We start from the raw sequence: 143,801 nt of genomic DNA, 5'->3' as shown, positions 1-143,801 counted from the left end.
AGTTGATTTTTTCGCTGTGCAGTACGCGCAGTCTTGGCCCCTAGACCACGGAAAAAAGTGGAATCCTTCATAGTGTGCGAAATAATTCAGAAAAGCTGAACATAAACAGTTTATTCCCGTAAAGTGCACAGAAACAGCGAAGTTGGTTCTAAAGCTTACCCAAGCTTGTTACTGTATACTACCGTACCTTGGCAGCAATACGCACAGAAACAGGTAACGACGGTGATGCGATGCAACTGAGAAGCAGATCTCGTCTGCAAAGCGACGACCTCAAGCCGATGAGCGCTGCGCAAATGATAAATTAGCATAACTCGTTGTTACATATCAGATAGCTTGCGCTTTTTCTAGCCAAGTCAATTTCAACGCACACAACGAACATTACCAAAGGAGCAGGTTCTGCGCAGGACCCGCCGGCGAGTGATTTCTCAAGCGTGAAATGCAAGTCGCCATGACGTCAAATGATTAATATTCGTCTCAGAGAAAGACATAAAATCTAACATCTAGAACGTTGCAAATTCTGTTTTTTTTTTCTACAAGAAAAAAAAGAACACTGTACTGCTTAAAAGCAGCACACCACGAATCTGAGATGGTGCGGATTTCAGGTGTAGTATTCGTATACGGGATCGTAGATTACTGAGAGAAGGGTGATTTCGTCTATTTCTTCCTAACTGCCGTAGAAAACTGCCCGGAAGATACGGCTTCGAGCGTTCCGGCGCCCTATTTTCTACATGGAGTTTGATTGGAGCGCGCCAGCCTTCTGCACGCGCCGCATCTTCCGGACCGTTTTTTACGGCAATTAGGAAGAAATGGACTGAATCGCACCCCTCTCCATAATCTACTATCCTGTATACGAATACTCCACCTGAAATCTGAGACCACCTCAGATCCGTGGGGTGATGCCTTTAAGTATCATCAGATAGATTGTTCCGTAATCACTCCACAGAAAAAAGCACAACTAGGAAATTAACACGGAAAGACTTCAGAAAAAGAATTTATAAAATAGCAGCTGAGAGCCAGAAATTCTTTCGGGGCGCCACGTTACATTTTTCTTCCTTGTTGTTTTCTGCTGCATTTCTGGATCTATTGATAGCATCTCTTTTTTTTTGCTGCCAACGAGTTTTTTTCTCCTTTTTTGCTTCTGTCAGCTCCCATTCTTTCGGAAGCATTATCACGTATGTATGTGAAGACACAAATAGTGAAAAGACTAATAAGTTAGTCACTGGGTGAAGTAAGTGCTCTAATAAAAATGGTAAGTGAATCTTAGGAAAGAACGAATTTTCATGCGTTGTTTGACCTACCCCAAAAACAAATTAGTACCTCAAACACATGTTTTACAATTAGAAACTCTCTTAGCCATGTAGAAACTGAAAATTATGAGCTATGATAAAAAAAATTACGAGAAGTTAAACTCCAGTGAAGTAATTTTTTTTTGAAATTTCAAGGAGAGTAAACGAGCACATAAATAGTACATAACTGTACGACAGCAGGATAATAGTGGCGAGTAATTACTGCGAAGTTAAAAAAGTATGTACCTGGACGAAAATAAATTACGGAACGGAGCTATATAACTCGCGTACTTCAAACAACTGACGATGAAACGAACGAAGGAAAAAAATCGGCGATGAACAACAAAGTGCAAGAAAGCGAGAAAACCCACTCACTACTGGAATGTAAAGTCGAGGATTCAACTAGCAGAACAATACGCGGAAATTACGCCATAAAAAAGTAGTGAAAGCCGAATTTTGACAAGAAAATAAGGAAGAAATTCTTAGGAAAATCTAACATCACATAAAAGAAATCGCACAAAAGCGAAATGAATCAAATTTGGATATTTAAAATGAGCAGGGTCAATTAATTAGCCATTTCCTTACCTAAAACCTATTAATCATCAATTAATTTACCTAGTAGTTTTTCTCGATCAGTTTATTTGTAAACATTACCACTGAAGTATAAATACCAAGTCATACATATGTTATGAGTCATGTTATACGCATGCTTTCGACTTTTCGAATGTTCGAATTCTCAACTCTGATTAATCGATTCTTCCACCACGCAACAAAAAAGCAGAACGGCTGAGCAGCGAAGATTCCGAACTGTTCGAATATACACTATAAATTGCGTTTAACTTAGCAAAATAATTCCAAAAAATTTTTGAATTTTAAACTTGCTTTAATCCCGTATTTCCATAAAAATTCTCACAAATTAATGTTTCAGGTGAGGAAAATGCTCATTCAGTCTCTGTTTAGAGCGTTTCCTCAGGAATGCTCCGTGATTTTAGCCTTACTTCTCAGAAAAAATTCTTGGACAAATTTTTGCAGCATAGATCATTTTTTTCCACAAAACAAAATGCATGAATACACCTCTACAACAATTTTTAGAAATATTATTAAATAAAAAATACATATGCATACATAAAATGCCTGGATATTCCTGAAATTTAAAAAGTCCTCATTTCTTGAAGCCTCGCGCACCGTCAACATAAATATGTACAGTTCCCAACCCCGAGGAACAAAGAACTTGGAAGTTCGCGTGAATATTTTTAAGTGCTGAGATCACTTCATCAAATACTGGAGAATTTTCTGATTTTTGCAGACGAGGACTCGTATGTAGAAAGAAGGAAAATTCATGAAGAAACTGTTGTGTGGCACTGTTCTGTTGTTCAGAACCTAAATTCAGGGGAAAAAAGACAAAACCACATTTGGAAAAATTCCCAAGTTAAGAACGTTCGCAGAAAGAAGTAAATAACTGAAGTAAACCCATTTCGACAGATCATGACCAGTTCAATAATGCGTGGCGGCTTTTCATCTTCAAACCACCTAAGAAAATCCAGCAACAAAGTGACAGGAAAATCAGATCGACGAGGTTTTATCGTATCCTTTAAGAAAAAAAAAGAAAGAGATCAGGTTCTAAAGTAGGAATGACAAAAAAACTAAAAGTTGTTGTTGTCGTCTCGTCGTCGTTTTGTGATGTGCATAGTGTCTCATTCACCATGAGATATTTACTTGAAAATGCATAGTGCGCTAGCACGCAATATACTCGATGTTATAAAATCGAGAGCGACGATGCCGAAAAGCAACGTAGGAATTCGAGCAGAGATCGAAGAAGGTGGAAGACGGAGAGTGTGGTGACTTGGAGAGTTCTTATTCCGAACAACAACTGAAAGAGAAAGAAAATTATGCTACACGTGAGCAATAAACACATCAAGCACGTGTCATAAGACTTTTTTCTCTGAAGCTGCTCAAGTGCAAATTTTTAACTGTCAGAGTGGAGCAATAGCAATAATGTTGTGAAAAAGTCCGTTAAAACACCGGTTCTAGCATTGTTCTGACATCGAACACGAATTGAAATGGAGACATTTACTTGGAGCTAACTATCAGTTTACGACGACCAGAGTTTACTGGCAAGTGATTCACGTTGACGTGCTGATGGGAGCCGTGGTGGAAAAAGTGCAATGTCTTAATTAGAAAGTTGCGCATTCAGCGTTCAAAGAAAGGAAGTAAAGTATGTTGCACATGACTTACATTCGGGCACGGAAGTTCTCTTTGAGAAATTCCCGTAAATACACATTTTCAGGAGGACAGTAAGCAATGACTTCATTTTCCTTTCATTTTCATTTTTGGATTCCAGTTCCTAGGCTTTCGAAATCCATACGTACAATGCAATGAGTGGGGAAAATTCTTGGATAATTAAGGCAAACTGGCTGAAAATTTCCATCATTTTGAGTTTTTAGTTCCACATTTTTTTTAAAGATATACTTTAATAAAAAAATATTAAGAGACCAGAAGACATAGAGCAGTTAACTGGTCGGCAATTTAGAACTTCCGCTAGTATTTATTACTACCGCACCACCCAGGTAAACAAAATATATGTATATATAGATAAGCAAGCAGTTGAAAATTGTATTTGTTAAAAAATTGTTTGTTTGTTTATTTGTTCGAAATTTTATTTTTAAACTACCATTCACCGTCGTTGTTGACTAGTGAGTCCTTTTTTTCTCTTATTTTTCTATTTATTTCCGTTTTGCTCTCAACTGATAGAAATCCATCTGTACAACAAAATGAATCCGAAAATTCTTGGATAAGCCTAGAGATCTCGATCTAGAAATTTCTCTCTGAGTCGTTTTTTAACTCTACTCTTTTATCATTTTCAAAGTTTTTTTCCTAATTATTCAAATTTATTTTCAAGTCAAATCGTAGACTTTTCTGAAGACATTTTCCCCATCTTTTTCCAAGGTCCCACCAAGAAATCGTTTATTGGCACGACAATATGTACCATATATGTACTGGAACCTTACACAGTGAATTCGAATCACAGAAAAGGCTATAAAAGTGCAAAAAGACAGGTGTCAGGGTGGTTCGATGCACTCTTTCAAAAACATCACTCTACTCTAATCGATATCCATAGTTCACACTAGTTCACACAGAGATAAAAAGCAGCGCGTAGCAATTTCTTCGTCGCTTCTTTTTATTGCTATTTTGTTCTAACACCTGACGTGTGTGTGAGTGTGTGAGTGTGTAGCAGCGTCATATGACAGCAACAGACAGTTTAGTGCCAAATGTTAAACGTTGTACTCTACGAAACACTACACAAAACAAAGTGAAAAGTACACTTTTTGAGGGGATTTCGCGTTGGGCGGGGCGTATTAGGGCCTATCACTCAACACATTTACGCACACACACACACACACCATTCGGGGAACATTTCTCATATTCTGTACTTCAGACGCACTACAAAAAAAATAAATTGAATTAAAATATAAAGTAAAGTAAAAAATATCTCCCCAGATTAAAAATCTTTAAAAATTAAATTAAATTAAAATAAATAAGCCTCCAACCTCAAAATCTCTAAAATACTGCAATAAACCTACAGTCACAATTCTAAAGGACAAAAAGTGCCAAAAACGCCGGGAACCTCAAAATTCAAACGGAGCCTAACCTAAACGAGTTGACCTATACGGTAAACACGGATATCGTAATTGCTCTGAGTGACAACGATTTAGCAACTAATTAATTTTCATGCACTTTTTCTTATCTCCAGGAAGACGTTTGCTCCAAAACCGATAGCATGTGCTCACCGTGAAAAAATAACTTTTTCGCATTGGAGTCGAACGCAAGAAGTTAGAAACAAACGTGGATCACAACCACGCATGCGATAGTCGGACCGGCTGCTCTGACCCCCTTCACTTTGAACGGTTTTCGATGGGACCCATTCATTTTTGGACGTCTGGCGAGAGGACTCCTTTGTTTTTAGACGGTTGGCAACCGGATCCTCATCACCTGCGCTGCACCGCATGAGTTGGACCCCCTTCAACTGAGAAGGGTTCAGCTCCTCCCTATCCCCGGACCTATAGCCATAAAGTTTAAATAAATCTTTTCGACATACACCACGTTCATACTCGCTGATTACAAATACGGCAACGTTTTGCGAAAAAGAAATCGACTTCAACGATTTATCTTCTTTTTCCGCCTCTCCTTTGTATTTCCAATAAAACCTAATCCGTTGAGGTTTTCCCTTGAAGGCATCACCCCACGAATCTGAGGTGGTACGGATTTCAGGTGGAGTATTCGTATACGGGATAGTAGATTATGGAGAGGCGCGTTATTCCGTCCATTTCTTCCTGATTGCCGTAAAAAAACAGCTCGGAAGATGCGGCGCGTGCACAAGGCTGGCGCGCTCCAATCGAACTCCCTGAAGAAAATAGTGCGCGGGAACGCGCGAAGCCGTATCTTCCGGGCCGTTTTCTGCGGCAATTAGGAAAAAATGAACGGAATCACCCTTCTCTCAATAATCTACGATCCCGAATACGAATACTCCACCGGAAATCCGTACCACTCCAGATTCGTGGGGTGATGCCTTTAAGCTGATTACGCAGACGGACGGAGACGGATTTCAGAGGCGTGCGACTGAGTAGCTTGCCCAAGTCCTCGAAGCGAATGTATCGAGTCAATAATCGGTAGCATTGATTTTATTGATTTCTAACACGTAGTTGTTCTCTCATACACTGGTTACCAATACGATAAGACAGTAGACAGATAACAAATGCGAGTTTGAGATGATGAGTTATTTTTCAATAAAGTAACGATTTTATTAGTTTGGTGATCTATCTTCTATTTTTCCCAAAATCCACCTTTTTGCGTATTTGTTCACTTATATTTCGATCTTTTGGCAGTACTCACTTTTTTCCAAAGTCTATCTCTGCCAATTTTTTTGCACTCGAAAACTCATCGAAGATCGTGCGCATCCAATGAAATATCACGAATTTCACGCGAAGTTTTTCGTAACTGGGGGTTAGTCACACCATATTCTGATGATGGTGAAACCGGATCATCACTGTAGTTATGTCATCCAGGTGTAATTCGGTGTCGTGAAAAAAAAAACTCAAAAGGAGACTAAGAGCCAACAGCATTGTCGTTGTCACCTGATGTCGCGACGAGGCGGCGACAAGCAGCCAACTTCACTCGCTCAAGAAGAACTTGATGTCCATGTTGAAGGATGGGGTGAACAGGTTCGTAGTCTAACTCGAACCCGAACTATCCACACACATACACACCATACACACACACAGCAGCCCATACGTAAATACAGTTCCCTGGAATGTCCTTACGAATGCTCAACGGAACTTGTTTCGAATCTCTACTAATGCGTCCGTTCGTAGCAAAGAAAAAAAATACAATATATATCGTCAGATGACCTGTCCACTTCGAGAAGACCGAAGAGAACCGGTCGAATAAAGTTCCAGTGACCACCGTTGCGCCCTAAGACTTGACTGTAGAATTAGATTCTTAACAATAGATGACATACGCACGTCACGCACATAACTTATTTGGAGCTTCAACTCCTCTTACACGAATGTGGTGAGCTGACCTAAATTCATTCCCAAATTTACCTTAGAGTGTTCTAAATCTAAAGACAATTTCCCCGCAGAATTCTATCGATTGATTTTTTCTTCGTTAGCACTCTGCACTATCTACGACGCATCGTAGTGGATTGAAGATGAGATCCGCTTTCCATTTGGTAGGGTTTTCGGGTGACCAGATATTATCTAAGCCAGAAGAAATTTACTTTAGAAACTTTAGAATTTTATCACTTATTAGTAGTGATGACCCTCGAGTCCCACGTGTCCGTCGACAACGTGTTCATTCATTATAATTTGGGACCTGGAAGGGACCTTATTTATCGCACTCCTCTCTTAAGCGATGACGTGTTTGCCACGCAAACCGAAGACGCGTCGCAGTCGCTCGGTGCAGAACAGTTGGTGCGCTTGCAGAATTATGACTTTTAAGAAATGCAGAAATTCCCATTGTGACCAAAAGCCGAAAGATTAGTGAGAAAAATGGAGCTATCAGGGAAAAAACCGTATGGAATAATACAAATGTAGGGGAGAGAAGAAAAAATGGAATGTTAAAATAGGAAAATACCGTAACAAGCTAAAATAACCAAAGATAACTTATCACACTATAACCGTAACGGGTTTTGAAAAATTAGAGCTGACCTATAACACGAAGAAAAAAGTCAGAATGGCGCAAAGATGAAGAGAGATCCACGTGCGAGTGAATCATGAGAAAAATTCGTAGCCAAGTGGTAAAAACTGGAATGGCGCAGCGAGGGAGCCATGGAAAAGAAAATGCAGAAATTGCTGGAGAACGAAAAAAATACATGAACACAGAATTGGTCATGAAAAGTAAACGAGAAAATATATATGAGTATAAATACTTGAAAGATGAAAAACTAGTGAACAATTACACATAAAAAGAATTCCATCGTTGTAATAACGAAAGAGTGAATAAAAAAAATTAAGGAGAAAAAACGAGAGATTTGGTGGACCGACGAAAAAATTAGAAAAACAGGAAAAGGAAAAAATGAAAGAAAAGAATTTCGGTTAATGAAATAAGCCAGAAAAGCCACTAATCAAGTCCGTTAGCTTATGTACCTTAGTCATAGCAGAAGACAAAGAATTTCTTCTAGAAGAAAATTAAAAGTCAATCAATCAATAAGAGGATCAGGAGACTGTGGAAATTCTTTAGAAGCAAAATTCAGCGACAAATTCCAAATCATAGGAAAAATCTACAAATTAATTACATCCTTAATTTCAGAGGAAATCCATTTTCCACGCAATGATCTCTCATTAACAGCGTAATGACTCGACTAAGAACTGGAACTGTGTCTGGATCTGCATTGAAGTGTGTGCTCGACTCTTAAGCTCGATTAACCAGATAGAGCGTCTCGGAGCTGGAGTTCTTTGTGAGAAAATCAAAAGCTGCGCCTGAGTTTCAGGGGTAACTATCACAAAACTTCAAATAACTTCACTTTTTTCATGTGAAAGAGAGGTCTAATCGATGTGAGGAAGTATGTGGACGGATTTTTCAAAGTTTGAAAATTAATTCCAGTTTCCATACGGTTCCTCGCTAGATATTGATTAGTTGGGTATTGATGGGAACTCTGACCTACTAAACTGTGAGATATATGGCAAAGTCGGTCGCGGATACAACAACGATACAAGGGCGATTTATCGAGAAAGTGCAACAAATTAGGCCGTAACGCTATATTTCGCATCGAAGCGCCCGGCCACTCTCTCTCTCTCTCCCTTGTCCGTCCATCGAAGGAACAAGCCCGATGCGCAGATGTTTCATCGCAAATAAATGCTTATATCGTGGTATCTCCCGATGGCCGCGCTGTCACCGTGACTGACGAAACGAACCGGCTTCGTCGTCGACGTATTGTCGTGACAACGACAAATTCCACTGGCGATTTGCCAGTTCTGAGCTAGCCTTCATCTCAAGAAAACCCCACCACAAAACCAACGTTTCTTCTGGAATCTCCCTTCACCTGACAACTTATCAACGAGAAAGAAATCTCTGTAAAGTATGAGTGTTGTGACTATGTCACAAGACATCGGGAAATGACCTGCGACAGGTCACAAGTGGTTATGTAAACGGCTTGAGAGAAAACTGTAGCAAACAGAGAATGATAGCAACCTCGTAATATGATGGTAGTCGACTGAATGCTACCACTAATTTTAGATGATCGACCCTGAGACAGATAGACATTTAGGATACTGTGCACAATTAATTTGAATTAATTTAGCATCTTAGAAAAAAAAGATGAAATAACAATGCTGGAACGTTTGATTTGCTCGAAAAAGCTACGAAGGCTGCTTGCTACAATTCCACTGCAAAGAAAAAATCAATGGAATAGGTGAAAAAAATCTCTAGGTTACTCAGAAGATTCCAGGGAAGAAGGTTTCCCTTAACTCTAATTTTTTTCTTTTCAGCCTCTACTAGAAGAAATTTGAAATTTAATGTAGATAATGATAAGCAGAGCAGATAAGGAGTGAAAGCCGTTCGAATCTCCTTACTAGCCCTCAAGCTTTTTTTCGAATAACCTATCACGTTTAATTAATTTTAAAGTAGTTTTTTCATCCCAATCCTCTCAACGTGAAGGTTTCTCAGCTCTGACCCTGAAGCCGAGCGTACAGATATGTAGGTAGTTATATGTGATTCTTCAGGATTTCTTTTGTTAATACGGTCAATAACTCTGGCAACCAGCCCATTTTTTCTCCTTGGTTTGCACTTTTTGATGTAGTTGTCGATGGATCAAGGCAAAATTATTACATAAATTATATAGAAATTTAGCATTTATTTGGATAATGCGCCACGAAGTTCTTACACCATAATTTCATCTACTCGAGTAAATTCTACCTACAGAAACATATCCATTACCGCCATTTTCCGTCATTCGAAATGTTTCCCATAAAGAAAACAAAAATGTGCTCCGAGAGCTACGTATATCATATGTACGTCTGTTTGTGAGGGTTACGGTAGATTACGAAAAATTGCAACCACAACTACATATTGTGTGTAAAAATTCCCAGTTCAACTAAAACTAATGGGGCAATGAAGAACTATTGGAGGAGGTCGCATCGTGAAAAGGTGATCATATGGGAATAATAGGGAAGCAGTTGAATAGAACTCGGAAATTATTGAATATATTATTGAATTTTGTTGAATACTCGCACATTATTGAATTTTAATAATTTAATTTAATTATTGGATCTAAACAGAAACAAGAAATAAAGAGGTAAGCGGAGAAAAAAGGAAATAAATGGAGAAAATAAGGTCCTCATGTGAACTATGAGAAATAGGTGCAACTTGAAATGTATAAAACTATGCGACTGTCTAAACACATAACAGAACTAGTCTCGTTGGTTGTCGTCTTACACTTTACGTGCTGAAATAGTGCACAAAACACAGAGACAGACAGAGAAATATGTAGACTACTCCGAAATACGCCGAGTCGAGAGTACACATCGGTCGTAGAATCTTCTAAATGACGAAGGGATAACGTGTACGTTGCTAATGAACAGTGAAATTGACAATAATCGAGAGACAGATGTTGAGAAAAAAACAGCGACAACGAATGCTGCGAGTAAGCGGAGTTTGGCGGAGGTGAAAAAAGTAAAAGGAAGGGGAAAAAAGAGCCGAAGAAGAAAGGTCGACTGGATGGAAAAAGTGCGAGGAATGTTCTAGTAACAGTGGTTGCAAGAATTGCAGGATTGCTGAAGATGCAGCAGAATGTAGCTGCTGGCGTAGAGCCAACACTTGAACAACTGTCCGTTGGCCTCGTGCCAGATGTAAGTGCTCACGCGGTGGTTAGCATCACAAGTTCAAGCGATGATCAAAGAAAAGCGATGTCGAGGGAGAGAGAGAAAGGGAGAAAGAAAATGAGTGAGAGGGAGGGAGTCAACGCGCTCACTTTCTCACGTGTGTGTGTGTGACGATACGCAATAAACATTGGCGTAGGGCCAAGTTCTAGAAACAAAAAACAAACACAAAATTTGTAGCACATCAATTACAAACTCAATCAAAAAACCGTGAAACGAAAAGATCCCGATGAATTTGGAAGTGAAATTTGCAATCATTTCAGCAATCCATAGCGCTGAAAATTTTCAGGCAAAGATTTCAACTGTTTTCTCTTATGTTTAGAAAAAAAAAAAACTCAAACCGGACACTAAGTACATCAAACAACGCGGTATGTACAGTTTCAGTTGTACAGTACACAATCAATGCACTTTTCTAATCGCTGATCGTTTAGTAGATTTAGCTGACAAGATTCATTAAAAGAACTCTTAAAAATTGTACCGCAGAAAAAAAAACAATTACCATTCTATGGGACCCCATGTGTTTTTTTAGGTTTTATTCTTGCCGAAAGCTCTGTGAGTGCTATGTATGTAGATGGTGGGACTTTTTTCTTCTCATATACTCATCGCTCAAAAAACGTTTCGAACTACATAAAGCATTAGAGGAGGATGATCTAAAAATAGCGCGGTTAATAGCACTAAGAGAGGAGTTTTCGTGGAGGACACAAATCCTGGTGCTAAATGTTTACATGATTCCAAACACAAACAATGAAACAGAGATGATGTGGAGGAGGAGGTCGACGAGACAGGCGGAGAGTGACGCGAGGCTATACGAAACACAACACAACTCTACTTCAAAGGATCCCTCCTTATTGATCAGAGATCATCGAAAGATCAACGTGTGGCTGTGCGTCAAACATCGTGCACGGAGACAGCACGAGACAGCAGAAACTTGACGGATCCATGCAACAATAGAAATTTCTTGATTGCAGTTATGTCACACATGGGAATGTTTCTGACCATACGAATTTCTTCATGGGAACCAGCTCAACTGTAAGTTCAAAATGATTTTTCCCCCCTAAAGGCTGAGGATACGCTCATCTTCACTTTTTTATGTGAACGTTAGAGAAGTAATCAGATTCCAGGAAGCTAATGACTGTAAACATAAACAATCCATTGCACACTATAGGTCAACTATAATTTCACGAAATAATATCAGTAAAATATCGCAGCTGAAGAGTTTAACGGGACAGGTCCCAAAGGAATCTTCCGAGTCCCATCATTTGACCGTGAAATTTAATATCAAGCATATTTTTGGGAAGTACTACCTGATGGGACCTTCTCACATAGTCACTGCTTAAGGGATTGAAAAGCAACAATGATATTTGGGGACAGACCGCAGTTCTTATGAAGTCACCACACACAGTAGTGTGCTCAGTATATAGTGTGGCATGAAAATGCAACGAATCCGAGATTAATACCTCCTTCATAAGATAAAAAATCTTATCCAATATATCTTATCGAACTGAATTAAAATTTTACCAGATTATATCAAAGGTTCTATTTTTGAAAAGAACCTTTGATATAATCTGGTAAAATCCCATACCACTTATAGGCAATAACGTTGAGTTTAGAAAAAATGTTTTTGAACAAGAAATTCAGGTGTGTTTTGAAACAGGGTTCAAGAAACTGCTGGAATATTCCTCTCTGTTCCCCTAAAAGCTATCATTTCTCCCTGGATGTTGAACCGTGATTCGTTTTGTTAAAAAAAAAAACTTCATAGATGGTTCAACTCTCGAGATTTGTTCCCCAATGAAGATTCGTTCCCAGGGGTGCAAAGTGAAAGAATTTAGGAAATTCCAAAAATCTCCTTCCTAGAAAGATGAAGAAGTCTCATTTCGATCACCTCAACCTCATTCGTATGTACCTCGTTTTATCCGAATCTTCTTAGATTAAAACATCTATGAGAGGTTTTTTTTTACGTATGTAGGTTTAGGGTAACCAGCAGAAATGGGACAGACCGTTGGTTGTTGTTGGCTAAGCCACGCGGATGCACCACCGGATCGGAGCAGAACACCAATGGGACCCAGAAGTAGGGGTCTTTGCGCAAGGGAAAATAATTGGAGGAAGTTCATTATTAATGGAATAGAGTGTACCCTTGAAAATAGGGTCGCAGGACAAAGTCAGCAATTGCTCTGGGTAGTACGCAAGCAAAGAGGAAAGCAAATAAACTCGTACACACATAAGCACATTAGTGACCAAATTTCGCTTCGGCTACATTGTCGATGGTTTGAACACGTATCCGGGGGCTAAACAAGTCTTTCATCACTCCTGGGTCAATAGATTAGTTCCAGAGATGTATGGGAAGAAAAAATATTGATTTAAAGGCATCACTCCACAAATCTGAGGTGGTACGGATTTCAGGTGGAGCATTCTTATAAAGGATAGGAGACTATGGAGAGGATGGTGATTTCGTCCATTTCTTCCCAATTGCCGTAAAAAACGGCCCGGAAGATACGGCTTCAGGCGTTCTGGCGCACTATTTTCTACAAGGAGTTCGACTGGAGCGCGCCAGCCTTGTGCGGCGCCGCATCTTCCGGGCCGTTTTATATCTCTTTCGAAATTTCTAAAAGTTTCGTCCTTGCTTCACGGAAATATCCACGCATTCGAGTTTTACAGCAATTAAGAAGAAATGGACGGACTCGTGGGGTGATGCCTTTAATCAACCGAGAAGCCATCGCAAGTACGCATTGTGTATAGGCTAGACACGCGTTCGTAAACCTCAAACGATTCTGAATTGAAGTGAATGCGTTGGCGCATCCTAAACGGATTGATTAACGCCAAGAATGTTTTTCTAAGTATACAAATACTTTTTAGCATAAATTATAATAGAATTATAGAAAAAAATTCACATCAGCCAAAAAGGTGATATCTCCTTCAAAATTTCTAGAAGTTTCGTCCTTTCTTCACGGAAATATCTACGCGTTCGAATAAACTACCTGCTGGTGTTGGATATGTGAGGAAATCCGGTGTGTTATGCAGTTAATTTGAGTTCCTTGTAAACATATACTAGTAAAAACGAATCAATCGACTCCGTCATGCGTATGTTTGAAATGTTAGCGAACTGACGAAAATAAATGTAAAAAAACTAATACATTATGCCTAGAAATGTACAAAATCGCATGGGGAATCGGGAAAAAAGAGGAATTGTCGAGAAATTCAATGGTATTCATGTGCTTATTTGCTACCGAACAACTCATAACCCTAGAACGTTCAACTGAGAATATTTTTTGTTCGTCTGATAAAATTCTCAAGTTCCATCAAATCTTTTGTTCTGTGGTGCTTTCATTTGTGCGAGTTTTCAGAATTTACTGCAGTTTCAATGACGCCATCGCATTTTTGGCGTATCTCAGAAGGTTGAGAACGTAAAACGAAATATTCCTTTCTGAAGTGATTCAGAGAGGATAAAGTATAAAGTAAAGGACCAAGTATCTGGCGCTAATCAATCCGCTTGGGACCCGCCAACGTCCTCGACTTCAACTCAGAATCGTTTGAGCTTTACGAACGTGTAACTGGCCTATACAATGACTTGCGGTGGCTAGCCGATGTGTCAAGTCAGAGTTTTTATCCTCCCAGACAATTCTCTGGTACCAATTTATCGACCCCCGGAGGGATGGAAGGCTTGGTGAGCAGTAGGGCGGATTCGAAATATCGATCGACTGTGTGGAGAGAGAGCGGAACCTCTTGCCGACTGCGCTACACCCGCCCTCGGAGACGATATCAGATATAAATGTGAAGCTTAAAAAGCTTAAATTAGAATTAGAGCATAAATTCAATAATTGTATGGAGTGAAGATGAGAAACTCAAGTACTTTCCGTAAAGCTTGGAGAAGAGTAGAATTCTTAGTTCATAACTGGTAAAATCTAGAGAACATGGACATCTGTCAGCAACTTACCAACAGCCAAACAATAAACAAAAACCTATAAACACTCAAAAAGGCTGATCGTGAAAATTTTCATGGTTTCCCTAAAGTTGACTATCTTACGCACAAATAATTACGTTCTTTCATCTAGCTATTTTTCTAATTCACAACAACCCTCGGGTAAAGATAGATGGGAAAGTAAGTACGGTATTTCTACAGAGCGTAAAACTACAGTAAAAAATACAGTAGCCAATGAACTTTTCAAGAAAGCTAAACTTTGCTCCACACCCAACGGCGAAGTAATTAGGAAATCAGTGAACTCGTACACCTAACGTCGTAAATGTTGAACAATTGTGAACAATACCACCGAATAGAATATTCAAGCGAGGGAACGTGGACGAGTTCGCTTACAAATAAGACCTCTAACATAATCACCTCGGATACGCTCATATTTTATTCAGTGGAGCATGAAAGTCTGCACAGAGGGTTTCAAGTTTGTGAAGATCCTTCCTAGTGGATTCAAGCACACGCTTTGCTCAGATTCTCGTACACTAGGGAGTGGTTCCTGAGGCATTATCCAATAACAAACGTGGTCAAAGCTCCTACTGCAGCTGCGCCATCCATTTTACAACCTTTTCCACCTTTCTTATAGCAATCATATAATGAGGATGTTCACAAGGGTACAGTAGAATCGCTAATTTTTCGTATATTTTCATAACTCACCTCAATTTGATCTTTATTACAAGACCTACACATCAATAGATTGGTGAGCGCGAGCTCTACCGATTGAATGTAATTAGAACTTTCAAAGCCGATCAAGGAAAGTTTCCGAAAAAATTACCTGCGGGTACATATCAACAAGGCTGAGTCCGAGATAATTGCGCCTCAAGGATATACGATTTTTGACAAGAACATTTCTTTCGAAAAGTGATGGTTACATATTCGTAATCTACATAATATTGCTAACAATTTGATATCTCTCACAGCTATAACTCCATGAATCTGAAGATTCTGTAAATTTGACTAAAGTGACATGTTTGAACCCCAGGAACGACCGACATTACCAGCTTAAAAATTGTTTTCTTGCAAAATATGCAAGAAAACTATTTGTTGTAGGAGGACCTCATCTCTTGGTTTTACAGCTCAACAGGATTTTCTGTTTTTCGCAGCTAAAGTTACAACTTCGGTATTTTGCATTTTTTACTCTGATTTATGCGCAGAGTTTCGGCAGCACCTTCCGGGTCCCGTCGAATTTTTGTACGCGACTGAAATGTGTGAAATTATTAAATGCCCTCATTTCTGTCGCATATTTAAAGAAAAACACCTCCACTTTACGGATGTGGAGAAGGTGCAAGTACAGTTTTATAACTACATGAATTATAAAGTCCAGGAAGCAGGGAGAAAACGATGCCGCAACTAAACCTCGCACAAATTGCTTGAAGTTTGTCTAGAAATCCATAGTAGATTCATCAATTATATGAACTGAACACAATTCTTTTTCCTCCATTTCGTTTAGTATTTCGAGTAGGAAAAAAAAGCGGGATTATGCTAACTATGTGGTACGTGCGAAAGACTGCAAAACACTCGAACACTCTATTGTTCTTCACTGGTAGATCAAATGTGTTGAGATCGGGGGTGATTCTGTTTTAGGCAAGAGATAATCGTCTGCTAACTCATCTCCAACTCTTTTTGATTCAGTTTGCAGTGTTGAGAGGCGGAAGTAAAGTTTTACTGAGAAAAATTCGTACCACTTTCTGAATTTAGGGTTGAGGACTTGAGTGTATTTCAGTGTTTCTAACAAAAAAAAAAAGCCAGAACGCTCGTAACGTGTCTCTAACGCTAAAATAAGATAGGAGTACGGCTCTACGACGGATTCACGCGATGGGAAAGTATTTGCAAATAAAAAAGTGCAGAGAACGTTCTGAGTAGTCTTGTGAGCCCATCTTCCTACCCTTAAATTGATCCTACTCCAACAAACACTTTCTGATCACATCCTTACCGTTGGAGCGTTAGCAATAGCCATTTTTCAAATACTTATATTTAAGCAGAAGATGCAGGGTAAAGTCATTAGGGTACTTCAAACAGAAGATCTGGGGTAAAGCCAGGTCAAGTGCTGCCCTTGAAGGCATCAATCACCCCACGAATCTAGCGTGGGGTGATTGATGCCTTTAAGGGAATTTTGAGGGAACGAATTTTTGTTCGAGTATACCTATATCGGATCGTAGATTATGAATACAGGGATGGTTCCGCTCATCTCTCCCCGCATCACTGTAAATAGACGGCTTTGGAATGCAGCCCCTTACGACGTTCTCTATTGCAGCGCACCACCCTTGCGCTCCGCCCCCGTCTGCGATTTGTTGAAAATCCGTCCGGACCTACAGTGGGAAATTAATTTTGTTCGACGAATCGCAGCAGGGAGCGGGGCGCGAGGATTGCGCGATGCAATAGAGGACGTCGTAAGGAACCGCATTCTGAAGCCAGTCTATTTACAGTGATGCATGGAGAGATGAGGGAAACCATCCCTGTATTCATAATCTACGAACCGATATAGGTACACTCCACTCCGAAAATCCATACCACGCCAGATTCGTGGGGTGATGCCTTTAAATTCCTTCAACTACATACACGATTAACTATTTTATACGCTGCCACGTTCCTTCCATCAAACGGAGACTACAGTGTTCAGTCGAGTGATCGAAGTTTCTTATTCGCTTGAATTGAAGCTTTTTTCCGTTGTTCATTCCTTCTTGGTGAGGTAGCCTTCTTCACAAAGGTCTCCTGTATTAATCAGAGTAGGACTGTGACTTTAACAAATTGAGAAATTCCGAAAGAATGATTTAAGCTACATTCCAAGGTTCTGCTCACAAAAGGTGCAGCGTTGCTATTCGTCAAAGCATAATATCTCGATGATGGTATTCTATTTTAAAGGCTAACAAATAAATTATTCATTTCTTTTCTGACAAAGCAAGAAAAACACAGAAAGTGCAAAAATTGCACATAAACATGAAGCTGCAGAAATGAGGCTACATATCTTAAATTGTTAAAGGCAGCATACCACGAATCTGAGGTGGTGCAGATTTCAAGTAGAGTATTCGTATACATGCCTGTAAGTGATTATCAATGTATAAGAAGAACTTTATGGTTTCTTTTAGAAGTCATTGAAGATCATAATTCTTGCTAAACGCCGATGCTCATAAAGAGAAAGGAGTGAACCATACAGGGTTAGGATGGCTTGTACTCCATCGCCATAGCAGAGTAAAAATTACTTGCGCTACACACTTCAAAGAATATGGTTGTGCTACGCGATGTGTTGAGTGGATTCGTCATACCGTAGCTTTCCGCGTTTATGGTGAAAAATTTCCGTGCTCATCACCTTGCTAACATCCCTTCCGCCCACTATTTTCAATCTGAATCGAACCGAGATGAATGCATAACAGAAATATTTCTGGTGATTAGGTCACTCTTCAGTACCAAAGTTAACGTCACGACAAGCGCGTAGCAGATATTTCGAATGAATTACAAGCCGCCGGGTCTCAATTAGTACCGACTACTTACTAATGCGTGGGTGGGTGTAGTGTAGCGGTCAGAGGTTCCACTTCCTGCACGATTGATTGGAGGTTCGAATCCGCCCTAGTGCTCAAGAAGCCTTTCACCCTCCTGGGTTGATAAATTAGTACCAGACTTGTCGGGGAGGATAAAAACACTGACTTGACACATCGGCTGACCCCCGCAAGTCATTGTATACGCCAGTTACACGTTCGTGAACCTCAAACGATTCTGAGTTGAAGTGAACGTGGCGGCGTATCCCAAGCGGATTGATCAACGCCAGAAACTTAATCTTTATCCTTTACTTACTAATCTCCAGTTTGACGACGGCAACAAACGAAGCAGCGAATCTTAAATGAGGAAATCAAGAGTCTTATCAATTTCCGACGGGAGTGATGTTCTTGTGTGCGTATGAATTCGTTCACTGTTTGTCGAAGTTTTTCATCACATCTTTTGTTGACTGTTGTTCATCAAGTTCCACTTTGTCCCATATGAAAATGCCTCCAACACTGTGTCATCGTCTCACACCCAAACAGAGCGCAAAGGCCCCTATAAATTAAGCGCAAACGGACCAGCACCGTCACCGGAAAAATGCTCCGTTACTTGCTTCTTGTAAGTATATGCCAGGTAAGCTTAATCTTCTTATGAACAACTCTAAAGTGTAATTGCTCCCTGAGGTGCTGAAGAGGGGAAAATAAACTGGTCCTCCCTTAATTTTAGAAAAAAAAAACATGCTAGACAAAATACCCTTGCTATTAAATAAATATTCCCTATACATTCTCGGCATAGAAATTACAAATAAGTAATTTTCAGGGAATTTATTCCCATTTTACTGATTATTCTCGAGGGTACATGACTGCCATCGTCACGAAGCAGCCTTCACCAAACGTAAGTTCTTTCCTAGCCAGATACTTAACGAAATTTGCTCAAGAGAGTGGACCAAACCTCTTTTTTTTGAACTTATGGTTTCGACATGGTACCTCTACAAGAACGAGAATAATAACATATCGACCTACATTAGTTAAAGGCATCACCCCACGAATCTGATGTGGTGCAAATTTCAGGTGGAGTATTCGTACACGGGATGGGAGACTATGGAGAGGGGGGTGATTCCGTTCCGATTCTTCCTAACTGCCGTAAAAAACGGCCCGGAAGATGCGGCGCCGTACAAGGCTGGTGCGCTCCAATCGAACTCCTTGTAGAAAATAGTGCGCCAGAACGCCTGAAGCACCATCACCACTACACAAATTCAATTTGGTGGAAGTGCCACGAACGCGCCACAGCTGCTCGGAGCAGCAAATCATTACCGCCTTTGCGCACCACAATTGTAGTGCAATAAACGCAACAACAAAAATCCTATCTACCTAAAGCTGCCTGTGAAAAAAAAATATTTTCCCATGTAGGGATTACCGAACTGGCCTACAGCGGCAAGAATTGACGTCACCCTGATGGCCATTTACAAAAAGGACGAGAGGTACATAGAAGAGGATTTCCTGAAGATGGTACGTGCTCTTCTTCCATGCTGTAAGAACTGACGGCCTCCACATCTCCATCCCCGTTACAGTTCTCCGACTTCGGCCAAAAGAACCACATTCATTTCAACGATCGCAATTTCCAACGAATGGATAACAGAAATGATGGGTTGATGGCAACATATGGATTGCGAGGAGTTCCCTGCCTGCAGGTGATGATTTTTGCTTCGTAACTCGTCTTCTTCAATCGATCAATCGATGTTTCCAGTTGCAAAAATTCTTACTGGAGATTAAATCATACGACTACAACATCAAGCACGTGAACGTCACTTGCGATCGCTTGAAGTTCTCCGTTTGTTTGACATTTTCTTGCCCGGATAACTATGATATAAACACCTGGACACCACAAAAAAGGTAATGCAAACAAATAAAGCATTTTCCAGCTGTGTATCACAGTTATGACAGTTATGACGTTCGACGAAGAAAATCCTAGAATTTTCGAGACATCTCTGGGCAAAATCACTCATATCATTGCAACACGACTGACGAGTAGACCTTTGTGAATAATTCTTCTTTAATTCAGTGATTTCTCATTAAAAAGAAAGCAAAGCATCATTCAGAGATTTCTGTATGCCAACTAAACGCCAAATGACAATTTCAAAATTTAAAAAAAGACCATTAAAATTATTAACGTAAAAATACCACTCTAGGCCAATGTTTAACAGCCATTTTTTTAAAATTTTTATGTCTCATAATTAAATTTCATTTCTGCTTTGCTTGTCCTCTTCCTGAAACACAAGCCTATCTTGAACAGGACACCTCGTTTCGACGGAGCAAATGAGTTGTGGTCTTCCTTAAAGGCATCACCCCACGAATCAGGGGTGGTGCAGATTTCAGGTGGAGAGTTCCTATACGTGGTCGTAGATTATGGAGAGGAGGGTGATCCCGTTCATTTCTTCATAATTGCCGTAAAAACGGTCCGGAAGAAGCGGAGCGTGCACAAGGCTGGCGCGCTCCAATCGAACTCATTGTAGAAAATAGCGCGCCGGAACGCTCGAAGCCGTATCTTCGGGGCCGTTTTGTACGGCAATTAAGAAGAAATGAACGGAATCACCCTTCTCTTCATAATCTATGACTCCATATAGACATAGCCCACCTAAAATCCCCACCATCCCACCCTTTAAACCTAAGTGCTACACGGGCGGGGCCCCTAACTACACAAGACTAGATTTGAATTTTATAAACTAAATTCAAATAGATGAACAAAATAAAATAATATATGGTAGTACCTTCTATCACTATAGTCTTTGAGATAATATCTAGGAGGTTTTTTGAACCGCTGATATTTTAGCTTTGCTCAGCATACCACTCTGTTTATAGACTGTATGACGGCAGACTATATCTGCCTATTGCGTCTAAGTTCTATCTCCTTGAAGGCCACAATGTTTAGACATCATGAAGATCTTAAGGATTACCGTAAAAACAAAACGCATCGTCGCAGCTAGATAGTTAAAATACGGTTCGCAGAAAAATCGCCATTGAACGGACGAGAATCGATCGGAGCCCGAATAATAGCCTGACACCCAAAGACGTGCACGTAGAAAGCACCGAAAAGTAGAAATACTTCTTTTTTCTGGAATTCTTAGGACTTCAACAAAGAATTGCCAAACAAAAGAATTACGCTGATTTATTTTGACAAATTTTGGCAGCTTCGAAAGCGCCTTAAACAAGTAAAACCTTTCATCCCTTGTCGATCGATGTATTCATACCAGACTTGTCTGGGAGAATAAAAACATTGGTTCGATGGGCACCGCAAGTCGGTTTCCGGGCCAGAGACATCTTTTTAAATCAAAAACGATTTTGAATTGAAGTGGAACACACTAGTGCAGCAGAAGCTTGAAGCTCTGAAGCTAAAGCTTGAAATCTCTGCAGAAAGACTGATGTGCCAAACACTCTGCCCTTTTTGCTTTTACTTCAAACAAAGTGGAAAGATGGGGGCAAAATCCCAAATGGAATCAAGAGTTGGTATTTCTGCCTACATATTCCAGTTCTCGAAGATCGTTCCACCTCTGCAAATGACAATCACAAGGCTGAGAATCCTTCCTTGCTCCAGTCTTTTGGCAGTTTGCCTTAGAGGATAGCAAATTCCACAGGTGATCAACTTTGTAGTTGATCAGTGCTTTGAAGAACAAAATCCAGAAGTCCGTTCTTGTAGAAGCGCAGCGTAGAACCACAAAGGAGAACACAATATACAATTTCTCAGCAGAAATTTGCCCCATCTTTATCGAGAGCATGGTTCAGAGAACGGGATATCAAACCACTGCCGTAAATAGCACCCAAGTCCCACAGTCTATCAATTTTAATCGACGAGCGTTGCGTAATATAGATAATTTTTGATTTAGTCAATTGCTAGATCATAGGATTTCTCAATCCAGCTTATAAAAAAGTATTTATGTTGCAGCATTGCGTAAACGGTCACGTGAAAAGCGGTCACTTACTGGAACTCGAGAAATTCCTGAGGAATGATTCGAAGCGCATTTCAAAATTCTGCTTAAAGGTATCACCCCACGAATCTGGGGTGGTGCGGGTTTCAGGTGTGTTATGCCTATACGGGGTCGTAGATTATGGAGAGGGGGGTGATTCCGTCCATTTCTTGTTAATTGCCGTAAAGAGCGGCTCGGGAGATGCGGCGCTTGCACACGGCTGGCGCGCTCCAATCGAACTAGTTGTGGAAAGTAGCGCGTCGGAACGCTAGAAGCCGTATCTTCCGGGCCGTTTTTTAATCACCCTCTATCTTTAATCTGCGGATACTTCACCTGAAATCCGCATCACCTCAGATTCGTGGTATGCTGCCTTTAACTCGCCGGACGGATGGTCTCGTCATCTCGTGCTCTGACTGAAGTTGAACTTAGGCCACATAGCGAAGAAGCAAACTTGTCTGCGTCGTCTCGTCGGATGCGAAGCAAAGGCTATATGTTTTAAGCGTCAAAATCGGTGGTGTGGACGAGTTTACCCGCTGTAACGATTGCGCAACACCATTCCTCGATTCGAAACTACGAAAAATGAGCGAAGAAAAATATACCATCATTCGCTACTCAAAACTTGGGACTGATAAGCTCACTGCGAGGTGATCATCGATTGCCACTCCCGTTTACCGTAACTCGACGGGCGGTTGGTGGGGCATGTAGCAGTGAGGATTCACCGCGGCACCTAAGCATCGAGAATAATAACAGAAAATACTGCGCGGATAACGTTAAATTAGTAAAAGAACGCCTTCGACGTCTTTACACTCGCTCGGTTGTGTGCATGAGCGAGTGTGTGCAGCAGGGCGACTGTAATGCACGATTTGAAGAATTGCGTGTGAGCTGCGGTGAACCTGTCGCGGTAGATCAGACAAATATAAGCATTGGTCCCTTCACAAACAATATCGAAATGTTTAGAATTTACTTCCATGCTTCCTGACGATATAAGGAGGGAGAAGTCACCATAAACTTCACGTCTGTAGAAGAATATTCACATTTACAAAGTGGAAAGAGTTATTTAGAAGGGAAGTCCAAAATACTGGTATGTATGGTGCACTTCTCAGCTGTAAAGACTGACAGCTCTACGCCTATATCACGATTGCAGCTTAAAGGCATCACCCCATGAATCTGAGGTGGTGCAGATTTCAGGTGAAGTATTCTTATAAAGGATAGTAGGTTATGGAGAGGAGGGTGATTCCGTCCATTTCTTCCTAAGTGCCGTAAAAAACGGCCCGGAAGATGCGGCACCGCACAAGGCTGGCGCGCTCCAGTCGAACTCCCCGTAGAAAGTAGTGCGCCAGAACGTCTGAAGCCGTATCTTCAGGGCCGTTTTCTTTTCGGCAATTAGGAAGAAATGGACAGAATCATCCTCCTCTCCATAATTTACTATCCTTTATAAGAATAATCCACCTGAAATCCGTACCACCTCAAATTCGTGGAGTGATGCTCTTAACCGATTCAGTAGAGGTATGAAAAAACGCTACAGAAGCTTTCGCCTAAAGTCCTTCGACTCTGATGATCTTGTGACTGTACCCTGGAAGGAGTTGACTGTCCTCAGGTGACATCACTTGATCCGTCCGTTCCCAGCAATCAATCAATGCACATTTTCAGTCCATAAATTCCTTGCTTCGGGATCAGAAAGGGCAACTATCATATTATCGGGACTTACTCTTGTCGTTTGCTATCAGAGCGAAGCAAACAGGAATATTTGTCTGAAGGATACTTGCCCCGAAATAACTCGTGAAAAACCTAGTGAAGACCGTCGTAATGAGGATTTTGGTGGGGATCCTGGAAGGAGTTTCTGTCTGTAGAAGAATATTCACCTTACTCATTGAAGATTAAATACTTTCCTATTGAGATTCTCAGATGAGATTTGTCAGTAATAAAGTTTTTTCTAACCGCTGTATCGTTACTGTGTGTCACAAACGTGCATACGTACATTTCTGTTCAGTTCCGTCGAGAAGCGGTCATTCCTCTTCAAGACTTTTGTGTATGATAAATTTACGAGTAACTCTCCATATAACAGTATTTGTCTGGTAATCCTTGACAAGCGAACTCCGCTTTTGATTTTTCTCCTTTTGTTCTTCAAAACAAAGTCAATCCACAGAGAAATTGCTTTCAGTCAAAAAACAAAAAATTCGTTAACGCTAAACTAAACTAAATTCCAACCGCATCGCTTCGAGCGCAGCCGCGCACACAACTGCACTATGATTTATGTTGCTTTGACCTTACTGAATACTTAATCCACGATGGAAATGAACACTCATTTAAAAAAAAATCTTAGGGATTAATATTAACAAACCATGTATTGATGTAGACAAATTTCCCACTGGTATTCGTTTGTTTGGCCATGAAAAGGATAAAAAGAATAAAGTGCCTGGCGTTATTCAATCCGTTTGGGATTCCCCACCACGGTGACTTCAATTCAGAATCGTTTGAGGTTTACGAACGTGAAAGAGGCCTAAACAATGACTTGCGGTGGCTAGCCGATATCAGTCAAGTCAGTGTTTCTATCCTCCCAGACAGGTCTGGTACCAATTTATCAACCCCGGAGAGATGAAGGGCTTGGTGAGCACCGGGGCGGATTCGAACCTCCGATCGATCGTGCAGACACCGGGACCCCTTACCGACTGCGCTACACCCGTCCCATGGGAAATAAACATTACTACTACAGCCGACTATGAGTAGTCATCGCAATTATTTTTTTTTCTGTAGTCAAGGCGTTCCTTGAAAACCAAGTTCACTTCCAATAATGGAAGTAAGGCGAACATAGTAGACGTTATCAATATTATCACTTTGGAACTCCTTGAAAAATCCACCACTGGAGGGTTGACTCGGACAAAATTAGCACAAGAGGTTTGTGAGGTTGTTAGCATCGTGGATGCCACTTCTTCCCGGACCTTTCTCTAAGATTTTCACGCTAAACGAAGAAAAAAGGATTTTCTTCAGCATAAAGCACAAGTAGTAGCTCACGGCATCATTCATTAAATCCTTGTTCATAATCGACAGGCATTTTCAAAGCTAAAAATAACTAAAATATAAATTTACTAACAGTTTAAAACCCCAAAGTGTTGATGTTAAATTTCCGCATTGTTCACTTTTCTGATTTCAGTGTTTTCATTCCTCTTCTGTACCAAACAAATAAAGCATCGAGCACGAATTTTGCAAGTCGAAAAATTCCTGCCGAATGACTTGGAGCACATTTCAAAGTTCTGCTTAAAACGATGGCACGATGCCGTTCGTCAAACCAAAATATCTCGATGATAATATTCTTTTCGAAAGGCTAACATATAAATTATTCATCTGCTTTCTGACAAAGCAAAGAAAACACAAAGTGCAAGAACTGCACAAAGATGAAAATACAAATGAGTGAGGCTACATATCTTAATTGGAAAAATGATCATCAGCTGACTTATGTCTTCAGCGCACGCAACGCAGAACAGTTCCAAGAGATCGGACAAGATCACACAACACACCACAAAATAGTGTTGTCAGATCAAAACGGCCTGAAGCCTAGTTCTAGCACTTGTGTATGAAGTTTCTGTTTAAAAATTTCTGACTGTAATAAAGTAGCGGAACTACACGACGGTAATACGACACAGCTATCGGTAGTAATGGAGAGGGTTCAAAAAAAAACTTTTTTACGGCAGAGGAACTGTTTTGTGCTCAAAGGAGTATATTACGACTAGACGTATCGGTGGAAGACGTTTCTACAACAGACACTGCACTATCAGACGTACCCGATGAAGTTTACTCGGTTTGTTGCCACGCCGGTGCATCCACACTCGTAGCAACACATCCCACAACGTGGTTCCAACGAACGAACGGCTGCAATTGCAGGGACGCGGTGGAACAAGCAGTTATGATCTTGCTGGGACCCTTACTCTTTTCTACAGTCCAGTTACAGCAAACAGAGCTTTCGCCTCGGTCACAACCGTTATGTCTACCCCACTCCCCTTGGAACGCAGCCGCGTATGTAACTTCAGGCACTTTTGGCCTGGCCATGCGTGCGTTCGCAGCTTTTAGTCGTCAATCTCGGGAATTTTGTCTGAGAACCCCTTCATCTGATCATCACTTCCGATAACCCGTTTGGTCAAAACGACCTTACTCCTCATTGAATATGTAGGAAAATTTCTACGCCTCCTTACGTGCGTACGCAGTACATCAGGCAAGGTGTGACTACATGGGACTAATATTTCTTTCGACAACAACAAACGGAGCACAAATCATAAGGATAAAGGATAAAGCGCACGGCGTTGATCAATCCCTATGGAGGTGGGCCTACGCTATCTAGCCTTCCAGACTTCTTGCCGATATGCGAAGTCAGTGTTTGTATCCTCCTAGACAAGTCTGGTAGCAATTTATCGACCCCGAAGGGATAAAAGGCTTGCTTTGCGCTAGGGTGGATTCGACAAATCATGAACGGAAAAAATCTGCTATAAATCCTAAAAATCTCATAAATTTTTCACTCAGGGAAACTTTGTTCTTGTGAGTACGTGAATTTGCTCGCTTCTTGCAAAGCTTTTCATCACAGCTTTTTTTGTTTACTTTACATGAAATTCCATTTCGTCCCATATGAAAACGCCTCCAACACTGTGTCATCATCTCGCACCCAAACAGAGCCCAAAGGCCCCTATAAATAAACTGCAAACGAAGCAGAGCCATCAACTGGAGAATGTTCCGTTACTTGGTCCTTGTAATTCTATGCCAGGTAAATACAAACTTGCTAAGCACTATTCTAAAGTGTTCTTAAGGTGTACTCAGGTGCCGAGTATGAAATGAACGGGTCCCTTTCCCCCCAAAATTTTATACAAAATCCTGAACAAAATATCACTTAGCAAAGTGTTTAATTAAGTGAAATCTGCAGGGAAGTCATTCTGAAACTGGAACATCTTCTACTCCCGATTGGTATAAAGTCAAAATGATGACCACAACAGGAGAAACAACAGAGGTTAGTTCTTTACTGACCATTTAACGAAATGAAATCTCCTCACGGGAAGGGACCCATTTTTTTTTCGAAATTATAACCTGACCTCGGCACCTGAGCATAGATGACCTTAATAACACAATGATTTGTGTGAATAGCGTTGTGTTAGTCAAGGGATGCTTTATAGTGACACTTGTCTTCTGTCGTAAACTTTGCATTAGTTGATACGACTAAACGAGGATACCTATACTTGCCCAAGGTGAGCGCTCTATCTCTATAGTCGGGTCAAAACGACATGAATCACGACGGTAGTTGCGGTGCATTTGCGAACGCGCTCGAAACTTTGCGCTGGAGGCAATTGGGGCCGGGTTGGGACCGTCGCAAACTACAGTGATGAGTGGTGTCGGCAAGGACTTCGGCACGCTCCCAGCCTCCACGCTCCACCGATGCGCCTCAAGAGAAGCCGCGTACGCAATTGCGTACTTGCTTCATTTGCTGTCGTTTTGACCCTACTATACAAGGCTGCCAACACCCCCCACAGCGGCGCGATCACCCCTGGACACCACTGTGCAAGAACAGTATGCATCGATATCTGTTCGATGTACCGACTAGTGCAAAGTATACGACATCAAAATTTCCCCATGCTGCCTTTAAAGGATATTTCACTGTGCAGGCATTCGCCTTTCCGGACTGGCCTACTGCGCCAAGAATTGACGTCACCTTGGAGCCGATTCATGGAAACGAGTTGGAGACAGACGAAGACTTCCGAAAAATGGTAGGTCTATTTCTATCCCGTGAGGACTGACAGCCTCCACACCTCCATCCCCGTTGCAGTTCTCCGACTTCGGCAAAGAGAACAATATTCATTTCAACGATCGCAACTTCCAACGAATGGGAAAAGTTTACACAAAAGATGGGTGGATGCTAATATATGGGCTGCGAGGTGTTGATTGCCTAATGGTGATGACTTTTGCTTCGTACTGGACTTTATCAGTCAATAAATCGATGTTTCCAGTTCCAACAGTTCTTACTTGGGATTAAATCGTACGAGTACAACATCAAGCACGCCTACGCCACCTGTGACCGCCTGAAATTCTCCATTTGTTTGACATTTTCTTGCATGGGTCGCAATCACACTGAAGTCTTCTACTCGTAGTATGGATGAATAAAGCATCTTATAGCTGGTCTTGATTGCCAATGTTCGAGAGAAAAAAAAATTCTAGAACTTTCGAGTTATCTTTACGCCAAATCGGTAATAACGTTGTAGTACATCTGCCGAGCGAAATATTCTAATTCCGGTTGAAAGCACCTATCCCGGCTAAAATGAAGTTGGAGGGGGATGGGCACCCAGTGGCACCCTTATTTCTCGAAATAAATAACTAAATCAAACGGGGCCCTAAGGCTCAAGCACTAGTCTTAGAGGATCTATGATATTTAAGTTAAAGGTACTAAGGGAGAAAAGTAAGTTAGAGCGTCCAGAAATAAGGGTGCGAATGAGTGCCCCTAACTACTATTTCCCCCTATCCCTCCTTTAAAGTAGAACAAAAAATCGTCCACATTCTCAGAGATTTTTGGAAGCTAATTAAATGCTAAATTTAGTCAATAAAAATAGCAAATAGTTGAAAATGTATCTATAGTCCAATAAAATGTAGAGGTATTTTTAAATGGTTATCCATGGTAACTTAATCCCACCTTAATTTCTTAATTTTTGAATAATTTGATTTTTTGATTTCCTTGAGGGTCAAGCGCATTCTGGACAGGACACGTACATTTCGAAAGACTATTGTCGTTGTCAAAACGTAAGAAACGTAACAAAGAAATTTTAAACACAGAATATCTGCCCAGTACAAACAAATACACATAAACAAACTAAGAAATTACAGCATCTCTTAACACTTGAGGAGTAAACTGTTTGGTTCCGTTCCGAAAAAGCTAAAAAAGTTGATGATTTGAAGAAAGAGTTTCAGTTTCAGAACAACCCAAAACTACCTATAAATAAATAATATTAAGTAATAAGCAAAATATAACTAACAGAATAATACTGACTATGAATTCAACGTTGCCCTTCGGCTTAGTTCGATTCAACTTTGTCGAAAATATACTTCCAAGAAAGACTTATCAAAATTAAGTGATAAATTCTTTACATTGTTTATTCCCGCTCAGGACTTATGTTGTAATCAAGCGTGGAAAATGATTTGTGTAATTTCGCGTGAACGCTACACGTACGCCGCTCAGAACCGCTCGTAAACGGTCGCCAGTGCGTAAATATGGCGCTGCAAATGAGCATGAGATTCAAGAGTATGGACGGAACTCAAGTTTTCCGAGTTGTGCAAACGCTTACAGCAACAGATTCGTTTAAAGGCATCGCCCTACGAATCTAGGGTGGTCGGGTTTTCAGATGGGTTATGTCTGTACGGGGTCGTAGATTATGGAGAGAAGGCGATTCCAATCATTTCTTCCTAATTGCCGTAAAAACGGCCAGGAAGATGCGGCTTCGAGCGTCCCGGGGCGCTGTTTTCTAGAACCAGTTCGATTGGAGCTCGTCAGCCTTCCGGCCGTTTTTTTTACGGCAATTAGGAAGAAGTGGACGGAATCACCCTCTTCCCCATAATCTACGGCTCCGTACAGGCATAACCCACCTGAAATCCACACCACTCCAGATTCGTGGGGTGATCCATTTAAAACACACGAATCACAAAAATAAAATCACAAAATCGGGAACACAAGCACCAGTTCATGCCATCTTTCCGTTTAAATGAAAAGAAAGCATCAGAAAACGGAAAAAGGAGTATTTCTCCACCTCAAGAGTGTTCATAAAGTGATAAAGTCCATGTCTCACCTACAACTATGACCTACACGTCATTAAATTGTAAACTCTTGGAGGAAAAATAGTTGAGGGAAGCAAATTTAACCGCGCTATTATTTCTGGAGGCTCTACCCTCTTTTTTCTCTTAGTAGTTTTAGCTCGCATGTCCTAGAGATCCTCTAAGACTAATGCTTAGGCTTTAGGGCCCTGACTGATTTAGTTATCTACTTCCAGAAATGAGAACGCGGTTGTGTGTCCCCGCCCAGCTTCACTTTACCCAACATTTGTACATGATAATAAGTAGTAGAATTAATAGCTAACCTTCTAAGCTGCTCGGGAAAATCCGCAATGTCATTTCACAGCTAACGTGACACAGACAAAACAGAAAACGCCTGAAACGACGTAAAAAGGAACAATGTGCGTTCAGGGAATGGTTATGAGCGATGAGCACCACAATATCCTGACATTGGAGGCTGAGTGCTATGCCAGGCAACTGACAGATTACTGGTAAGTCTCGGAGGACGATGTAGGACGTGCGTTATCTATTAAGCATCCATCATTGTTGCAAGCCCTCTGTGAGAGGCATTATGAGGTCTGAATGGCAGTGAGGTGCAAAGCAAAGACGAACGAATGTCGAGAATGAAGGGAGGGAGGGAACCAAAATGGCGAAAGAAAACAAAAACGAGGGTCCTGAAGCTCTAACTTACTTTTCTTCTTTTAGTAACTTACGTTTACATGACGTAGATCCTCCAAGACTAATGCTTAGGCCTTAGGGCCCCGAATGATTTGATTATTTACTTTGAGAAATAAGGGCGCCACTGAGTGGCCCTCCCCCACCCCTCAACGACACTTTACCCATCTAGAGTTAGAGTTAGAGTAAAAACGAAACAATAGCGGAGAGAAGGCGAGGTGATGGAAGAAAGAAAAGCAGTACGCCGGTCCACATCCTATCAAAGATATATATTCGGCGGTGAAAGGGCAAATAAATAAATAGAATTGAAATGAATCTATCGTTACTCCCTTTTTGCACACGTGCTACGTCCATTATTAATTGATTGGTTCCCTGACGCAAAGTAGGTGCGTCTTCCTTGCGAGACCTACCTGCTTCTCGTGCAAACAGGACATGCCCAGTCTCGGTACTACCTTGATATGTATATACGCCATTATTTCTGTCCGATAGCAGCATATCCAAACCAATTCCCATCCCATTTATCCGCCGAAGTGTGCTTGTCCAGTTGGATAAATTGTACTGGATACATCCGTGTCCAGTTAAATTTATCCAGTCGGATAAATAGAGCTAGGCATATCTGTGTCCAGATCCGTTTTAACCTCATGTGCTCATTTTTACTCGGGACGACTGGGGAGAAAGCGGAAGGAAAGGAACAGTGGTTCAGAGAAAAAAAGCCTCAAATTTAATCCCCTGTCCACTAATGATTGACAGTTAAGAGATTTTGCAGGGAGGGACTTGACATAATTTGAAAAATTAAATAGAAAATTTTCAAAGATTTAACTCCATCTGGTGACTACGCTTACGGCATTACATCACGTTCTTCTTTCCGCTTTCTTACCATTTCTGCAAGTCGGTACGGTTAGTCTCTGCAAAACATGTGTACTACCAAAAAAATTCACTACTAAATCCTCAAAGCTGGTAGTACACTAGGTAATTGGGGCCTGTGTAAAACAAACATTTGCGGAGAACACAATAATAACCCTAGCCATGACCCTTGCAGTCCCTAGGCGATAAAAGTCGTGCTTAGAGGCAGCGTATCACGATTCTGACGTGCTCCGGAACACACATTCATCTTTTCCTAATCGTCGTAAAAAAAAACCACATGGGCACCTCTCTAGTTCCTACAAGGTACGCTAGAACGCGCCTCTATGCAAAGGTTTCGGTACCCTCATTAGCCTATAATTTCGCTTGAAGAGGCTGATGAGAAGACCTCATTAACCGTCGACCGCTCGCACGTGGGCACGGTGCGTTCGCAAGAGTGGCGCGTTGCGATGGAAATCGTTGTAAAAAGGCGTCTTCTACGGCTAGGGAAAGATGAGCGGAACCACGTTGGGTCACGCAGTTAACCAACCAAACTCTTCCCTTTCGCTGTGCGTTTCGCAACACCCCAAAATTGTTATGTGCTGTCTTTAGGAGCGCTTAAAATACGAAATTAAAAAAAATGAAAATTGCATAGTAGGTTAACAGTTCGGCAGAAAATTTTCTCACATCTCCAACCTCTCCGTTTCCGAAGAAATGGTCAATATCTTAAATTCAAAAAAAAAATCTTGTCATGGTCAATAACTTGAATCAATTCCAGTGGTTGGAAAAGAAATAAACAGAACGTCTCTTTCCAGCAAATAAAATCATGTTGCGTTTACCAAGCTTTAGTCCTAGAAAAACTAACCACAAACCCCAGGGCTAAGAAGGTTGCCCGTAGTAAAAACCGAAACCTAAGACTCTAAATGTAGCTCTAACAAAAGAAACAAGGTTAATTTTGTAGTCCACCACAACACTATACTTTATGTTAGTACGATTTTTTGTTGGAGGTTAGGTTGTATGAAAATTTTTACGATGCAGTGCTATCTGTTACGAGAAAAAGCCAACCACTACAAACGAAAGTTGTAAAAGAAATGGCGTAGATAACTACTTAACGATGAAATAAAATAATAACAGAAAGATTAAAAGAAAGCGAATTTAAAACATAACCACGAAAAACAGCACAACATTTGCCTCTCCAGCAGAATCCTGAAGAAAAAACACAGAACTAGAAAAGTACCTTCCTGCTTCAAACTATGTAAAATAAACAGTGACAATAAGGATAGTACACTAGGGTCAAAACGACACGAAGCACGGTGCAATGGCGTACGCGGATGCGCTCGAAGCGGCGCGTTGGAGCGTAGCTGTGAGGTTCGTGATGGGACCCTTGCTAGGACCACCCAGAGCTGCAATTTGCGATGCTTCGTTCCGCCTCGACTTCAACCGTTGTCTTCATCGGACGCGCCGCTTCGAGCGCAGCCGCTTACGCAACTTCGTCGTGCTCCGACCCTACTATGGATCCACAAAAGTGGCCAATAACACAAGTAACACAAAAACATACATGATAAAGAAGAAATATTTATGTTAAAAAAAGAAAAACTACGGAAAAAGAGCAGGTAACAAGCGTCAATCAATATTGGCTGCACTGATGACTTCACCGGTTACTCAGTAAACATCGATACTACCGTAGTTTGATCATTGTGATCTACACGAACTAAGTCTACTGTATGAGTTTAAAATTTTTGAGTAAAACTTTGCTCTCGTATGAATTCTCAGAAAGAACATAAAATTGAACTGTATTCCAAAAAAAAAGAGAGAAAAGAATATGATATGAAGCGCCACCGTTGATCCTCTTGTCTGATCAGGGTAAATAAAATTGAAATACATTACTGCGGCCTCGTTTCACGTTCGAGCAATTGCCTCATTTTCAAGTAAATATTTTGTTAAGGATTGTGGTGCAATATTGCGTAAGATCTTCTTGGAAATAATCCATTTCGTCATCAAACATCAAACATGTGGAAAAAAATTCTCACTTGCAACTTCAATTTTCCCCGCAGGACCCCAGACAAGCTGTGCTTATACTTCATCGCAATGCGGTCGCCATGCGGCTCAGAGTTGTACGCTCTCATATCACTAGCAGACGTACGAATACGTAAATATTGGGTTTTTCACGCAACATTTCTTCCATGTATAGCAGGATCAAAACAACATGAAGCACGGACAGTTGCGAAAGCGGCTGCGCTCGAAGTGGCGCGGTGGAGCGCAGCGGTTGGGATCGTGCAAGGACCGCCACCCATCTCTGCAGTTCGCCACGGTCCCACCTCGGTTCCAACCGCTGTCTAAGCCGCAACGCTTCGAGCGCGCAGCCGCTTGCGCAGCTGTCCGTGGTTCATGTCGTTTTGACCCGACCATATATACATATGTGTATGCAACGCTTGCGTTGCGTCGCACATTCAAACGTATGCGCATGCGTCATTTTGCGACATGCTTTCGTACACCGTAGTCGATTGCATCGCGATGAGGAAACGTCTGTACCACTATTCTTAAGAAAAAAAAAAACATAGGGAGCTTCTTCGAAATCTTGATCTGGACCCACCTCGACCGTCATCGCTGGCTCCATCGCGCCGCCCCTAGCGCAGCCGCCTACGCAACTGCACCAGATCCCAGTTCGTTTTGACCTGACTATGTTCATTGTTATAAATACAACTATTACGTCGCCTAATTTCTTCCCTATTTTACACATGTCTCCTATGGATAGTATCCTTTATAAATCATATAGAATCTTGTCAGAAAGACCTGAGTTTATGGTGCAAAATGGCGTAAATGGTTATTTCCAGGACAGTTAAGTTTGCAGCGGCTTGCAGAGGTCCACAGGGTTATCACTGCAACTTTGGTGGCTCCCTAGCTTGTTGTAGAGCCAAGAGTTGGTCCCGCCGCGCACGCGTCTACTGTAGCTACGTGAGAAGGGCAGAGCGCTAATGCGTGGAGGCCCTTCCTCTATTCTTTTCTTTTCCTTCTTTCTTTTTTAGCCCGAACTATGGAAATGGCTCGATAAACCGGAACCGGACCGGAATGTTGTTTTACTATATTCACTGCTGGTGAAGGTCTTAAGACTGCACTTCGAAGGCGAAAGTGAAGGGAGGAACATTTCCAAGTTAATCTTACATAGCATAAGTCTAACGATAAGGTGTCATATGATGACGTAGGAGGGTTCCTCAAAGTCCATGGGCAGGAATGTCAAAAAATGAGCGATCATCTACCTCGTTGAGGACGAGTTTGACATGATTGTCTTGGAAAGAGAAGTAGTTATGAATAAGCTAACCATCATTAAACGATGTTCCCTTCCGAATTTGCCCTCAAAAGTCAACGAGAATGGGATTTATCCTGATTTATAGTGTATAGTAGAGGTTCTTCCTTTTATCACTACAATTTTATTTTATGGTAGGATTAAAAGTAAGTAGAATTCGATGAATTCTCTTTTTTTTCAATCATGATTGTTGCGTCAGAGCCGAAGCGTCGCAAAAAATTCACATCGAAAAACAGCGGCGATGGAACCGAAGCCGTTCTTGAACAATTTTGAGCCAACTGTTTTGCGGCGCAAAATTTGTTAATATGTCGGAATATGGGTGGAGCGTTGACGCAACTGCGGCAAAGTTATTAACTAGTTTCGTGTTGTAACGAAAGAGGATGTGAGAAAATCTCAAATTTGATTGGTACTGTAAGAATCTTGCTTATTCATAGGGTAGAAAAAATATTTTTGAAGGAGCATTTTTAAAAAAAAAAAACTTACTAAAAGCCAGCAAAGAGTCCGAAAATTTTGGCATAATTGAACAATGAGAATAGGAATGTTCAAATGAAATTTCAAACAATGAAATGAAATGAAAAAATGAAAATGGATGAAAAGAATTTGGAAAGGGAAGAAATGACAGAGAAAAATATCGCGCGCGTCGGTTTCTCTTTTTTTTGAGCGGTTTTTCAAGCGGTGGATCATGCAGACGCTTTGAAAACCTCTAACGATTCCACGTCCGCCTTACAATAATTAGTTCGAAAAAAAACCGTGTTGGTGTTAAAAAACGGGAAATTTCATAACTCTCGCCTGAAGGAGATCTTCCATACTTTTTGAAGTGGGGGCTCAAAAGGTTGTGCATAATTTGAGGAAGCCGGAAAAAAAAACGCACGCATGTAATTCTCGGGAATTCCAGGAAAAAAAGGAGCGAACTACGGATTCTCGGTCGCCTTCTTGACAGTCCGTCTCCGCTGAGAAATCCTCCGTGTTTAAAACATTCCATCTCCTTTTTACTTAAATCTGTTCAACTGCAAAAGAAAATCACTAAAATCATTGTTATATTTACTAACTGTAATATTTGTAATCATTCGGGGATTAATTGACGCTAGACAATTTCTTTCAGAAATTATAACTGGTTATTTCTCAAAGAATTAGCTCGCTTATATCCAGAGAAACCTGAAAGTTATGAATTATTTTATTAATTCTTATTAATTATTTGTCAAAATTCTATTATTTCTTTTTTAAAAATTGTAACTGGTTATTTCTCGAGGAATTAGCTCGCTTATATCCAGAGAAGCCTGAAAATTATCGAAAAAAAGATTCTGAGTAAAATAGACCACTTTCTTAGAAGAGAAAAATTCCTAAGAAAATTAAGACCTCATGAAAAAAAATACCTAAAAATAGAGGTAAAGTTTAAATTTCATAAAAATGACAATATAAATGAGTGGAAAAATTCTCTGATATGAAAGTTGCAGTCCAAAAGTCCTGAGCCTTCGCTGGTTGACCTAATGTCAAGCGACAGCGATTAGGTATTAGCGTTATGTGGGCGCTTGCGGAGAGCGGGAGAGCCGGAGAGCACTCCAGATGCGCTCCTCCAAGAACATCATTGTTAATCGAATGTTAACTAGTACAAATTGGCAACAACACGAGACATTGGACGGACAAGACGGCCCGGCCGGCATCCAACCGCCCACCCATCCACCGACCGACTCCTTTGCCATCTCCGACGAACAAATTATTATGCGTAAACAGCGATGGCCATAAAATGTGACCATCTGTTCACAACTATTGTCTAGTGTGGGGAAGCCGCCGCCCATCTCGCCAACATTCTAACGATTTCCCACAAAAACGGGGATGTGGAATTCTCGAGGAAGTTTTATAAAAATCCCCACAAAAGTATAGTAGTAAGGTAGGATTGTATGTCCGTCTAATGCGATATGTGAATGTGAATCACTGAATCCTCAAATATTGAACATAAAAATTACAGTTGAATCAATTAAGGTAAATTATACGCTTAAAAATAACCCAATAATAGCACTTCCAGCTATTCTGCTATTTCCACCAATCAGAAAAGAATCCATAAAGTACAGAAGGGAAACATTCTCAAAATGGTACTGTAAATGTCCGAAAAAAATTTAATTTGGTAAAAAAAATAAGATAGCTACACGGTAATAGTGATCGTTTACCACTAAATCGGGTCTAACGTAGGCATAATCCTCCGTTCTTGATTCCTGTGAATACAGGATTTCTGGAAAAGAACCTTGAAAAAAATCTGTCTTTTTCTCATATAAGGGCACTCTTTTCTGTAGAGAAAATCTCAAAAGGTTGAACATTCCCAAATTTTTTAAGTTAAATTTCAAAACATGGATGTTTAGAAAAAAGAAAAAAAAGAAGGGGGAAAAAGAAGGGAAAAAAGAAGTAAAAACCCGGAAAATCCTAACCTGTTCTTAATGTTTGGTTCAGTGTTCAGTTCAGTTTCTGCGAGTTTATTTCTTTTCTTTTGTCATCCATTCTCTTCCATTCATTTTCATTTCAGTTTTAAGCTACATATTCAGCTCAAAAAATAGCTTTTTTCTATTTTTCCGTACATAAAACGATCTATGGATGTAAATTTGTCAGCTTGCGCGATTACGACGATGTTAGCAGTTTTTTTTTTTCTTGAAATAATTTTCCGCTACACTGTTACTTGTTTTCTTTGCATTATTTATTTTGTGGTAACGTTTTCAAATATAAATATGCTTGCACAGCTATCTGAAGTTGTGCCGAGCAGTTTGTGCTTCCTTTTTTGCTAATTTTTTTCACTTTCTACCTACCTGTTAGATTGTTAGGTTGTTCGGGTGATTACGATGCAATTTTGTGATTTATAGTTCAGACAGAAATTTCTTCCTTTAAATTTCCAATTTTCCATTGAAAATGACTAAGCGCTTCGCTAATCGCGTTCACTAAACAGAATTGGCGCGGAATTTTTGCTACAACGCTGGAGTGCGACGCGTCCACAGTAACTCAGCACTTTCTTTGTCTGACACACACACACACACACTTCCCTATTCCAGAACTGCTCAGTGAATGAGAAATTCTAAAATGTAAAGTACAAAAGTATCCTATCGAAATTCATCATTTTCATCAGCTGTAACGACATCAAGGGAAGACTTAGTTAAAGAATCGAATACATACTACAACAACAAAAACTGAAACACAAACAAGGTGAGCAAAAAAATAATCCCAACGGTTTATTCAATTTTGAACATCTGTTAGTGATAAAGGTGTCAACACGACCGATGAAGCACGGTACAGTTGTGTAAGCGGTTGCGGATTTAAAGGCATCACTCCACGAATCTGAGGTGCTACGGATTTTAAGTGGGAGCGTTCTTATACGGGATAGTAAATTATGGAGAGAAGGGTGATTTCGTCCATTTCTTCCTAATTGCCGTAAAAAATGGCGCGGAAGATGCGGTGGGTGCACAAGACTGGCGCGCTCCAATCGAACTCGTTGTGGAAAATAGCGCGCCGGAACGCTCGAAGCCGTATCTTCCGGTCCGTTTTTTTACGGCAATTAGGAGGGAATGGACGGAATCACTCTTTTCTCAGTAATCTACGATCCCGTATACGAATACTCCACCTGAAATCCATACCACCTCAGATTCGGGGGGGTATGCCTTAAAGCGGCGCGGTGGAGAGAGCGGTTGGAATCGAGGTGGGACCATTGCGAACTGCAGCAATGAACGGTATTAGCAAGAGTCCCTACTCGATCTTAACCGATCCGCTAAACCGCGTCGCTTCGAGCGCAACCGCTTACGTAACCGCATCGTGCTTCATGTCTTTTTGGTTGACGCCACTGTAAGGTGTGCTGCTTCAACAAACAAACGTGATATGTAGTCAAAAACGTTAAATCCGTGAATAGTGCATAATTGCCCTATGTCAGTACCGGATGTCCTTTTTCCTCCACTAGGATAAAGGATGAAGAAGACAAGGTGTCTGGTGTTAGTCAATCCGCTTGGGATGCGCCTCCACTTTTACTTCAATTCAGAATCGTTTGAGGTTTACGAATGTGTAACTGACCTACACAATGACTTGCGGGGGGCTAGCCGATGTGCCAAGTCAGTGTTTTTATCCTTCCGGACAGATCTGGTTCCAATTTATTGACCCAGTAGGGATGAAAGGCTTAGTTGGCCCTCTGGTCACCTCTAACCACCGATAGTGCATTCACAGCGGAACCTCGTACCGACGGCGCCACACCCTCCTTTGTTTGTCTCTGCAAAGTTAGTAAAAAAAATATCAAAAATAAGGAAATGCGTCCATCACCTTTTTTTCTTCTATAGCACAAATTTCACTGAGAAATTATGCTAATCACTCCAGAGAAAATCGTTGAACTTTCACTCCGCTCCTAGATCTATGGGACCCAATGGCTACGAGAAATCAAAAACATGACGCCTTCGGAGGAATTTACGCGTCTTTTTTTTGTTTTGTTATTCAACGTAAGGGGAAGAGGATCAACAAGGATTTGAAATGCTTTTCATTCTGAATCATCCTGAAAAATCATTGAATTTTCGTTTCGCTCCTTGATTGGCTATGAGATTCAGTGGTGGTTAAGGGAAAGTATCAACGTTCGCGGAATAAATGCTCGCATTTTTTTTCTTCGTTTTTTTTTTGCTATTCAACCTATGGAAGCAGCATCGTATATCGTAGGAAGTGTGTCTCACCTTGAACTCCGCAGCATTTTTCAACTTTTATGCCTAGCTATGAGTTTTCAAAGAGATAAAAAAAGTTGCAGCCTTTATGAATGATCTACATATTCTTTAGGAATGGCTTTTTTTCATAGAACAACATTAGAGGGATTTAATTCTAACCATTCAGAAAGTGAAGCAGAGTTATCGAAAAACCACACGAATGAAACTGACGGAATCTACAATGTTTGAAGACAACAAAGTGTGTTAGTAGTTTTATTTACTGCTAGAAAGCGCCGCCAAACTCAATATACACACGCGTGCGCACACGCATACAGCCCGGTGATCCCCAGGGATGAGACGCTGAAGTGCTTAGCAATGGTAATGCAAAGTATGTAGACATCGATGAAAAGAAGGTGGTGGTGGTGGTGTTGGTGGTGGTGGTTGTGGAGAAATGTGTGGGTTGACGAATTCCACAAATTAGCGTCGTGTGCATGGCGCAAATTGCATCCAAGTGCTCACTCCAGAGGAATAAGGACATATAGTCGAAAGTTTTTCATTTCTCGTATCGGAACCCATGGAATATTTCCAATTACAATATATTGCTTAAAAGCAAAGTCCATGAAATTGATGTTGGAATCTCTCCGGATAGGATTAAGGATGTAGTCCACAGTCATGAATGTGATCATACTCAATTCTGTCGAGTAATCCAGGAAAAAAAAACATGTACATGAAACATCCGAGTGAGCTCCTGTCTCCCCAACGATGCAACTTGTTACGGACAATAAAACGATGGCAGTCCGCAAAGGGTTCATGATTGTGCAGCTAGTGCAGCAAATGTATCATGAAAATTTCTGGTCAAGGAAAACCGCAAAGGTTTCCTTAAAGGAAAATTCCTCGGAAAAAAAAAAACTTCCACCATTTTGAACCGGGAATTAGAGCCCCGTACCCTAACCTTAGAGGACTACAGCGATTTCACAGATTTTATTGCTCTCTATGATTTCTTCATGCTTTTTTTTGTTATTAGAGAGGATAGAGGTCCCACAGCGGTTTGTTATACGTGATACGGTAGCACCCAAGGCGGTGTAGTGAAAGTTAATGAACGCACCGGAGATGAACTCACTTTTCGCTTGGATCGCTAATATTACTGAAGCGCTAACGTATTGTGTCCTCTGACCCGTTATGTCCTCAACAGAAACCGACACTGATGCCAACCATCAATCAATCAATCAATAGGGTGGGAATCGATAAGCTCTTCCTTTATTGTTTTCAAACTGTTCCTTTAAAATTGTTTTTCGGGCATTTACACATGATTGAAATTATCTCTTGGTCAAAATCGTATCGAAATCTTTTCAATTCAGCATCGTCGCATCGGAATGAAAGAGTACGATTGCGTGCTCCGAGTACGTGACGCGAGTCGACGCACCGCGCACGGGGCGATTCCATGGTAGCGAGCATAAATACTCTAAAGGACTTTGTCGTTACTGTCTGGGTTTTGGGGCGGCTGTGACGCAGTCGGCAATAGGAAGAGTCTGAACGAACGATCGGAGGTTCGAATCCGCCTTAGTGCCGATCCGAGCCTTTCATCCTTCCGGGGTATCGATAATTTGATACTAGACGTGTGTGGGAGGATAAAAACACTGACTTGACACATCGGCCAGCCCCATTGTAAAGGCATTGTATAAGGGAGGTCATTGTATAGACCAACTGCAAGTTCGTAAACCTCAAACGACTTTGAATTGAAGTGGACGTGGTAGCGCATCCCAAGCGGATTGATTAACGCAGACACCTTACTGTTATCCTTTATCTGGGTTGTAGTCTGCAGTCTTCTCAAGAATACATTCGAAATTCCCGTGGACATTTGTGCACCGGACCAATTAATCGATCTTTGTCCTTTTGGCCTTCAGTCGCAGGCAGTAACCATATTGGAAGACGGCGAAAACAGTTCTTAAAGGCATCACTCCACGAATCTGAGGTGGTACGGATTTCCGGCGGAGTGTTCGTTTATTCGGGGTCGTAGATTATGGGGAGGAGGGTGATTCCGTTCATTTCTTCCTAATTGCCGTAAAAAACGGCCCGGAAGATGCGGCGCCGCACAAGGCTGGCGCGCTCCAGTCGAACTTCCTGTAGAAAATAGTGCGCCAGAACGCCTGAAGCCGTATCTTCCGGGCCGTTTTTTTACGGCAATTAGGAAGAAACGGACGGAATCACCCCTCCCCCCGCTCCTTAATCTACGATCCCGTATACGAATACTCCACCTGAAATCCGTACCCCGTCAGATTCGTGGAGTGATGCCTTTAAACGCGATTGTTCGGAGAAAAAGTCACTACGCACCACTTTAAGTGGAACTATAGTCGGGTCAGAACAACCTAAAAATCGTTGCACTTACGTAAGTTGCTACGCTTGAAGCGCTGCGGTGAAGCTAGCGTTTCCCATCGAGGTGGGACCAACACTACATAGCTTCACTCATCTCCGCAGTCCGAGGCGCTCGCAATCGCGGGCTCAACCGCGCCGCTCCAAGTGCAGCCGCTTACGCAACTGCGCCGAGCTTCAGGTTTAGGTTTTAAAATAACCGTATTGATGTTATGTTGCCAAATCACTTAAAATTTTGGCATACGTGGTGGTTTGTACAAGAAATGTAGGAGCTGAGCTATTTGTTCCATGCGTCTGGTGTTGTAGGTGGCAATTTTACTCCGAGTTATTTAAAATCCTACTCATCTGTCATTTTTCCTGAAAATTGCACTCAATAACATTAACTATGTTTTTTAAAAGAAGTATTATTAACTGGAGTCACTAATAACTAAAAATATGGGAATTAAAACTATATTCCAACAGGGATTATAAGGCCTTGGAGAATAAACTGAACAAAACCGATTCCTACGTTGAAGGTAAGGACTTCATAGGATGAGGCCCTAACAAGGAATAGTTAACGAATCCTCCCAAATTAGCTCATAAACTAAAATGTTGTGACATATACACATTGCATTAAACCTTCTGCGATGCTTCAGCTGAGCCAAATTTGAAGAGATGAAAAGAAACTCCAGAAAAGTACAAAGTGATTGTTCTTGTGCTTTCCTGACCCAAAGTAAAACCTCTTTACTCCCATTATTGTCAAATAGCTGCTTTTTCTGAGAATTTTACTGGTCTTGTATCCACTTCCAGTTGACCTTGTTCTTTTTCAAGTTTCTTGTTCATTTTTAAAGTTCGGATTTCAGCAGAAGAAATAATGTGCTTGATTGCGAATTTTCTGCGCAACTGCAAATTTGCTGAATGCTGCAGCGATCGAATAGTCGTCGCTGGTGGCACTCCTCGACTTCATTGTTCGTATGCCTCGCTCTATTTTCCACTCACGCTTTTCCTGGTTTTATCCTCGAATAATTGTTTTTTTCTGAGAGGTTTACGTCTCTTATCTCCACTTCCAGGTGTCCTTGTTGTCTCCTTAAATCTGTCATTCTTTTTTTTCTTCAAAGACTTGGATATTCTTCATTTCCTCTTCCTTGTTATGGATTAACTGTTTGAGAAATTTCTTCTGTTTTTAGTTATGGACAGATTAACATGGTATCAACCGGGTGAAAGCTTAGAAGATCTTCTATGTCAAGCTGGACATGTGGGCATTTACGAAGGAGATTTGAAACACGTGGGTTTCATGTGATGTTCTCTAGTGTCTATGGAACAATATGGAAAAAAATGTCACTCAGAAAGTAATGTCACTGGGAAATGTGCTTAATTTGAATGGTTTTTCTTTTCTCTGCAAACCATCAACAATAAATATCCAAAGGCCAGATCTTGTTGTACATAGTAAGGGGGAATTTCTCCGTTTTTTTTTCCTCTGCCTTAACTTTTCTTCTAGTAGGATATGTGAATAATGGTGAAATGCATAAAAATGACTTTAATGGAAGGCTTTAGACTGCGTTCGAGCAAGGCACAGCCTCATTAACATTGCATCGAGTTATATGGGCAGATTCAAGTGATCCGGTGAGTTATTTTCGTCTCCATTTTTCTTCTTCTATGTTTTCTTTTAAAGAAATCAGGTGCTTTTCGTACTTATCTCATTCAGCTCCCGTAAATCTCGTCGACATGCTAATTCATAGGTTTTTTTTTCAAATGAATATTCTACTTCTCAAAACTTATAGTCACATTCTTCCTTAATTTTTTCTTAGTAGTTTTTTTATTTGAACGCAATATCTGTGTTTTTCCTCATCCATGACGTGTTTCCATGGAACTTCAATCTACTATTGATCAAGTGACTTATTGGTTAACTCAAGCAAAGCGGTATCGCCCTTCTTTCTCTCGTCATCATTGTTACTTCTTCCTCCATTGCTTCGTTCTTACTATGGTAATTCTAGGATCGGCGCCTCATTCTTCACCATTCTCTGGTAAAATCGACGGAAAGGCACCATAAGTCGATGTTTAGTCGTGGTGGCAAGATAATTGTCCGCCTTGAGCCAGCTCCACCGAATAATGTCGGACCGCAAAGAACGAGCTGCCACAATTATATCCGTTTCGTGTTCCGCAATGGCGGTGAAGACGATGTAAGTGAAATCGTTCTTAGTTATTTTACGTTGAGTTGTGCACATTTCTCCTGATCGTCTGGATAGTTTGTTTTCGAACTCTGCTTGAATTAATTCCCATTATTGAATTGATTTGTTTGAGCAGTAGCCAAGTTTGGAGTTGATCTTTATTAACAGCTAATGTTTTGCTGTTGTCGTCTTCATCAGAGCTTGGAAAAGCCATAATTGATTTATTCTCATAAACTACGAATCATCATACAGAAAGCACTTAGTATTATTTTTCTTCAAATTTATACTTGTTCATTTAAACATTAAAACTTTAGACTTTGTTTATTATATTTGTATTTATACGAAATTTTAAACTTTGTTCATTCAAACTTGCTTGTTTTCAGTTTCACAGGAAATACGAAGAGGCGCTGAAACGAAAAACATGGCAGCGGTCAAGTTCCGGGTCGAGTTCTGGTGGTGTAAGTTTGCTTATAATTGTTTTATTCAATAGAGTACTGTAATCTTTGTTGTAATCCAGTTAAAGTCATGAATGTACTTGATCTTGAACATTTACAAAAAAAAGTATCCTTTCAGTCAAGAACCAGTCAGGGAATTCAAATGCGCCCTGTAGGCATTGCGGGGCTTGAGAAAAGGCTTGCAGAAAACCATCAGCGAACACATGAGACAATCAGTCAGGTTGGTCAGAACTAAGTTATCGACGGATTTATTCCATCCTCTTTTATCCTTTGCGTTTTTTGCATTTGGTGGAACTTTTTCACTTTTTTTCGAGAAAGGATTCTTCTATCGGACTTCTATTCTAAATCAATTACTATTTTCATCTGTTTTGTTTGAGAGAACTTGTGGATTAATACGTTTTTATTATTCTTCACAACAATATCTTTCATGTTTTCGTTGTGTCTTGTTCTCATTTCTTCATGCCTTTTATCCTATTTTTATTTTTTGATGTCTCATACAATGATGACTTCTACTTTAGGCATTCGAAGATATGTCAAGGCTTATGGAGACTGCTCGTGACATGGTTAGCCTGTCGAAAAGTATAGCAGAAAAGCTGCGCTCCCGGCGTGGAGAAATTACGGAAGATGAGGTTAGTGGTTCTGTTCTCTTAAATGGTGTGCTCTGTTTTCTGGTTTTCGGTAGTCATCTCTTCCTTGGAACCTTATATTTCAGAACTATTCTTCCTCAGAGTCATTATGTTTCACCTGTTCATTTCAGACCATCGCATTCAAGTCATATCTATTATCGTTGGGAGTATCAGATCCTGTGACGAAATCCGCTTATGGTAGCGGAGCTGTTTATTTCGAGAAGCTTGGAGAAGAGTTGTGTACAGTTCTAGCTGAGCCGCTGAAGGTCATTTTTTCTGTTCTTCATGAATGAGAAGTTTTTTTTTTCAGTTTCGGTTCCGTAGTTGAAAGGATCACGAATTTTTATACTCTGTATTAGCTTTATTGTTGCTTTTTGTTTCTTTTTTCTTTTGTTTTTATTTGATGTATGCCTATGTAAAGCAGGTGATTGTATTTTGGTTTCATACGCAACTTTTCTTTTCGCAGCTTCGTAATTTCACACCACAAATATTTTACTGTTGTGTGCTCGTCTAGATTGTCGCCATCTGCATCGTTTTTTTTTGCTCACTTTCTCAAAGATTATGTCTTTCTCGTATGTTCAGGAATGCGGTGGAATGATGACGTTGCCCGAAGTGTATTGCCGAGTGAATCGCGCTCGCGGCCTAGAACTGTTGTCGCCTGAGGATTTACTGAATGCTTGTCAAGCACTCAGCAGAAAACCAAGTTCACCAATGGAGTTAGCGATTCTTTTTTTTTCTTTTTCTGATTGACTCTATTCTTCTCCTTTTGAAGTCTCGCTCGTTATAGTGCAATAGAATTCCAGACTGCATCGATTCGCTACCGGTGTCATAGTGCTGCAGTTGAAAACAGCTTCAGTTGAGAGTATGGTGGAAGCAACAGCAGAATTCGTTAAGAAAAACGGCAGCGCCACCGCAAGTGAATTGGCGACGAACGAGGGAATCACAGTTATTCTAGCGAAAGAAAGGTCAGTCATTCGTATTGGGTTCATGTAATATTTCTAGCTAGGACCATATGTGAACATTATAAGTTGGCTAGTGTTATCTCGATGTTTGAACATGAAGGAGTGGAAGAAAAGAAAAGCAAATGAAATAGTTTTTCATATAAATTTGAACTACTGCGCTCGATTTTTTTTATTCTCTTTCATTTTTTAGCTTCCCTCTCGTTAACAGCAGAATTAGTTGTCCTATCGAGAATGTGAACTTTATCCAAGGGGCTTCATAATCGTTTAATTAAGACAATCTTACTGTTTGCGATTAAATCTTTAGAAGATAATTCTGGTTAGCCTCATTTCTGTGTTTTTAGGTGTTCTTAAATGGTTTAAGTCGTTGATATTGCATTGAGTTCTAATCGGTTATATTTCAGGCTACTAGCTGCTGAAGAACAAGCTGTATTATGTCGTGATGACTCCACAGAGGGACTTAAGTTTTATCCGAATCGATTTCTTGTGGATGTCTAGTCACAAAAATTTGATAAGATTATATCCAGATATGTTACGCCTTTACATGTCTATTATTCCGGTATGCTGTTTCTTGCCCGCTGAAGTTGCTTCTGTACTTAACCCACACCTCCAAAAAAACCCCTGTTGGTTCAATATATACGGCTATGAAAGTAGTTTTGGTAATGTGTTCTTGTGATGCGACATGTCATAATCGCTTACTCTAGTCATCGCGCTGATCGATAAGCACTCTTAATTTGTCCCCATACTTAAAAATTCACATTTTTGGTTTGTGCGCTTCAGAGCTTTATGCGGTCATAGTTACTCAGGAAATCTAGAGGTCCTTTTCTGTGTGGTCGTGCATGGGTTTTTGGTGTGATTGAATATTTTATTAGTTTTTAGTCGGTTTTACGAAAAGTGGATGTTCTTATTGTGCATTAGAATGTTCAAATTTTGCGTAGATTTTCCAACTCCCACAGAACACCGATGGGGAAAAAATTAGTTTGCGCTGGATTCACTTGTGGTTAGTTTTTTTTTTTTGGCAGATCTTCCCGGGTTTTGTAAGAGGGTGGGAAATCTCTTGATGTGATTTTGTATACTGTTTTAACTAGAGCTGATTAAAATTCTGTCATATAGCCTGAAAACATAGGTAAATTTAGCAGCAACTAAAAATTGACGATTTCCAACAAAAAAAAGTAGCCTGTGTCAGGAAATCTTAGTTTGGTGCTGGTGCGACTCATTGCAAATAGACGTATGGGGCTTATAATTCACTGTTTTTTTTTTGGCACTAGAACTAGCAGAAGTCGTTATCAACAATTTTTTGTTACAGTGTTGTTATTGACTAATACAATGGAATACAGGTAGAACACATCCGTTATAGAACCCAAAAAATCTCATGCAAAATCCGGTTAACTTTTTTCTTCGATCTTTGGTGTGTCTGTTTTATTGATGGAGTTTGCGTCGTTTTGCTCTATGCACAGCCAAATTTATCTCGTCTAGAAAGATGTTTCTAGATTCTTCCAGTGCTAATTAATACCTTTTAATCCTGGCTATAACAAAGATCCTATGCCTTTGCTTGCCTGAGCTATGCTTAAGATCGTATTTTTTGTTCAGTAGTTTTGCACCGAATCACATTAGATCTCGATGTTTGCGGTGTTGTAATGATATACTAATATTGTCCCGCTGTGAAGTGTTGACTATATAAGTAAAGATATTTTAAAGTTCTGTGTTTACGAATTCATTGGATAATTCCGCTTCTACTTGAACATAGCATATTTCTCTTTGTTTTCCATTCTTTTCTTTTTCTGTGGCATAAAAAAGACCTATGGATAGGTATACATGGATGGGCCACCTGGCGTAGAAGTCGAGCCGGCAGTCCCACCGGAGCCAGCTCCGGTTGAACAACCGAAGCATGATGCAACACAACCAGTAGCAGGTTCTGTCTAATTCATTATGCTTATTCTTATCAATCGTAGAGAGCAGTGAATGTTTTAGTTTTAATTTCTCTTTGAGTGTTGAAGTGTGGCAATTTTTTTTTGGAGATTTTCTAATGAATTTATAAAAAAAGTCATACTGTGTGTAGTTTGTAAAACATTTAACAGTGCACTTTAGTTTCTCTCGGGATGAAAGCATCATTGTGCAAATATGGATAGTTAAGATTTCATCTCAGCTTAGATTCACTAGAGCAAGCAATTATTCTATCTAATTTCATTCGCTTTCTCCTTTTTTATATTTTATCAGTGTGCAACCTATTCATACAGCTAAAAAAAATATCTGTTGGTTCATTTTCCTACGATTTCGATCCCAGATCCACTTGCGGACTCAGGAGATGACGATGACGACGATGATGTTGAGGTCACGATCGGTGTTATACCTCCAGTCAATGTCCAGTATAGTATGGTCAGTGCGTATCTGATTTTTAGTTGTTCTTATATGGTTAGTGTGACAAACTAAAGTCGGAGCCAAATGCTTGCCAGTAAGGATGAGCGCGATTGGTCTGCCATAGTGAACGCTGTTTCTCTTTAACTCATCCCTCTTCACATGGCCTTGTCCAATCTGAAAGCAAATCGCGCTCATCAAGTTGAACATGACAGGGTCCCAACCATTGACATAGCTGTTAGTAGTTTTAGTGTTTTATTTTGCTGGTTTAAGAAAGGATCCTTGGATGTGAATGGTGATGCTGCTCAGACCGGAAAGCTTGATATAGACGCAGTACCAACAATCAATGACAAACCGATTTATGACATTGATCTTGCCCAAATGGAAGACCGACCATGGCGAAAGCCTGGTGCAGATATAACGGACTATTTCAATTATGGATTTACCGAAGGTTCAGTTTTATGTGATTCTACAAAAAAAAAGACATGAAAATATAACTCATTGTTCCAGACACTTGGAATGCTTACTGCGAACGTCAAAAGAAGTTGAGGCAAGAGTATGGAAACCAAGCAGCAGCAAATAAAGCTCTATTTTCTTCCATCAATCTATCAAATCCTCTTGGAATGCCTCGTAAGTAGCTTAATATATACGGTTATTTATAGTTTCTCATCTAATTGATCCTCTGTTTAGCTACTGGAGGTCGACAGTTGGTACCGCTCACCGAAGGAACGGTAAAGGTGTTGACTGACAATGGCGGTATATTTAAACCGCATTATCACAAATTGGCCAATGACAACTCTGAGGTATATCCGAGTCTTAAATCCTTGAAACTACCTCTAAATCTAAATCTCGAGATGGGGTAATCCACGAGATTGGGACTTACTTCGTAATGAATATAGTGAAAATGCGATTCTCCTTCCCTGTAGAAATCCATTTAGCAGTGGACTCATGTGAATCGTGCTTGCGCTTCTTCGCCCACTGACGCTAGCGCGAGTAAAATCGTGTGATTAACTTTTATGAGCCAATACAGTTTTCAGCAGAAGAGCAAAGAAATTCTCTTCGGTTTTTTTTAAATGATAAGAACTTGTTAAAAATACCCACAATCCTGATTTGCTAGCTCGCATAAAGTAAAAGAAGTTTCTCAAATTTCGATGCCTTCAGCATCTTGAGTGTATAGATCTTACCATTTTACTCGTCTTCCCTTGTGGTTTGTGTGGTCGTAGATAGAATTCATCTGTTGCCTACAAAATTTGTTGAAAAATTTCAAATAAGTACAACAGCGGGTGAGCTACACTGACGATAACTGCACCCACGACCAGGCGTCCCAGTTAATTTGTAATGTGTTGAATCCATGAGTAAGTCGTGAATAAGCTGACGTTGTTCTTACTGATTTCTATCACACATAATTTCCAGTTGATAGGTAAACAGTTTCTTTCACAATTCTCTTATTTCAGCCAATTGTAAGGACAGTCATAGGGGGTCCTCCGCCTTCAACTGCACCACCTGCTCCTCCCGGCGTGGTTGGTGTCGGAATTCATTGCAAAATTACGATTACTCAAGTCGTTTATAATGTAAACTTTCACAGACACCAACACCAACGACAGCTCCTATTGTGGACTTCAGTAAACCGCCACCCGGTCTCGCGCCGCCTGGTACTACACCTGCACCTTCTGCTGTACAACCAATCCATATGATGGGTGTGTTATTGACGACCAATTACGTTATTTATTTATTTATTTATTTATTTAAAATAAATACTGTATTGTAGATGGTCCTCCTGGTGTGGATATCATTGCTCCACCAGGAGTAGACGGACCTCCTGGAGTAGATCTAGAACCACAAACGATTCCAACATTAGGATCGGGAAGCGGACTGGATATGTCAATGCCTCCACCGGGGTATAATGTTTTTTTCCTCTTTTGTTATTTTCTCTCTCTTTTCCACTTTGTTCCCCTTTATTGCCTCTTTTTGCATAGCTTATCAGGGTTAGTTCAGCGCTGATAGTTTCTAACAATCAAAGAAATTTATTTGCCTAGGCCACAGCATCAGGATACTTCCAAAAACTCTCCCGTTACTTAATTTCAGGTTTACCACTGGTTTTTCCGCAACATTCCAGTAACTCTTTAACTATCCTTCAGCAAATTTTTACAATGCTGCTATGTTTCTTTTAGCTTCAATCCTTCACTACCTCCACCAGGCATGAGACCTCCGCAAATGACAATGCCGATGACAAATATGCCACCGCCTGGCTTCAACACGATGCTGCCGCCACCAGGATATGGACAGAATCGATTCCCGCCCTCGGGACCTGGAGGTAAATAAGTAAATTCTCCACTTCAGATTTCATGAAGTTTTATGCATCTTTCGACCGGAGTAAGAGCATCTTTAGGGGAAAATGCACAAAAAAGACTCTCACGATAGTTCTTTACTACTGCATTGTGCTCATCGCGTTGTTCCCGCCCCTAGAATATTGATGACCGCATAATGACCATGTTTTATAGTTACTTCCAATCGATACGACGCGCTCTTCTTTTTATGCTAGTCTAGATGGTGTTTTTTTTTTTGCTGTAATACTCCATTTTGCAGATTTGTTAGAGAATATTTTTGTTACGCTTTAGGAATGAACAGGCCACCACCGTTGATGGGACGAGATTTCGACCCTATGAATAGGAGAGACTCCGGCGATTTTGACGATGGGTAAGTGTTGTAGTTGTATTTAAATACTCAAGCACATATTTTTGAAATGTAGTTTCAGTGACGATGATCGCAGGCGTCACAAAAGACGCAGTCGATCAAGAAGTCCATCAAGACGTGATTCCAGGTATAAGATTGCCGTTGTTTCTACCAATTTTTATTGATTTGGGGATTATATTTGTTAGATCTAATTGGATCTAAATTTCTTCTACATTTTATAGTAGTCCTTATGTTTGTGCCCGAAGAATTTAATTTAGCGCACAGGTTTGTAATGATTATGGAATGTATTTGTGGAACTTATACATTTACCACTTAGATAAACTTGTAGTAAAACCATTCGAAAAGCTGAGTTTGTGGAGGTTATAAACAAATTACATGTTTATAGACGAATACGCGATAGCGGGCGAGATCGTGAGCGCGATGACCGCCGAGACCGTGACAAGGACCGCGATAAGGAACGTGATAAGGATCGTGATAAGGAACGAGATCGTGACAAGGAAAGGGAACGAGATCGGACCACGGAGCGGTCAGAGCGCAGCAGTAGACGACATAGATCACGAAGTGGAAGTGCTGATGGTAAGATTTGAATACATATACGCCATGGAATTTTTTGATGTTATTCCGTACTTGTAGAATTCTTAACTTGCGGACAATTTCAATGTTCGCTTTCAAATTTGAATTCAAGGACATTATTGAACATTATTATTAATAATGGGATCTAAATACCTAAGGTTGAATCGATTTTTTTTCATTAGGTCGCAAACGGCGCGAGGATCGAGACAAGGAGAAGAAACGCGACCGGAGAGACGAGGATAGTGATAGGAAGAAGAGGTTAGCCTAACAGTTTCTTGTGCTCTTAATTTATGTTTTTACAAGTTTTTTTCTTTTTTCTGCTTCCTCGATGACTGTAGTAGGGGAGATCTGACAGAATGCCTTCTAGAAATGATCTTGAGTTTTTTTTTTTCGGAATTTTTATGCTTTTTTTTTCTGTATTACAATATGATGTAATGGTTTTTTTCTGCTTTACACCATAGTGTAACTTTATAATATGTGCAGTGATCTTTATTGATGTGCTGTTATTAATTCGTCATTGCAGACGCCATGACAAGGATGATGACGAACGTCGAGAAAGGCGCAGCGACGATCGCGATCGACGTGAGAAACGCTCAAGACGCGAAGACCGTGGCGATAGGGAGGACCGAGAGGATCGCGATAAAGACAGAGACAGAGATAGAGAAAAAGATAGAGACAAAGAAGATCGCGATAGAGAACGACAAGTAGAGATCAAGCAAGAAATAGTCGAACCGTTAGGGAACGAAGAGCCACCACCTCCGGGAGTGGATATGCCGACGACTGCGTAGGATGCGTTAGTCTTTCCTCAGTCATTGCATTCATTGTCTCTATGAGACGACTAATTTGCACGAACTTGTTTCCAATGTTGCTAAAGCTTGTTGTCGTTGATCTTCAATAAGAACTAAAAGAGTTTTTCCTGAATGTTTACTAAAGTGAGGAGGCTGCATCGAATACTGGTCATGTTTGCACTTTCATCCAAGAAACAGTCCTGAATTCAGGAGTTAATGTAATGATAAGTGTTGTATTTCTATAAGCTCTTGAAAACATTGTTCTGATCTATGAAATTTGCATTGATCTAAACTAATTCTGTGGTTTAATGAATGTATATCATGTATTTGTTGGTCTTACTATAACAAGAAAACTGAGTAAATAAATTCTAATAAACTCATAAGTCTTACTAGTACTTATTCTATAAAATGTGGTTGCGGCCGAAACTTTACAAGCCTGAACGCACATTCACATAAACAAGTCGGATCAAAGCGAAATGAAATGGTGCAATTGTTTAAGCGGCTGCGCTCGAAGCGATGCGGTGGAGGTAGCTGTCGAAATCGAGGCGAGACCATCGCGAAGTGCCTGTGCGGTTAATATAGCGGTTAAGATCGAGGGGAGCCTTGTTAGCAGCACACCACTTCGTGATGGTCCCATCTCGCTACCGCTTGTTCCACCGCTTCGAACGCACGCAATTGCACCGATCTTCATATCGTTTTGACCCCAATATAATCCGATAGGTCATCTATCACTCCTCAGACGATGTGATCAATCGATATTTCTTTCGCTAGTCGGTTTAGTTCGGCGAGACGCCAGGTGCATGAGACATTAGCCTGTTTCTACCTATATGTAATCTTTTTGTGCGTATATGTTATTCCTAGTTATTGTAATAATTAATTATTCGCAATTATCGTGTACTGGAAAAGCCCTTGGCGGCACTATAGTACGTACTGTACTTGACATCGAGGCTTGAGGACCTTCATCTCTGAGTCGAACCTTTGGATTCCGCATGCGACAGTCATGTCGGATTCGAATGAGGGTTGCATTCGTAATTTTACGCCTTTAGAGTCTAAGTCAGTTTTAGTTGCGAGCCTAATTACCACGTTTTAATTTAATTTAAAATTTAGAAAAAAAATAACGTTTTAATTACTGTTTCGACTGCGAACATTTCGACGCCTATTGAGTGGACTCGTGAGTTAGTTAAAAAGTCTGTTCTCTGCGAAAAGAGATTTTTTTTTGAAAAGAGACACATTTTTTCCCATACAATTACGTTTACCTGCAAGATACGTGGCGATTGTCATGGAAAACTAACGCATTCATCATCAGACGCTCAGTTTTCCCCGTCTTTTATGTTTGTCTCTTCACATTTGAACATTTCTTTGAAGTAATTTAGTGTCGGCGGATGCTTCTGGCAGGAGATCACTGTGAAAGAATTACAAGTTACTGCCTTCACCTCCTCCACTTGGTGCGACTGCGTATCCTCCGCCACTTCTTCCGCCTCATCCGCATCCACAGTCGCGTCCACCGCGCCAAAGTGTTAGCTGAACCGCCGGTGCGGCTAAGCACGATTGCACAGATGCGACGTAGAAACGTAAGGGGAAGCCCCTACTTATTAATTTCTATGTCAGGCCTCCTAGTAGCAGCGCTAAATGCTACAACCACCGGAGTTAAAGCCCAAGTTGTGAGGACATGTGTCTTCATTCCGACTTAAATAATATAATTTATACCCATCTCTTATTTTTAGGGCGGGTGTAGCGCAGTCGGTCAAAGGTTTAACTGTTATTGCACTGGTCAATCGATCGAAACCCCCTAAAAACTAGTGCCAACCCAGCCGCTCATCTCTCTCCGGGATCGATAAATTGGTATCAGACTTGTCTGGGAGGATAAATACACTGACTTGACATATCGGCTACCCCCCGCAAGTACCTGTACTGTGGTACTACCGTAGTATTGTACAGGGTAGACATGCGTTCGTAAACCTCAAACAATTCTGAATTGAAGCGAACGTGGAACGGGGTATCGCAAGCGGATTTAATAAAGCAGATGCTTTATTCCTAACCCGTTATGTTATTTTTATTTCTTCTTTATAGATTTGTCCATGTTTTAGTTTATTATGATGAATTGGAAAAACTCTGTCATTCATTGGTAAATCATTTTATCATTTTATTTAAAGATATAAACGAACAATACATTAAGTCTGCTATGATGGCTTCTGAAACCATCACCTGTGAAGTATTTGCTTACATCGCTTAGTCTTTTTTGACGACATAACAAACAAATGTCTCTGCTTCAACCAAGCAATGCTCGCGTTGCTCGTTTTCCAATGGTTCAATTCCGTCCGTGCCGCAAGCCACGTACCATTCGCCGGAATTCAAACGTGCTTTCACACCGTCTGAGACACGAACCATTGACGATTCAGGATCGGTTGTCATGCTCTGAAATATTGTGTCATAGTTCAGGAAAAAGAAATCAGGTACGATTTTAGTCATCTTGAAATGTATTTCGAAATCTGTTCCCGGGTAGAATTCCCTGGGTCCCTATCACAGGAGTAATGGATGATTATTTACACGCTTATTATACATGCTCATCGCTTTAGTTTAAAAAGTTTGAACTGGCCTCTATTGGCATTAACGCACATACCTGTCGCATGATCTTCCGAAGTCGCAACGAATTGCAGTTTTTGTCCAAGGCGCCTTTGTCAGTTTTCGAAAATCGTCGTAATCGGAAACCTTGACCTCCTTCGTACTCCTCACCACCACCGCCACCACCGCTACTACCACCGGCAGCTGCTTGGTCATAGTTGGCGCCACCACTTTCAGCAACTCCACCAGTTTCACCACCGGCTTCACCACCTGCTTCACCTCCACCACTTTCGCCGCCGCCATAGCTACCTCCGGTAGATTCGCTGCCACCAGCAGCTTCTCCACCTCCGGCTGCCTAAACTTATGCATTCCGAAAATTTTATACATGGATGCTTACTTTTAAGGTAAAACCTGAAATAGCTCACCTCTCCTCCTCCGCCGTATGAACCTCCTGACGTGCCGGTAGCTGCTGGTGCTGGTGCTGGTGCTGGTGCAGGTTCTGGCACTGGTGCTGGAGCTGGAGCGGGGGGAGGGGGAGGTGGAGGTGGTGGAGGTGGTGGTGGAGCTCCTCCACCTGCAGAGTAACCTCCTCCGTTACCGCCTCCTCCACCTGAAGAGTAGCCTCCTCCATTACCGCCTCCTCCACCTGAGGAGTAGCCTCCTCCATTACCGCCTCCTCCACCTGAGGAGTAGCCTCCTCCATTACCGCCTCCTCCACCTGAAGAGTAGCCTCCTCCATTACCGCCTCCTCCGCCAGAAGAGTAGCCTCCTCCATTGCCACCTCCTCCACCACCTTGTGAGTATCCGCCTCCACCGCCACCTTGCGAGTATCCACCGCTGCTTCCTCCACCGGCGTAACTGCCACCACCTCCTCCTTGGGAATAGCCGCCTCCTCCGCCACTGCTTCCGCCACCAGCATAACTGCCTCCGTTTCCTCCTGCTCCGGCGTAACCACCACCGCCGCCTCCTTGTGCGTAGCCTCCACCTCCGCCGCCTCCTCCTTGGGCGTAACCTCCTCCGCCGCCTCCTAAACAATACAGTTGTTGCTTCCACATGTATCTGTAGTATCCATTTTTATATCTCATTTCTCAGTAGCAGCGCAGTTGTTCCTAAGTACTGAGTTCTTTAAGCTATGCGCATAGTTATACTCTACATTGTGTTCAAGCTCGACTACGGTCATTTCAACCGCATTTCAACAGTTTGTTCAGTGCTGATGCTAGATCTGAAAACTAAAAAACTACAGTAATATTAATAACTGTTGTAATTTTGTTACTTATATAGTTACCGCTTAGCTTCCTTCCTAGGCATACCAAAATCGTTTGCGAGTAGATGTCATGTCCAAAACAACGCATAATATTAGACTATTTATCGCTATTACTACAATTTGAACAATAGTATGGTATCGAATCCTAACCGGACTGCGCGTAGCCGCCGCCGCCTCCAGGACCGCCTTGTGCGTAGCCGCCTGCAGGACCACCTTGAGCGTAGCCCCCTCCACCACCGCCTTGGGCGTAGCCTCCACCTGAAAAGCTAACTTATTGTATAAGCAATGGCGTTTGGCTTTGTTTCTCAGTTTAGTTGTCCTTATTAATATTTATAGCAAAAGAGCTTTTAGAGTGGTAGGAAACAAAACTTGCCTGCTGATCCATAACTTGGTGGTGGTGGTGGTGGTGGTGGGGGTGGTGGTGGTGCTGCAACAGCTGCGTAACTTGCTCCACATCCTCCGCCGCTCGGTGCTGCTGCGTAACCTCCTCCGCCTCCTCCTCCACCACATCCTCCTCCTCCGCTTGGTGCAACTGCATATCCACCTCCTCCACTTGGTGCGACTGCGTATCCTCCACCGCCTCCTCCTCCGCATCCTCCGCCTCCGCCTCCTCCGCATCCTCCGCCTCCGCCTCCTCCGCATCCGCCGCCTCCACCGCCGCATCCTCCGCCTCCGCCTCCTCCGCATCCGCCGCCTCCACCGCCGCATCCTCCTCCTCCGCCGCCGCATCCTCCACCGCCTCCTCCACATCCACCACCTCCTCCACATCCTCCGCCGCCGCCTCCGCATCCGCCTCCTCCTCCACATCCTCCGCCGCCGCCTCCGCATCCGCCTCCTCCTCCACATCCTCCGCCGCCGCCTCCGCATCCGCCTCCGCCTCCACATCCACCACCGCCTCCTCCGCAGTCTCCGCCTCCACATCCGCCGCCTCCTCCACATCCTCCGCCTCCGCCTCCACATCCGCCGCCTCCTCCGCATCCTCCGCCTCCGCCTCCACATCCGCCTCCTCCTCCACATCCTCCGCCGCCTCCGCATCCGCCTCCTCCTCCGCATCCTCCACCGCCGCCTCCGCAGCCTCCTCCACATCCGCCGCCACCTCCACATCCGCCTCCTCCTCCGCATCCTCCGCCGCCACCTCCGCAACCTCCTCCACATCCGCCTCCGCCTCCACCGCATCCTCCACCACATGCAACAGGGGGTGGTGGTGGTGGTGCACATCCTCCTCCACATCCGCCACCGCCTCCTCCGCATCCTCCTCCGCATCCGCCGCCTCCTCCGCATCCGCCTCCGCATCCTCCTCCACCGCCGCCGCCGCAACAGCCGCCTCCTCCCCCTCCGGACATTGGGAAGAGGAAGGAGTTGATTGGAACCGCTACTATTAGTAGTAGCGTCAGGTGAAGGTACAACATACCCTGAAATAATAGAATGTTCTAGAGTTGTCAAATAAATGTTGCTCATATTTACTGCGTCAAGCGATAGTCAAATAGTGTAAAGGAAGGATGTGTAGAACATTTATTACAGGAAATCGTTGAATTCTTCCGGAAGTTTGCAAAGAAAAACTACTGATTGATGAAATAGTAACTTGAATATAGTGTAATATATGTACAGACATTAACTCATTTTCCATGTGAAACAAAGAAAAAAATAATGAGACCTATTTAAGGGATTTTCAGGATTTAACGAAACGGTTAGTTTACGGAACTTCTTAGCAAGTAGGATCAGGACAAATAGGGAAAAGGCAGTAATGTTCTTAAACTGAACGGCGATGCGGATGTTGATAAGTGTCTGTATGAGCATCAAGATGTCTTATATACTAGTAAGGAAACTGGCTTTGCCTTAGGCCCGCGCACCGCTCTGTTGCCCAACCCCATCTGGTTTTTCTTCGTAATCTCATGCTAACAATGCTTATCACATATCTGCAATCTTGCGTAATATTTACGCTAGCGCTACGAATTGCTTCGTCTGCGACTCTTAGGTACATCTCTGAAATTCTGCTCTGGATTAGAATACACGAGAATTATTGAAGAATTGAGCGGAAATTTCAGATGTGAATAGGTTTTTTCTGATGCGACCAAGGAATGGTTCTCTAGAAACTTCTATTTTGTCTTTCTAGTTTATATTCATATTATAAAGTTTTTCAGTGAGAGGTGAATGGGAAGGAAGTTGAATTTCCTTCATAAATGAAATAATCAGTTCCAAGAAATGGATCTGTGTGCCAAATACAGTTCAACGGGTATTTGGAGTGGTACAAAAGCAGTGATTTCAGATTATTCTCTCACAAAAACTTTTTTTCTTATTTCTAGCTCTTAAATTTCTTCCAGGATTTTGCGCGTCATCTTATTATTCTATTTTAATAGAAAATATATACAGCAGTATTATTTGTTATTATTTATGCAACAAAACCTTTAAAACTCGCTCTTACCGTTGTGGGTAGTGCTAGTTTGCGCAAATATGTTCCACATATTCCACTGGGGACCCAAGCGGTTTTCCAAAACGCACAAATTCCTTTTGTATCTATTGAAAACCAGTTTTTTCTTCGCTGAATTTAGTTTAAAATCCGAATACGTTGGATCTAAATTCTTTAACCTACCCAGATCAGTTAGGAAAACGTTTCTGAATCAATTCCTGTGAACAAAACCTGAATATTAAGAAAGGACCTCGTAATCTGAAATAATAGTGAGATGCTGAAGTCCTGGATCAGATCATACTCTCGTTCAGGAAACGTTTTCGGATTGGTAGTACTTAGGATGCTACCTAAAAACTTTGTTGTGCAGATGTTTTTTGACTAAAAAATCCATCCAATCCAAATCCAATCCAAACAGCCATACTTCTAATGCGCGCCATTTATTCTCGCCTCTTCACCTGACGCGTTCCACTAATAACCAAACATTTATCTCCATACACGTTCCTAATAGCACCAAATTGGCACATTTCAAGTTCCTCGAGGCTAGCCTCACATCTCATTCTTAATTCTTAGGATTTTATTAGAAATTTAATTTTCAGAAGACGTTGAGCACAACGGTACATGTCATAAATCTTATCAGTGCGTAAGATTTTTTCAAAGGTTTAAATTTTTGAAAATTCCGTTTTCATGGGGCTAGGTGTAGCGCAGTCGGTAAGAGGTTCGACTGTGACTGCTTATTCGATGGTTCGACACCGCCCTAGTGTCAACCAACTCTTTCCTCCATCCGAAGTCGATAAATAGGTTATCAGGGTTGTCTGAGAGGATAAAAACATTGGCTTGATACATCGACTCGGCTGGAACTCGCAAGAAATTGTGTAGACCTTTTATAGAGATGTTTATGACGGGTTCATAACCCTCAGACGATTTTGAGTTGAAGTCGAGTTCGTAGACGCATCCAGAGGGATTTTATAGACTGCGTGTCTTTTTATGCTTTGTGCCTTATCTCCTTTTTGTGATTTTGCACACTACTTTATTCGAAAACCCTCTCATTTTTTTTCGTTGCAAAAGCAAAAAAAAAATTTTTATCAAATAGGTTACCACTAGAAATGATTTCTTCTAGAAAATTAGGCAAGGATACAAAAATAAAAACATCCCTTTAATGAATTAAAGTAAATAAATGTTACAATTTCATACTCTGAGAACGAATGTTAATGACAAAGATTGATGGCTTTAGGGATACTTAATCTATCTGGGACCTTTTTCTTCATCATCGAGTCCAGAGAGGAACAGTAACGGTCCCAACAGTGCACGGTGCATATTGGCTGATTGTCCAGGAAGTACGTAATTTTGAAGTCTTTAGAGCTGAAATTGAAATATTTTTGTCAAGTGCTCCATCTAACGTGGGGTCCAAAACAACCACAGCGCAGTCTCTCTGGCAATTTGAGGATTTTTTTATTTATTCGTTAGGAGAATGCTTCCATAAGGAGCTGTTTTTCTAAAGCTCATTGTTTGAAATTTTTTTAAAGATGAATTCACATTTATGTGATTCGACGGGAAATTTGCAGTAAAGAACAATTTCATTTTAAAATAAAGTTTTTGCTGTAGAAACCATCAACCATTTTTATCATAAAATGGAAAATATTCAAAACATTTGTGTGACTCTAGAGGACAAGCATAATTTGATTATATTTGACTTTAATTTTCACCTTCCCTATTTTTTTGGAGCTCCCTATTTGAAGTTTCTACAAATTAAATAGACTTTTGGATTTATTTCCTCAAAATTTGAAAGTAAAAAAAATTATTTAATTTTTTTTTCTATTCCCACTCGATTCTATATCATTTTGCATCCAAAAAAAAAAATATCCTTCTTCATGTAGAAATGGAAAGTTGGCTTCGGTTAAAAAGATGATGGATTCCGACGAAGTGCTTCTCATGTTTGTCTGTTTATACTTTATAAAAAAGACAACAACTATCGGGGTTGTTACTCGGCTGTCACTTTGACGTCATCAACTAACGAACTGGTTACTTTCAGTTGCTTCAATGACGTAACTAGCGGATTGTTGGTTTTACTTTCAGTGAAACGTGGAGAAACCGGATACGGATTTTAGATGGAAGATATGACGAGCCGTGAGTGTGACGTGGTAGCGGTGGTGTTTGTCTATTTATTACTCTGTAACATTCGATTTCATCTACATGTTGTTGTTTACGGTTTACGGATAAGGGACATGCTGGGAAGAAACATGTTTAAGTACACTCTCACATAGATCTACTCTCATGAATTCTTAACGCCATAGGTTTGATTCTATTTTCAGATCTGTGAATTCCCTCACTTTAAAATTTTGCCTTTGTCAAATTGCTTTTTTCCCTGAACCTTAAGTTTGTTTTGATTTTTTTTTCACAATATAGTCGCCTCCGTCGTCTATTGGATCTTTCACATCGTATCTGAATTATTTTTTTCTCTTTCTCTATACTTCATCCTCTGGAATTCACCGGCATTTGCATCCTTTTTTGGCCGATTAATGCTTCACTCAGTTATATAATAACAAATCCTGGAGCCTTTGCTCCAAATTCTCTCAGGATTTTCCTGTGTCGAAAAACTTTTTCAAAAATTCTGAGTCATATTTTCAGATTTGTGAATTCCCTCACTTTAAAATTTTGCCGCTGTCAAATTGCTATTTTTTTGCTGGATCTTGGGTCTGTATTAGATTTTTCTTTCACAATATGGTCGTCTCAATGACTCAAAGTCTTAATCTTTTCCCTTTTTTTTTCTTTTTGTTTGTGTCAACTTCTGGAAAAGCACTGTTGAATAGATAACTGTTGAAAGGAAATTATATCTTTATAGTACATATGATTCATTGTCTGGATGAATGGTGTGGTTTTGCGGGGAATTCGTTCGTTGCGCTTGCGCTTACCGCCGTTGCATAACCGCTGCGCAGACGACGTCGATGGCGTTCGATCATGCGCAATTACCAGTTGGTCGATCGCAGCCGAACAGGACATGATTGCTGATAAGCTGATAGAGACGAACGGTATCGATGTGACAGGCATATATGTACAGATCCAGGGACGCATTCGCATTTGTTCGTTGACAAAAGCCAACAGCGATTGAAGATCGTCAATACTGGTTGATCGTCACTGAGCAATCCAAGAACATAGATGCAAAAAAGCTGTGGTCAAACGAAACGAACGAGAGTAAAGCTGCTCATTGAAATTTAAAATATTTATTCTGTTGAAGTCACACACACACATACACGTATACTAATTAAGATTGTAGAAATTTTGTATCGTGGAACTTCCGCGAGATAGAGCCTACGACGCCCCTTAAAGGCATCACCCCACGAATCTGAGGTGGTGCAGATTTCAGGTGGAGTATTCGTATACGGGATGGGAGACTACGGAGAGGGGGGTGATTCCGTCCATTTCTTCCTAATTGCCGTAAAAAACGGCTCGGAAAATGCGGCGCCACAAGACGGCCGCTCCAATCGGACCTCTTGTACAAAATGGTGCGCCAAAACAAATGAAACCGTATCTTCCGGGCTGTTTTTTACGGCAATTAGGAATAAATGGACGGAATCACCCCCCTCCCCGTAGTCTCCCATCCCGTATACGAATACTCCACCTGAAATCTGCACCACCTCAGATTCCTGGGGTGATGCCTTTAACATTAAATTACGCGGACGGCGTCCTTTAATTTCCTTTTCCGTTCAGGAACCAGACCCAGTAAGATTCGCAGTAGTCAATAGATGGGCCTATTTATCAGTTTTCTCTAATACTCACTTACGCTGTTATTCACCTGTTTTTTTTTTTGTCGTTACGCGTATCTTATTGTGCTTTATTGTTACCTATCTCTCACTTTTACCATTTTTACGTATGTTTTTCTTTGCGTATATCATGATTTAGTTAGTGCTTAGTATCTTGGTTTAATTAGCCAAGTTTGAGGTGAACTCATAAGGAGTAATTGTTGGTCACTCAGTGTTGGTCAGGCGCGGAAGAAGTCCGGGAATGCTACCCTACTACTCCCCATTGATTCCTTTTTATTTCGCCTGTTTTCAGGCCTCACATTTATCGAAACTATATTCCGGTAGTATATTTGAAATCAGAGGCTTATTTACTCCCGAATTTCATTTTCAAAATGTAATTTTTCCCACTGGTGTTGCGCCAGTCAGTCAGAGGTCCGTTGTAGCCTCACAGTCGATGGTTCGAAATCGCTCTAGTGCAGAAGAAGCCTTTTATCCCTCCAGGGTCGATAAATTGGTACCAGACCTGTGGGAGGTGGGAAAAGATTGAGTTGATCATTGGCTGGCCCACGCAAGTCATTGCATAGCTAAGGTACACGTTCGTAAACCTCAAATGATTCTGAATTGAAGTGAACGCGGTGGCGCATCCCAGGTGGATTGATACGCCTATGACTGTCTTTTTTTATCATTTTATTTTTTCCACTGCCAAAAAGTCTCACGATTTGCAGCGGATTAATCCATCGGAGACGGATTAGACGAATTTTAGGACACAACTTTGGGAGAGATGTTGTACTACTGGAGACAATAAGGTGGTGACAGTCATTGCCCTTACCCTCTTGAATAATGTGGACATTGAACTAGTACGGCGGATGTCCTGCCTAGTCAGGGGATGATGGCAGCACACGTGTTCCTGACCTCTTCTACCCAAGAATTAGAGTCGAACGTGTTGTTGCGTCTAAATGGGACAAAACAAAAAGAAGTTGTTATACCTTATATTTTTATTTCCACCAAGAATGATCTTAGACTAAAATAAAGAAGCGATTTCTGCCATCGTGTTTACTGTTTACGAGATAGAGAAAGATGAATGGAAGCAGTAAATGAGTGCTGAACTTCATTCTGAGTTTGACTAGCTTTGCTTAAATAATTCTTTCTCACTTCAATTGTAAACGAAGACCACAGTAGTCAGCACTCACGACCAATTTATTTTTGCCCACTCCCAACGATTCCAAGGACTTGCGACGGATTGATCCGCCGCGGACGAATTTTGGGATGGAAGTCTTAGTTGAGGAGTTGAATTCAGAGTCTCTGGAACCCTTGGAGAGTTTTAAGAAATTTTCTAAAATGTTAATGATATCGTTATTTAGACTCTCTATGTGATCTCCTTGACTTATTTGTACTTATTCTCCTTAACTTATTTCAATATCCACATAAATATATAATCTTTTTTCCTTCCTCAGTGTTCCTTTATAAATAGCTGGGTCTTTCTTGTTACTTTATTCTCATATCCACTCCTCCTTACTGAGGAGAATGAGGAGTGAATTCTTCTTATCTATCCTATTCATATTATTCCTTATATTCTTCCCTCCGTCTAAAGGTAGAGGGGAGAAGAAAATCTGTTAAATCCTCACTATTACACTCTTAAAGTTCTGTCCTATAGTAAAACTTTTAGTATATCCTGATTCTCTCGACTGGTGAGCGTCGCTTAGGTCGCACTGTTCTTGATCTTGATTTAGATCCAGTAGATTTTTCTTTATGTCTGATGAATGTGTATAAAACTAAACTAGGGCTGAATTAAAATGTTACGAGTCTACTTATATATGCTTCGTATGCGTCTTGGATTCCGTAAGAAGACGAGGAACTGAGTCCATCTGAAGTTTTTCTGTAAGGATTCAAACATACATGTGTTTCTGAAAATATCTAAAAGTTAAAGGCATCATCCCACGAATCTGAAGTGGTACGGATTTCAGGTGAAGTATTCGTGTACGGGATCGTAGATTATGGAGAGGTGGGTGATTCCGTCCATTTCTTGCTAATTGGCGTAAAAAATGGCCCGGAAGATGCGGCGTTTGCACACGGCTGGCACGCTCAAATCGAACTCGTTGTAGAAAATAGCGCCGCGGAACGCTCGAAGCCGTATCTTTCGGGCCGTTTTTTACGGCAATTAGGAAGAAATGGACTGAATCACCCTGCTCTCCATAGTCTACGACTCTGGAAATCCGTACCACTTCAGATTCGTGGGGTAATGCCTTTGAACAACGCTAAATATAACATACACAAATTTGGTCTCTGCATAATTTATTTCCGTGTCCTGAGTTCGTATCCAATATATCTGTCCTGAGGTGAGTAAATATGACGGAAACGAAACCATTGGCGATTTCTTCTTCCAATCTTACTAACCAGTATTATTTAGCTAGGTGCAACGGCACTTCGCTGCGGAACCTAGCCGTCTACTGCGGGACACATTTTCCGGTACTAAAGCAAGTGGAAAACATTTTCTGCTGCCTGTTTTTTTTTCGCAAACTTTTGCTGAATAGCAATCAGCAGCCAATCAGGGCACATTCCTTCACTAGAGCGCATTAATCCAATTCGAAGATTTTTCTGGATATGGGCTCTGAAACCTGTGCTCCTCAGTGATTTCTTGAATTTTAATTGGATAATCGAAATAATAATCCCCGACGTCAGTAAAAAATATAAAAAATATACAAAATATACACTACAAAAAAGTTAACAAATTTTTTTTCAAGGAAATAGAAATATACACTATGAAAAATTTTGCTACATGTTTAGCCATTAGGTTATCCGTGGACGTTGTTTTGATGAGAGCGGATAAAATTCAATGCTGCTTTGTGTTTTGTTAGGCTGTTGATATGTTGATAGTCGCTGGGAAACAATGGGTCGACGTCATATTTTCACACCTGTTCACCTGTCATCTATAAATGCAAAGCTGGCGTAGATTGACCTACACTTGCCCGGCGGAATGTTTCCGATCTACTCCGCGTTATTGGCCTTTTTGCCGCTAATCCTAGCTGTCGAGGACTGTGTCAAATCGGCTAGGGAAGACAGATGTAGTGAGATTTTCCAGGACATTGAACTATGTAATGAGGAATCCTATCGGCCACAGTTAATGGTTGGATCCTTTGTGTGGATTTTCATATCGTCGACACATTATCCTGAACCCGGCTGAATCTAGTCTCATTTCAGGATTGTCTAGTAACATGTGGAAAATGTAGCGCATTTTCATGTAATAATCCACAACCGGATGCATTTTTTAATTGTACCGCGTTGGCTTCACAATGTAATTCAACCGTATGGGAACATTTTATGAAGGTGATTTTTCGTTGGATTTTTCGTTGAGAAATTCTGAACATCGGTGATGGTGTTTTTTTTTCTTCAGGAAAAATGTCCTTCTACATGTGGAAAATGTGACATAAAAAATGCGAATCTTTGTAAGGATGCTAGCGATAGTGTGATGTGTTCAACAATGGTGGTAAGTGGTCATAACTGTAAACCCTTTTGGATCATCCATTACCTTCTACAGAAAAAGTCGAATTTCCCGAAGAACGCGGACCTTGCTGGCTTGTTGTTTACTCTAAATCTTTGAGAATGGGTTTAGCATGGCGTTCTTTCGGTCCTACCGTGGTTCTAATTTTTTTTATCACTTAGAGAAGGGCTCAGGAAGCAATATCATACCAGTCAAGCCCCAATCATTGTAGGGATAGCAAGTGCTTGTAGCACTTTATCTCACAAGGCGGCACCAATGAAAAATACAATCTGGAAAATCAAAAATTTGAGAAAAAAAAAATCACTTTGTAAGAGATCCGAAAAAGAAACAACGGAGAGTTTTTTGATTGTTTCTTTTTTTGCCTTTAGCTTTAGATTTAGAAATTAGAAAAGTAAGTGTGAAAAAGTGCAGAAGCTCATCTATTTTTAAAAATCTCCCCTTTTCCTCTCTCCTATATTAAATTCGAAGAAGGGAGATTTTTTACAAATTTAAATTTGAAAATTAAAATAAAATTTTTTGCTAGATGTTAATATCTTCAACTTTTTGAAGAGAGAAGATCATAGTAATACCGCTGAATCTTTATTATAATATAAATGCCTCTAATATGACGTCACTCACATTTTGAGGTTGTAAGATTTGTGAAAACTTTAGAAAATACATTAATCCGTAAACCCAACCAATCTCATTAGCGATCCTGTTAGGTAGTAGAATTTTTTAAATGGTCGAATTCACTGGAATTTTTCTCAGCGATTGTTTCAGGTGAGAATTTTGAAAAAATCACACCTCCCAGCAACTCTTCGTTATTCAAGTTTTCATGGCTATGACTTACATTACTAATATATAACTCTTTGAGAATGATATAATTTCAAAAATACTTTTTTGAACACTTTTTCTAACGATTCTTATTACCAGATTTCAGGATTTTACACAAATGACAGTGCGTATTAACAATTCTAGGAACTCACCGGAATAAATATTACAGTAGTATGAGAATATAATTGTTTTTAGATTAAATTTGAAGTGCGCGTATATGTTTTGTGTTTCTATTTTTCTAAAATCATATACTGTTGTTGTCCACAGGAAACATGTTTGATATTTATGTGGTCTCTGAAATGCGGGTTTTCGGCTCGGAGTCGAGTTAAAATAATTGGAAACGTGGTTTTATTGCGATAGTGAGTACGCTTAAAATTGGAAGATGGGACCCTTACTTATCTCTGTAGTGTCCGATTATCTAACCCGAGCAAGCAACAGTCCCAACACTTTGATCCCAACCGCTTACGCAAATGTAGAATGTCGAATTTCGTTGAAGTTTATTTCCTGGTCACAAATTGTCAGTGGGCGTGGTCTAATGCACTCATCTACTCGCTTACTCTCGTAGTATTTCTAAAGAACAACCATCTAAAAGTAGTTTTTTTTTTAAAAATATTTTTCAAGAACAACCATCTCAGAGTAGTTTTTTTCAGCAATTTTGCAATTCTCTCGACTTCTATGATCAAATGTCTGAACAGTGCGCTTCGACGTGCAATCGATGCCCTAATCCCGGGGATAGCGGTGAGTTTTTGTGTAGGATTATCCACTCATTTTGTCTTTTTTTCTTTTCGTTAAAAAAATTAAATTAAAATTCGGTTTAAAAAATTTAATTTTTAATTTAATTAAAATCAAAAATTAGCTATGGTTATGGGGATCTAAACGCAATTAATCAGCAAAAATTAAAAAAAAGACATTGTTATTCTATGCGTCTAATTTTCAAACGTTTTTTTTAATCTAAAGGCCATCATCTTTGAATATTTGTATTTTTTAAATCCGTGGATTAGAAGGTAGTAAATTGGGACGGGTTTGTGGTCTCACGGTAATTTCTGGCTTATTTGTCAAATTGTTAACGTATCTAAAGACTCTTTCTCACTCATCTTTGAATATTTGTATTTCTTCACACAACGCTCAGTTTCTGGATACCTCCTGATCGGTATTACTGACATCCAAATGTGAGCTAGAACCATTTCGGCGCTCTCTTGGCTCCTTCTCCTTGGCGATGCCGTCGGAGATTGGAAATAGTGCCTTTATTTTTGCATTGGTTGTGGCCGAGGCAATCATATGGATCGCCTCCACTGCCTCTGCCGCCAGTAACACCTCTAGCACTAGGAGAAAATCACCTTTCGCCCAGGATTTCTGACGGAACAATTCGTCCGTTCTCTCCCCAACCCAAACCCTGGTATCCATCTACGTATTGTAGCGTTCTGCGCTTCTCGGAAAAGGATCTCACGTGAGAATTTCTCACCTTATGTAGCAGGAGAATGACCTGCCAACCCACCACAAATTATCCTGTGAATAGCCAGCCCTGCTCTGTAAAACTTTGGCGAAATTCTAATAATCTCTGTTCCATTTTGTTTTTTGTCCTTTCGCACATCTGTCGGAAGTTTTAGATAAATAAATAAATAAACAAATAAATAAATAAATAAATAAATAAATAAATAAATAAATAATGCCATTTGACAAGGTTCCTTCCTCGTCGTCAACAGCGACAACGGAAGCTGGTCGATACAGTCTGAGAAAGAGTGATATCCTATCAGGTCAATGATTCCTATACATATATGCTCGTGGAATTCGACAGGGATTCTTTGTACATACGGAGTCCTCAACCGAAACTACATAGCTAACTACATTACAGGATGGCACAGAAAAACGGGGAATTTTTTGAAGGTAACTTTCACAAATGAGAAAAATGACTTACAGAATTTCTTATTGAAAACAAGAAGTCGAATACATGACCTTAAGCGTACTACCAAAAAAGCTCAATTTCTAGACACAGTTTCCGCAAGAGGGCGGGTGTAGCGCAGTTAGTAAGAGGTCTGCAGAGGCAACACGCACGGTCGATGGTTTCTTTGGTGCGCACCAAGCCTTTCATCCATCCGGCGTAGATAAATTAGTACCAGGCTTGTCTGAGAGGATAAAAACATTGAGTGGACTCATCGGCTAACCCCCGTAAGTCATTGTAGAGGCCAGTTACACATTCGTAAGCCTCAAACGATTCTGAATTGAGGTGAACGCATGGTGGTGCATCCTAAGCGGATTGATTAATGCCATATTTTATCTTTTATCCTTTTATTCTCTAATATTCCTGTGTAAGATGATGGCCATTCAACTAACGGATGCATTCCTGGAAGCTAAGAGTACTAAGAGTTTACCTGGCACATTAAAACATTTCCCGGGGAATTGCGGCGATTTCTTCTCGAATCCTCGTTTTAACTCAAATTTGTCGATAGTGCGGTGTACGTTTTGGTTTCGGAAAAGAGAGAATAAGAAGATAAGAGAAAAGAGAGTAAGGAAAAAAATCCCGTTGATCATTGCATTATCACCATTTTTGTGAAATGAGAATGGGATCCTTCGGTGGAAAAAAAAAGAAAAAGAAAAGCAAAAATGAAAATGAAAAATGAAAAATGAAAAAAAAATGAAGAAAAAGAAAAATGAAGAATGAAAACCGATTCATTGGTGCATGAAAGTAGTAAATGTGGCTAGTGGTAGCGAACCGAAGGATCCCATTCCCACCTTCCCTTGTCTACTAACTTCGATTTCGGGGCTGCCTCTACTATGTACATTTAAAATTTCCCATTTCCCTTTTGTCACCGTTTCCAAAAAAAAAGCGTGGTTTTCAGTTTCCAAGACCTGTAAGGACCTCGCTCATGACTGTCGTTCGAGAATTTCGCTATGCGACCATCCGAAATACGATGGTTTAATGCGACGAGCTTGTGCGAAAACGTGCAACAAATGTGGAACATGTTACGATGCAACTGATCGGTTGGGTGTTTTTTTTCAAGTATCTCTGACCTTGTTTACTTTGTTTACTTTTCTTTACGTGAATCTTTCATTCCAGATGTCAACAATGGGCTGCTCGTGGTTTTTGCAACAATTACGAGTACACACACAATCTTCGAATGAAACTTTGCGCTAAAACGTGCAAATTATGCTGAAGTAACGTTTTCGTATAACAATTTTGTGCCAAACTAAATATTATTGTACGTATTGATGTTATAAAGATATTTCTATGCTTTTGTTCTGTTTTGATACTCGACGTCGGGCTTTGAGTAGGTCAAATACAGTAAGAAGAACACGTTCCATGTTCGCTGCAGGATCCTACATATAGGTATATGGCTATACTTCAATGTTGAATCATTGTTCGGTTTGAATGAAATTTTTTTCAGTAAATTGCAGTGAAATGTAAATTGCATGAATTTTGCTAAAATTTTAATAAAATCTATTTTAAAGAACGTTCACTCATATTTATTCCTTGATTTTCGAAGAACTCAAATTTTTTTCTCGCGTCCATCTATTTTTTTTAGCTATCGTGCGTGTTTCTGACGCAGTTCATGGAGGAGTCATAAAAATTAGATCAATAATTAATATTTAAACTAGTAGAAAAATCAGATCAATAATTGAATAAGTTAATAGTTAAATTAAAAATTTAACACGACACCCGTTCAGAATGCGAATCTTATCGAATTGTTTGGCATTGAACACCAATTTCTTCAAATTCTGCTTCCTATTCTGAACGGTGTAAAATTCTGGACATACAGTAATAATTAAATCAATTTATTGAAAATATTTTTTTTTTTTTTTTTTAAATTTTTTTTTTTTTTTTTTTTTTTTTTTTTTTTTTTTTTTTTTTTTTTTTTTTTTTTTTTTTTTTTTTTTTTTTTTTTTTTTAAAAAAAAAAATTTTTTTTTTTTTTTTTTTTTTTTTTTTTTTTTTAAATTTTTTTTTTTTTAATTTTTTTTTTTTTTTTTTTTTTTTTTTTTTTTTTTTGGCGGCGGGTTTTAATTTGGTTAAAAAAAAAAAAAAAAAAAATTTTTTTTTTTTTTGGTGGTTTTTTAATTATGGATTTTGGTTTTTTTTTAATTTTATATTTTTTTTTGGTTTAAATAAAATTTTTTTGGTAAATTGCAGTGAAATGTAAATTGCATGAATTTAAATTTAATAAAATCTATTTTAAAATATTTAAGTTTCTAACGAACTCAAATTTTTTGCATTTTTTTTTTTTTTTTTTTTTGTGTTTTTTTTATGGAGTTTATGGGGGAGTAAAAAAAATTAGATCAATAATTAATATTTAAACTAGTAGCCAACTTAGTCAATAATTGAATAAGTTAATTTTTAAATTAAAAATTTAACGTCCCGTCAGAAAATCTTATCGAATTTTTGGTATAAACACCAATTTCTTCAAATTCTGCTTCATTCTAACGGTGTAAAATTTAATGCAGAGGAATGTAAATCAATTTATTGAAAATAGTATTTATTTCTAACGCTCAAGCCAACTTGCTGAATCTTAATTTTTTGGCGAAATACTGGGTTAAAAATTTTGCAGAGGAATGTAAAAGACAAAAATATCTATTCATATAATGTTATAGACTTTACACACCGCATAACCATCGAGGTTTATGAAGCTTTTCGAGGCTATTAACATTTTACGCCAATTTCCACACTCCAGCCGTCATATACGAACGTATGGAGCTTGAAGTTGGCAGCCTACCGGAATCGAACCAAGTGGCGGCGATCGCTAGCCAGTCGGCCATAGCTCATCGCATTGCTCCAGCTCCACATTCCACACATCGTTTGAGTGTTCACGTGTTCATATATAAAAATAGGATTCATCTAGACAATGCAAATTTTTAGTTCGACTTTTTAGCCACGGCAAAATATGGATATGTTATGAGCTGCTATTTTCTTCGGATTTTAAAGAGCTAACGGCACCTCCGAGTGGTAGCAGCGTTCTTCTCGGAAGAGACGCCGATCAGAACGGGATTTGCCGAAAAATACTGTGACTCTAAAGTTTTTAAAACTAGAAATTAAACTAGATAATTCAAAAAGAAGGGTTCAAGAATAAGATAAACATGAAATTTTGGTTGATTATGAGGTTTTAGATAGAAATTCTCATTTTTTTTTCAAAAATTTTTTCCAATAAATTTCTGGGCATAGAATGAACTGTTTATCTCTCATCCAAATCCATTGCTGCTTTTCCCTGTGGAAATTGATCAGCCTCTATCTTTGCTCCTAGTTGGCATTTTTTCTATTATGAACATAAACGAATCTATCGGGTTCTTGCCTACTCTTTTTTCCAACTTCTGAATTTTTCTTGGATTTTTTAAATTTATTAATAGAGACCAAGGATCAATAATTTGATTATCGTCATTTTGAGTACTATATAGTCACTTGATGGCCAGAGGTCTCAATAAAGTTTTTCCAGAAGGACAAGGAGAGGCGTCTCTATATACTTTTAGAAGAAAGCTTCGAGAATGTTTCACAATATACTTGAACTGTTCCAGAAATTTCTCGAATCAAACCGGAAGAAAAATTTAAAATTATGATCAGGTAGGAAAAAAAGACTCAATACATTTGTAGTGTATTCGATAATGTATGTGTAAAAGCTCTTCTAATTCACTTTATTCGCTCATTTAACCAGTAATTCTCAGATGTTTTTATCGTTCTTCATTAAAATAATAATAACATCAAAGGATTTTTCCGCCATATTGTTCGTTAAGTATCTCAAGGACATCTTCCAGTGAAGCTTGTATAAGGAAAAATTCGCTTAATGGTAATGATGATGCCATTTCTTCGGCCGTTTCGTAAAGCATCGAAATTCGTTCTTCCTTTCTTTGTCGAATCTAAAAGGAATAATTCGGTAGGATGCGGATAACAACATGTTATATGTTCAGAATTCGTTTCAAAAATATCTAGGGAAAATGAATAAAAAGAAAAAAGAAAAAAATAAGAAAAGTAAAACGAAATCCATAAAAAAGGCAACCGAAAAATAACCGTAAAGAAATTTAAAAAAAAATGAAATTTTGAAAGACGTAAGCAATAATGAGTTGCTGCGCTTTCGGTGACTACTGTTTTCATGAAATTGAGGAATATGCCGGAAATTTTAGGAAGAAATTTCAGTGTGCTCGAGTTATAGGTTTTTCAGTAGTAATGATCCGCCAGTACTTGAAAATATCGCAAAAATTCATGCCTATCTAATTTATTCCGTTCAACACCTTTTCTGCTGTTAAAGTTGCGAGCGAGCTAAATTTTAGACCGCTGCCGCTTTTTGCGGAATTAATATGGTCGCTGTATTCCGTTTTCAATTTAAAAAAAATCACCAATATATTAGGAGAAATATAGTAGAGATTTTTATGCTCACCTTAAATTTTAAATAAAGTGAGCCACTTTGAGCTGGCACCAAATCACCTGATGGGAATGTTTTCAGCACTTTACTGATTACCTGAAATATTTTGTTATATTATTTTACTGTACGATATTCTCAAGAGATACGATGACACTTACAGTATCTTTGTCTTCTTGTGAGTTTAGCGTCATATGAAGAAAGAAGTAATGTGCATGCCTAGAATTTTGTCATAGCACCTTGCCATAAAAATGGAAAGACAGTGTGGTGTTCAAAAAAAAGTTGCGTTAACCTGGATTTAAGCGTTTGACTTGCTCCTATGGCAACAAGTCTTCCCCGAACAAGGACACCTATTCGTGAACAAAGCGCTTCACATTTTTCCATAGAATGTGATGAAAGCAGCAGTGCTCGACCACTAATACGCATTGTTTTTAGAAGCGACCAGACATGATGGCGCGTCTGCAAGATGTGAAAAATGTTGCAGAAATATACCTGAGACCTACGTGGAGGTAGAATAAGATCATTCTACAACTTTCAGAAAAGAAACAGCACTTTGTCTGTAACACTAACTTTCGGATCTATTCCAGCAGTTGGCTCGTCAAGAATTACGAGTCTTGAAGGGTTCAACAGTGCCGCACCTATGCTAACTCTTCTCTTTTGTCCACCACTAAAAAAGGATGGCATTAGATTAATTTTCAAATTTACACTGAAATATAATCTACGTTAATTGACTTCCGCTACCACGCCCCCATAACTATAGCTAAGTGGAACATCGCATGTCAGCATCTCTCTAGATTCTACCTATGTTTACTTCTAAATTTAGCTTCTTTTTCCTCCCAGGATACCTCTTCTGCCGACATATTTGTCTCTTGTCTCAATTTATCCGCAACAATTGACTTAGTTCACTCAAAGGCATAACCCCACGAATCTGAGGTGGTACGGATTTCAGGTGGAGTATTCATATACGGGATCGTAGATTATGGAGAGGTGAATGATTCCGTCCACTCCTTGCTAATTAGCGTAAAAAACGGCCCGGAAGACACGGCACGAGCACAAGGCTGGCGCGCTCCAATCGAACTCGTTGTGGAAAATAGCGCGCCGGAACGCTCGAAGCCGTATCTTCCGGGCCGTTTTTTACGGCAATTAGGAAGAAATGGACGGAATCATCCACCTCTCCATAATCTAGGACCCCTTATACGAATAATCCATTTGAAATCCGTACCACCACAGATTTGTGGGGTGATGCCTTCAAACGGCAGGTGGGTGTTACGGCTAACGTGGTCATCCGCAGCTTTGGCGAGGTGAGTCATTCATGAGTCAACCTTATATTTTGGGCCATCTCTTCGGTCTTCTGCAAGAACTTGCATAGGATCGTTCATCCGTCGCTGCTAGATAACCTGTGAGACGTTATGTCTTGCTCGAACTGCCTGCGTACGCGGTTTCTTCAGATCTCCTCTCACCATTTTCGTTCAAAATTTTTCTTTACGTCTCGGTTGCACTCCCCAGATTTGGTCTAGGAGCCATCTCAAGACAATTTTTGGAAAAGGCAATCTGACGGCCTCTGCATAACGTGACCAAGAAAGTCTACAACTACTGAAAAGGGTTGAGTAGAATGTTGGTATTTTCTAGGCACCTGTGCACCACATCCAATTCTGCATGAAATTCTCCGTTATGGCATGTTTAGAAGTAGCCAAGCACCCATCTCGATGCCTTCCCGTCCCGTCCCATCGAGCTTTTCCGTCACCGTAGGCGGTGCTGCCGACACCTCCGATCTTTGCATCGTGAAAGGATAAATAGCGGAGAAGCAGATCCGCAACTTGAGCACGTTGGCGATTTTAGTCGACTACAGGCACTTTGTTAAAGAGTTCAGGAGTTGTCGAACTTGTCTCAGTGCATTGTTGCTGTACATTTATCTGCCATCACTTTTCTTTATCTTTTTTACAGCCCAAATAACAGAAGTCATCCTCGAGTTCAATAATCTGCTCGTCCACAATGATTATCATTGAGGGTCTATATCTAATTGCATTCTGAGTCGGAGTTGTACTCAGTGGCCTCAATGCAAGATTCGCTACATGTTGCAACTTCGTGCTGCTTGAAGTGATTACTAGTACACCGTCGGCATTAGTAATCAAGATCGACTAAAGAAAGTGTAGATGATGCTAGAACCACATCAACGAAGCACTGCTCAACTGTTCATCGCATGATAACAGCGACAACAAGGTTAGTGGAAAGGATCCTGCGACAAACCTCTCGTCTTACTTCAATCGATGAAGTACTCTCGGGTGGCGTTCGAACAGCAGAAGTTGTTTCTTAGTTCTTAATTAGAAATATGGTACCACTCGTGTTCTCAAGACGACGTCATCATATCAACCTTTTGTCTTTTTACATTTCGAAAGGAAGTTGAGGAAAAAATTTTCAGAAATTATGTTCTGCTGTTTTTAATCTTCCTTCTAACATCATTCTTTTCATCTGATGCCATTTTACCAATACAATAATAGGTATAACCTGCCATGAAATTGCAACACGTTATACCCATCACTGTATTGGTAAAAGTAAAGGTAAAGTGTGTGTAGATGTTGCAAAATTTTCTAAGTCTTCGCCCCAGAAAAGACACTTCTCTCTACAAGGCGAGTTTGGATGCAGTGAGACGGAGTGGAGTGGAGAAGTGTCTTGAATTTGCTGTGTCACTTCTGAACCAACCACTACTGTTTCCATGATATCACCAAGAAAGCTCTGTTACATTCACTTGCGAAAGTGGGCGCGTGTTTGCTCAACTTCGCTTCAGTTTTATGTTGCTCTGATTAAAGGCAGCATACCACGAATCTGACATGATGAAGGTATCCGGAGGGAAAGCTAGAGACGAGGTTGTACACTGTGGTATCTGCTGTGGTTCCGCCCATCTCTCCTTAATCGTCGTAAAAAAAACGGCTTGGAAGACGTCGTTTTTTACGACCTAGTTGTAGCGCGCCTCCCTTGTGCACGGTGTCACGAGTGGTCAAAGATTAAAGGCATCACCACGAATCTGAGGTGGTACGGATTTCAGGTGGAGTATTCGTATACGGGATCGTCGATTATGAAGAGAAGGGTGATCCCGTCCATTTCTTCCTAATTGCCGTAAAAAATGGACCGGAAGATACGGCTTCGAGCATTCCAGTGCGCTATTTTCTACATCCTACAATTCTACAACAAATTCGATTGCAGCGCGTTAGCCTTGTGCAGACGCGCATTTTCAGGACTGTTTTTTACGGCAATTAGGAATATATGGACGGAATCACCCCCCTCTCCATAATCTACTATCCCGTATACGAATACTCCACTTGAAATCCGTACCACCGCAGATTTGTGGGGTGATGCCTTCAAACGGCACGGCAAGGGACCAGAACGTTTACACAGATGAGATGATTCTAGCGAATCTCGCAGGAAATAAAGCGGTTCCGACGCAGGCGCAGGGAATAAAGCGCTTTTCGCGACGATTGGGGAAATACGAGCGGAATCACTTTGGATCCCGCAATCTACAATTACACCTCTAGTTTTTTCCAAAGATCTCCTCGTCACGTCAGATACGTGTTGTGTTGCCTTTAAACTTAGTATCAAGCAAAGATTCATCGCTCAGATCCTCCCTGCGCCGCATTTCTGAACGCTATCTCCTAGCAATGTTCCACTGCTTCACTGGGATATCCAGTGAAGCAGTCGTTTTTGGTAACTAAGATGAAGAACCGACCGTGACCAAAGGACTAAAATGTAAACAGATTTATCATTTGTTATTTCGAAATGCCAAGAGCCAATATCATTGTGATCTAGGAAATTTCAGGGCAGGGGCGGCACAGTTGGCAAGAGGTTTCTCTGTGACTGCACGATCGACTGAATGTTCGCCCTAGCACCAGCCATTCCTCCGGAGTCGACAGATTAGCGTCAGACTTGTCTGTGAGGATAGAAATCTCTAATCTGACACATTGGCTGGGCCCTGCATGTCATTGCATAGGTTAACATGCGTTCGTACAGTAAAATATCAGCTATGCCGAATCGCAGTCGACTGAGCTGGCGCATCCTGAGCAGATTGGTCTCGCAGAGACTTTATTCTCTATCCTTTGATATCACTATGCGAAGATTCTTGCGTGGCACCGTATTTCTTCAGCTTGAAGAAGTGAAGTATGCCCTGGTCGAAATTTTAAGGTGCACGGTGCATTTGTATCGTCGACATAACGTGATATTGTTGCTAGTGTTAGAGCGTCTTTATGTGGCGGAGAGTGCTTCGGATTGCGTGGTGCGTAAAATATCTTTCAGATTACAAAGAGTTCCTATAAAATTGGACATCTTGGTTGACTAAAAAGTGTGCTGTTTTTCTGACTCTATGTAGAAAAAATTTGTTGAACGGATCTGTAACCTTTAATGATCATTGATCAAAAACATCATACCAGTCACAGAGTCGTACCTGCACTTTCCAAACGCTTTGCCCGCATGCTTTGTGAGGTCCAAGAACCGGAACATTTCATCAGCTACCATTCTCGGATGTCGATATCCTAAAAATAAGACATATTTACTTTCTAGCACACACTATCAGCTAATCATTTCGCTTATCGAACCGACCTAGAAGCCCAGCAATAACTTTCATGTTTTGCTCACACGTTAGGCGAGGTAGCAATGCGTCTGACTGTGGGCAATAGCCAATTCCCTATAATTGTATATTTTAACAAACTTGGAACGTGTCAGTTTATCAAAAGCGATTTTTAAGCGCATTTTATAAAACATCTGACCTGAGTTCTATTCACAAACTTGTTACCGATGAAGACACTTCCATTATTAGCAAATCGAAGTCCTGTTATTATGTCAAACGTGGATGTTTTTCCGGCTCCGCTTGCACCAACAAGACCAAAACAGTCTTCTTCTCGGATGCCATAAGTAGTGCTTTTCAAAGCACAGTTCGTCCCATAATATTTGGTAAGGTTCTACAACGTAAAGGATAAAGGATGAAATCCACAGTGTTGATGTATGGGTCCTATCGGGATGCGTTCAAGACTCGAGTTCAATTTAGAATTCGTTTGAGGTTTATGAAAAAGCGTGCAGCCTTACAATGACTTGCAGTGGCTACTCGATGTTTCAAATCAGCGTTTTCTTTCTTCCACACGAGTGTAGTACCAAATTATCGACGCCGGCTTTGAAAAGTTTCGTCATGGCTGAGACGGATTCGAAATTCGAATTTGATTGATCACAGCAGAACCTCTTGTCGTCTGCGCTACATCCGCTCCTCTTACAGGTATATAGCAAGAACTTTCTTAGGACTTAGGACTTTCTTTGTTGGGCGAATAAGGCATCACGTTCGATTTCACCCTTTCAGACTGTGAAGAAGGCGATATTGCCGAAACGTTAGCCACGAATAAAGGATAGTAACAACATCGTGGCCGGCTCAATTAAAGAAACCAATTATATATCAAGATATAGACAGATCAACCTGTACAGCTAAGGCGAGTTCTGAAATGTTATTCTCCACAAATTCCCTCTCTTCAATGACGTCCGCTTCATCCGGTACATCACTTTTCTGCAGAGTCATTCCTGTGAATCAGCGTCTTCGTATAGATTTAGTAAAACCACAGACCTCGATGTAGGTTTTCTTCAACAGTGCCCTCAGTAGATATCTATCGAAGTGAAATTCATGAATAATTAGGAGAAATGAAAAGATACCACCATGTACTAGAAATGATACAACTGCATCTCCATTTGCTGCAAAATGAAGATTTGAACCAAAAAAAATGTGCAAGCATTAGTACGATATAGGTGAGAAATGGGTGAGTCTCATCCGCATTTGGATAGCAAAAGAAACCACTACTTTGTCTAGAAAAGAAAACTCGCATGCGAACACCAGAGTGGTAGTGATACACGACAAGCCGGAACAATTAAAATAGCTGCTTGCTCTTTTGTAGTTGCACTGCTTCATAGCTATCAACCAAACTGAACAGGGATCGTCAAAAGTTAGCTGCGCAGTTTTTTCATGATCAGAATCGCAGCATATCTTACAGAAACTAAGGAGTATTGCAGAAGTAGGAAACGTCGTCAAAACATCGCAAAAGATTCTCCCCCCGAAATCAGTGCGGTGAGCGTCATTGAACGCGCAATTGAAAGAGAGATGTTAGGAGTATCCCGGTTCGCACAAGTGAGGAACGGGATTCGGAGTTTTTTTAATAGTCAGCCATCAAAGATTAGAGAAGCCAGAGACGACGGAAGAAAGCAAAATAAGGTGACACTGCGCTTCACCAGCAACGGTTAGACCGGAGCCATGAGCGACTGGGTACCTCGCGATATTAATCGCACTACGAGAACACCCCCGACAAGATGGTCAGATTTCTCCACGAAATCCTTCAAGAAAAACTTTGATACGCTCATGTCCCACGGGAAAGGAGAAATCACAGTGTGACCCTAGAGGGTAAATAGAAGGTTTACTGGCGCCCGCTCTTGAAGCTCGAAGGACAACGGGAGTCAACGCGATCAGGGTGATTCTAATAAGAAAAAGAATAGAGTTTTTGGAGCTTGTCGGTGTTAAAGGCAGTGTATCACGAAACGGTGGAATCTCTGCGGAGAAATATAGAGGCTGGGGTGTAGATTATCAGTACGAGCGCAATGGTACGCATTTCCCCTTGATGGGGAAAAAACGGCGTGGGAAACGCCCTCTATTCCTACAAGGTATGTAAGAACGCGCCGCCTGCACGAGCGAGCAGTTGACGATGAATGAGATCTCATTCGCAGCATATTCAAGTAAAAACAATGAATAAGTCGCAGAGGGAACCGGACCGTGTACAGGAATGGCGCATTCTGATTGTTCCGTAGAAACTAAAATGTTTTAAATGCCGGTTTTTAAGGAACGATAGTATAGATAGGCAGAATGCTTGATGCCGAGATATCGGAGATCCTAGCAATTAAACCTAGTTATGGGTAGCATTTTCTTCGGTCTCTAACACGAGGCTTCTTTCTCAGTTGTCCTTCCCTAGGAGTCAACGTCCTTTATCAAGTCTCCCTGGGGTCTTTCATGTTAATTTGCAGTTAAACACTACGGATATTTCTTTATGCTGTATTTATTGCGTTCAATTCCGAATCGAGAGAGGATAAATGTTGAAAGGTGAGAGGATCGTCCAGAGTTTCAATAATTTTTTATTCTTCGAGAAATTTCCAACTTTTCGAGCGTCACCGTCGCGATGTTGCAACGCGAAAGTGGCAGACGGCAGTCTACGACGAGGTACAAAAGCCTTGGTTACATCTGAGCGCTTTCCACTCGTCCTCCGTACCTTTGAGAAACTCGTGTTCCAGAAGTTGTATACGGTATTTTCACGTTACTAAAGATCCCATATCGCACCAAAAGAAAAAGGTTTAGAAGAATTAATAATTCTCGACTTTTATTTCATCTTTAGCATTGTGCCTTCTGCCGCTGATTGGAGAATAAGATCAGTAAAATAAACTCACACACATTCTCTCCACTCAGTGTTAGGTCGGGAAGAAGTTCTGTTAGGAGAATGCGTCCAAATGCGTAACATGGGAAAAAATAAACGGTTTGTATTTCCTTTAAAAAGTAGATACTGTGTGAGGAAGTAGTACAAACAAACAACAAATGAATTAATGTTAGCTCACATGTCCTCGGTAAATGAGGATGAACACGACAACAACAGTCCCGATTTGATACACCTGACAAAGAAATTCAGCCTTTCCTTTTCCGTCAATAAATAAAGAAATAACGTAGATTAGTGGAAGTATTGTAACGCAGTATGCATAAAACAAAAACCTTAAAAAGAAATCATTACGAACTAACTAGCAGCTATCTACTGTGCTTCCATTCCTAAGTAAACTAAGAGTTCATGGAAGAAAAAGGGAAACTATGAACAAGCCGAAGAAAAACGTGAGACAAGAAACTGCGTACATCAGTATACAACACAGAGTCAAGCGTGTGATGGGACTTTCCTATCAGGACAGTGGGGAGTAGTGAATGGAACATAGCATGATAATCAGGATAAAATATTATGTAGTATTAAATAATTACATACGTAACAAAATATGACTCAGTCGTGGTTCAGTCGTTTAGGTCCGTTGTATCCACACGGTCGATGGTTCGAAACCGCCCCGGTGCAAACCAAGCTCTTCATTCCTCCGGGGTCGATAAATTGGTGCCAGACTTGTCTGGGAGGATAAAAACACTAACTTGATCACCGGCTGGCCCCAGCAGGTCATTGCATAGGCCAACACGCGTTCCAAAGCCTCGACGATTACGAACTCCAGTAAAACGCGTTGGCGCATCCCAAGTGGATTGATTGTCGCCAGTGACTTTAATGTGACAATAGGAGCTCAGGGAGGTTCGACACCTCCCGGAGCCAATTTTTTGAAAGGTAGGTGGATACTTGAAACTACTCTTAAAAGATGAAGATTTTAATAATACATAATTTTAAGCACTTTAAACATGGATCAGATAGAATCTGCTGGCTAAAGAAGCTCAGATTCTGTTAGATCTAGCAAATAACTTCAAGATAAGAGCAAATAGAGAAATACTTAGGGTAGTTTTTTTTAAATAAAATAATGTTGGTCCCACAAAATAGTCATATCACTGCATATTTTTTGAGATCTTCTAGTTTTTTTTTTTGAATTTACACGGAACAAACGTAGAATTTTTGACTTTTTTGGATTGCTCCGATTTAAATTTTTACAGCACCATACGTCCCGAAAAGGAGAAATTCTGTATGCAGGGATTCCCTTAGTCCTTCTATCCGAATTTTGAATGGTGAATTTTTAAAACGCCGTTCACCTTTTCCTGGAAAATTGCTAAAATAACTATTTTTGCGCAACCGCGACTTTTATTTCCTTTGAAAAGTGCTTGATTTTTAAATAGAGTCTAATAATTCGGAACAATTCAAAGGCATCATCCCACGAATCTAAGGTGACACGGATTTCAGGTGGAGTATTCGTATATGGGGTAGTAGATTACGGAGAGTGGAATGATTCCGTCCATTTACCCCTAATTGCTGTAAAAAAACGGCACGTGCTCAAGGCTGGCGCGCTTCAATCGAACTCATTGTAGAAAACAGCGCACCGGATCGCTCGAAGCCGTATCTTCCGGGTCTTTTTTAGGAAGGCAATTAGGAAGAAATGGACAGAATCACCCTTCTCCCCATAATCTATGATACCGTATACGAATACTCTACCTAAAGTCCGTACCACCTCAAATTCGTGGGATGACGCCTTTAATGTTAAGTCAATCGCATTCCGCTGTTTTGTAGCCAGGAATTTTCTCTATCAGATGTGATGTCCTGCGGTTTTCAGGGCTTTGCCACTTTTCAAAATTTCAGATAGGACAAAGATGGGAAGAGTAGCATTTTCCTCCCTCTGTCCCATTTATATTCCGAACTACGAGGTCCCAAAAACAGGTGTCTGATATTTTTATACAGGGCAAACATTGCTCTATAAGAAGGTGTCCTAAAAATTACCAGCGTGGTCCCATTTTCACATTATCAGAACAAAATGTTTCTTTTTTTCATCTAACTTTCTTGTTGTTCCCTGAAATTCGACCTACGCGTCTCTCTATCCACTTTGCTGTCGTATTATTTTCTCTTTAATCACTATTCAAAGATATTCCATAGATTTTAAATGGATGGAAATATTTCAGAAATATTTCAGCAAATTTGCTTCAATTGTTACATGATGTTTCTAGGCTTCTGATAGCTACTGAATTTTACATTTACCATTCTTTTCTCAGTTACATAATTTTCGACGTTGCACATTCGAAACACAAAAAATTTCCGATACATAGAATTGATTACCACCGAGTACTGTGGGTGAAACGATGGAGGGAGGGGAAGGGTGGGAATGTTTGAGATGGTCGTGTCCCATCACCACGCCTGACCTTGGAACAGAGATGTGGCAAATTATAGGGATTTCAGAGAAATTTTCCTAGCAACCTACAATTTGTGTTTCGAACTGGTTCACCTCATCTCACCGATGTTAAACCAAAAAAATAAATTATTTTGAAATTAGGAAAAATAATGAATAATAAATAATAAAAAGAAAAAAATGATAAGTTAAACGTAATTTCTTACATAAGCATCCAATTTATATTGACTTTATAAATCACAAATATTAACTTCATCGTTAACGTAACAAAACCTATGATGAATGAGTCCCAGACGAACGTTGTTGCCCAAAAAACCAATGGTGACAATCCAGCTAACATTTGCTGCAATGAAACATTTAAAAAAAAATAACAACAACAACACTTCGGAAATGAGCTGTCAACTTGTGCAGTCCGCAAAAAGAAAAGAAAAAACCATAACGCGCTAACAGTAATAAATTCCCATCATTTTCTGCATTTTTAGGTGTTATTGCGCGAATATGATCACGTTGGATGTTCATTACAATTACAATTACAATTACAGGACAACAAAAGATAATTTAAAGGTATCACCCCATGGGGTTTCCCACCAGCGCCCCCGGAAACCCTGCCAATCAATTATTCTTCGGTTCCATTTTCTTTCGCCACTCCCCTCGGACCAGTCTCTTATTCGTATTTGTCGTTGTCCGTTAATTTCGTCTATATAACAACACAACCACAAAACCAACAATTAAGATAAACCTAGTTGTAAATTTTTCTTTGGAAACGATTTTTGGGGGGGGGGGGGGGGGGGGGGGGGGGGGGGCCCCCGAAGGGGGGGGGGGGGGGGGGGGGGGAGGGGCCCCGGGGGGGGGCCGGGGGGGGTGGGGGGGGTGGGGCGCCATCCGGCGACTAGCCCAGCGCAGGGCCCCTCCGGATCCGGGCAGTCGGCCCTGGGTCCCCCCACCGATGCCCGCTGCTCCTACTCGGAGCGGACCCGGGGCACGACACCCCACGAATCTGAGGTGGTACGGATTTCAGGTGGAGTATTCGTGTATGGGATCGTAGATTATGGAGAGAGGGGTGATTCCGTCCATTTCTTCCTAATTGGCGTAAAAAACTGCCAGGAAGATGCGGTGCGTGCACAAGGCTGGCGCGCTCCAATCGAACTCCTTGTAGAAAATAGCGCTCCGGAACGCCCGAAGCTGTATGTATCTTTCGGGCCGTTTTTTACGGCAATTAGGAAGAAATGGACTGAATCACCCTTCTTTCCATAACTTACGATTCCGTATACGAATACTCCACCTAAAATCCGTAGCACCTCAGATTTGTGGGTTGATGCCTTCAATTGTCGAAAAACACGTTCTGGATGCATGACAAATTATACCACCAGAGGTGCAAATACGTCGTTTTTTTCTTCTTTTCTTTTTTTTGCGAATATTATATAGAAATCCGTCAAATTATTTCGGACCTGGTGTCTAAAATTGGACAACCGCTCCTCGAGCAACGGGGTTACAAATGTGGAATTGAGCATAACAGCAATCAGAAAGATCAGAGCAGGGATCAGGAAAAGCATTGAGAGAGTTCCGACATCTTTCGAAATATACGTAACCATGACGTGCACCTGGAGATTCCCTGAAAAACAAAATTTTAGGAAACAATAGCTGCAATTCATTTAAAATATCCATTCTTTTGATAGAACATGAGTTATTTTGACTCGGTTACTTTCTATCTTCTGCTGTATTAATGTCAGATCTTACGGTATACAGAATAAATAAATAAGTTATAAATTTTTGCCCCTCTGAACGACAACAGTTAGTGTCTGGGACCACTCAGTTATACAAAATAAATACTTAATCTAAATTTTCAAAGTAAATGAACATTATTTTAATGAATGTCAGCATCGTTCAATGGTAGAGCGGGTGTAGCGCAGTCGGTAGTCGGTTCCGCTATGACTGAATGATCGATGGATGGTTTGAAACCACCCTAAGCCTCTCATCTCTCTGGGATCGATGAAATCGTATCAGATTCATCTGGAGGGAAAAACATTGCCCGTAGGACCCGCAAATGATTGATCCCGAAGGAGTTGTTCAACGGTATTCACACTAATTCTAAAATCTTCTCAATTATTTATTTTTATTTTAATTTTTTAATTCTGTTTGCGCTTAAAGACAGCATACCACGAATCTAATGTGGTTAGGGAGTCTGCAGGAAAAGCTAGGGGTGTAATTGTAGATTGCGGCATCCGAGGTGTTTCCGATCATATTTCCCTAATCGTCGTAAAAACCACCGTGGGAACCGCTTTAGTTCCAACGAGGTTCGTTAGAAGGATCCTCTATGCGCACGTTCCGGTCCCTTCGGCTGCTTGCTCATCGGTTTTACTTGAACAGGTCGATGAGAAGACCTCATGAATCTATCTTCGACAGCTCGCACGCGGTTGCGGCGCGTGCACAAGGTTGGTGCGTTGGAGCGCAGATCGTCGTAGAAAAAACGACGTTTTCCATGCCTTTTTTGACGATCAGGGATAGTTGAGCGGAATCACTCCGTACTCCCCACTTAACGATCCCGTGTCTAGCTGTTACCGTAGATTCTTTCATTACGTCAGATTCCTGGTATACTTATTTTAAGTACTAATCTTTACACTTTTTCAAAGTTAAAAACACGTCCTCGATTATGTTACTCCCACTTCCTCGTTTCTATTCCTTTCCCGTTTTTATTTCAATCTACAATTGCTCAAATTCAATTCATTTTATTCTTCATCTTTTTTTAAAATTAATTGAATTAATTTTTTTAAATGCTACTTTTCACTTTTACGTAAAAATGTTCATCTAATCACAAAATCACTGGCCTGCTGCATATTCGACGTCGGTGATAAAATGGAAAAGTGTCTGCTCTTTATGGTATATGTATGAGGGTATCAACCAGGAATAGTTTTGTGATCCCTGAAAAGGTGTTGTATGTACTTGCCATATGGATTTCTCCATTTTTTTTTTTTTAGTTTCAGTTTGAAGGCAGCCTACCATGGAATTGAAGATGTTAGGATCCCATCACGAATATATCAGGGTGGAGTTGAAGATCAGAAGTATGGGAGTGATCACACTCAACTCCTACTAGCAATCCAGAAAAAAACGGTTAAAGTAACTTTCGTTGTACCGGTGTCCTCAACGATACAACTTGTTACGGGTGGTGATGCGCAAGCGTCTGCGATTGTGCTGATTGCGGAGCTACTGCCGTTTGCTTCTGTTACATTAGACGAATTGCGAGCGTTGGATGACGGCGGAGTTGCTTGCGTTCTATCATGCAAAAAGTTGCGTCGTAGGGGGAACCGGTGCTACAGAGGCTGTTTCTTACGCTTTCGCCCTGGATTACTGAATGGAATTGAGCATTATCACGCTCATAGTCGTGAACAACATCCCTTCCTCCTCCTATTCGCCTAGAGATCTCAACGCCGACCATTCCCCTATGCGTTACTTTTAAAATCAGTTGTAATCAATTATCCATGATGCTAAGCAACGTAGGAAGCATTTTTTCCAGCGACAAATCATCAGTACACTCCCAAGTAGCATGAAAATGTTTTTAGAAAATAGTCAATACAGTTGTTAAGGAATAATTTTAGGTTTTTTTTTACCACAGAGACTTCCGTTTCGCTCCGAATTATAACACCTCCGGCTGCCCAAGGAAAATCCGTCGGCCATAGTTCTTCCCAATTGTTTGAGCTGTACTGCATGATCTAAAATCAAGATTCTAATACTGAATTATCTGCGAATGTTTTTTCTTTAAAAAAAACACAGCGATATGTTCAGTACTGCATAGGATTTACATCATTTGTGCAATGTCACATAGATTCGTAACAGAACCAAGGCACCATTTTCTAAGTGCATTAAAAATAGCTTCCCGTTTCGCTCTTTCTTCTTGAGATTTTCTTAGAAGACGCTAAATTCAGCGACGACGTTTAAAAGACGTTAAATTTAGCGTCCGACGAAAATGGGACGTGGGAAGAAAACCTCGAGGAGAGCGTAGGGTAAACATAAGGAGTGCGCAAGGTAAACATTCCGGTTATAGATCGTTAGGTTGTAGGTTGACGGAAGCAAACGAGGGCCGCTAAATTCCCCCCAGTCCTCCTGAACAAACGGCGTGGGAATCGCTTTAGTTCCTACGAGGTACGGTAGAACGCCCCATTCATTTGCATGCTCCGTTCGCCTCGGCCTCAGCTTATTCATTTGTTTTATTTGAATAGGCTAGTGAGGGCGTATCATTAATCTTCAACCGCTCGCTCGTGGACGCGACGCGTGCGCGAGGACTTCAACGTTGCAACTACATTTTTTTATTATAGAGAGAGGAGAGTTTATGGGATATGGTCAAAAACTTTCAGGCCTTGAAAAAAATAGACCAATGCATAACAAAAAACACAAATACTACAAATGCCGAGGTTTCAAAAGAGACTTTTTTCGTTTGTTTTATTTGAATAGGCTAGTGAGGACGCATCATTAATATTTAACCGCTCGCTCGTGGACGCGACGCAAGCACGAGGGTTCCGCGTTGCAACCGATTTCGTAGGAAAGATCACTGTCTTCCACGTCGTTTTTTTTAGGATTAAAAAACGACGATTAGGGAAAGACGAGCCACGCTGGTTTCCGTACTCTATGTACAACCCATACTCCTCGCTTTCTTTGGGGTTTTCGTGCCGCGTAAATTTCATGATGCGCTCCCTTTAAATACAACTACACACAACATAAATCTTGTAAATGCACAAAAACTTTTCCTTTCTCCAAAATTAAATTAAAATTCTGAACAATTTCCCTTATTTTATGGACTTAAGTGCCAACCATCTGAACAATTTCCCTTATTTTATGGGCATAAGTGGCGACCAAACTCTCCATTTTTCTGGATCGATAAATTGATGCCAATCTTGTCTGCGAGAATGAAAGCACTGGCGTGATAGATTGGGTAACCACTGCAAGTCATTGTAAGGCTTCATAAAGTTAAGTTAAAGTTTCTGGCGTTAATCAATCCGCTTGGGATGCGTCGCCACGTTTACTTCAATTCAGAATCGTTTGAGGTTCACGAACGTGATCTGGCCTATACAATGACTTGCGGTGGCTAGCCGATGTGTCAAGTCAGTGTTTTTATCCTCCCAGACAAGTCTGGTACCAATTTATCGACCCCAGAGGGATGAAAGGCTTGGTGGACACTAGGGCGGATTCGAACCTCCGACCGATCGTGCAGGAAGCGGAACCTCTAACCGTTATATTACATCCGCCCCGTAAGGTTTCATACGAGTTTTTAAACCTCAAACAATTCCAAATTGAAGCCGATCGTGCAGACTATCGGTTCCCATTGTGACTTCTTCAAACGCTTCAAAATATAATTTCATGGGGAAAAAAGTAACACGTTCACCTCGATGTTCGGATACTTCTCCAAAGCTTTCTCAATGAGTTCCACTTTATCCGTGCTATTAAAAGCATCGAATATCAAAAAACGGCCACGTTTTATTCGGTTGAGAGACATATCGGGATCTGTAATGCATAGCATTATCTGGTTAGAATAGTAATGGTAATCTTATCATGATTATTTAAACAGAACTTTACTTTACAAACCTTCGACACTTGTTATTTCGCTGCGAGTACTGTTTCCTGCCTTCCAACCGATTAGAATTGCCAAAGCGAGAGGAAATATTATCTGGAAGGGTAACAGAAATGGCGGACCTTCGAATGTTATGTAATGTTTTATGTTTTAGGCTAAAGTAGCAATTTCAATTTACCTGATTTGTTATTAGCGAAATGTTGCGACGTGCGTTGTGGACTTTTTGAAACCAAATATAGAAGATCTGTTGCAATATTCGTTCGCAAAATCCTGAAAAAAAACAAGAGTAGAACTGAGAATGCTATTCGACACAGGATAGCAGAATTCGATCACCTTTACGTAGATCCATTATTGTCGGATCTTGAAAGAATGCTCGTGGTTTTTCATGCGATGATGCTTTCTCGCCGATTTCTCCTATTCTGAAATGTGTAAAATGCGCGAAAAACTTCAATTATTCCCGAAGAAAAAATATTCTCCTCAACATACTTCAAAAATGCCTCTTCAAGTGCGTTCATCGATAAACCGAAACTGTCAACTTTAAGCGATTCTTTCTTATTCTCAAGTTCAGCAAATAATTTCGGAATGCTTGAAAATAGATTTCATTTTATTTTTATATCGTTGAGCGTTTTTTTAAAAATGCAACTTCTCTCGCTGATTCCTCGGCATTTCAATGCGAAGTTGTTTCCCGTTCATTTCACCAACTTCGGCTTCTTCAATGTGTTCTTTCACAACCTAGAACTAGTAAAATAAATACAGTATCCAACGCTTGAGGGTTTTTGCTTATTTACTTGTGTCTAGGTGAAGCGAAACAAATAATTCCAAATCAATAATTCGGGAACACCATTTGATACGATTTCATAGTGCCATAATTTATTTACTTATTTCCTACAAATTTTTTATAAGTTCAATAGCTTCTTAAAGTCAAACCTGTACTGCTGCATCAACCACTTCCTTGGAAACATTTTGAGAAAACACTAGGTTAAGAATGATCCCAGGTGCGAACCTACATAAGAAAAAATATTGTAAACCTTCTGAAACGTCCAATGTAAATGGGCTTCCACTTCCGCTTCCACAGCAATTACCTTGCTTTAAGAAAATTTGGAGTTCCGCTACACATACAAGTTCCCATGTACATAATGTACATGAAATTTCCCATTGCTTCGGCTTCATCCAAGTAATGTGTTGTCAAAACAATGGCTCTGAAATTTCTCGATAAAATTTCGGTAAATTTTCATATTTGCTGCAGTGCTGATCAACTACCTGTCCTTCTTCTTCGTTTCTATCAACTTCTTCACAATTACTCTTGATTGAGGATCTAGACCTGCTGTTGGTTCATCCAACATCACCAGCTCACTTCCACCGATGAAAGCCATTGCCAAACATAGCTTACGCTTTTCTCCTCCAGAAAGCTTTCCTGCTTTCTTTAAAAAGTTTTTTTTTTCAAGTAAAGTAGTCCTCGTTGGAACTTCTTTAGCTTAGAATCATCAAAACGACATAAGTAGGATTCGAGTTCTTGTTAAGTCAATTCGAAAGTTTTTTTTCTTGTCAATGTCCTAGTTTGAGGAGCTAAATATAACAACGATTACAGTATTTTGAGGTCATTCCTTGATCTAACAGTTGCCGTCAGACGTATGGTTTTAGCTTTGTGTGTACGAGTATCGCAACCTCTATTTCGGAGTTCTCATGAGGTTTAGACTAAGATTTTGCGATTCCACCTAGATGCTCCTTTACTGAAATACACAGTGAGCATCTCGTTTCCTCTATCTAATCGTCACAGCCTGCACGTGATATGACCACCAATCCTCATAAGATCCAGTCACCTTCCTATCATATGGGCAAACCACACGGCTGGGAGTTGTGCAGAGTCGGTCATGCGGATTATTGCGTACCATCTGACACTTGCGACTTGCTGGTGGTATTTCCACAACCCTCATGTCATTCTGTGGACCTGCTAATCAGCTCTGCATTGTTCTGCTCAGAAATGTAGGGCAGAAAAAGCGGAATCTTTTGTGGGCCATACACTACGAACCTGGACCTTCGGGAGGGAAGTCAAGCCTGTCGAGTAACATGGTCTTTAGTCGGGTACCCATTGGATATAGCCACTTTATGAGGCAAACCACAGTTCACTGACCACTTTTTCCCTGGCTATTCGGTACTACACTTGCGGGCGTTCTGTACATGCTATCTAAAGTCAAATAACGGATTTTTCATTTTACTGGGATGGATCAGGATGTTTTTGTTATTTGGTTTCCGATATCGCTTACCCTTCAATATCCCATTCTTCAAGCAGATGTGCAGATGCAAGAAAGCCAACCAGTTGTCCACCGGTTTCCTCATTATGAACTTAATCCGGAACTGCTGACTGAGAAGATTGAAGCACGTATTGTGTTGGGCAGATTGGGCAAGAATCACCAATGCAGCGACAATACAGCAGTGGTTTGCGGTCCAAAATATGCCTTCGATTTTCCAGATGAAAACGATGACGAGAGTGGGTGCCAGCCTTTGTACCGTAGCCAGGCCTCTAAGTTGTCGGTGGTGCTGCCTCGACCATCGGAAAAAGGAACAATTTAGGCACAAATTTATCGACGTCATCATTTGTCTTGTGCTCAAACGTTACATAAAGCTGGTGCTGCGTAAGCAGTTTTAAACAGCCTACAGCGTGAAATCGTTTGAATAGAGCGACGTAACGTATGACACACTCAGGTTCGAATGTGGTACTACGAAGTCGTTTAAGAAAGTTGTTGGAACTACGAAAGTGGACAGGAACATATCTGAACAACCGGTTTTAGATTATGCTAAGCGCCTACCATATGCTATCTGCGGGGCCCTCAGTATCATTTATGAAAGATGTCACTTTGAAGCCATCAAGTATTTAAAGAGGGACCCTTTTAGGAGAGTTTTGTAAGATTGTACAGGACTAGACGTACAGGTAAGTCATTCTTGAGGCACATAATGAGGTTTTTCGGTAACCCTCATAAATTCCAGCTGTTTCAATTCAAACCCTGTTAAGACAACGATATTGTCTCTAGACTCATTGAGTATGACACAGCGGAGTATGACACATATAGACAGTCATCCTCAAGATGTCAACGAAACACCTTGATTTTCCTAAGTGCACAAAGATTGCAAATATCATGTACGTCTCAACGCTGCGCAATATTGAGCTTAAGATTGGTGTGTTTTTTTTTTCGAGAAACGCTCCAAAACAGAGTATACTGATGTTGGAAACAGTCAAAACGTGTTGTCTCTGTATACAACAGACAGTAGGGTTGAGGGCCGGTGGTTTATACATTGTATGGAAAGGTATATATAGATAAGAGCACTTGCTCAGCGATTGAGTTCTCTTGTCTTCGCCGTTCTTCTTCTGCTCTAAATGGTGATCTTTTAATTGGAGGCAGCCCATAATCTTGCGCAATAATTATCTCCAATCACACAAACACAAAATAAACTTAGTCCATTGTTGCATTATGTTGCAAAAAGCTAACAGATGTTTTTTCTTTTCGTTAAGTAATTTTTAGATCTTTCTTTTTGTAAGTGTTAATTATTAGAATTAGTTCATGGTCATAGTGAATTCTTGCTTGTAAGCAATGACGTTAGGCAGTCAAGACACGTTGGACTGTGAAGTAGCTGAGAGACCGTAAGATATGAAAGCATTGCCTTAAGAGATATAACTGGTTGAGTAGTTGAAGCCATCCAGGAGACCTTTGAAGAAATGGAACTAAAAAATAGACGTTACTCCATTTAGCATTCTTGAGCGTGTAAGGAATAACGCGATTCTTATCGAAGAACCTGACAGTACGAAAACAGCGATTGCGCTTGATTTTCATCAGTTGGTGTCCCAAAATAGCAAAACAGTAGCGCAAAAATGCAAATAAATAGTTAATCAGTTGAGGGACATGCTGTTCAAATATTCTTCCACTGGTTAATTAGCGGTTAATTGGCTAAATAAACTGTAACTAACCTTTTTCGAAAGATGCACCATATCCAGCTGTATACAAAGAAGGTCGGCTTCATCTTTCCAAACACCTTTGCCTCCCTTCAGAATGAAAAATAACCAAAGGTGGTCTTCTACAGTAAGCTTCTTATATATGCAATTCGTTTGCGGGCAAAATCCAACGGCTGGACGCATCCCACATATACTCGTAGAAATTTGTTCCCCAAGAACTGTGATTGTTCCTGTAAGTTTTTGGATATATCGAAATATTGAATGTATTACCTCAACGGACTTTTTTCTTTTTCGGAAGACCTATTGATAAGGTGAGAAAAACTGTCAAAAAGGGAATGACTTTAGTAATTGTTCAGTGAATGAGTGTCCGCAGATGGTAAGACATAAAAGCACTTTAAAAAGGAATAATAGTTGAATATTCGATGACAAATCAAATTTTGCCTTAGTAGTTAGTAGATAATCAGAGAAGCAATCCTAAATTTTTATTTTGGAACATGAATACGAACCGGCGGTTGCTGGTGTTGTACCACAAATCATTGCGTAAGTTGTGCTCTTTCCTGCTCCGTTGTGCCCCAAAAGTACGGTTACCTTAAACGTGGTGTTATGTATTCAACAATGGAAAATGGTGTTATTTTTTGGAATTCAACTATAATAATTTGTCCAGTATAATCTATCATTTCTACTTATACTTCATTTCATTGTCTCATCAGTAAAGCTATAAAATTTCCTCATATACTAAAAATTTTATCGTATTGCAGTAACAACGTACACATAGAGTGACCACAATTTCACATTAGTTATCCTAATCAGTGTCTATTTCCATAAAATAAAAAATTCCAAAAAAAAAGCTGTACATTTAAATCGATTTCGTATGTGGGAATGGTTTTAAAAGTCCCCAATTGAGCAGTTTGTGTACAAATTTACATTTACGCAGCCACGTTCGTTCTGGAATGCTGATCGATATTGCAGTCTCAACATGATTTCCCTTTTGATCACTATGTTTTTTTTTAACTTCGACGTTTTGAAATGTCTCTTAAAAGAGAACTGTGAGGGATTGTTCGCGTTCTATTAGCGTGATAAGATGTGTCGTTAACTGTTTCACATGTCTTTTTTGGGGTGCTAGGGAGTTTTGAGAATGATCACGTTGATACTTTTGAACTACACTCCTTCCATATCCTAATTGTGGGATTGACTCAACCTAATCTTGATTTAATCGACGAACTAGTACTATTGCCTAACGCGATTCTCCGCATTTGCCGAGGTGTGTCATCCTTGAACAGTGCTCAGCAAAACTTTCTTAATTTATAATTACAGCTCGCAGAGAATCCAACCGTCACTATCCCGTATTCTGCAAGGCTTGGTAATTCGTCTAAACTGAATATGGACAGCGATACCCGAGTACTTCAGCCGACAATGTCAGTTCAGCGTTCACCCCTTCATGCACGGCAGCACCCTTGTGCAATATCTTGGTAACTCCCGCCATATAACTATTCGAGTTACATTGCTCGTATGAGCAGAGCGTATACTCAGAGCGTATGTCTGATTGCATTTGGTATAAACAGGGCCAATGCGGCAGATGTCAGTCAAGTGTAGACGCGCCCCCGTATTTGTGGAATAATCCCAATATTGGCACAAATGGTGATTTTGGGGAACTTGTTTGGAACCCAACGTTGACGCAATGTGTTCACTTACCTATGTATTAGATTTGTACGTACATGAAGTTGCTTTATAGCAAGAAAAGACATGGGTAACAACAGCTCCTAAAATTAGCAGACTTGGTGGAGTGGATGTGACGTTCTTTCTTTACATTCGCTTGAGCGACTAGTTTTCTACCGGTTTCTTCATTGTGAACTTAATCTCCGGAACTACTGACTGAGAAGATTGAAGGACGTACTGTGTTGGGCAGATGGGGCAACAATCATCTATGCAGCGACAATACACCAGCGGTTTGCGGTCCAAAATGGGCTTTCGATTTTCCACATGAAAACGATGGCGAGAGTGGGTACCAGCCTATGTACCGTAGCTAGCCAGGCCTCTAAGCTGTCGGTAGTACTGTCTCGACCATCGGAAAAAAGAACAATTTAGGAACTAATTTATCAACGTCATTATTTGCCTTGTGCTCAATCTTTACATAAAGTTGGTGCTGCGTAAGCAGTTTTAAACAGCCTGCAGCGCGACACCGTTTTGTATGGAGCGACGTAAAGTCAAAAGTGTCCATGACACATTCACGTTCGAATGTGGTACTACGAAGTTGTTCGAGGAAGTTGTTGGAAGTACAAAACTGGACAGGAACATATCTGAACAACTGGTTTAGAATTATGCTAAGCGCCTAGCATATGCTATCTGCGGGGTCCTCAGTATCATTCATGAAGGATGTCACTTTGAAGCCATCAAGCATTTAAAGCAGAACTCTTTCAGGAGAGTTTTGTAAGAATGTATAGGGCAACGCGACTCTGTTGAGACGGAAGCGGTCGTGGAAGCCTTGGACAACCAAGGCTTCCCTACTCAGTACATAAAGGTACTTCGAGAGTTGTACAGTAACTTTACAGGCGGGATTTCGCCATTCTACAAAAAAAAACAGCCTGAGCTTTGTAGAGTGGATGTGAAGTTCTTTTTATACATTCGCTTGAACGACTAAACCTTTGCTTTGACTCACTGTTATGGTCATACTATTGTGGTCACACCGGTGTTGTTCCGGTAGTACCTCTCCTTTACGATCAAAAAACGATCAAAATTACGGAAGTATCACCTGATTACAGCGACTTCCAAAGAAATATAATCTCATTCTCTAAGTAGCAAGCAAAATAGGTAACCTGTCCACGATATGCTTTCATATTGAAGTTACGGACAGCCACTTCGCCTGTTGTTTCCCAAATCTTGCTCACAGAGTCAACATCGAGAGCCGGTTCACCGACTCCTTCTGCTTCTTCGTGCCAGGAGGATCTTTGTGCAACTTCAGAAGCTTTGATATCAACAAGCTAGAAATAGATTAAGCAAAACATTGTTCCTCAACGGAAGCATTCTCAACTTCAGGGTTTTTGATGCTGAGACAAATTGCGTAAGAAAAAAAAACAAAACGCAGAAAGATAGATCGAGACAAAACATGCCTTTTTGCCAAATTTGTCATAGAAACAAGGTAAGAGCGATTTCAATGATATGTAGTCAAGAAACAGAACAAGGAGCATCATAAGAATAATGGTAATCAAGAAGAGAGTCAGCGATGGGCCCACGTCAATGATATCATCGTATAAGAAAAGTTTTGACAAATAAATCTTGTTCTTCCCTGAAATGATACATCATTATTAGTAACATTGCCGCATACAAAAAAGATTTGTCGTTTTTGTGAAGATAGTTATTTTCTGAACGGACAACTGTAAAAATTGTATAACTACAAGCCAATACTGGGGGGTAGTCACAACTCTCTGATATTACAGGATAAGGATAAAGGATAAAGTTTCTGGTGTTAATCAATCCGCTTGGGATGCGCCCCCACGTTCGCTTCAATTCAGAGTCGTTTGAGGTTCACGAACTTGCCTATACAGTGACTTTTGGGGGCTAGCCGATGTGTCAGGTCAAATTTTTATCCTCCCAGACAAGTCTGGTACCAATTTATCGACTCCGGAGAGATGAAAGGCTTGGTGAGCATTATGGCGGATTCGAACCTCCGATCGATCGTACAGGAAGCTTAACCTCTAGCCGCTACACTACAACCGCCCTACAACCCTGATATACAGAGTTGTCAAAAATATAGGAGGAGTTCGTGGCAACCAAATAGCAGCTACCCTGATCCGCTTGGAAACGGAAATAGGAATTATCAAGTTCTTCGACTCGTAGTTGCTTGAAATCTACATAAATTATCCGCAAAAATTTCAGGAATTGTGAACGCTGAATTGTTCTTCAGACTTCTCGTAGTTCACGCGCAGTCTGCCTTCAGTGATCTATAGAAATTAAAACTAGTGGCATTTTCCATTAAGTTGATTTTGCATTTTTCTAACGGAGCTTCTTTTCGTACACTTTTTTAAAAGAAGTTTTATTTTTTTTTAATGAAATGATGATGAACTGAATGACGGCTTAACGGTTCTCCCTAAGGGCGTCAGTACTACATTTGGAAAGTATTCAAATTTGATCTTACACCTACATATCTTCCTTCAATACCGTTTTAACACAATTCAGAGCATGATTTTCTTTTATCTTTCAGTAATTAGCGGGGAATGATGTGCTAACATGAAATGATTTAAACGTCATCGTCGTACTGATAAAGATAAGGTTCTACGCTGGATCATTTTAAAGGTTAGCTACTACATATTTAAGCAGCCATCTATGGGCGTTCTTCCCATTCCTGAAGAAAGGAAGTTATCAACCTGGTGAGGTAAACGATCGGTGGGAATAGACATTCGGTTTAGTACACAGGGTAAATGCAACACAACAGCTTTCACAACCATAAAATGATTCACAACCTTTTATTTACTTCTTGACAAATTCACTTAGAGTTATTGCACGGTACTGCTGCGCCACAGTATATCAATTTGACACTGTGGGACCCGACTAAGCTAATTTCCTGTCTTCAGTGCAGCAATTCGACGCCATGGGACACATTCCATCTCATTTAAACGGTTATTGGCGCCGGTGCACTAATGTGGAACATCTCTCATTGCTTTCATGCACAAAAACGCACACACAAACACAAGTGACAGAATGAGCCCGTTTTTAGATAGTATAATGGGGTACTGATTGTTTTTTTTTTGGATTTTTCAAAGGATATACTTAGGGAGAAAAGGTGCTAGATTCAGATTTATGAATGTAGTCTTGTTCTAAGTAAGAAAAGAACCTCTTCATTAAAGTCCTAAGTCCATTAAAAAACACTAAATGGTTGAAATTTGACGCGATTGAAGAGATCAGCAGTATTTATTTATGGTATGCCGCCAAAGTTTTTCCCGACGAACGTCTTTGTGGGTTTCCAACCCCGCTGATCACGAACAGAACATTAATTTCATGGCAGCAGGTACTGTTAGTTATTGCCGTGCGTAGCAGTTTTTGTTAGCGTACTCCCCCCGTCACCCACCTCCCACTGACGCGTTACGTACGCGAGCGGTTTCCGTTTAAGACAACGGAGCTTGGCGAGTTATTTCTCCACGGTTTGTTCAGGATGAACACTCGACAGAGTGAACTGATAAGATTTACATTGAACGACTTATATAAAAAGCTCAAGCAAAATAATTGCCTCGGCTTATTTCTTTATTTTTTTTTTAATTATTTGTGGCTCAAAAATTATGGAAACAGGACGTTTTCGTTTACGAGCTTGGCATTGGCTACACTTCGATTGTAGATGCCAGTACTTTAGGTTTGTTTTCAAAGACGCTTGACGCTCACTTAAAATTTGAATGTCACGGAGGTTTTTTTGATGCAGTACCGACAAAATCGTATTTATATTGAGAGTATTGGAATTCGCGTTCAAGTTGATGAGACCTTGGTCAAAAGCCGAAAGTACAACACAATATGGGTTGCAATGGAAAAAGCAGAAAGTTTGGTTATTCGGTGTGATTGAAGTAGGGTCTAGTCGTTCTTTTTTGATGATTGTGAAGCGAGGATGTTCAACACTGCTGAGGTAAATGTCGCTAATTTTAAAGGCAGCGAGGCACTTCGTGAATCCGGGGAACAGTGCTTGTACGTAGAATGTCGGATTATATTGGCAGAAGCTTACGATGACGGCTAAATAGACGTACGGAGATATAACCAAACGCTACACGAACACTTGCGACAGTTCTTGTGGCGGCAAGGAGGATGAGGTCGCTTTCAACCTCCGCGACAGGGTTGAGCAATTGTGTCCGTTTTAATTCGTATTTGTGTTGTGCTCATGTTCAATTGCTATTCATTTCGTTTCGTTTTTGGTTTGTTCTGTTACCCCAGTAGACGACATCTAACTTCCGAACGAACGAATTTGGTTTTGCTAATTTCTTAGAGCGGTTTTCCTGTGAAATCAATGTTCTATTCGTGATAGTGGTCAAATACCCCTAGAGACCTCCATCGAGAAAAATTTAGATATGGTATCATAAGTTGAATAGTAACAATAGATGAGGGATAAGAAAAAAAGTTGTCGCTTCTTAGTAGCAATAGATGCAGGATAAAAAAAGCTATTGTTTCTTACAATTTTTGCATTTTGGTCGCAAGTTAGATGGTCGGACACTCAAATATCCACTTTGACATTAAACAGTCGTGGGAATATATGTGCTCAGAAAATTTTTTGCTCTCGTAGAACCAAAAACGTCTTGTAAACAAAAAGTTCGAAAAATTGTTAGTTTAGAGCTCATTTGCAGAAAAACGAGTAGTACTTTTCTATTGAGAATATGATAATCAGTGTTATTTCATCAGAAGGGAAACGTAAAAAATATTACCTCGCATATAGTGCAGACGCAAGCTATTTAGAACATTGCCGTATGCAACAAGAAAATCCAAGTGACACAAGTAGTGTATAAAACTGGTATCATATATATTTGACATAATGGACTGGACGAAAAACATCAAAATAAGGACCAACATAGATACTGAAATAGAATTAAGCAACTAATAAGGGATAATTGAAGTTCATACTTGTTGCACTCACCTGTTAACGCCCCATTGCTTGTTTTGACGAACGCCGCGCACAACATCCCCATCATTACAATGCCGAGACTGAATAAAAAGAGAGAAGGGACCAGAATTGGTAACATAGCACGCTGAATATGATTTGTCAAGTTTAAGGAAAAAAAAACTCGCATCAGATCCCAAAATTGTTGTTTAATGAAATAAACCGTACCGGTATCTCAAATATCAAATTTCTCACTATGATTGCGATTACCAGTAAGACTTTCAGCAATGAGAATACAGTAATTCCGAGAAAATTTGTTACTCTGTCGAGACCCATCACTAAGAGAAACTCCTGGAAGTTTAAGAATAAAAATGTCAACGACATATCAAGAAGATCCATTTATTCAGATCAAATTCCGCAGGTAACCTTCATTCCTCCTTCTTTTTCTGATGCAGTTGTCATAGCTGTGTGCATTACTATTGGCATAAGTAACATTGGTAGCGCTGGAATAGGAAATTATGCATGATATAGTTAAATTCCTATGCATTAATTAAGTATTGTGGACGGTAAGCTAAAACGATTGAGGCGTAAGAATAAAGTCTTATAGGGTAGCAAGTCTTATAGGGTCTGTCTTAGCAAATTGGCTCCATAGCAATAGCAGTACCAAAAGAGCCAGAAAAGTAATTCTCAGACATGTATTGAAGAAGAGCCATTACAATGGTTCGATTGTTTGATGCAAAACAAAAAAAAAACAGTGTTCTTTGGGACTCTGTGGCCGCTAGAACACCTGAACATATGGCCATGAGATAATAGAACTCTTTTACGAGTTCTACCTGCTTCTTGCATTCTATTTCTCGTTGTTAACCCACATCTGCTTGCATTTATCTGGAATGAATGGAAGCGAGATCTATAGGCTCCAGCCAGTTCTGCCACGAGGTTGGCGACTCATAGCAAACTAGCACTGTATGAAACTATTATTGCTATACTTTCGGGATAAGGTGAGACATCCTGATGCTGTTAGGACGATATCAACGGAGCAACGTCCCGTGTCTTCGCATAATGTCATTAACTACGAAGGGTCCACTCGTCTAACGGACTTCCCGGGATTCTATTGACGGTAAGCGAATTGAGGACAGGATGAGGATCGTGATGAGAAGAGTTAAAAGCTGTTTTAATGCCCAAAAATCTAAACGCATACATCCCATGTACCATTTACACATTTCGAACACTTTTGTGACAATGAACATGCGATTCTAAAGCGACAAGGACAAAAGCCAACCCCTCATTACGGATGGCTTCCTCGTGATGTTTGATGGACCGCTGCAGCATTATCCACGCCTCGCCACACGTATGTATCAAACGGAACTCCTCAATAGCTTCCGGATTGTGTTGCAAGTGATGTTTTATGAAGATGTATTATGAATTCTTCTTTTGAAGTGTATTTTTAGGACGAGAGGACACCGAGATTATCCGAAGTTATCCCCAAGAGAGCTACAAAGCATCACACGCCTCTAATACAAGATCTTTCTTCTAATACATAGTCAAACTAGTTTAGGAGCTGTCATCTTCCATTTGAACCCGTTTATTATGGAGTATTACCATATGAGCCGATGGCTTTGAGGATTCTTCTCAAATCTAGAAGCGAGACTGAGGTTTGCTTGGTTAACATATGTCGATGAGAAGTTACCATTGCATGACGTTTGCACCGCAAAATAGTATCATTTTCCAAGCGCGTTGGGTTGTTTTCAGTGTGTCATCTTCGTTTGAGCGTCAATTCTAACGACCACCGCTTGCAGACCGGACATCAACATGCCAATCTTGTCATGGAAAGCGCCCTTGTTATGATCTTCAGTGACTTAGTAGGTATACGAGCATTTACGATTCCGAATTTGAGGTCTTAGCACATGCTCTTTGTAGCAAATTTAGTTATGCGTGGGCGCATATGGAAACCACTAACTCATATTTTCGAGCTTTGTTGTTGTAGTTCTTCGCAGCCATCGCGCAGCCGGGAGTATTATATTTTCTTCTCATCAAAACTATCGAACTAGGTGGTATAGCGTTCAGCATTAGGCGATCCGTGATGTTGGGCGATATTGTGATGGTGAGGACAGTATGGCCTGTTTGTAAACACTCAAAGGCGACTTTTAGTTTAGCAAAACGTAACGGATGTCAAAGATCTCATAATCCACCTGGATACTCGACTTATAAGACTCTGAAAGAGATCTGGAGGAGATTTTTCTGCAATGAGAGAAAACTGGTACGCATGTTTATGTGAACATTTTACAGGAGCCTAGATTTCCGTACGTAGCAATCCATGTTACATAGCTCGTGCGTATGCTCAGACGTCTGACTTCGTTTACTGAAAGTAGGGCCACCACATGCACGAAACAGTCAAAATTACGTTTGAGGACATTGTATTCCTGAGCTGATTCTAAACTGATGTAAACTTAAGAAATAAGGTTTCTAAAGAAGTGTAATGTGGCATATATAAAGTATAACTAGAAAACGTAAGAAAACAGTACATACCTCCAGAAAGAAAGGTTAATGGGCCCCTAACTGTAGAATCTTCGTTCGACACTACATTGACAATCTCATAATCAAACCCAATCTTCTCATCAAAGCTCTGAAAATTTATAAAATGACTTGGAATGAACATCATCCTATGTAATAACGGGCTTAGTCTGTCGTGTATGTATGTATGTATGTATGTATGTATGTATTTTTTTTTTTTTTTTTTTTTTTTTTTTTTTTTTTTTTTTTTTTTTTTTTTTTTTTTTTTTTTTTTTTTTTTTTTTTTTTTTTTTTTTTTTTTTTTTTTTTTTTTTTTTTTTTTTTTTTTTTTTTTTTTTTTTTTTTTTTTTTTTTTTTTTTTTTTTTTTTTTTTTTTTTTTTTTTTTTTTTTTTTTTTTTTTTTTTTTTTTTTTTTTTTTTTTTTTTTTTTTTTTTTTTTTTTTTTTTTTTTTTTTTTTTTTTTTTTTTTTTTTTTTTTTTTTTTTTTTTTTTTTTTTTTTTTTTTTTTTTTTTTTTTTTTTTTTTTTTTTTTTTTTTTTTTTTTTTTTTTTTTTTTTTTTTTTTTTTTTTTTTTTTTTTTTTTTTTTTTTTTTTTTTTTTTTTTTTTTTTTTTTTTTTTTTTTTTTTTTTTTTTTTTTTTTTTTTTTTTTTTTTTTTTTTTTTTTTTTTTTTTTTTTTTTTTTTTTTTTTTTTTTTTTTTTTTTTTTTTTTTTTTTTTTTTTTTTTTTTTTTTTTTTTTTTTTTTTTTTTTTTTTTTTTTTTTTTTTTTTTTTTTTTTTTTTTTTTTTTTTTTTTTTTTTTTTTTTTTTTTTTTTTTTTTTTTTTTTTTTTTTTTTTTTTTTTTTTTTTTTTTTTTTTTTTTTTTTTTTTTTTTTTTTTTTTTTTTTTTTTTTTTTTTTTTTTTTTTTTTTTTTTTTTTTTTTTTTTTTTTTTTTTTTTTTTTTTTTTTTTTTTTTTTTTTTTTTTTTTTTTTTTTTTTTTTTTTTTTTTTTTTTTTTTTTTGTTTTTTTTTTTTTTTTTTTTTTTTTTTTTTTTTTTTTTTTTTTTTTTTTTTTTTTTTTTTTTTTTTTTTTTGTTTTTTTTTTTTTTTTTTTTTTTTTTTTTTTTTTTTTTTGTTTGTGTGTGTGTGTGTGTGTGTGTGTGTGTGTGTGTGTGTGTGTGTGTGTGTGTGTGTGTGTGTGTGTGTGTGTGTGTGTAGTGTGGGTGGAACGAAATTCCAATAACGGGGTACGACGGGTCCCACGGAGTCGAATTGGTGCGCCTGCGTTGCATAGCGGTAAAAGGAGAATGAGACAAATCCCACGGCGTCCACTTGGTCTCCGACGCCAGATAGCTATAAAATGGGGTGCGACGGGTCCAACAGGGTTGGATTGGTGCCCCGGCGTTGTAGAGCAGTAAAAGGCGGAGACACCAATCCCATGGCGTCGGATTGTTGCTCCGGCGCCAGATAGCTATAAAATGGGGTGAGACGGGTCCTTGTTGTTGCTGGTGCGCCGGCAATGTGAATGTGATGTGAAGCAGTAACGGTGACGCGGGTCCAGTGGCGTGGATCTGCTGCGCCACAGTGCAGTAGTATCGCGCAGTAGCTTCGTGTGCATGTCGCAAAAGGTAAATGGGACGATGCAACCGTTTCATAGCCATGGCCGTTAGGCACGTTGCTTTTCACCTCTATGACTCCTCCGCGTTCTATTTCCTTGCATCTTCGCCTCACGTTGGTAACATGCATTCCTTAGAAAGCGGAAACACGAATGAAACCTTCTACTTAAATAGAAGCGAACAGTATACAGATCTGAAGTGAAACGTTATCTTTATCAGCACGATGATTTCGTTCACGTTATTTTATGCTAAACATCATCAACATTATCAATAACCGTCTGCATCTTATGTCATTTTTCTAGGAGACAGAAAAGTCGAAAGAAAACTTAGAATTTTGCAACGAATTTTTCCCCAAAAGTTCTAATTCGAGAGTTTCTAACGATTTACCTTTTTTTCAACAGCGAGTGTGAGACATACTTGAAGGACAGCAATTGCTTCGTCCTTAGGGCTCGGAGGAATGGGGATTAGATTATATGTGGAAGTTTGCCTGAACAGTTTCTATTTCAAAGTGTCTTCTTTTCGGCAAATTTTTTAAAGCGCAATATTGATTTACGAGTTCGGGCCGCACATGCTTTTATGAATGCTTTTATGAAGTGCTTTTATGCTTCAAATGCTTTTATGAATAAAAATGGCAAAGAACAGCTGCAGTTGGAAAGAGGAATATTTTTTATATTATTGACGTTCTCCTTCCCTACTCAAAAATCTAGATTTGTTCATTCCCTCCTGCCGACAACACTTGAAGATGTTTTTATTAGAGTAACGATTGAAATATCCTCGACAAAGAAGTCATAGGATAATTCGAGTGCAGATAGTGTTGAGAGTGCTCGTTCAGCTTCCATGTGTGACATTATGTCAACTACGGTGGAAACATTTCATAAATGATGGTAATTTTTCCCCAGAATCATCAGACAACATTACCCTGATTACAATGGATGCGCATAACGGATCAGGTCCAATGTTATGTCAATGAATTTCTTTACTGTTCAAGACTTTAGCGGAGGAGGTTCAATGTCATTAAGGGGAGAGGCGTAGGCAAATGGTATTGCCACAATAAAAAGTCAGTGTGGTTGCGATGAAATGAGTACTGGTTTTGCGACTGAGGTTCGTGAAGTAAAAATCCTAAACTCATGTGCAATAATCACCACTTTAAGCGGAAACATCAGCCTTAAAGGGTTGTTCCCCTTCCATACGTTTTTGGACTAGACTAAACCTCACTTACAGCGCTTCTCACATATGCTAGTTATAATTACAAAGGACATTAGGATATTAAAGGATATTAGTTATAAAGGACAAAAATGCACGGCATTGATCAATCCCTACAGGAATACGTCCACACGTTCAACTTCAGCTGGCCGAATCCGGACCTCGGATCGATCGAGCAGGCACATCACTTAAGCTAATTATGAATATTTATATTGTTAGTGCACGGTCCGGAACTGTCGTTGTTACCGTGGTTAACCGCCTCAATACATTTGCCTCAATGATTTCACTATTTTGAATTTGAAGTAGCCCCAGCAGTTACATGCATCCCACGGCATACAGTAGGGTTAGAAAGACGGCGAAGCTGCGTAAACAGCTGTCTTCAATGCTGCGCAGTGGAGAAAGCGATTGGAATTGAGGTGGGACTAACGCGAACAGCAACGAAGAATTAAGCTGGCTTGGGTCCTTCCTCGATCCTAAGCGCAACGCTTCACCGCATCGCTTCGACCGCAGCCGCTTGCGCTACTGCAACGTGCTTCATGACGTTTTGACCTCCCTATAAGCGGAAGCGGAAATCTTCTATATGAAGGGGCTTGCTTGCAATTGTATAAACCAGTCAGTTAGTTCGTGTTGCTATTTGTTTTACTCGACTGGTGAGACGAAGTTCGACTACGAGTGACTCCACATCTCGCACGGCCCTGGTGCGGTGACGGATACGTCTCGAAAGGGTTTTCTCGGAGGTCAGGTCAAGTCTTCTTGTTAGGTGAAATGGAGTCTCTGGAAACCCTCCACGGCCGGATGTGACCGTCTACTCATACCTGGACATCATCTTGTACTTATTTCGTCATAAGGACAAACGTTTGCTGATTATCTTGGATGCATCTGATTTTGGATGGGAATGAAGAGATTTCATCGACTATTCAATTTATTTTATCAGTTCTTGTTTCCACCGTTCAACACACACACACACACAAGGAAGCTTAAACAATCACTTGCAAACATTATATCGTAAAAAAAAACGAGAAAGTTGGTATTTTTGCGCAAACCAGTTATGTTTGAATAGTGCTGAGCTCAATTATGTTTGAATAGTACTGTAACCTATGAAAAATAATGGTGTTGCCGTCAGTAAGAGAGATACACTGACGGACTAAGAAGAGTGATATTGATTGGGAACAAAAGGAACCTACGTTGAAAACACTTCCGTGGTTGCGCTCACTGCAAACACATTTTCCGAATCATCGATATTATATACCTTGTAAACAAGTCTCTTCTCCTTAAACAATATGAACTCGATTCCAAACGACCTATAAAGAATGTTCTCGTAGATATTTATGAGTGAATGGAAATTCCAATAAAGCTTCCAAGAAACACTAACTTCGTCATCTCCAAATAATCAATCATAACAGCAGAAGAATTAAACCTGGTCCTTTCCTATAAAGAGATTTGAATGATTAGTTGTAGAATGTGTGGAACATTTGAAATAACAATTTTTCAGTACGAATTGATCAAAAAATCTTATTCAAATGGGAAACGTCGATCTGATGAGTAGCAGCTTGGTTTTTTTTTTCTCTTTCTAAGAAGCTACTTCAGTAACTACAAAGATAGAGGCGACCCTGTACCTAATGTGAAGTGAATCAATAGTAAATTCCGAATGTGGTTACGTCTTTTTTAATCAGCTCAAAATTTATTTCATAGAAATGAATGTGTGGACGGGTGTGGCGTAATTGATAAGACGTTCAGCTGTGGCTGGACGGTTGATGGTTCGAAACCGCTCTAGCGCTGATCCATCTTTTCATCTCTCCGGGTCGATAAATTGATACCAGACTAGTTTGGGCGGATAGAAACACTTATTTGATACATCGGCTACCCCCGCAAGTCATTGTACAGGTTAGATACGGGTTCATTAACCTCAAGCGTTAACCTCAGGTGAATTGAAGTGAACGCGCTGGCAAATAAAAGCGGATCAACTAACACCAGGCACTTCATCTTGTCTTACTTGAAAGGCAGCACGCGCGAATCTGTTGTAATCGACATGGTGAACGAATCCGAGGGAAAATCATGAGTTAGGGTTGCAGATTGCGGGATCATGGGTGGCTCCGCTCATCTCTCCGTGATTGTCGTAAAAAACCGCGTGGAAGACGACGTTTTTCAGGATGATTTCAGTCGCAACGCGCCACCTTTGTGCACTCGCCGCATCCGAGTGTGATCGGTCCATGATCAGTGATGTCTTCTCACTAGCCTATCCGAGTAAAATCAATAAATAGGCTGCTGATAGGATCGTGACGTGTGGAAAGAGGAGGGTTCTTGCGTACCTCGTAGTAACCAAAGCTGTTTCTACGTCATTTCTTACGACAATCAAGAAGAGATTAGCGGAATCACCACTGATCCCACAATCTACGACCCCATCTCTAGCTCTTCCTCCGGATTCCTTCACCATGTCAGATTCGTGGTATGCTGCACCTTCAAGTGAATTGGTTAGTGACTAATTATTTTATTTTTATTATGACTATTTGTGGCGATAATCATGCGTATACACATTCAGCGGCAATCATGACATTTAGCGACAATCATGCATATATTGACACCTTTGTCATGAGCAGAATATGGTCAAATGGATGTAATGTGATGATGTCAATCGTATGCGTCTGATGTGAGCACACCCCTTTATGATACATCCTTTCTCAGTCGAAGGCGATTAGCGCTAGCGCGCTTGGACATATTCTGCTGCTATACAACATGTTCATATATTATACATACATATCCAATATACCAACCATGGGTGTGTTATTAAGGAGTATTTCTATGTCGTCCTTGTCTGGACCAGAATTGCTAAAAAAAAATAGAATCACAATACTGAACTGAACATAATCACAGTGCTCTTCAATTTTCCGATCTAAACTTACACATAAAACATGAGGATCAACGAGCAAGATATAGGACTGAAGTTTCTTTCAGAAGATGCTGAGCCATTCATATTTTGCTAAAGAACTATTTTGCATCAGCACACGCTTTCATCTAAAAAGATATTCTTAATGTAATTAACTTACTAAAACTGTAGCCATAGAAGAAACACTGCTACCAAACGTTATTATTGGTAGTAAGATCATGCCCAAAATAATTGGTACGACTAGTTCGAAGATAGTCCATATTGGGCTACGATACGCTATGAGCGCGTTCTTTCTGTAAAATACACTACAGATACAATACAAAAATAAATATCGTTGAAAGCTGATAAATAATAAATATATATATAAATAATAGATAATAGATAAATAATTTCGCTCAGATCTTTCACTGAATAGCGTTTTCTAATAGACTCACAGTAGCATGACGTAGAATGTGTGGAAAAATCGCATTCCTGCAATGCTCATTGAAATAAAATGAACTGTACAAGCTTAGTGTATTATCATATAATATATCGATATCTATTCCTTGATGATACCGAGCATAAGTTGTGTCAGGGATTGCTCTCCTTTCCACAATTCTGCAACGCTGAAATATATTGCCTTGGTGCCTTCCGAGGTACCTCGAACTTGAGTGATTAAACCTTTATCTCAACAGACAATAACGTGGGTGATGAACAATAACGTGGATAACTATCAATAACTCGGTAACGATGTCTGAGCGGAGCAGCAGCAAAGGGTTGTCAATTACGCGTTAACGACATAGCGACGTTCGAGATCAAAACTTGAGAACGAGGCTGACATAACTAAGATGAAGATGTGTACATAGAACTTGTGGAGCCGGAAGCTCACTGCAGACAACATGAATGAACAACAATGCGGAAAATGAAAGATACTTGGGCATGTGGTTAATGCGTATAAGAACGCGACGCCCACGTGGCATGTGAGGAATCGGAAATTCAATGTAAACCTTACGAATGAACAATGATATGAAAAATAAAAACACCCTGAATCATCAGTTCTGGGTTGCATGCCGAATCCATCACCAATACATCTAGTTAAGGTACGCATCAGGTACACGTCAGCATTCCTAACCTGAAATAAAGGCCGAGAGGATAGTGATTCATGCAGGGCGGCAGAGGCACCCACTGCATCTGCGTGGAGTGCTCCCTAAGAACACCAGCTAACGAAGAATTGACTGCCTTCAGTGTAGTGTGTGTGTGTGTGGGATGTGAGCTCACGAAAGGTGTGCCGAAGGAGGTCCATATGTTCTGTCCATATGACGAAGGAGAATTCCAGGGGCAGTGTGATTTCATAATGTAAGTGTTGCTGTTTTATTGAGTACCGTAATTTTTGCTCTAATTGTTATCAAGTTGTAGCTATCGGATTTGTCGTGTTGTTGCTGACAATCTCTTTCAATAAAGTCGAACATTTCTTAAGGTTTTCATTTGATCTTCTTGCATATATAGTACGCATTTTTCAGTTGCTTTTACATTTGTATAGTTGTTTACTTGCAATTGTTGTGTACTTTGTTCACTGTTGATTTTACTCTACGATTCCAAATAGAGCCCCGAGATCCCTGATGTCTACTACTGTACAATGGTGAATGACACTAATAGAGGTACATAGAAAGGTGACAAATACACGTAGAAGTAATCCACATATGCAAGACTATTACACATAGGCAAGATAATTACACATAGACAAGAATCAAAAACAAACAGATAGAGCAAATGTAAAGCGTCATTATTACGCAATAGTAAGTAATTTTATTCGCGCACAAAAGATCCTTCTGAGGCACTTTGGGTTATTAACAACGAAATACGTGAGAGAGTAGTTAAAGATGTAATGAAAGCGTAGTTTTATATCATTATTTTATAGTAGGTTTCTACTTTGCCATGAAATTCCTTGTGTGGGCAATACACACATTACACATTTCACTTGACCCCTACGTGTGGTTACGGTGCCCGGTTGGCTGCTTAATTCATCTTGTATATTCGAGTCGACGGTGTCCAAGAGTAAGTGGGGCGAGGGGTGGGAGATCAGAGGATGAGCGCACAAAGAGGAGTAGGAGTGATCGCCGAAGATGTTCTGGACCCGAGCGCTACCGCGGCAGTCGTGTCGGGATCCTCGAGTGCTCGAGCCGTTGGCGAAGCGCGCTTGCTGTGGGTGATGATCGATCGCGTTTCCGTGATGCATGTAGTGTGCAACTGCAGCTGAGAACGACACTGTCCGGCGACGGTGAGGGAAATAATTGATCTAAATTAGCTAATAGTTTCGCTATAACTTGTCGGATCTATTAGGATGATAAAATGCTCGAAACAAAAGTCCTGTCTATAGATAAACACAATTCATTTGTTAATTTTCGATTTCCATCATTCTGACTTCTAACTAAAAATGCTCACCTTTGCGTTTCCGCACGATGAGAGCGAAAATAGACATAAAACAGTAAATTATCTTAATTCTGAATGAGCATTTTTAAGCAAAAAGCTTTAAACTCTACAACTAATCCTCTCGCGAACAAAAGCATTGGAAGAACATTAGGTTTGAGAAAAACAAGTAGTAAGTAAGCCTTTGAGCCAAGTATAGTACTTAACCACATCTGACTATAAGGATTCAATATGATCTTTATTTCTAATCATAATACGCTTTCCCAGAAACTACTTGTTCTCGTCATTGAAAACCTCACATCTTAGTCATTCAAAGCAAACCATTTAATGGAGAATTTAACTCGTAAGGATCTTGGTACATAGTGTTTTACATTTAAGAAATCCTTGTTATAAAGGTTGTCAATTATATCATTTTATGGAAGAATCTGCTTTTTTTGAACGCTATGTGTGGCAAGATGTCTACTTACACCTTAGTCGAATGGTTAGCGATCGCTGTCCACAAGAGAACTCTCTCTGGTACGATTCCCCAATGCCAGTATTCGAACCGTATATGTCCTGACGTATACGGTGTCAGACTAGGCAAAGAGAAACAGTGACCGGCAGAGCGTTACAGTCATGAATTGACCTTAACGTCTTTATAAGGTCACTACACATTTTAAACGCTTATGCGCATGTTTCTAAAAGAAGGATTAGTGTAGCGCAGTTCTAAGAGGATTTGCTGTGACTGTGAGGTTAATGGTTTGAAACCGTCTCATTTCAAGGAGGGCATCCTTCTAAGATGTATAGATTAATACCAAATTTGGCTAGGAAAATAAAATTACGGGATTAAAGTATTACTCGGTCCCAGAAATGTAGTGTAGTGCTTAGGGAATAGGGGCGTCCCGGAGGGGTTTATTAACGCCAGAACGTGATCTTTATTCTTTGAATAAAATGAATATGATAAGAACAGTAAGTATGTAATAATAATAATAATAATAATAATAATAATAATAATAATAATAATAATAATAATAATAATAATAATAATAATAATAATAATAATAATAATAATAATAAGAAGAAGAAGAAGAAGAAGAAGAATAGGTAAAAAAGATAGAAATCTACAGATGGTACTTTATACTAATGTTTTTTGTAAGTTAACGAGTTTTGTTACTAGTAAAGGTAAAGGATAAAGTTTCTGACGTTAATCAATCCGCTTAGGATGCGCCCCAACGTTCACTTCAATTCAGAATCGTTTGAAGTTCACGAACGTGTTATTGGCCCATACAAGGACTTGCGGGGACTAGCCGATGTGTCAATTCAGTGTTTTTATCCTCCCAGACAGGCCTGGCACCAATTTTTTCATCTCGGAGGGATGAAAAGCTTGGTGAGCTTTAGGGCAGATTCGAACCTCCGATCGATCGTGCAGGAAGCGGAACCTCTTACCCTTCACTGATAAATACACTACACTCGCCACTATGTTAGTAGGGGTTAATAAAAGTAAAAGATAAAGTCACTGGCGTATCAATCCACTTTGGATGCGCTAACGCGTTTTACTGGAATTCGTAATCGTTGAGGTTTTGGAATGCGTGTTGGCCTATACAATGACTTGCGGGGGCCACCCGATGATCAAGTCAGTGTTTTTATCCTCCCAGACAAGTGTGGTACCAATTTATTCACCTCGGAGGGCAGAAAGGCTTGGTGAGCTTTAGGGCGGATTCGAACCCTCGACCGTGTGGCTACAACGGACCTCTAACCGACTGCGCCACACCCGCTCCGAAGGGTTAATAGTACCTGTATATTTTATTAATATTCGTGAACAGGTGCCAACAAATTCTCACGAATAACACTGCAGGAAAATGGTTAATGAACGAACAGAAGAGATGTAAAAAAAAGAATAATGATTGATTACATGGGAAAACTTTTCCGAAAAAAAGTAGATAATTGTTTCAGCGCATAAACTGAGAGTGATGAAAAGGCACGATTCCCTATTTTCATAACTTAAACAATATCAATATTTTAGATAACCAACACCTCTGTACATGCAGCTGACATACGCTTTTTAGTACGATGTTTTGTGAGATTCAAGACATGGAAAGGTTCCAACGATAACCTTTTCCTTGAGTAGCGAATGCGGAGAGCTCGAGGTGCATTTGTAGTTTTATTCTCTCATTTTTTTTTTCAAAGCATTTCATTTTTGTTTGGAACGGTGAAGGATTAGTACAATCTGTCTAGCACTACATTTTTTATGCAGACGAGGGAAGATTATGTGGGGCCAGGTTAGAGTAATTTCATGAATTTCCAAAAAAATTTGACGAATTTCTTGAAGTTAGTAGTTTCAATCGGTTCGAAACCGTTCTCAACCTCTACACATTGAAATTTCAATGGTTTTTTTCTATTTCGTCGAACATCAGCTAGTCAGTTTTTGTGTAACCTTCTTCGAAATTTTCTCTATCTTAAATCTTAAGGAAATCTTAAGGAAAAAAGCTTGCAAATTAACGCCTTTAGTGATTTCAACATTTTTCCGAACCTGGAACATAAATTTTATTTTTAACATTGACTTTAACTTTGAGTGAAGAAAATGCACCACTCTTCCAATTAATATTTCTTTCTGTTTTTATGTTGCAAAGAAATTTTTGAAGGAAATTCGCTTCCTAACCTGCTTCTCTTCATACGTAAAGACTTTAGCAGAAATCCGATGAAGTCTCGCCGTTAAGAAAATCCTGTTACAAATCCAAGAATTGTTTCGAAAATGATAGCAGTTTTCTGCAATGTTTTTATTTCTCTCTTGATATTCCTTTTTTAAGTAACCAATTATTTCCACTCTACACCACTTAAACCCTAAAAGGAAAAAAGAATTGAAATTGCAAATCTCTATGGATAGAGAAGAAAAAGGAGATTAGACTTGAATGTTATTTTTAATCGTACTCATCACTCTGCTCTATTTATCTTGGAGTTTCCACATTGCACAATTCCAATTTTTTTTTTTGGCTTCACTTAAAGGCATCACCCCACGAATCTGAGGTGGTACAGATTTCAGGTGGAGGTTCCGTAAAAAACGACCCGGAAGATGCGGCGCGTGCACACGGCTGGTGCGCTCCAGTCGAACTTTCTGTAGAAAATAGTGCGCCAGAACGCCCGAAGCCGTATCTTCCGGGCCGTTTTTTACGACAACTAGGAAGAAATGGACGGAATCACCATCATCTCCATAATCTACTGTCCTTTATAAGAATACTCCACCTGAAATCCGTACCATCTCAGATTCGTGGAGTGATGCTTTTAAGAGGATTAGCATGGATGGTACACTATAGCTTACACAAACACTTTGATTTCTTGTCGTTGGTCATTTGCCACGCGCCGGGAAAGTTGCCTCATCCACTTATCAGTGAAAGCAATTTGTCTACCAGATTATTTCTGTGTGTGCGCGTGTCCGGAGACCAAAATCAAATGAGCAACTGATCGATGGTTATTCGATGTTTGAACAAAGAAAAGATGCTTTTACAAACAATACGATTCGATATCAGGAGAAGGTGTGAAAATCGACGAGAGACTCTGATAGGAAGAAATCACAATCGCAACTCAGGCGATCGTATGGTGAAGGGTGAACTCTACGGAAAAAAGCTAATTTTTTTTTCTTCAGAGGAGATACACTGCTATGATGTACACAAAACTTTAAAAAAATTTTGATGTTCCTGTAATTCTTTTTCACAATGTTCCATCTGTACTTCACTGTGTGTTGTTTTGTAGGTACTGTTTAAATGACGTGAACAGTTACCGTACCTAAAAAAAACGCTTCCATCATAAACACACTCTTCTCGAACATGATTTTAATGAGCTGTCTTCTGTTTTATTCCTTTTATATTGATTAGATTCTATGTGATTAGCGCTAGTGTTATTATTAGAGATACGGTAATTCAATAATTTCTACTAATTTGTTTAAAATTAAATTCAACAATTACTATTATTAATTATCATGCGATTAAACTAAATGTAAATGCTACCTAAATAATTACGAAGAACGTTCAAGCGGTGGCGCACCAGTTTTCTGTCAAATAATTTTTTTTTCAAAATAGACTTGAAAATTAGATGAATTTTTTTTCAGAATTTATTAACAGCTTCAACTGCTCCACACAGAATTTCCCAGATTTCCGAGTTTTAAGTATCTATTTGCTTTTTTTATTTTTTCTTCCGGAAAAAAAATGTGGATTTTTAAATTTATCTCCTTTACACTATCGCTTTAGGTCACTGATTTAATGCCAATTGAAAAAAAAAACTCAATAAAAAGCCATAGTTTAGCCATATATGTACAACACAACAGCTGTTTCTATGAATTATTCAACAACTCGTTTTTTTCTGTTTTTACCTATGTATTTTAAAAAAAATTATTTCCTCAAATGGTCAAAATCATGATCCATAACTAGAAAATATAACTAGACAAGGGCGATTTTAATGACATCAAATTTTTTCATCAAAAAAGAAAAAAAATGCTAAAAACGATTAGCGTTATTTGTGTTTCTCACCACAAACATATGGAAAATTCTCTCATCTTCTTAATTCTCGAGTATAAACAGAATAATATCTGTGTTGGTTGGATTTTCCTAATTCTAAATAAAATCTCTATGTGAATTGATTTAAGGATGACGAGCGGGGAAAATTACACGGCAGAAATAATACAGCTCCGAAATGATATACTTCAAATGCAAGCGGATTTCGCTGCAAACGACAACGCATTCTTCCTTTGTTCGATGGCTTTGATTATTTTTCGTAAGTTGCTCGTTTTCAAAGAATTTTCATCGAGCATTAATTTTTCTAATCATTTTTCTTCCTATTTTTTTTTCTCTCAACCTTACTATCAATTTCCTAGTGATGCAGTGCGGATTTGCATTTCTTGAAGCTGGTGCGGTGCGAAGTAAGAACACAACAAATATTCTAATCAAGAATCTGCTCGATTCATGTGAGCGCTTATGGCGGAGCTTATTATTTTGTTTTAGAAATTTTGCTGAAAAATTGCTCCAGGTATCGCAATTATTGGATACTGGTCACTTGGTTGGGCATTTGCTTACGGTAACTCCTCGAACAACGTTGTTGGACTATTTATTGGACATACTCAATTCTTTCTGGCTGGATTCACCGATTATCCGAAGTAATAGTCCCGCAGACATTTGATGGATTTTTTTAAAAATAAATATTTGAAAAAAAAAACATCCAGGTTCTTCTTCCAATACGTGTTCGCAGCCACATCCGCCACTATTGTCTCCGGAGCTGTGGCGGAACGATGCGAATTCGCTAACTACATTACTTATTGTACTGTTATCTCAAGTATGTTTTATTTAGAAGATATTTTATTTCGAAGCTTTAGATTTACTTAAAAAGATTACGGTAAGTCACGTAATTTTTTTTCTCTAGCCTTCGTCTACCCTATTCTTACGCATTGGGGATGGCATCCACAAGGTTGGATGTACCTTGGGATTGAAACGGCTGATATTCACACTACATATCTGGTAAGATCTTCACACTTGAAAAAATTTACAGTATTGACTTTAAAATTTTATTTAAAGTACATATTTGTGGGATTTTTCCGAAACACTAGAAAATCTGACAGTGGTGCCAGTTCCAATGAAAGCAACGTATCAGGAAATGTAGGGAAGATATTGGGGTCTCTCCACGAAAAGACAGGGATAAGAGAGTAATTCACGAGTAAAACTCCGATTACGTCTAACCTCTTATTCAGAAATCCTCAAAAAGGCACATGGAACAGTCTTCCATGGTCCCTTCCATTATTTATATTCTAATTATATTACATCAGGGACGGGTGTAGTGTAGCTGTTAGCGGTTCCGTTTCCTGCACGATCGATCGGAGGTTCGAATCTGCCCTTGTACCAACCAAGCCCTTCATTCCTCCGGGGTCGATAAATCGGTACCAAACTTGTCTGGGAGGATAAAAACACTGACTTGACACATTGGCTAGCCCCCAAAAGTCACTGTATAGGCCAGTTCGTGAAAACCTCAAACGACTCTGAATTGAAGTGAACGTGGGGGTGCATCCGAAGCGGATTGATCAAAGCCAGACACGTTATCCACTTTATATTACATTATATTCTATTATTTCCTTCAACGCTCTCGCAAACGATCTGTGGCGTAATAAGTTGCATCGTTGGGGAGAGGAAGTCACACAGAGCTACTATGAAAGCGTTCCAGATTTCAGGGGGAAATGAAGGTGAACCCTCTCATACTGATAAACTGTACCTCTTCCACTTTTGTACTCCTGAATAGGCCCCAAAACGCTAAAAATGTGATGTGTTACGCTTTGTTACGCTGTGTTTAGATGAGATTTTTGATTATTTTTCAAGGATCGAAAAAACACATCCGATGAGATGATTGAATACTAATGATACCTATTTTTACCGATGGTTGGATAACAATGTTACCTTCCTGGAACTACTTTTGAGGATGTAAGGCATTAATGAGGAAATAGTTTTAAAAAAAAGTAGATTTAGGACTTTCCGTTAGTTAAAACGTGATGAAGATTTTTAGAGCGACTTTTATTGCTTAATTAATGCGCAAATCAATAAAATAATGTTAAAATAATGTTGATTATGATAAGGAAATAATAAATGAAATAATAATCTCATTTCTGCTGTACACAGGACTTTGCTGGTGCTGGTGTTGTACATCTATGTGGCGGTACTATTTCTTTCGCCGCTGCATACATTATCGGACCGAGGATAGGCAGATTCCCTGAGGATGGAGAAGAGGAATCAATCGAAATCAAAGGTCATAGTGTTCCGGTGAGTTTGGGGTTGTGAAACGGATCATCGTTTGGTATAATAACGACATAAATAAATAAATAAATAAACTACTAGTTGGTGTCCATCTATTACTAGATTTTCCTGGATCAATTCTTTTTGATCCGCTTTTTTGTAGATCTTGACATTTCAATAGGAATTAAACTAAGTCGATACATTCTGTGGAAGAAAATCTCCCAAGTGGAAAGAAATTTCTCATCAGTTTTTTTCACACAGCTTTTACGTGCCAGAATTTTCCCGAAGAAGTAGTTTTTTTTTCACGAGCTAGTCCAATAAGTTTCTATCGCTACTTAACCATTAATTCTTTTACGGCGAAGATAGAGGAAGCAGCATCGTTTTAATTACCTGATTAGCCATTGATTTCCCATAAAAAGTTATAGGCTGAGCATTTACGCACAGCACGGAAGCATTCGTATTCGTAAGAGGGGAATAAATATTCTAGCCGAACATTTTATCGTTAGAGCTAGAAGTTACCTACGGGAAGGAAAATAAAATAAAATAAAATAAAATAAAATAAAATAAAGTAGTATATCAGTTCTGTTGGAGAAGAATGAGTGGATGAAAAAATGACTGTATCAAGTTAATCTTCGTAATTTACATAAGAAAGTAATGAATGAATGAAAATGATTAAAGAAATTAATGGATGAAATGAAGGATAAGAAAGAATTAATTTTATTGTCATACAGCGAGTTTTAATGAGCAAATAATATTTTAAATTTTTTTTAGTTCGCCGCACTTGGAGGTTTTATTCTTATGTTCGGTTTCCTCGCTTTCAATGGAGGTAAGCGGTGCAGCTAAGCAGATGGAAATCGCGAAAAGACTAATTTTATTTTTCAAGGATCAATGGCTGATATTGTGAAGCCGGGAGAAGGAAATATCGTGGCTCTTGCTATGGTTAACACTATTTTATGTGGTGCATTTGCTGCACTTACATTTCTCATCATTCATTTTCTTACAATGGGGAAATGGACTCTGCTGCTGACGATAAACGCTTGTTTAGCAGGTACGGAACACATATTTGAGATATTTCAGGATTTAAAAGGACTTCTGAGACACTCTTATAACAATGATGGGTGAAAAAAGAAAAAAATCGCGGAAAAGACAGGAAATATTGGCATTTTTCACATTTGGTTATTATTTTCTGCATTAGTTGCACATTTTCTGTTATTTTATTGAGTGCATGAAAGCGGTTTCATTAAATTTTGGTGAAAAAGGAGTTAGAAGAAATAAAAAAGAAAATAAATGAATAAAAATGAAAAAAATGAATAAATAATAAATAAATGAATAAATAATTCAAAATATTAAATCGATGCTGGTCGTCTTCAGGAATGGTATCAGCATGCGCTGGTTGCAACCGAATGGAACCATGGGCTTCGTCATTCACGGGTATCGGAGCTGGCCTAGTATATTTAGGGCTTAGCCATTTCATGATAAAGTACGTCCGAGGGATGAATACGAAAAATGAACCGATTGAATGAGTGTTCTACAGGATGAAAGTAGACGACCCTTTGGACGCATTCGCTGTTCATGCTGGTGGTGGTTTTTGGGGTCTTTTGTCAACATGTATTATTGCTCATGATGGAATTGTGTACGCTTTTTCGGATGCTATCGCTGGTAATTATGGATCACTTTCCTGCAGACGAGCCTTTGCTGTGAGTTTTCAAGAGTCTTAACGATGATCAGTGAACATTTCTCTGAAATTAGGAATCCATCATACTGTAACGATATATCGGATCTAAAGATAGTATTCATGAAAAGCAGGTGTAGCGAGGTGCTTAGATACCCCAGTCATTGGCTCGAAACCGTTCTAGTGGCAATCAAACCGTTCATCCCTCCAGGGTCGATAAGACACTAACGGACTCTTCGGTGAATAGAAACACTGACACTAATACATGGACAAAGTGTAGATCTGAAGTATGAGCATGTTCATTTTCAATTGAAATCGTTTTGAAACCTAGTCGTTCTGAAACGCTGCATGAGAAACGCCTTTCTGTACGAATTTTCCTACGAGACGACTTATTACACCCCTCCCCCAGCAGATGCGCCGCACCCCTGAGCAGGTGGACAAAAATCAATAAAGTTTCTTCAACGGCCAATCGAGTAAGAAAATAGACCTTGGAGGAAACCGGCGCATATACAATGGTGACGCGTTCTGAAATGTCTTGTAGGAATAAACGTCATTTCCCACACCCTTATACAGAGCGGTTAGGAAAAATTGAGCCTTGTCACACCAGTACTCGTAATCTTCACCCCAAACCTATCTTTTTTTGGGGAGATCCCAACATCTCAAAGTCCCCTCTTCTTGATACCTTGACATTAGGAACTGTATTCACGTTTTTTTTTTTCGTTTTCCATGTTTTCGCGGCTGTTTCGTGTATGTAGCTTAGAGGTAGTCTTTTGCAAAGCCAAGCTTTTTGGGCGAATGAATCTAATAGATGTTTCTTAGAATGCCACAAAATTGATGATGGCAATTGAAAAACCGAAAAACAGTTTATCCCATACTCTGCAATCAAACCATAATCGAAACAAGTGGAGCAATATAACGCGAGTAAACATCACGAGTAAACAAATCGACATGAAACATGCAAGAATTTACTTAAGAAAGCAGAAAACTGTGAATTCGGAAAAATACGGGTTTTACGCCAAATCTACCGTTTATATACGCGTTATTTTCCCCTCATGCTCAGGGAAGATTACATTCGCTGCACTCTATCACTATCAACAAATACTTATTTTTCAGCAACTAGGATGGCAGCTGATCTGTGCTCTTGCGATCATCATATGGTCATTATTGTGGATGGTTCCGATTTTTTTGTTCTTAAAAAAGGTCAGCATTTGTGGTTTTTTTTTCAACGACCTCTTATTCTGAACATAGCGTGGAAATTGAAAGCTTCAGATAGGAAAGTTGCGAGTTAGTGCCGAAGTTGAAATTAACGGTCTGGATATCTATAAGCACGGTGAACTTTTTTTTTTGCGAGTTAGTGCCGAAGTTGAAATTAACGGTCTGGATATCTATAAGCACGGTGAAGCTGCGTATCCACTACATGCATATGGACATGGTTGGGATGAATATGAATCAATTAAGGACAAATCAGCAGGGAAATTTGCTAAACATCGTAAACTCAGTGATCACGCCGAAAGTAGGTTCTGTTTGTTTTCGCTTACCCAGGAATTTCGTATATTGACACCATATACATACATACATACATACATACATACATACATACATACATACATACATACATACATACATACATACATACATACATACATACATACATACATACATACATACATACATACATACATACATACATACATACATACATACATACATACATACATACATACATACATACATACATAAATACATACATACATACATACATACATACATACATACATATACATCGGGGAGGAGCAGAGTAGGACATTGTCTCCTCCTTAATCCGTCGAAGAGTGGAGTTTATGTGGTTATTTAGGCCACAACAGTTGTATGATCACGAAATTACTTCGCATACAAGTAAAAGTGTGAAAAAAATTGAAAACTTCAATTTAATGAAGAATTTGAAACCATTATTTGCGACATTTGTGTGGTGCTAAAAAATGCAACCTTTGCCGTATTTATTCTGGTAACAATTGCTTTATAGTAAAGAATGAAAATATAGAAAGCGCTTCCCTGATTTTGTTTCATGCTGGAATCTCATTTGAGAGCTAACCATTGCTTTTAATTCCTTCCTGCACATGTCAGTGGTGTAAAACTATCGAGAGTGTGAAAGAAATAACCGAATAATCAACCGGATTTTTTTTTGTGAAGGGAACTTCTTACCAGAGAACTCTGTCAGGTTTTTATACGTCACAGAAATAAGATCATAACAATAGCAAAGCTTATGTTTAGGGTATTCAGCTCATGGGAGCTGGCTGCCCAAATGAGGTTTGAATTGGGGGGAGAATCGCTGGGAATGAGCCAAACGACTTAGATTAGTCAGTGAAGCGTCGAATTTATGGCGAACTAAGTAGCTGTGGCCGCTTAGTTAGTGATGTGAGATGGACTGAGGTCTAAAAGCTCTATGATTAGGTCATTAAGTGATGTATCTCGGTATACGTACCTTGATGAAGGAGTCCAATCAACAGCGGTCACATATTACACCGTGGGACTACCGCTGATCCTTCCAATCTCACAAAACGGAACCATTGAGATAAAAAAGTGATCTATCATACAACTTGATGCCTGTGCTTTGGTTTTCCAAAAATGAGAAATGAAAGGAATTAGGAATTTGGATCTGATGGATGAGGTAGAAGATGCGAACGAAATGGACCGGAAATGAAAAAGAATTAGACGATAATGGCATGAAGGAGCAACCACAGAATAAAATTGTCTGATTTTATGGCCTTCGAGAGGAGATTTCGAGAGGACTACTTTTGCTCCTTCATACCATTCTCCTCTGATTCTTCTTCATTTCCGCTTCTTCTACCAGATCCATTAAATCCAAATCTCCAGCTCCTTTTATTTGCTGCTGTCTCCAACATGCCTTCTTTTGCACACGCATGAAGTTGTGTGCAACATTCCCTTCTTATCTCCATCGTTCTACACTGTGAAGTGAAAAAAGATCACTTGATTACCCAGCTGTGCATCGTGGGGGCATTGCTGAATGAACCACATCTTCAGAAAGTCATACATAGCGCCCAGCTTTCGATATTAAACTATAGTTCCACAGAGGAGAACAGAGAAAGGCGAAATGCAGGCACGCAGCTCTACGGAGTGACCAAACCAAGGAGCTAACGGACCTCAGTCTATCGCACCACCAGTTGGTCGGTCACTTAGTTCATTTTTAATTAGGCGCTTCAACAATCAGTCTATGTTGCCCGTTTTCCACACCCAAACCTCACTTGAGCAGTTAGTCAACGCTCTGCATATAGCTTGAAGATAAGTTCTGACCAAAAACTTCTGTCAGGTCATAGTTATGCCGTGACCTGACAGAAATTTCTAGTTAGTGTGATGATAAGGCGTTATTTGATTAATATCTTATGTATTTTCACTCTTAGTCAACACACTGACTGTATTTTACAGTTTCACTGGAGCAACTAGCAGCCGCCTACGAAAGAAGAACAAGCGTCGCTCCAATAGCATTGCTGAACTCAGCCGCAAACGGTGATGGACCACGACGAAAAAGTCTCTACGTTAATCCATCCCATTACGAACATCCAGAACATCATTCACAAGCTAAGGAAAAGAGTCGGGTGCAAAAACGGGTAAGTAGTCAACCGTTGGGTCTTTATTGTGTACCACCACTCCAACTTGTCTTTTTCTTTAGGTCACGCATAATCCAGACGTAGAGGTGGGGTTCAGTTCAGTTCCTACTACAGCTAAATCGTCTAAAGCGGATATTATTAGTGAATTGTATGAAGATGGACCTCAACAGATGTACTTGTAGATTTTTTCCTTAAAGAATTGTTGTGTGGAACATAAACATCAACAATTTAATAGGAGAACAAGACGTAGCTTGCATTTGCCTTTACAATGCCCAGATTTTGATGTCTATTATTTATTGTTCACTTCTGCACAATATACATGCTGTTTTGTATATATTTCAATAACATGTTGTCAAATTATTGTAGAAATCTGCTACACTGCCCAATTTTATGAATATTTTAATTTGCATATCACATAAGTATAGTTACAATGTTTTTGGATCTTCTCATTTTGCCAATGAGGTTCTGTTGAAACCGGCCTGACGTCTCAACAAGCTCGTCTTTTTTCGGAAGAGCTGAAAATGGTTCAGTTTTTTATCCTATGTATATCCCATCAAACTCCTCTACCCCTGCCGACCCTCCATAAGTTCTAAACAGACCAAGAAAGAACTCCAAACTGGAAAAGAAACTGATCAGTCTCACCGACTAAGGGAGTTTGTGAACTATTCCATTCGGGTTGTCATTCAAAGCTATACACTGTGCAGTATTACTAAATAAATATTGGTGACTGGATAGCGTTGAAGGCATCACCCTACGAATCTGAGGTGGTGCAGATTTCAAGTGGAGTATTCTTATAAGGGATAGTAGATTATGGAGAGGAGGGTAATTCCGTCCATTTCTTCCTAATTGCTATAAAGAACATCCCGGAAGTTGCAGCGCCGCACAAGGCTGGCGCGCTCCAGTCGAACTTGTAGAAAAAAGTGCGCCAGAACGCTCGAAGCCGTGTTTTCCGCGACGTTTTTTACGGCAATTAGGAAGAAATAGACGGAATCACTCTCCTCCTCATAATCTACTATGCCGTATACGAATACTCCACCTTACTACCACCTCAGATTCGTGGAGTAATGCCTTTAAGTGACTGCACGCGGGACAATCTTAAAACTCACAGAGCGCTAAGAAGGACATAAAGTGTTTAGAAATAAATAACAATAGCTGCGGTTCGGACACCAGCCGTATATACAACAACGTTTGAAGTGATAGAGAATACTGGAGCAAAACAAGGGGAAGTCGCAGGTCCATTTCTGTTCAACTTCGCCATTGATGACATCATGTGAAGAATGAGGGTTTTGGCAAAAATGAGGGTTCGGCTGACATCGTCTTAGCACCATCAGGGTGTCCCTTCACCGATCTCGATTACGCCGACGATGTAGTTAAATGCGCAGGAACGAGTACAAAAGTTCGACATCTTGTCAACCTTGTATCACAGCTAAGCCAATGGACGTCGTTCGTACCCTGATAAGTGCAAGCAGATGTTAATCTCTTCGAGACCTCAAACAGAAATCAGGGTTGGCGGAAAACCGATCAAAGTTGGCTCTACGCTAAAGAACAATGCAAGCTACGGGCAAAATGTTGAGAAGAGGTGCGCTAAGACCACCTCTACTTTCGAATCCTCGACGAAAAGGCGGTGGTCGACAAACATCACCAACGAAGTCAAGCTGCGAATCTAAATATCCGCAATTCGCTTCATAATGATGTACGGATTGAAGGTTTGTGCAGCACTGTCTACTGTGATGGAGAGGATTGATTGCATGGAAAGGAACCTAGTTAGGCGGCTGCTTGGCTACTTTTGGCCTGGGGTACGCACGGTGAGGATCTTTAAGCGGAAATTAATGGTGTGTCCCGGCAGATGTCACGTGAAGGTATCAACATCTTGCATCACCACAGCTCATTTCTTTTTCTTTGGGACAAAAAAAATCAAATCTGAACGACCTGTCTCGCTGTCTACTCGTTCTTATTTCTGCAAGCACGACGTCAAAAATGAGCTACAGGCTGATATCCTTAACCCATCCACGTGGTAGAAATTTTTATACTGGAATTTTTTCTACCGTATCTCCAAATATTTGCATAAGCGCTGTGGGAAGAGGTCACCTCTGCGTCTGCAGGGTCAGTGGTTAGACGTCTCTTAGGACGCAAACTATGCCCTTCACCACTCCAGCATCGCTAAATTAGAAACAGATTTGTCTGGGAAGGGAAAGTTATAACGGCAACAAATTTTTGCTCGATTCACTGACATATTCCAAATGGTTAACTTAACCAGCTATTTCTCCGACAAATTGAAGGATAGAGGATAAAGTGTCTGGTCTTAATTAGTCTGCATGGGATGCACCAACGCCTCCAATTGAGTTCAAAATCGTTTGAGTTTTACGAACGCGTGTATGGCCTAAACGATTACCTGTGGGGACTAGCCGTTTCTAACATTTCGGACAGATCTAATACTTATTCATCGAACTCGGAGGAAGGAAAGGCTTGATTGGCACTTGGGCGGTTTCGAACTTTCTATCGATCGTGCAGTCACAGCGGAACCTCTTATCGACTGCCCTACACCCGCCCTCTCAGACAAATTATGTATCGTTGTCCCTGGAAAAGGCAAAGGCGAGGAAATTCATGAACACTCATTCAAGATATTACTTGACGCTTCAAGCGAAGTAACAATCGCAAAGCTAAACCGAGTGGAGCTGAACATTTTCGGTGCACACTTCTTCTTCTGGAATCTTCTTGTGACTCCAACATCATTTCCATAAAGTTTTGTTATTCTGCACAAACAATAACAACTGTTTCAATGGGTATCTTAACTTTTCTTGGGAAAAAAAGACGAAATCAACTTGAAAACCCTTTAAGCATGATCATGTCTTTAAAATCTACTGTAATAATGCTCAAGATCAAATTGGTCAAAGCAGTCTCGCAGCGGGGAAAAACTACAAAACTTCAAGAGTTGGAGGAAATAGACGTTGAAAAACAACGAATCCAAACTCCTTGAGCTCCATCAAATTTTAGAAATTACTAAATCAGGCTGTTTCTGGTCACAGGGCCATGTAAATCTCAAAGTCATTAGTTGTCGACAGAGAGATCGAAATCGACATCCACGTAGATTCCTTCAAATTTTTTTTAACGAAACGTTTTTTTTTAAATAGAATAGGATGCCTCCAAAATTTTCCTTCCCTTCTTTTTCTGTTCTCTTTTTTCCCCCCATATCGCACCTTCCACATTACAATCATGTCGCTTAATCGTTTAAACGATGTTTGCCGTTTGTTCGTATCCAGAAATATACAGAAATATCGTATACAGAAACATGCGAACCTAAATCCAAGAAGCGGAACCGAACATGACGCATAAAATTACCCAGACGTTCGAACAATTTCTGTTTGGATAGCTATAGTTTTAGAGCGTCCTCCGGAAAAAAAAACCATCTAACAGAAACTGGAAATGTACGAAGAAAAGCTCAGAGAGGACAGGTTGTGTAGATGTTTGTAAGGCCATCCCACAACGAACGGACGATTGACGTTCGGGCTTAGCGCACGATTGATTCGCTTCAATAAAAGAGCTTTCGTTTGGGAGAACAAAAAGCGAACGAGGAGTACTCGGAAACCGTTCACCATCCTTACGTCGCTCGCTTGTCAGTTCCTCCTTCAGGTGTGTCCAGATATCTCTTGGCAGAGAGCATATTTTTCTAAATTTTTTTCTTTCTCATCCTTCCAAGCATAGATACTTATTTATTTTTTAAAGTTTTTAATTTTTTTCGATTGCAAAAATAAGAACAACAAAAATAGAATAATAATATAAAATACAGAATATAAAACATAATAATATAAAATATAATATAATAAAAATATGATATCATATATAATATAACATAATATAATATAAAATAGGCGTTCTTATTTTTGCAGAAGAAAAAACTAGAAACTTTATAAACAAATAAGTATCTACTATTTATCAAACTTTATCCTTTAATAAATAGTAGATACTTATTTGTTTTTTAAAGTTTTTTTTTAGTTTTTTCTTCTGCAAAAATAAGAACGCCTGATCAGCGCCGGACCCCACGAACTTTTATTGAGAAATTGGCCAGTGCAAAATCTAAGGTCCACTTCATATAAACTGTGAAAAAAATAGTGTTTAAAAACGAATACACTATTCTGTAACATTGTCTTTGTGGTAAACAGCATTAAAAATTCTACTCGATATACTACTGATAAGGTTATCGATGAAGGTTCGCTCTACATTAGCCCATGCATCAAATATGATGGCCTTCAGCTCAGAGACCAAGGAGTAAGGGGTGTTGTTCCCATACACCTTGTGTACAAGAAAGCTCCACAAGTTCTCCATTAAGGTTTTTTGTTTCGTTGAGATATGGAGAACCACTTGGCCACTCCAGAAATTCGATTCCTTTCGCATTAAGCCAATCTGTAGTTGACTTCGGCACGTGTGCGGACGCATTATTTTGTTGAAAAACTTGGTTACGTATACAAAATCTTGTGAAATATGACAGTAAATGATCTTAAAGCACTTTCTGATAGTCATCGCTGTTCATCTTATACGAGACTCCAACGCAATAGTTTCGTATCCGGAAAACGATCCCACATCATTCACCATCGAACATTTCACTTTCAGTGAGACTTTCACCATCGAATTTACGCCTCGAGAACACTCCTTCCTCTTTCCTCAGATCTCTCCAGTAGTGTCTGTAGCCATCGGACCCATTGAGGTTACACATTTTTTTCGTCGGAGAACACCACCTGAAAGATAGATAGATAGTCAGATAAGTACTTCTATTCGCATGCCAGATTAGCTGCAAATCTATCCTTTTTCCGTTTCGTGCTCAAGTGTGCGTGACCGAACCTAAGCCTAGCAATCTTACGGTGATGGTGGTAAACTTGATTAAAGGCAGCATACCACGAATCTGGGGTGGTACGGATTTCAGGTGGAGTATTCGTATACGGGATCGTAGATTATGGAGACCGGGGTGATTCCGCTCATCTCTCCCTGAATCATTGCATGCAGCCGCCTCCTGAATGCTGTTTTGTACGATGCCTTCTATTGCAGCGCGCCACCCTTGCACGCATATCGTCCCTTACTCCGAATTGATTTTCGACGAATTGCAGGGCGGAGGCGGTGCAAGGGGTGGAGCATTGCAATAGATGGCGTCGTACCAAGCAGCATTCTGGAGGCGGCTGTTTGCAGTGATGCAGAGAGAGATGAGCGGAACTACCTCCGTCTCCAAAATCTACCACCCCGTATACGGATACTCCACCTGAAATCCGCACTACATCAGATTCATGGTATGCTGACTTTAAGGATGTGAGGACAGCAGATCAAGCTACGTAGTACTGTACATTTCGATGCAGACAGGCTGTGCGCGGACTCGTTGCTGTAGAAAGCCATCCGGACCAGGCAACTCTCATCCCTTCTAACTTTCCTGGACGACTGGCAGTGATTTTTCCTTGTGGGCTTCCGTGTTCTTCAGATAGTGGTTGATGCAGTTGTGAGATCGCCGTAGTTCTGCCACGATCTTCCTGTTTGAAACAACAGCCGCGTCGAAGGCACTGAGTTGAGCTTGCTCGGAAGCAGAAAGTTTGGGGGACTTAACCATTAGAATAGGCGATGAAGATTACTCTTTTCGCTGCGTTATTGGCCTATATATGCCCAACTTTGCGTGGGAAAACCATCGATCGTGGGAAAATCTCAGGTGGACCTATCTTTTCCACCAGCCTATTTCTCAATAAAAGTTCGTGGCATCTTGTGCTGATCAGGCATGCTGGGAATTCCTGGCAATGGTAGTGTATGGAGATTTTCGCTGGTGAGAAATACGGTGGCGCGTTGCTCGGCTTTGGAAATCGGTTTCTAGGCTGCTTTTAAGAGAAGCAGTAGTGGACCTAAGATTTTTCACCCCACTGTAACGGAGAGGTTACGGAACATGTAGAAACAGAAGAAATATCTCTTTTTATTCTTTCTTCTTTCTTCTTTTTTTTTTGAGAATTCCCATTAGAAATTCTGACAGTGTCATGTACGTTCCATAAGATTCATCGATTCACGCTAAAACCGATGTTGCGATTACTTCGACGACCTTCGTTCTTCAAACCATCGATCGATTATAATTGACTCGCTATGAAGGTTTGTCGTCTTCTGAGGAAAACTCGCTGAAGAACCAAAAGAGAAAAAGAATTTCCAATCTTGTGGTTGTTATGCGCTGCGCTGCGTAGATTGATTTTGCAGCATCCATAATATTTAGGTCAACAGAAAAACAGCCAGACACTATTTCATTCCTCTATGATCATACTTTTTTTTTTGCGGATTTACCTGAATGAATAGAAACGAATCATCACTATTCTATTAACTGGCAATCCAACCCTATAGTGTTGGAAATTTTACAAAATAGCAGAAAAATAAGATGGAAAAAAAGGAACAAATATTTTTACTTCTGCAAACGTTTTATGGGTATCTCTTCCTCTTGCTATCCGGTTATTTAAAAGCGCTAAAATGGATTTCATATCAAGAAAAACAACAAAATATCAAAATATCAAAAAAAGAAAAACAAAGAACAATTTTTTCTCTGAATATCCTTTTAAGTACTGAACTAAAATTAAAATCGTTTTTTTCTCTTTACTAAAGACACTTGGGAAGGGAATTCTTTTTCCTAACCGAATTCATCTTCTGACTTCTACTTCTCTATTCGTCTAAGGGTAGAGAGGAAACAGAAACTTATTAAATCCATACTAATTTACTCTTACAATTCTACTCTGTTAAAATAAAAAGAAACATCTTATCAAAAATAGAGCTCAAATTAAAAATGATCACTAATTGTTGCATGAAGGCGTAAGGGATCATCCAGAAGGATGATTCAGAAGTTTTGAAGTGAAATAGCTGCTTACACCGATACCGATATTGAGCACAAACGTTCGTATGCATATTTACGATATACAGTAACGACACAGTGTTTAGAAAATCTTTATTTATTCCTTCTGCGGAAATATAGAAAAAACGTTCAAGGGATTACGCTTTTCAAAGTCCGGACAAACGGTCGCCACACAAGCTGAATACGCAAGACGACCACATTTCACATCAGCCATATGAACACCGTAATCATCCATTTCAGCATTAATAAGGAATGATTGCAGCTGAAAATATCCATTAATTGGTTGATTGATTGATTGGTGAAGACAAACGATCAACTAACGTCACCTGTAGGCAGTCTGCTAACAAAAGTTCAAAAGTAACACTGCGCAGTTGACCAGCTTCCTTGGAAATTCCTGTAAGCCTGAGGTTCCTATTGCTGAAGAAATATCCATCATTATAACCGAAGTGGTAGATCTGTAATCGTGTGAGAACTGAGATAGAGTTGAAAGTTGATAGAGTTGCCTACTCTTGGCACAGCTAAAAAAACGCACATACCATTTTTTCGAAACCACGCATAATGTCTTGCAGGCTTCTTTTACTAGCGAATTTTTGATCCACCTGCAAGGTGAGTTCAACTACTGGCTCACGAGCCCAGCGCGGATAATGGGGTTCCTACATAAAAAAATGAATCCTTTGCCTATAAGGGAACATTTAGTTTTTTTTTTTTGTCGTTTATCGCACAGGTGCCGATTCTTATTGGTTGCTGTGAGCCACTGCCGAGCGGTTCTCTGCAACTTGTGCAATTGCACCAAATAGAACGTGCATTGCAATCATCTTGCTCCACAAAAAAGTCAGAACGACCACCAAGCATGGCGCAGTTTCTTCAGCGGTTGCGCTCGAGGTCGCTCGGGTGCGGTGAAGAAGGCAGTTTGAAGGTTCCAGGTAGGTTCACCGCGAATTGCAGCAAAAAGTTGTGCTAGTAAAGGCCCTTCATCGACACGAACCGCTACGCTGCACCGCATCGCACCGAGCGCAGTCGCCTACGCATATGCGCCGTGCTTCATGTCGTTTTCTGACCCTACAATACACAATTGTGGTTGTTGATGTGAATTCCGATTCGTTTAGTGAGCTCAATGATCTGCAACTAATCATAAAGGCAAAAACCGAAAGTAATCATTCACCGAAAGAGAGGAATGCAACCTACCTGCATCCTCATTCGATAACGTTTCCGCGATCCAAAGGATTTGCTTCTGTATCCGCAGACGGCCTGCAAAAACAACGACAACGGTCATGGTGCAGTGCTTCTATATGAAACCATATGGTTAGTATACAAAATATATTGCTCCAAAAGCACAGCTGGGAGAAGAATGTGATGTTGTTCCCCTTCCAGCAATACGTGTAAACAACTGGCGACGATGCCTATGTTCGTTCAAAGTACCGCAACGTATTCGCTGCAATTCACGCACTTACGCCTAATTGAACGCACCTCACAATAATCTGCTGCACTCATAAATCGAGACGAATGGAAGGATATCGAATGCGCTTTTTCACAAATGTAACGTTATAGCACAGGGGCGGTTGTGGTGTAGCCGCTAGAGGTTCCGTTTCTTGCACGATCGATCGGAGGTTCGAATCCGCCCTAGTGCTCACCAAGCCTTTCATCCTTCCAGGGTCGATAAATTGACACCAGACTTGTCTGGGAGGATAAAAACACTGACCTGACACATCGGCTAGCTCCCCGTAGGTCATTGTGTAGGCCAGTTACACGTTCGTAAACCTCAAACGTTTCTGAATTGAAGTGGACGTAGGGGCGCCTCCCCAGCGGATTGTCTAACGCCAGAAACTTTAACTTTAACGTTATAGCGCACGTTACTTTGTAGCGCAGGCGCAACATTCTCCAACACCTGATGCCGCTGTGAAATCACTTTCCATAGTTATCCCAGCCGTCACCTAAACTCGCCCGACCAACCATCAACCGACCTAAGTTGTCGGGAGTGACAATAGAAGAAATTTCCGCAGTGATGTTATCGATTTCACTTCACGGCTGATAGCGAATGATATCTTTTCCCTCGGGCATTCTTTGTGATTTTAAAACAACGAGTGGCGGTAGATGGTCGACAATCAGCCTGCAATTTCGTCCTGATAGAGCTCTACTTTAAAAAAAGGCGCTTAAACGTGTTCATCGACTCAAACACAACATTGGATCACAATTTAGCGAGAGAGTTTGTGAGACGAGGAGGAACAGGCTACTCTTCGGAGCAACTTTGTTTGCCTGTCCGCGCCCCCGCACACTATTTTGCTGGAAACTTACCCAGTTAACTGAACTATATTCCGGTCATCTGTACCTGCATCACTGTAAACAGACGCTGTTTCTTACGACATCCTTTATTGCAACGAGCCACCCTTGCGCCCCGCCCCCGCCTGCGATTCGTCGAAGACCCATTCGGGGCGTAATGGTTGCGCATTGCAACAGAAGCCTCCGTAGGAAAAAAGCATCCCGGGATCGTCCGTTTACACTGATGCAGTGAGAGATGAACGGAATCACCCTCTTCCTCACAATCTACGACCTTTTACAGGGATTACCCGGCTGAAACCTGTACCATCCCAGAGGGTTTGTGGGGTGATGGCTTTAAACGCAGATACGACAGGATTCATATCATTTCCTTCTAGTTGTCCTGAAAAACGGACAACTAGAAAACTAGAGCTAGAGCGAAATGATCCACCCTTTTGATGTGAGCCTCTAAACTTCTTTTCTTCATGTGAATGTTCAGATGGAAATGCGGAAACGACCTTGCCGCTCTCGCAGTGCGCCATTAATTGTCCGTTCGCTCGCACACGCAACGCGTGCGACTGCATTCGCATGCGTGACGCGGCGTTAGGTGCTTCGTGGGCTTGCCGAAACTCAAAGACCGTCAGGCCAGTTCGACTCGTTTCCGGGGGGAGTTTACTGCTCTTTCCTATCGGGAAAAGGATTTTCTCTCATGAAGAAACTTCCGTGTGACGTCACATCGATTCTGTCTGGAAGACTGATTGATGTGGAGGTGAATATCGATAAATAATTCCTTTGCTGAGTGTCGTAGATACATGAAATTCATGGGCGATCCGTAAATTTCCCCGCTTTTCCTCCAGCGTGCTCCTCAAACTACAAAAATCGTTTAGAGTATGTCTCAGATGGTCTGAACTCACCAAGCATAGAAGTGCAAGGAGCAAATGACGGAACATTTCTCAATTTGAGCGTCCCACCTAAGTTTATACCTAATTTTACGTTGTTTTATTAGTTTTCAGCTGGGTATGAACACAGACCTATTACCTCGAACTTGATTGGAGATTCTTCCTTCAACGACAGACGTTTGCAGTGCAACCGACTAAGGTCGTTGCTGAGAATGTAATTGCCGTATCCATACCCCGGTAGAAGCTTTAACATTACTGGTTTATCATTATCCATGTTTTTTCCTGACTCATCTGGAGAAGGTTGATCACTACCTACCACGCTCTACCTACCCTAACTACCTTAAAGGTGGTATACCAGGTGGTGCGGATCTGAGGTGGTGCGGATTTTAGGTGGAGTATCCGTATACGGGGCTGTAGATTATGGAGACGGGGGTAGTTCCACTCATCTCTCCCTGCATTACTGCTGACAGCCGCCTCCAGAATACTGTTTTGTACGACGCCATCTACTGCAACGCTCCACCCCTTGCGCCGCCTCCGCCCTGGGATCCGTCGAAAATCAATCCGGAGTAAGGGACGATATGCGTGCAAGGGTGGCGCGCTGCAATAGAAGGCATCGTCTCTGTTGCAGCGCGCCACCCTTGCGCCCTCCCGCCTGCGATTCGTCGAAAACGGATGAGTCGCAGGCGGGACGGGGCGTAATGGTGGCGCATTGCAAGAGAAGCCGTCGTAAGAAACAGTTCCGGAGTCGTCCGTTTACACTCATACAAGAAGAGATGTTTTTTTTTTTTTTTTTTTTTTTTAAAAAAAAAAAAAAAAAAAAAAAATAACAATTACGAAATAAAATGGAATTACTCTCTTACCCACAATCTACGACCCTGTATAAGTCACAACCCACCTAAAAAACGCAAAAAAACACCAACCCCAATTCGTGGAGTGATGCCTTTAAATGGTTAGATGATTGCTGTGTGCTTATGAATCTAGCTAAGAAATCAGTAATTGTAAATTTTATCAAAGCACAGAAGAAGAGAAAAAATGTTCAGTGTTGTACATTTTTTGTGTAGTTTTGAATTGCTCAATGTTTTCTCCTCGGTGTAGTGAGGATTTGTTTTGGGGTCATTTCAGGTTAACCATGTTCGTGAAAATTTTACTTTAACTGCAAAGATTTCGAGAACGGGTTTCACCTTCTCTAGTAGGAAAATGAAAAGCGAAGAAAAAATAAGTAAAAAACAATGCAAAAAAATACAAAACGGCAGACATAACTAACGTCTAGCAGCTCCGGAATAACTAGTTCCGCCTTTGTAAAATCCACGGTATTTGCGCGTGATTGTTCGCTCGGAAGCTTCAAACAAAGCGGTTATTTGTTCAGATAAACCGCAAATCAATTAGAAAAAAGTCTTGAGGATAAAAACTTGGGAAGTTATCGTTTAGTTTTGATTTTATGAGATTTTCATCTGGAAAGTTTTTAATAGAGAAATGACCAGACATGATTCCATAAGTGAGGGTAGAAAGGGAACAGATGTAGGAAAAGTGCTGACGTTCTTCATTAACCCTCGGAAAAAATGTTTAAAAAAAAGTTTCTAAGGTTTCTTTTTCAAAAAAAAAACAAATTAATTTAAAAAAAACCTCTTTGATTCTTTGTTCTATCCCCCAAAAGTGTCCTATGTATTCAACTTACAAATAAAATATAAATATCAATAAATAATAACAACAAAAACAAATATTAACAAAAAACAAACAATAATAACAATAAATCAGTAATAAATAATATATAAATATATATACATAGTATAGGTAAATAAATATAAAAATTTAGGTAAATATAAAAGTAATCAAAAACATTTCAAGAAGAATTCTAGGTTTTTTAAAGCTACGAATACGAACAATTTATTTCCAACTCTCTGCATCACCTCACTTTTCACAATTACTTTCTTTCCTTTTGACTCTTCTGTTTTGTTTTTTCATCCGTTTTTTTTCAGAAATCTTTTTTTATTTCTCAAAATCTTTTTTTCTGCCCGATGCCGCTCATAAGAGGACTTCAGCTACGGCTAGCAGTCGTGGTTATAAATCCCTTGTTTTCGCTTCAGAATTTTATGAAAAAACAAGTTTTGGCGAATTTCGTGTTCTCGTGCAATTTCAGTTCAAGTTAACCGTTTAGAAATACTCGCTTATATACATAATTCTTGGACTTTTTATCGTCGATGGAGAGGTTTGTGAAAATCTGCAAATTTCTCTCGTGAATTTTTTTTCTAAACCCGTTGTTTGTGTGGATCCAGTTTAGCCGGGAATGAAACAACACACGACTAATTCGACTTTTCCTACGAAACATTTCATTTCTTTCTGGTTTTGCGCCACAGCATGAGAACATTTCACTCCCTTCCGTTTTATCTTCTGAAATTATCTGACTCTTCACTCCCTCTCTCCGTCCTCAATCGCTTTCCACTTTCTACGAAGGGCGAATCCTGCGGGAACTCGCTCATCATTGTCATTATTGCATTGGCTTGCGACATTCGGTCGGTCGGTCCGTCGGTCGGTCAACTGCTCTGAAACATATACGAAAATGGGCGTGTCCGGCGAAGATTTTCGGGAAGATTCTGAGTCCAGGGAGCACTTCAGCTGAGTTCTCCTCAAATACCCCTGGCTGACTGTCCTCATCTCTACAGTTAACTCTGAAATATTAGGTTCAAAGATGAATAATTTCCGGCCAGGTACATGATACCTGTTGTTGTTGTTGTTATTATTTACGCATACAATAGGATGCTCAAAGAAAGGAAAAAAGGATTTAAAAAAGGAGGAAAAAAGTATTTTCGTCGTCGCTAAGCAGGAAAAACTTCGGTTATTGGTTAGACAACGCTCCAGTGTTGCGCAAGTTACGTTTAAGTTTTTTTCGTTTACTTTTAAAAATGGAAAATAAAAAAATACACTTACGCTTTGTGATGCTTTGGGAATTTAAACAAGGTAATATTTCTGCAGCTCAAAAAAAAAAAACGCGGTGTGCCCGTTGAAGGACTCATAACCGATCGAGCGGTTAGAAATTTTCCCCCTCCAATTCCGTTCTGGAGATTTGATGACCTTAGACCTTGAAAACCAGGATAAAAAATACGATCCAGGGCGGCTATGAGGATGGAAGGAGTTCCCTTGGAATTCAGGAAAAGGAGTCACCCTTCAGACCTCGAAGATAATATTTTGGAGTCAATATTGGAACGAAATCCACGTCCAAACAACGAGAAAGTTAGCAGAGAAGCGCAAGACGTCACAATCAACTGTTTGCAATCACGGGAAAAAAATTATGAGAAAAAAAGCGAAAATTATTTATGACTCAACCTAATGGAGACGTTTAAGCTGGACAAATGGAGAAATCGTTGATTAGAGCTAGTGATAGCCAGGATCGATTCGTGTTTACTGCTGCTGCTGGTGGTGCTGCTAAAATAAACAAACAAGTTGTAAAAATGTCCACGAGTGGGTCGTCGAATGCGCCGGCGTGCAGTCGAGCTTATCAGACTTTTGTTTGCTAATTATCAACGCTCGGCCACATGGGAGTGAGCGTAGTTTTGAGTCAACGTCGCCTCCACCACCGCCTCCACCACCACCGCCACCACAGGAACCGGCCAGTTGCTCTGTTTCTGAGTTTTCGATGGATTGTTCATGATAGTGACTCTCTTACGTCACTAGATTCTAAATCTGTTTTTTTTAATTTTATTTTCTTATTAATTTCTATTTTATTTATTAACTTTCACTTTTTGTCTGTCTTTTCCGTGTTTATATAGTTTTGCTGTAATACCAAGGGTTTTTTCAAATACGAGATGCATTCGAGAGAGATTTTTTCTCCCATACTTCGCTTTTTTGTGAGATTTTAGTCCTTTTTACTTATTTTATTTATTCATTTTTACTTCTTGACTTTACTTTTTTACTGCCTGGAATTCTTTTTCATACTCGAAATGTATTTTAGCGAGCTCCTTTTTTGTTTTCGTTACATTTTTGCTTAAAATATTAATATTAGTCCCTTATAAACAAAAAAGACTTTAAGCCCTCGCATTCTTTTTCTTTTTTTCCTAGGTGGTTTTATCAAAACATATACTATCTTCTCTTTCCTGGTATTTAATTAATTTTTATTCGACCGTAGAAGGTCAGGCTTGGCAATCTACTAAGTAAACAAACGAGTAATAGGCTCGGATCAGTTTTCACAGAAAATTAATTAAGAAAATCAAATTAATCAATTGACCTGCAAGAAGAAAAGTAGATCCGAAAAAATCTTGGAGAATTTTTCAATGTAGCGAATCAGTTTAAAAGGAATCCATTTTATCACCATCTGCTAAAAAGAAAGATTAAATCAAAGAGTAAATTGTGAATGTTTGCTGATGAGTTTTCCGGAAAAAGTTCTTCGGAAAAAACCTTCAATCTTTGGCACTATTACCAGGAACAACGAACACATGCATACGTATGTATTTACGTAAGAGCTATTCTTGGGGTCGGTTTGCTTTGTCGCGCAAGATTGCAGCGGTTTTTTTCCTGCGTTTTTTTTCCGGGGAGAAGAAAAAATCTCCTGACTGTGTTTGATCAATTTCTGTTTTTTTTTCCTCGATTCATCTTCAAACACCTGAAGTTGTGCTTAAAGTTAGCTGCTCCGTTAAGTATTTAACCAAGAAAAATGGGTTAGTGTTTTTTTTTGGGATTTTAAGGTATTTCATTGCACTTTTATAAGACTTGGTCCCTGATTTTCATGATTTCATCACCAAATAATATTACTAATTTTCATAGCTTACCGACATTTTCACATTTTCCAAGGGTCTTAATTCCCACTCATTCTAGTTTATGTTTTTTTTTTATTACTAAATCGTTCTTTGCGTTTACCGTTCGGTTGACTAATCCTTGCTCATTCTCTTTCTATTTTTTCTTTGGTACTGGATTTTCTATTATTTATTTGTACCCATTTCTTGCCTCTTACTCTTGGCACACCTTTGATCGTAATAAATAAATAAATGAATAAATAAATATCCTTAGGATTTTTACGAAATCACTACCCTGCATTTCGTGAATCTTTTTCTGAGTGTGCACAATCTTGTGAGCTTTTAAAGACAATTTTTTTTGTTTTTCTTTGTTTTATTTTTGTTTTTGTTATTTACTTTTGGCATTATATATTAGTAGATATATTAACATATATGTTAGTATTACTTATCATTTTTTGATGGTTATTATAGCAACTGGAAGTCATTCTTTCGACTCATCCAATTAATTTTCAATAATGCATAATTTTTATTTAATTTCTACGTTTTTTTTTTCTGAAAACGATTTTCAAGTTTAGAAACTAGAACTATAGCGCTTGCTTTGTGATTTTTATGGTTTTCCGGCCCCCATATACATGAGAATGTCCCAAAATTACTTTATAATAATTTGTGAATCTTTCTTGAGTGCAGCGATATTTAAAGATTTCAGAAGCAGTTTTTCAGTACTATATATATGAACACATTTATTTATTGATTAATATACATTATAGTATTATTTATTGTTTTTGATAGTTATTATTTGTATTTCTTATGATGAGGTGTTCTTATGATTTTTCTTTAACGATTTTAAATTTTAAATTAACGTTCAATAGCACATGGCCTCTTTTTTGTTTTTTTTATTTCTACATATTAGGAATTTTATTCAATTTTTCCCTATTTTTTCAGCTTTCTTCATTTTTTTTCTTCTTTTTTTTTAGCGTTTTTGAGTTTAAAAACAGTAACTATGGATCGAGAGGATTCTCATGTGACTCCAGAAAGATCATTAGTGACTATAGTTTCGTTCAATTAGTAGAAACTCTAATGACTAGCGCTAATTTTAACCTATCGATGCATAAGAGAGGCGAGATAAGCTTTAGCCGCATTCATAGAAGAACCATGGCGCCGATGAGCTCATTTTAAGAAGTAATTTGAATTTCGCGCCTGACGAATGATACGAAATTCCCTCCCGGGTACGAAATTCTCATTCCATTCTTCTTTTATCCAAGGTTTGCTATATACGCATGGTGAATCTTTACCGTCTTCGTGTTGGAAAAACTCAGGAATTTTCTTGAAGGATTTTTTTAGTTGAAGAAAAATCTTATTCCTAATCGTAGAAATCATAGAATCGTAATCATTGAAAGGTTTTATCTTTTGATCAAAAATTTTTGATCTTTTGATCTTTTGATCTGGTCGATAGGAATCAATTGAGGGCAAAATTCGCGATTAGTATACAGCTTTCGTCCTCCTTGCTTTTTTACATTCTATTTCTGATTTTTTTTTACATTTTTACTTTCTTTTTACATTTTTTTTGGAAGCCCCTCAAAAACAATTTTTTTGCAATTCAAGTGGATTTTTTTTTGCAAATTTCTAGCTAGGAATTCCAGGAACAAATTTCTTCAACTTTAAAGAGAACCTTATCACATAAGGCAGTGTAGTGCTCTCTTTTTTGTGAATATTCGAATATTCACAAGTCGAATAAACGAATAAACGGGTAAATCGCGATTCCATTCGAGTAGCTCTGATCACTACGGAAAACTAGACATATTGTTCCTGACACTGGTTTTTTTTCCTACGACACTTGAGAAAATTACCCGTTCGAGTGTACGGAACAAGGCCATAACACTTCGGGATTCTCCCGTCCTGTGAATATTGTGTGGAATAATTTTCTCCCGTTCCTCTCTTAGAAGCGAGGCCATTTTTCCCGTGAACCTCATTCGGAATTCTTTTGCTCTGGTTGTTGTTGTTGATTCTTCCCGTCGTTTCTTTTGTTTTTAATTTCTCAACTCACATCCGAGTTGAAGTGTTTTTTGCTTGGGTTTACATATTCACGCAATCTTCATGGAATTGCTTAGAAATCGAGAATAAAATAGAATTCAACAGTGGTTGACTGTGGATTACAGTAGAAAATGTCAAAATTCTGGAAATTTCCGCAAAAGCATTTGTGAATGGATTCTACAATGATAAGCTCGTTAATTTGAAACAGGTCGCTATATTATTATTTATTTACTATTATTTATGTAACCTTTATTGCACATTTATTATTTATTTATATGTATTTATTATTATTTATATATTATTTATTACGCATTTATTATTCATTTATTTGTATCTATTATTTTATTTATTTATATGTATTTTATGCTTTTATGTACTTATTATTTATTTACTTTATATCATTGTATTGTACGATATTTTATTATTACTATATTATTACACCGAGTACTTCATCATTATATTATCGTATTTTATTGCATTATTTATATATCTGTATTTACTATTTGTTTGTTTTTCTTTGTTTATTATATTGTTTATTGTGTTTGTTGATTATGTTTATTGTTGTTTATTCACTGTGGTAATTTGAAAAAATACCCACAGAACTTGAAAATCTTACTGTTGCTGCTTCCTATTGCTTATATCATATTTCTTCCTCCATTTTCCTCGCGGACGATCGAGGCCTCGAAAGAAATTCGCTAATTTCTCTCGGATAGGTCCACTCTTCCGAGTGGACGCCGAGGCGCCAGCACCATTGCGCATCAGATTATGACCGATTCGCTCATTAGCCGGGGCGAGAAATGTTTCCGTTCCTCCATATGGAAGTGTTTACCAGAAACGGTCACCTTAACTCATTCTTGAGGTCAGCGGACATATGTGGAGGACGTAACTGCTCTTCTTTGTGTATTTTTTCTGGCTTTGCATAAATTCTGAGCAGAAAATTCTGGAGCGAATCTCACAAGCTCAGTGATTTTTGATGAACTGTTGCTTTCTGTTTTTTTTTGTTATCTTTTTTCTAGAACTCTGCATTCTTTTTTATCAGGAAACATCAATTTTTAGTCCTCTTTTTAGCGTAGGGACCAATCTTTTTTTTCCATTTTTTCATTTCTCGCTTTTTCATTTCTTTTCTCCCTTACATTTTCGTCTAGGTGACAAGAGATCTCATTCACATTTCTGGATGAGCAGATCATGCCCACGAGATGCGGAAAACAAACCTTGTGTCCAGATCAATATATTGATTGGTTCCTTGCAGACAAGATCAAAAAAGCGATCTTTACGATCCGTTCATAGATTGAGTGGTGGCGTTTTCGCGCTTTCTTTTCGTCTGAGCACTGTATCGATGCGTAAAAGCGATAACTGCAATGCAAATGACTCATTACTACTGAACACTCGTTGTTTCACGTTATTGATCGATATCGATTCGTTAATTGCAGACATTCAATCTATCCGGATTCTGAGGGATTCTTGTTTTAGCCGCGCTTTCCCTTTTTTTTCGTTATTTGTGTAAAATTCTAAATCATTCAAGGCGTATGAGTTCGCCTGGGGGGTTTCGAAAGAAAATTAGGGATGTTTATTCTGGATTATTTTCCTTTGATACGATCAGAGTAATTATGTTTATTTATTATACTATATGTATATGTTATATATTATATATGTTATTATATATGTTTATTTATTATATTGTATTATATTATATATTTATGTTTATAATACGAAATTCCTCTTTTACCTTTCTTTTCTCGTTTTCTGGATTAAGATTGAAGATTAGGAAATTCGTTATTTACACTTCTTCCTCTAATAATTCCATAAGTCCAATATACAAGAAAATGTCTGGTTTATTTTTTAAAAAAATTTCAAATCATTAGTTCGCCTATCTGTTTGTTTGTTTGTTTTTCTCTACATATTTCTGTCTGTCATTCATCATATTTTTGACCTACTCGTTTCTCATTCATTTTTCGAACTATCAATATCTGTCAGTCTGTACCCACCTCTGTCTGTTTGTTTGTCTGCTGGTTTTCCTGTGCCTCTGTCTGTCATCATTCTCCATCCTTATTTCTCTTAACTCCGTATATGTCATTTTTTTCTTTTTTCTTCTTTTCTTGTAACCTGAAGGTCTTTTTTTTCTGTACATATCCTCGCGCAATTTTTCACAGACATCGTTTTCCTTCCTTCTAACTATCAGTGTAGTTGTCTGTCACTACGGACGTCTGTCTGTCAGTTTCTGTGCTGGTTTTTCTGCACCGTCTGTCTGTCATTCCCTAACGTTCTCCGCTTAACCATCTCTTCGTTTTTTTTTGTCATTTAATCTTTCGTTTCTCTTTTTCTTCACAGTTTCTCTGCTGGTTTTCCTGTACCTCGGTCTGTCATTCTCCATCCTTATCTCTTTTAACCCCGTATATGTCATTTTTTTCTTTTTTCAGTCTCGCAATTTATTTTTTGACCTACTCGTTTGTTGTTCCTCCGCAGAACTATCGATGGGGTTCTCTAGTAGTTTGAACTCTGTCTGTCTGTTTGTCTGTCTGTCTGTCTATCTATCTATCTGTCCGTCTTTCTGTCTGTCTGTCTATCTGTCTGTCTGTCACCTCGTCACCTCTTCCCCTCCCCCCAATCCACTTAACCCCTCTGATCACATGAGCATCGTTTACCCGGTTCCATTCTCCTCGCCTTCGTTGCTGTCTGTTGCCAACCGCGCCACATCCGCCATTGTCCACGCTAATTGCTCGTGTTTCCGATATTGTTAGCACCCGGCGAGGAGTGAGGAGGAGGAGGAGTGCAGCGCAAGTGAATGTTGCACTTAGTCGTTAGGTCAGCTCGTTTCCGCGCTTTCGACACTTCATGAAGCTGTTTTTCGTTGTTCATTCAGGAAGCTCCGGGAAATGCTCTGAGGAGGATTTTTCCCTTCAGAAGATTCGGGAGATGCTCTGAGGAGGATTTTTCCCTTCAGAAGATTCGGGAAGATGCTCTGAGGAGGATTTTTCCTTCAGGTAACTCCGATGTTTTCCCCAAAATAGGAGGATTTTTTTTATCCCTTCAGAAGCTACGGAGATGCTCTGAGGAAGATTTTTCCCTCCAAAGCTTTGTTTTTTCCTAAATTTTTCACCTCGAGGCTTAATATTAGCTCTTACCGAATAAAATGAGCTTTTTCTGGATACGGTAACCAGTTGGGTCGGTCAATTGTAGTTTCTTAAATACAATTTTCTTCTTTCTATCTAAACTTGTGCCCAAAACGGAAGGTCCGAAAACCGCCACTGCATACACTACACACGTGTGCCGTTGTGTTCTCGAGTCTTATGGATAATCCCAGGAGTTTACGGCGAAATACCCTCCATGGATGGAATGTGGACTCGATGATTAATCATTACGACATTGTTTGCGGTCGTATTCTTGTTTACCCCCAGAACCTAACGTCTATTTTATTTTTCTTTCGTGGATTTTTGCGGATTTTTGCGGACACCTCAATCGGTGATCAACGATGTGATCTTAAATTGATTGGAATTCTTTGTCAAATGGTGGTGCCTTTGATCAGATATAAACATACATAAATTATCCTCTTGCAAATTTTTATTGATTTTCTGTTTGGGTTTTAACGATTTTCATTAGGATTCAGCTTGGCTTTTCTTTTTTTTTGTCTTTTTTTCCTTTCTACCTTTTCTTTTACCAGCTGTAACTGATCGACTGTAGCTGATCCCTCCATAATATGTGGTTTTTCCGAAGATTCGATGGTTTTTTTCCGGAAGGTTCGATCGATTTCTATCTATTTAATTGTGCCAACGTTTGAAAAATGCCATCGCATCCTTAACGACGGACGACGATCGCTCGCGTTGTCCGTACGTATGTGACTAATCGGTGTGCTCGTCTGTTTTTTCACATGAACACGTCCACGCCGCGCTACGAATGTCGTCGTGGTCTTTCCAGACGAACGAACGTTTTCTCATTGAATATGCCAAGTAACGTAAGGAATGATTCGAACGCTTTGTTCAGCTTTTTTTCCTGACGTTTTTCATTTTTTTTCTGAAACTTTTCACTATTTTCTTTGAAATGTTTCAGTTTCTTGAAAATTTTCCACTTCTTTGAAATTGCAAAATGTTCCTATAGCGTTTTTTCAAGGAAGGCACATTCATTCTTCTTCTGAAACGTGAAAAAGACCATTTACTATTCATTTACTATTTACTATTTGTTTATTTTAGTGGTGACTTTTAAATATTGGTTATTTCAATCTTTAGTCAGGGTTTGATAGAAATTTTCGCTAAAATAATGTCTATTTACTACTATATTTATTTATACTAGTACTATTTTCTTTATTTTCTTTAGGTTTATTTCAATGAAAATTACAAATTTGACGATTATTGATCACTCCAACTATTTATTTACTCTAGTACTATTTACTACATATTTGTTTAGTTTGGTGATCTCTTTTCACTGTTGATTATTTTAATGTCTGTGCTGATTTGATGGAGGTTTTTCTTTAATAAGGCTGTTTACTATCTGTTTATTTATTTATTCTAATAATGTTTTTTTAACTACTGACTATTTAAATGTCTAACTAGAATTTGTTGGAAATTTTCCTGAAATTTCACTAGAAATTCCAGAATTTTGATTTGTGAACGAGCATTCATCTAGTAAACGAAATTTAAGCAGCGTCATAAAAATCGTTAGACATCCATAATAACTGAAATAAACTTATTTTTAATATGTTTATTAATTAATATTTACAATTTATGTAATTTGACATAGACATATATACATGGAGTTGCAGTTTAACCATTCTCAGCTTTTTCAGAATGCGCAAGGGTTGTTTACTAATTAATAGATTGGATAATAAACAAATTTATTTACTTATGGGTCAATTCTTTTCCTATCCAGTTCTAACGTTCTCGTGGAATCTTTTCCTCTCCAGTTCTAACGCTTAATTCATTCGCATATTTTCCTTATCTGATTATTAAGTTTTTTTTAAAGATACCTTAAGGATATTGATGCTATTTCACCCCCTATTTTTTTTGATTTTAATCGCTTTTTTGGAAATTCTCCAAATTTACAGCTTAGTTCTTTTTTTAATTAGCACTATATTATCTTTACTTTCCCCACATACTTTACTCCTTTATAGTTACTACTAGGTACTACATAAGCTCATTCTTAAAATTTCCTTAAGTGCTCTAGTTTTCCTAAGTGCTTCTCTATGATGATTTTGAAATATGTGCATATGTAGTGTTCTGAGCGTTCGTCAATAACGATTTTTTTTGGTGGAGCGCGCGAATTTCGAATTGCATTTTTTTGCTACATACATTTTCCGTCTCTCTGTGGTTAAAGGAGGGTTTTGTTAAGGGCGTGTGATCGATACAGGAGGACTATTTACAATACCATATCGTTGCTGGTAAAAATATGTCACCATTTTTATTTACAGCTCTTTATATGTGATTTTTTTGAAGGAAATAATTTATCCTGTTGGTTCAGCAGCTATGTAACTTTCGTAATGTCCCAAGAGTTTTCTGGAAGTCTCAGGTTTTCAGGATTTTTAATCGGAAGTTCTGGTCGGTTATGTACGCATGTTTCGAATAACCTGTATAGAAATCTCAAAACAAGTC

At 39.7% G+C, this 143,801-nt stretch overlaps 13 protein-coding genes across 21 annotated transcripts in view; 9 read left to right on the top strand and 4 right to left on the bottom strand.

Moving 5' to 3' along the window:
- Positions 1-18,695: 18,695 nt before the first annotated feature.
- RB195_012178 (uncharacterized protein) lies at positions 18,696-20,069 on the top strand (the record flags this gene model as incomplete). 2 transcript variants are annotated; one of them, XM_064193923.1, is made up of 6 exons in its annotated part: positions 18,696-18,731; positions 18,918-18,992; positions 19,508-19,606; positions 19,669-19,788; positions 19,845-19,990; positions 20,042-20,069. In XM_064193923.1, 6 exons carry the CDS (start codon positions 18,696-18,698, stop codon positions 20,067-20,069), a joined length of 504 nt encoding a protein of 167 aa, XP_064051505.1. The 2 variants fall into 2 exon arrangements, with proteins under 2 accessions (XP_064051505.1, XP_064051506.1); XM_064193922.1 differs by lacking the exon at positions 20,042-20,069 and having other exon boundaries at positions 19,845-19,994.
- Positions 20,070-26,773: 6,704 nt separating this feature from the next.
- Positions 26,774-28,181, top strand: RB195_012177 (uncharacterized protein; the record flags this gene model as incomplete). Of its 3 annotated transcripts, XM_064193919.1 has the most annotated exons (5): positions 26,774-26,809; positions 26,966-27,049; positions 27,699-27,800; positions 27,860-27,985; positions 28,041-28,181. In XM_064193919.1, 5 exons carry the CDS (start codon positions 26,774-26,776, stop codon positions 28,179-28,181), a joined length of 489 nt encoding a protein of 162 aa, XP_064051503.1. The 3 variants fall into 3 exon arrangements, with proteins under 3 accessions (XP_064051503.1, XP_064051502.1, XP_064051504.1); XM_064193921.1 differs by lacking the exon at positions 26,966-27,049; XM_064193920.1 differs by lacking the exon at positions 26,774-26,809 and having other exon boundaries at positions 27,020-27,049.
- A 14,669-nt stretch (positions 28,182-42,850) lies between these two features.
- RB195_012176 (uncharacterized protein) lies at positions 42,851-46,367 on the top strand (the record flags this gene model as incomplete). Its single annotated transcript, XM_013444489.2, has 10 exons — positions 42,851-42,946; positions 43,216-43,284; positions 43,656-43,841; positions 44,213-44,287; positions 44,403-44,504; positions 44,803-44,913; positions 45,042-45,176; positions 45,493-45,626; positions 45,714-45,875; positions 46,274-46,367. The coding sequence occupies 10 exons, from the start codon at positions 42,851-42,853 to the stop codon at positions 46,365-46,367; spliced, it is 1,164 nt and encodes a 387-aa protein (XP_013299943.2).
- A 1,317-nt stretch (positions 46,368-47,684) lies between these two features.
- On the top strand, positions 47,685-52,279 carry RB195_012175 (uncharacterized protein; the record flags this gene model as incomplete). The annotated part of the gene is made up of 14 exons (XM_013444490.2): positions 47,685-47,781; positions 48,154-48,245; positions 48,498-48,675; positions 48,735-48,854; positions 48,915-49,027; positions 49,679-49,744; positions 49,810-49,921; positions 49,993-50,122; positions 50,396-50,538; positions 50,843-50,921; positions 50,980-51,045; positions 51,304-51,494; positions 51,674-51,749; positions 52,015-52,279. 14 exons carry the CDS (start codon positions 47,685-47,687, stop codon positions 52,277-52,279), a joined length of 1,728 nt encoding a protein of 575 aa, XP_013299944.2.
- Positions 52,280-54,508: 2,229 nt separating this feature from the next.
- On the bottom strand, positions 54,509-57,514 carry RB195_012174 (uncharacterized protein; the record flags this gene model as incomplete). 3 transcript variants are annotated; one of them, XM_064193918.1, is made up of 5 exons in its annotated part: positions 54,509-54,694; positions 54,900-55,196; positions 55,267-55,868; positions 56,256-56,363; positions 56,470-57,514. In XM_064193918.1, 5 exons carry the CDS (start codon positions 57,512-57,514, stop codon positions 54,509-54,511), a joined length of 2,238 nt encoding a protein of 745 aa, XP_064051499.1. The 3 variants fall into 3 exon arrangements, with proteins under 3 accessions (XP_064051499.1, XP_064051500.1, XP_064051501.1); XM_064193916.1 differs by having other exon boundaries at positions 56,494-57,514; XM_064193917.1 differs by lacking the exon at positions 54,509-54,694 and having other exon boundaries at positions 55,147-55,868.
- A 3,858-nt stretch (positions 57,515-61,372) lies between these two features.
- RB195_012173 (uncharacterized protein) lies at positions 61,373-61,618 on the top strand (the record flags this gene model as incomplete). Its single annotated transcript, XM_064193915.1, has 1 exon — positions 61,373-61,618. One exon carries the CDS (start codon positions 61,373-61,375, stop codon positions 61,616-61,618), a length of 246 nt encoding a protein of 81 aa, XP_064051498.1.
- A 3,605-nt stretch (positions 61,619-65,223) lies between these two features.
- On the top strand, positions 65,224-69,713 carry RB195_012172 (uncharacterized protein; the record flags this gene model as incomplete). Its single annotated transcript, XM_064193914.1, has 6 exons — positions 65,224-65,373; positions 65,448-65,573; positions 65,641-65,733; positions 67,212-67,299; positions 69,399-69,540; positions 69,617-69,713. The coding sequence occupies 6 exons, from the start codon at positions 65,224-65,226 to the stop codon at positions 69,711-69,713; spliced, it is 696 nt and encodes a 231-aa protein (XP_064051497.1).
- A 2,529-nt stretch (positions 69,714-72,242) lies between these two features.
- RB195_012171 (uncharacterized protein) lies at positions 72,243-107,505 on the bottom strand (the record flags this gene model as incomplete). Of its 2 annotated transcripts, none has more annotated exons than XM_064193912.1 (41): positions 72,243-72,398; positions 72,917-72,997; positions 73,060-73,117; positions 73,191-73,357; positions 73,469-73,565; positions 77,331-77,418; positions 77,486-77,570; positions 77,653-77,844; positions 78,348-78,434; positions 78,492-78,616; positions 80,348-80,444; positions 80,513-80,663; positions 82,963-83,099; positions 84,205-84,368; positions 85,582-85,675; positions 86,362-86,463; positions 88,131-88,249; positions 88,331-88,412; positions 88,495-88,586; positions 88,650-88,735; positions 88,803-88,901; positions 88,960-89,048; positions 89,244-89,319; positions 89,399-89,515; positions 89,577-89,737; positions 92,278-92,492; positions 92,769-92,850; positions 95,076-95,240; positions 95,370-95,545; positions 98,655-98,804; positions 98,864-98,975; positions 99,056-99,178; positions 99,254-99,330; positions 101,354-101,450; positions 103,322-103,421; positions 105,322-105,438; positions 105,510-105,565; positions 106,909-106,963; positions 107,038-107,114; positions 107,182-107,314; positions 107,456-107,505. In XM_064193912.1, 41 exons carry the CDS (start codon positions 107,503-107,505, stop codon positions 72,243-72,245), a joined length of 4,587 nt encoding a protein of 1,528 aa, XP_064051495.1. The 2 variants fall into 2 exon arrangements, with proteins under 2 accessions (XP_064051495.1, XP_064051496.1); XM_064193913.1 differs by having other exon boundaries at positions 107,456-107,490.
- Positions 107,506-114,272: 6,767 nt separating this feature from the next.
- Positions 114,273-121,647, top strand: RB195_012170 (uncharacterized protein; the record flags this gene model as incomplete). Of its 2 annotated transcripts, XM_064193910.1 has the most annotated exons (13): positions 114,273-114,360; positions 114,423-114,549; positions 114,616-114,725; positions 114,813-114,907; positions 116,054-116,194; positions 116,939-116,993; positions 117,051-117,215; positions 117,539-117,647; positions 117,702-117,864; positions 118,953-119,039; positions 119,109-119,352; positions 121,284-121,465; positions 121,528-121,647. In XM_064193910.1, the coding sequence occupies 13 exons, from the start codon at positions 114,273-114,275 to the stop codon at positions 121,645-121,647; spliced, it is 1,686 nt and encodes a 561-aa protein (XP_064051493.1). The 2 variants fall into 2 exon arrangements, with proteins under 2 accessions (XP_064051493.1, XP_064051494.1); XM_064193911.1 differs by lacking the exons at positions 114,273-114,360; positions 114,423-114,549; positions 114,616-114,725 and having other exon boundaries at positions 114,863-114,907.
- A 4,477-nt stretch (positions 121,648-126,124) lies between these two features.
- Positions 126,125-131,518, bottom strand: RB195_012169 (uncharacterized protein; the record flags this gene model as incomplete). 2 transcript variants are annotated; one of them, XM_064193908.1, is made up of 5 exons in its annotated part: positions 128,413-128,577; positions 128,642-128,770; positions 128,852-128,968; positions 129,501-129,563; positions 131,483-131,518. In XM_064193908.1, the coding sequence occupies 5 exons, from the start codon at positions 131,516-131,518 to the stop codon at positions 128,413-128,415; spliced, it is 510 nt and encodes a 169-aa protein (XP_064051491.1). The 2 variants fall into 2 exon arrangements, with proteins under 2 accessions (XP_064051492.1, XP_064051491.1); XM_064193909.1 differs by lacking the exons at positions 129,501-129,563; positions 131,483-131,518 and adding an exon at positions 126,125-126,198 and having other exon boundaries at positions 128,457-128,577; positions 128,852-128,872.
- A 2,355-nt stretch (positions 131,519-133,873) lies between these two features.
- On the bottom strand, positions 133,874-134,119 carry RB195_012168 (uncharacterized protein; the record flags this gene model as incomplete). Its single annotated transcript, XM_064193907.1, has 1 exon — positions 133,874-134,119. One exon carries the CDS (start codon positions 134,117-134,119, stop codon positions 133,874-133,876), a length of 246 nt encoding a protein of 81 aa, XP_064051490.1.
- Positions 134,120-134,581: 462 nt separating this feature from the next.
- RB195_012167 (uncharacterized protein) lies at positions 134,582-135,113 on the top strand (the record flags this gene model as incomplete). Its single annotated transcript, XM_064193906.1, has 2 exons — positions 134,582-134,729; positions 134,965-135,113. The coding sequence occupies 2 exons, from the start codon at positions 134,582-134,584 to the stop codon at positions 135,111-135,113; spliced, it is 297 nt and encodes a 98-aa protein (XP_064051489.1).
- A 6,974-nt stretch (positions 135,114-142,087) lies between these two features.
- Positions 142,088-143,801, top strand: part of RB195_012166 (uncharacterized protein) — a gene marked incomplete at both ends in the record, with an annotated part of 25,859 nt that continues 24,145 nt past the window's right edge. Inside the window, one exon of the mRNA XM_064193905.1 lies at positions 142,088-142,171. Within this exon, the coding sequence (XP_064051488.1) occupies positions 142,088-142,171 (84 nt within the window). The remainder of the gene's footprint in view (positions 142,172-143,801) is intronic.

Source organism: Necator americanus, chromosome III (assembly GCF_031761385.1).
Source record: "Necator americanus strain Aroian chromosome III, whole genome shotgun sequence".
Taxonomy (NCBI): Eukaryota; Metazoa; Nematoda; class Chromadorea; order Rhabditida; family Ancylostomatidae; genus Necator; species Necator americanus.
The sequence above is the reverse complement of the archived record's forward strand: the minus strand, read 5'-3'. Positions and strand labels throughout refer to the sequence as shown.